Genomic DNA, 144,179 nt, shown 5'->3' with positions numbered 1-144,179 from the left:
TTATTTTCAATACTTTTTATATGTAAACTCCAACGTAAATGTTCATCTAAGATTAGGCCTAGAAAGTTTACTGAGTTTTCTCTTTTAATGTTAGTGTTATTGATTATTAGATTAGGCAACTTGATGGGAGTATTTTTTGATTTATTAACTTTTTGGAACAAAATAAATTTGGTTTTATCCACATTTAGAGAAAGTTTATTACTTTTGAACCACTCATTAACTTTCAATAATTGTTCGTTTGTTGTTTCAAATAATGTATCAATATTACTGTGGGAATAAAAAAGATTGGAGTCATCTGCAAAAAGAATACAATTTAATAGGTCTGTTGCTAAATTTAAATCATTAATATACACTAGGAACAACAGTGGTCCTAAAATAGAGCCCTGGGGAACCCCACAAGTTACGGCAGTCGGAAATGTTTATTTTTGTTCATAAACTATAAATTGTTTTCTATCGGTCAAATAACTTTTGAACCAAAGTAAATTGTTATTTTTTACACCATAGTGTTCAAGTTTTTTTATTAGTATATTATGATTAACGGTATCGAAAGCTTTTGACCGATCAATGAAAACTCCTAAGGTAAAGTAGTTACTACTGAATGCACTTGATATTTGATTTACTAGTTCAATCACTGCATGCTCCGTTGAATTTTTTTTTTTGAAATCAAATTGTTTTAAATACAGCTTGTAGTGTTCTGATAAGTGATTAAAAAGCCTATTGTACATTATTCTCTTAAGTAATTTTGAAAAACAAGGTAGAATAGACATCGGCCTATAATTAGAGATATTTGAGTCATCTCCGGACTTAAATATCGGCGTGATTCGTGCAACTTTTAGCTTTTCAGGGACGATACCTGTTTTAAGTGAAAGATTAAATATGTGAAATAACGAGGGTTCTATTATATTATATACTGGTTTTACAACATTAACGTTAATTTTATCAAATCCAGCACTTTTGTTAGTTTTAAGGTAAAAAAAAGGCGGTTTGCAATTCAATTAGTTTTAAATTAGGTTCATCCATAACTTTATCGTATTTTTTTAAATAAGATTCAAATGGTGTTGAATTCATAGGAATTTTTAATGCCAAATTCGGACCAGTATTAGTAAAGAAGCTGTTTAGTTTTTCAGCAATAGTTGATTTATCATAAATTGTGTTTTTATCAATTGTTATTTTTTTTGGCAGAATGTTTCTCGCATAATTATTTTTTCCTATTATTTCTTTAATTACACTCCATGTTTTTTTAGTGTTTCCGGTGGCTTTACTTAATAGCTTTGCATAATAAAGCTTTTTTGAGTTCTTTTTTGTTTTTTCAAATATATTTTTATAATTTTTATATGTCATTTTGTTTTTATAAGTTTTTTTTTTCAAGTACTTATCATATAACTTTTGTTTTCTTTTTCAAGATTTTAGTAACCCGTTAGACATCCATGGAGTTAAAACAGTTTTGGCTTTTACAATAATTTTTTTTTCAGGAAATGAGGAAATGCTGGATCCTATTGCTTCCAGAATTGATTTAAAATTGATCATATGCGCTGTTAAGGTCATGTGACTGCAATACCGAATTCCAACCAACGTTGTCTTTTAAAAGATTTTGAAATTTTTTTACCAAGTTTTCATTGATCTGTCGCCTAAATATAATGGATTGAGAAGGAATACAGTTAAATAATATATTGTTAGTAACTAGAAATGTTGGGAAATGATCCGATAAGTAAGTTTTGATTATGCCTGTGTAAAGACGGTTATTAAGATGGTTATTAGTTATTATATTATCAAGAAGTGTAGAAAAGTTGTTTGTCACTCTCGTAGGCTTGTTTATTGACGGAATTAAATTATTTTGAAGAAGAGTATTTATAAAATTGTTAACATTATTATTGGAAGCATGGTTTATTAGGTCTATGTTAAAATCCCCAACTAAGTAGGTATGACTTCGGGTTTTATTTATATTTGTTAAGAATGGTTTAAGATGAGTTTTAAATTTTTTTAAGCTAGTAGATGGAGGTCTATATGTGGCATTTATAATTATTTTTTTGTGGTTTTATTTATTAATTCAATGCATAATGACTCACAATCTTTTTCATTTACACAGAGATCGTGACTTAAATTATAACTAATTGAGTTGTGAACAAAAATACATACACCCCCACCAACACCAAAACCACGTGGTTGATGAAGTGATGAGTAATTAGTTCAAATTGTTCAAATTGGGCATTTGTTTCACCACGCTTACACCAAGTTTCCGTAAGACAAATAATTTTAAAATCGTGTTTTAATTCATCCAACAAAAGCGTAAGATTTTCAAAATTTTTATTTAAACTTCGAATATAATTGTTTAAAATTGAAAAACTATTTTTATTTTTTTGAAGATATTGAGAAGATTCAATAACTGTACAGTATTGGCTTTCAAATACTTTTTGATTAAAGTTATTAGAGTCATCGACGTCACTGAGTGCGACATTTTCATCTAGAAATTTAATTATAAAGTTTTCCTCCATTTTAAAGTAACACATACATAAATAAACGCAAAATAGTTAATAAAATAGTTAGCAATGGTTAAAAGAAAAGTAATAAACCTTAACTCTTACTGACATGCATTCGGGATTTCTATCGTTTTCTTAGACACCCACTCGCGTATAATCAGCTTATCATATGATAAGTATGCAAATTTTCCCAGCTGCCGCTCAATTTTCATTTTTTCTCTAAGATCTTTTCTTATTAAGTTCGTTGCGAAGCAAAAATCTTCGTTTATGTAGATATTTTCACCCTTTAATTTAGAAGAATTTTTGAAAATTTCTACCTTATCTTTGTAGTCTAACAGCTTAATAATAATTGTGCGTGGTGATTTTTCCATCTCGGCGTCCACTACGATGCGCTCGTTCAATTCTCAGATTTTCCGCCCCTAGAGTCTCCTCAAAAAGTTTAATCAATTTTATTTCACTTTCAGACCATATTCCATTTTCATTTTATTTAATGCCATCAATCCTAAGTTTATTTCTTGGTGACCGATCCTCAATTTCTCAAAGTTTTTTTTTATAGTCAATAAACTCATCGCTTTTATATGCTTCGATTTTACAAAATCTTTTTTATTCAATAGACTCAATATTATTTTTGACCCTTTTTTTGATGAGTTCCTCGAGAAAATTTAAACTTTCCTTTATATCAAATACATCCTTTTCCAATCGTTTAATTTTTTCCATGCTGTCATTAATGTTTGTTTCAGCTTTTTGTTGTCGGTAGCTCGTTATTTTTGCGTTCGCACTGATGAGTTTATGAATATTTTTTTTGTTGTTTTGTTAATAATACTTTATCTTTTTTGTACTCCGCAAACATTTCCTTGAACATTGTTCGAATTTCACTAATGGTTACTGCCATATTTAATAATTAATAGCAACTTATATTTTGACTTTTAATTTTGTATTATGAAAAAAAAAAAAATTTCTTCGATCAAACTCTATTAAATGAAATTAGCTTACTTACAATTTTTTTACCCAAAATAAATGTGATAAAAGTAAGAAACGTCTGAGTTTTTATTAAGAAATATAATGTTTTGTCAATAACTATTTATTAAAATTGCAAGAATATCATTTCTGATTTTCATTTTAGTACTTTGTTACACCAACTTTTGCTTTTATGACTGATTCTAAACGCCTTGCCATGCTTTTTACAAGCATTGACATGACGTCAGCACCAATTGAATTCCAAGTTTCACTAGGAATTCAATTGGTGCTGACGTCACAAGGTCTGCGCCAAACTCTTTGTGGTTTTTTAAAGCCAAATATTTGAAATTTACTCTCATCGGACCATAACACCGAGTTTCAAAATGCTTTACCCTTGTTAATATGCAGTTTTGCAAACGCTAAGCGTTTGTTTTGTTTATACCACTAATGAGGGGTTTACTTTTCTGAAGACGGTATATTAAACCACTTGAATTAAGTCTTCTCTGTACAGTTTGACTGGAAACATTTAATTTAAGATTTTCAACAATCTTGAGGTTATAGTTGAACTTTTTTTTGCTATCCGTGCAATTAGCATATCAGTTTTTGTTGAAGTCTTAGCTGGGCGACCACATCTTTTCTGATTGTTAACAGAACCAGTTGTTTCATATTTTATACACAGCTTTCTAACACCACAAATTGATATTTGATATTTTTCAGCACACTGCTTGTAAGTTAGGCCTTTTTTCGATCAGAAATGACCCGAGATCTGATGTCCAAAGAATAACTTTGATGAAGAACCATTATTATTATTAGTTTTTCTTTTTTTAAAAATGCTTATTTTTAATAACTTTTACAAAATGTTTTAATAGTAATCATTTTTAATAAATAGTTATTGACAAAACATATTTCATAATAAAAGCTCAGATGTTTCTTACTTTTGTTACATTTATTTTGGCCAAAAAAATTGTAAGATGGCTAATTTCATTTAATAGAGTTACTTTTGCAATGAGTTAAAAAGAGTTATAAATATATTTGTTTTTCTTTGGAATCAAGTTAAAAAAATAACATAAAGTTATTGCAGTTATATAGATCCTGACGTAAATAATTTTGTTTTTATTGTTTGATTTTTGATTTTATCAACAGTGTTGCTTAATTTTGCCCGTGACTGGATATGTATATAAACTAGTAGAAAGTCACTTAACAAAAGTTTTTAATTTAACACTGTGATACATTAATAAAGACTCATTAGAAATTTCTGATGAGTCTTTATCATGAAACAGTGTTAAATTAAAAATTTTTATTAAGTGATTTTCTACTGATTTATTATTATTCTGTTCTTTTAAGAACATTGAGCACTCTATTTTGTAGGATACATTTTTAAATTGTTTATATATATATATATATATATATATATATATATATATATACATATATATATATATATATATATATATATATATATATATATATATATATATATATATATATATATAAATTAGTAGAAAATCACTTAACAAAATTTTTCTTTGTTTAACACTGTGTTTCATCAATAAAGACTCATCAGAAACCTGAAGAGTCATTATAGTTGAAACACAGTGTTAAATGGAAAAAAAATTTAAGTGATTTTCTACTAATTTATAATTGCTCTGTTCTATATATATATATATATATATATATATATATATATATATATATATATATATATATATATATATATATATATATATATATATATATATATATATATATATATATATATATATATATATATATATATATATATATATATATATATATATATATGTATATATATATATATATATATATATATATATATACACATATATATATACATATATATATATAATATATATACATACATATATATATATATATATATATATATATATATATATATATATATATATATATATATATATATATATATATATATGTATATATATATATATATATATGTATATATATATATATATATATACCCAGCAAACATGTCAGCGTTGAATCAACGTTGAAAACCGGTCGCAGCGTAGAAAAAGCGTTACAGTCACAAAAACAACGCGCTTTCAACGTTGAATCAATGTTTGTTATTGTATACTAAATCGCGGTAAATTTAAACGTTGAATAAGCGTTGAAATTGTAACGTAATTTAGCTTCTCAAAAAAAGACGTTTATTCAACGTGGAATCAACTTACGCAAAAAGCCATTTTAAAGACGATTCAAAATCTATGCTTCATCAACGTTAAATATAAACCGCTTTTTAAACGTCACATTTTCAACGTTGAATAAGCGTATAAATATCAACTTATATTATCTTCTCAAAAAACCCCGTTTATTCGACGTTGAATAAAAGTACGCAAATAATCACTGTAAAAACGTCGCAAAGTTGAAGGTTTATCAACGTTAGACATTAGCTGCTTTTTCAACGTATTTAAGCTATTTATTAAACAACGCTAATTCAACGTTACATATACCAACGTTGAAAATGTGGTAGTTAAAAAACGTTGAAAAAGTGTTATTTTGCCAACGTTAATTAAACGTTGTTTTGACAACGTTGAGGAAGTGACACATTGAAAAATATTGTCTCATTAACTAGCCATTACAAAAATAATTTGCCGTAAAGAAAAGGCAATGAAAACTTAATAGAATGCATGCAGATGGTATAAAAAAAATATTTTGATAAAGTTATGTTTTATAACTTCTTTTTATTGCGGCTAATTTAAAACTTTTAGATTTTGCATCAAATTGTATATAATATACGTAAATCTCATAGTATATTCGGTTTATTCAGGTTATTTTTGTTGATGATTTATTTATTTTAAAATGACCATTTTAATAAATTGCAAAGTTGTATTAAATATGTTATTTCTAAGTTACAAATAGCACTTAATTTTAATAAGATTCAGATGTTTTAAGTAATATCAAAATTAATAAAACATAATAAGTCAGACTAAATTTAGTCTGTTTACAGACTAATTTTTTTATTTATTTGAAAAACTTTAAACACCTTACCCTAATTATCAAGCAAATATTCAGTATAAAATCTTCGACCAATAATGAAAGTATGCATTATTAAGTTGTTTTTTTTTATATAAAAACACGTTTGGATAAGAAACTTTATTTCCATTTTTTTGAAAAGCTTCTAATATTAATAGAAAAAGTATTAAGTCCTAATTATAGAGTTGGTGTTGTATATTTAATTCTAACATTTATTCTTTATCATATATTTTTATTTATTTTAATAATATGTATTTATGCATATATATATATGCATGTATATATGGGTAAATTTATGAATATATATAAAAGAAATATAAACATTTTATATATGTATATATAATGTTTATATTTCTAGTCCTAATTTTAGAGTTGGTGTTGTATATATAATTCTAACATTTATTATTTATCACATACTTTTGTTATGTATTTTTATTTATTTTAATATTATGTATATATACATATATATATATATATATATATATATATATATATATATATATATATATATATATATATATATATATATATATATATATAATATAATATAATATATATATATATATATATATATATATATATATATATATATATATATATATATATATATATGTATATATATGTGTGTATATGTATATATACATATATATATACATATAAACATATATATTTGTTTATAAATGTATATATATATATATATATATATATATATATATATATATATATATATATATATATATATATATATATAATATAAACATATATGTATACATAAATATATATATATATATAATTATATATATTTATATATATATGTAAATAAAACAAATGATACCTTTTTTTAGATGATCTATTACAATGACTTCACAATCTTGGGCTTAAGTTGCTTATTTTAAAAACAGATTGAAACAGAGGCAGTTGCTCTATGTTGTTGGGTAGAAGATGGTTGGTTATTTTTGTCAACTGGTGTTCATGCAATGAATGCTGCCTATAATAGTTTTCCAATTGATTATTCATGGAACAAGCTTAGAGTTAAAAGATTTAAAGTTACTGGAGGTCATTAAATTTTACAGTACTCATTGCTGTTTTAATTGTTTTATATGAATAAGAAAACTGTTATAGTTTTATATTAATGGTGAAGTACTATATCAAATAAACTTCTATAATTAACGGTGAAGTACTATATCAATTAAACATCTAATAAGTCTTATTTTTATTTTGGGATAAGTAAAATTTTGAATCTGTTTATTATATTATGATTGCCTAGATATATATCGTAATCTGTTTGCACTGGGTCTACATTTTAGTTTTTACATTTTTGTTTATATTTGTTTTACTAAATAATTACTTATAAGTATCTATTATTAGATAAAGAAGTAGGCGAAGGATTTAATTTTACGACTACAGAGGACTCCAAAAAAGAATGAAAGTAATTATGTTAGTGAATGATTGTGTTTCTCTTTGCATTTAACTTTTTATATGGTGAAGAATAAATAAAACTTGATATTTTTTTTTTTTTTTTTTTTTTTTAAATTAAGGTTTTACAATAAATTGTGTAGGCATAAACTGCCTGTCAACCTAATTATATAATACTTGACAATTACAGAGTTTGTATAACTAATAGAAAATAAAATGTGGATTAGTCATAGAGAAGCCATTCATTTTTTAGATGATTGTCTAGAAGCAGTTTAAACGTTTTTAAAGATAACGCTAATACAATGTGATTAGGAAGAGAGTTCCATTTATTTATTATTCTTAGAGAAAAAAAATTCATACGTAAATTTAATCGCGAAGATTGTTTTTTTAGTTTATATATATGACCACGAGTAATAAATTTACTATCTATTTCGAAAAGACTTCTGTCACTATTGTTGTTTTTGCACCATTTGTAGACGTTGATTAGGTCTGCACGAAGTAGCCTGTATTTTACAGTTGTCATATTTAATGCCAACAATCTTTGTTCATACGGTAGATCCTGTAATCCATTGATTCGTTTCGAAGCTCTTCTTAACACATTTTCTAGTTGCCGTTTGTCTTTGAGAAGTCCAGGGTTACAGATTGATCCACAGTATTCTAGGTGAGGGCGGACTAGTGCTGAAAATAGTTTTTTGAAGGATAATAAGTCTGGATATGATGTAAATGTTCTTTTTATTAATTATTTATTAATTAAATATTTTTTATTAGATATTAACTATTAGTCATATCTGATTTTAATAATACTGTTTAAATTTTTTTGACATGTGATAATTTGATTTTAGGTGTAAGTTTATTTAGTAAAGTTCTGGTGGATCAAAGATAGAAAAATGATATGGTTTTAACTGGTTTCCATCTTATGAACAAAGTATATTATATGATTTAAATTGATGGTTTATAGTTACAGTTATTCAAGTAAGTTTAATTTAGTTAATTTATGTATGGAATGGTGACTATTTTTAATTGTAAAATTTGACTTCCATAAAATGTATATGTCTATATTTATATATATATATATATATATATATATATATATATATATATATATATATATATATATATATATATATATATATATATATGTGTATATACGTATATATATATATATATATAAATATGTATACATAGATATATATATTATATATATATATAAATATATATATATATATATATATATATATATATATATATATATGTATATATATATATATATATATATTTATATATATATATACGTATATATATATGTGTATATACGTATATATATATATATATATATATATATGTATACATAGATATATATATATAAATATATATATATATATATATATATATATATGTATATATATATATATATATATATATATATATATATATATTTATATATATATATATACATGTATAGCATTAACATTTTTGATAAATTCAGAACTCTAACAATAAAAACAAAATTATTTACGCTGGAATCTACATAACTTCAAAAATTGTATGTTTTTTTTAAATTTGATTGTAATCTAGAAAAAAATATTTATAATTTTTTTTAAGTCATTGTAAAAGTAACTCTATTAAATGAAATGAGCTATTTTACAATTATTTTAGATTTCAAAATTGCCTATATATATTTTCAACAGGGTTAAGGTCTGGACTTTGTGGCGACCATTTAAGGATGTTAGCTTTACTTTTTTTTGAGGAACTGTTGTGTCGCTTTGCATGTGTGTTTAGGGTCGTTGTCATGGTGAAAAAAAAATTTGCGATCAATTTTTAAACGGATTGACATAAATTTTTTGAAAGCTAATCAACATACAACTTCCCTGTCATTATACATTCAACATTCACCAGTCGTCCCACACTATTTGAATCAAAACATCCCCGAGCCATAGGCAAACCATCTCCATGCTAGACTGTTTTTGTAAGATTTCTATCTAAGAGTGCATCACAAGGTCTGCACCAAACTTTTTGTCGTTTTTTAAGCCAAGTATTTGACATTTATTCTTAACAGTCCATAACACTAAGTTCCAAAATGCCTCACACTTGTTAATATGCAGTTTTGCAAATGCTAAAAGTTTTTCTTTGCTTATACGACTAATGAGGGGTTTACTTTTCTGGAGAAGGTTTATTTAAACCATCTAAATTATTAAACCACTTAAATTAAGTCTTCTCTGTACAGTTCGATAGGAAACATTTAATTTAAGATTTTCAACAATCTGCCTTTAGGTTATTGTTGAATTTTTTTTTTTTTATCAGTGCAATTAGGATATTGGTTATTGTTGAAGTCTTAATGGAGCGACCAAGTCTTTTCTGATTTTCAGCAGAACCAGTTGTTTCATACTTTATACACATCTTCCTAACACCACTTACTGATATTTGATATTTTTTATCACATTGCTTGTAGGTTAGGCCCTTTTTTCGATCAAAAGTGACCCGAGATCTGATGTCCAATGAATAATTTTGATGATAAACCATTATTATTATTTTAACTTTTTCTAAAAATAAATTTCAAAAAATATAGTTTAAAATGCTTATTGTTAATAACTTTAACAAAATATTTTTGATGTTAATACTTTTAAGTAAATTGTTGTTGACAAAGCATTATAATTCATAATAAAAATGTAGATGTTTCTTACTTTTGTCACATTTATTTTAGACAGAAAAACTGTAAGTTAGCAAAGCTCATTTAATAGAGTTACTTTTGCTTTGAGTTAAAAAGAGTTATAAATGTTTTTTTTTTCTCTCTGGAATCAAATTTAAAAAAAAACTTAAAACTTTTGCAGTTATATAGATTCTGACATAAATAATATTGTATATATATATATATATATATATATATATATATATATATATATATATATATATATATATATATATATATACATACAAAATTATTTTTGTATATATATATATATATACAAAATTATTTTTGTTTATAAATATATATATATACATATATATATATATATATATATATATATATATATATATATATATATATATATATATATATATATATATATATATATATATATATATATATATATATATATATATATTTATATATATATATATATACAAAATTATTTTTGTTTATAAATATATATATATACATATATATATATATATATATATATATATATATATATATATATATATATATATATATATATATATATATATATATATATATATATATATATATATATATATATATTTATATATATATATATCTTTATATATTTGTATATTTATATATATTTTTATCTTCAAGGGGAGCAAAAATTGTTTCGAATAACCGAAATTTTGAACAACTGCAGGTTCGCATAACTGCATTTCTGCATAACAGTATTTGCATGAGTTTGTTAAAGAAAATTTACAGGAAATAAAAATTGCTTTGAATAAGCAGAAAATTTTAATAAGTGCCATTTCGAATAACCGGGAGTTTACTGTATAATAAATAAAAAAATTTGTGTATATATATATATATAAAAATATATATATATATATATATATATATATATATATATATATATATATATATATATATATATATATATATATATATATATATATATATATACATATATATATATATGTATATATATAATTTATATATATATATATAATTTATATATATATATAATTTATATATATATATAATTTATATATATATATATATATATGTAATTTATTTATCTATATATTTTATATATAATAATAATAATCCATTTATTTAACCATAAAATATGAAAATTTACAAAAATATTTATAAACTCACATAAATAAGGTTAGGTGTCACTCATATAGTTAAAAACTAGTCAATGGAGTGATACCTGAACCTATAATTATAAATTATATATATGAATAAGTTATATATATATAATATATATATATATGTATTATATATATATATAATATATATATATATATATATATATTTACTTTTTAAATTTAATAATAATTATACTAATTTAATAACATTTTTTTTTTTACATTTGCTTTCAGGCTACTAATGGTACAAGTTTTGTTTTTTGATTTAGATTCTGTATCTCAATGATATCCTGCCCTATCGATACGATATCCTGTTAGTTGTATTTTTATATATTGCATAAATATATATGCAAACACTCACACACATAAATTTTAAAGAAAATATTTATATTTTTATATATATATATGTATAAATTGTATATGTTAAGCTTTTTTATATTTATCATTGTATATTACTGTTAGTATTAAAAATTGATTTTGGAAATATTGCGAGGGCAGAGTTCAACTTACAATTTAGTTTTATTTGCCAATTCAATATATATTATAGCAACGTTTAATTACGTTTAATAATATTTTGCGATATTTTATACAGCGCATTTAAGCGTTGATTCAACGTTATATTTCAACCTTTACTCGACGTCTTTGAGTCACGTTAAATCGACGTTTTACTAACAACGTTACAAATCCTTGCAAAATAGACTGCTTTAACAGCGTTTATGCAACGCTTTTTAGGTAACGTTTTTTCAACGCTAAGTTGCGACGTTTATTCAACGCTTTTTATGTAACGCTTTTTCAACGTTTAGCTGCGACGCTTTTGTAACGTCATTTAGTAACGTTTTTTCAACGTTACGCAATAACGTTTAATCAACGTCTATTAAACAACGTTACATATCTTTGCAAAATCGATTACTTTGTCAACGTTTCCGCAACATCTTTTGCGACCGGTTTTCAACGTTGATTCAACGTTGACATGTTTGCTGGGTATATATATATATATATATATATATATATATATATATATAAACAGAGCAATTATAAGTTAAAAGAAAATCACTTAAATTTTATATATATATTATTATTTATATATATTTTTATATATATATACAATTTTAAAATGTATTCTACAAAATGTTCCTCCAAAGAGGGCGAACTTATTACTGAAAATGCCACTTAACTCACGTTACACGGAAAATAAGGTAAAAAAATTGTTTCCACTTATAGGCCAGATTTTTGCGAATCATTACAGCGGTTTGTATCAAAAACTTTCACAATATGTTGAGAATTCTATACCAATTTTAAAAATTTATCAGAGGTGACCGGTTAAGGAAAATACGCTGGTTTTTTTGATACTATATACTTATGTATATAGTATCAAAACGTTGCGTATATACTTACGTATATGGTATCAAAACAGTCGGTCTGTTACATAATTTAGTGTTTTCCACAATTTAAAGTTGCGAAACCTTAACTAATACTCTTTAAGAAAAACGCCTTCAAATTAAAAAATTAAACAATCTGTAAAATTAAAATAAATTAATTTACCAATTATTTAACGTTATTTGAGTAATTTATAACTGACATAGGTCATATCAGTGTATGGTAGAACCATTTTTCTAGACATTACTAAGTTCAATGCAATTCGTTTTTAGTTACTGACACAAAATAATAACACTTCATCATGCTTTAAATTGACGAAAAAGTAAAGCTAAATTCTTGTTATATTTTTTATAACATGAACTTTAATTAATAAGATTAATATGAAGTGAACGTAAATTATTCATGAGTTATTAACTTTTTGGTATCCCCTTGATACATGTTTCTTTAAAAAACGGAAATTGTCTTTAAAACTTTAAATGCACACAACTAAATAAATTTATTATAAATAACTAAGCAATTGAGTGCAAATACGTTTCAAACAAAAAAAGTTAATCTACAATCAAACATGTGTATAACAAATTTAAAAGTAAATGTAAACTTTGATCTTGTATACTGCATTAATGCGTCATATGACAAACCTAAAATAAAAATTGTAACAGATAAGTAGACATAAAAGAAAAACAAACCAAATATTCAACAATATATTATTAAAAAAAATTACAAATTAAAAAATAAAAATTAAAAAAAAAAATCACTGAAGAAAAAGCGGCAACAAAAAAGTTATAAATATCTTCACTGGTAGAAGACATTTACAACCTTTTGATTGCTGTTTTTTCTTCGGTGTCTCCCAACACCCCGGTTTGGATGAGCCCTCCATTTAAAGGATGGCTCATCCATACCGCCATTACTTTGCCACTTATTGAAGGACCTCTCCGAGAGAGGCACTGGGTGTTGGGAGCGATGTCTTTGATATTGCTCTAATGTTAACAACTCTAAAATTACAAATAGAAGGATATAATAAAAATTAATAATATTTACAATTTTTTTTAATCAAAATATAAAGCATAACTTCACCATTTTCACAGGATGAAGAGGATGCTAAAAATAATAATAATAATAAAAAAGTAAATTAAAAAGAGTTACACTTATGAAAAATTTAATTTTAATAAAAATATGAGTAAAATGCAAACAGTTTAAAAATGTCATATTTATATTAAATAATTCTTTCACCTATTGCACATATTTCTCCATAAAAAATATATAAAATTTAAAACACAGCCCTACCAGTTATGCTTCTACCAGACTCTTAAGACAAAAAATATACCTCAGAATAATTGATAGAATTATATTTACATATAAATATATATATAACTATAATTTTTTTTACCTATTCCCCTCATTTCTTCCATGAAGTTGTCTAAAGTAAGAAAAAAGATAACTGAAGCTAAAACTGACAAAAACTAAACTAAAATTAACTATAAACTAAACCAAAACTATAAACTAAAATAAACTTTAAATTTTAATATCTGTACCTCAGACAAAAGACAAAAGTCGGTTATCCAGTTTTTTGTAAAAATGAAGTATGTATGAGACCTTTTTAGTTTTTTCAGTATCTACATAGGTATAAAGACTGTTGTCCTACGACAATGCGAAACAAAGTTTGGTCAATATAAATGGTCTTGTGTCCCCACAATGTTCAAAGAAAAAACTTTTATATATAACAGACTTTTATATATAAATTATATATAACTTTTATATATAAATTATACAATAATCTTATGACTTTAAAAAAATATATATATCAGCTAGATGTTTGAAAAAAAATTAACTTAGCAAATAATAATAAAAAAATTATTAAAAACATGCAATTCTAATATCTTTGTTGCAAACTTAAAAACTATTTCTTTAAAAAAAATTTTTTAGTAAACATTTTTCTAGATTCAGAAAATATATATATTTATATACATTCAAACTCAATAATATGAGTAATATCCATTTTTTTAAAGGTAGTCTTTTCAGCTTCTATAGCAACGCCCCACAACAACAGTGATTCCCTATCTTTTTAGCCAACTATATATTAAATTTTAGGTACCCAATAGCTTTTGCCGTCTAAAAGTTGTTAGCCATTAGCTATTCGTATTGCAATAAAACCGATTTTTATTGATTTCTCTTCTGAAAACTGTTGTAACGATATCTACATGGTACGACCCAAAATTTGAACAAAGCATTTATTCAAATAATTTGGAAAAGGTGTCCTAAAGATGTATTTGTTTGCAAAGAAGTTTTAGATATTTGTGCAGCTTCAGTTGTTATTTATGTCAATGATGGAATGTCTAGTTTTTCAAAAGTTTTTGAGATATTTAATCTCAAGTTTGTATATCTTGGTAATTATGATTTGTGTAAAATAATATTTTTTTTTTAAAATAACGTTGACGGTGGTTGTCCACCGTCAACGTTATTTTAAAAAGAAAATCTTCTGAAGCACTTAAAAAGGACAAAAAAATGATAAGCGGTGTTAAAAAGAGATTTATCAATAAAGAAAAGGATGTAGAAGGTGGCAAATCTAATTTTCCTTGAAAATATTAGAATAAATTACTATGTGTTTTTTAAATGCGTTTTTTACAGAATTATTTTTTTCGATATTGCGCAAAACTTAAAATGGATTTTCTTAAAAAGTATAAAAGCAATCAACTTGAAAATTTCAGGGAGTACTCCTTAACAATTACTTGAGGGACTGTAGCAAATTATACAAAAATAATGATATTATTATTAGTTTGGAATAGTTATCTTAAATAAAAAGTTGATTTTTATTTTGCTTCCATTGCTTTTGATCGCCATTTTTGATGTACAAATTTTTATTAAAAAATTCTGCTACAGTCCCTTTGTGTTTGAATAATAAAGATATTCTGAAATTTTTAGGCTCATTGAATGTATATTTTAGGAGTTATAAAAATTTTAAGAGTGAGATTATATTTTACTTGTTTTTTGCTGACTCAGCAAAGCAAAAAGTTTTTTGTAATTTTTTGGAGTGTATTTGTTGATAAAAATGGTTATTCTTTTCATTTAAAGTTATTTGGAAACATTTATTTTTAAAATGTAGAATTTATTTTTTTAACCATAGAGCCACCTTAATGTAAACATTTATTTAACAATTAAAGGTTTATCTTTTATAATTTTTTTATTTGAAATAAAAAGCGTTAATAAAAAAAATATGCCATGGTTTTAAAGTTGGTGCATTTTATATACAATTTTTTTGCGAAAATTGTTTACTTTTTTTGGTAAACTCGTTACGTAATGCCCAAGTTTAAATTGCGTGAAACAGCCGTGTTTGTGGGTATTGTAAACTACACTAATTATTTCTACTAATAATTGCATAACTTTATTATCACAGATTGTTTTTAATAGAGTTTATTCTTAAGTACGATAAGTTGACATATTTTGATGAGTTACATTAGTTCAACAAAATTTGTCTATCAATATTTAAGTTGTAATTTATCAATATTTGCCAATATGTTATTACATAACATTTTATAGAGAAAGATGATATTTACTGGTTATTCAACCTTCATCAATTCAATCATCCATCGCTAGTTATTTCTCTCCTTTAAATATATGACCCAATTGTAAAAAAAAGCTCTTGTAATTCCTTCTCCAGAAGCAGGTGCATTCAACAATCCTTCAATATCTATTATAGTTCCCTCTCCATAGCAGGTGCATTCAACAAAACTCAAAGAATTTAAATATTTTTCAAGTTTAAAAAACTTATTTTAAGAGGTATCTGCAATATATATCATATATACAACTAAAAAGAATAACTACATTTATATTAATCAGAGTAACAACGATGGTTCTGAACCTAATCTGATATCTTCATGGCTGAGTTTGAGTAAGGTAATATTCATCGTCTAGTTTTGACTTAAAACTAAATTTGAATGAAGAAAGTTTACCGACTCTTTCATTAATGCTTTTTGTCGTGCATTATTTACATTTCTTTTTACCTTTCTCTCCATGTCCCCTCATGGTCACATTATGCTACTATTATACTAATCTACTCATGCTACAGGCAAAAACACTTTCGTTTTGTACGTGAAAAAATTTCAATCTTACTTCGGCATTGTAGTCACCACGCTCGTAGTCACAACATCAAACAGTTCTTATACGCCATCTTAAACTATGTTGTTTTTTGTTCCGTATACTTTCAAAGCCGGATAATTCCGATGCAGCTCTATCAGTTTCTGATAAATAAAACAACTTAATATGTTGGTAAATTCCTGTGTTAGTTTGCAGCCAAATTAAAACAACTGCATCACATGACATTTTACAACTTTCTGAACAGGATAGTCTTTCAGTTGAATAATGGAAAATTTAGAGCCTTGAACTCCCTCTTCATTTATGAAGCTGGTATAGATACAAACCTGTGTTATATTGTTTTCTAGGATAATGAATAGCGGATCTTCATAAAACTACTCATAGATTTTTTCTTGTGCTTCTATGAAAGTGGCTATGCAACTAGTCAACTATGAAACTCTTACTGTTACCTCCAAATCAGGTTACAGTTCTAAAACTCAGTTTAATGGCTCTGACGTCGGCAGGTATTAAGGTTCTCTCGAACTCTGCGGTAGCTCTCAAAGAGGCTAATTCAATCAACAGTTGAAAATATCAAATTATTAACAGTGTCATCTTGTGTATGGATGGTATCCCTTGTTGAGGTCACATATGGAGCCCTACATTACGACTTTGGATTAATTAACGAGACAGAGACAACTATGAATTGTAATTGTAATATAATTGTAAACATCCCAAGTAATGAGCATAGCTCATTACATGGGATGTTTACAATTATATTACAAGCTCGTTGTTGGAATGCCCTTTCTAAGAATGAGTCAAGTTTTTTTTGAACTTAAATTACGCCGAAAATAAACCAAAATATTAAACATAAAAAACAATCCCTACCACCTAACTGTTTCAACAAATCTTTCACAAACATTTGTAGCCTGCAAAGTAACCTTCAATCAGTTGAATCTTACCTGTTGCAAAATTCACTAGACTTGCTTGCTCTTTGTGAGACTAATGTAAATTTGGCTAATCCTTCTTCAGATCTCAATATTGATGGATACCATTGTTTAATTTGCAAAGACTCTTATTGTCAAATGCTTAGCTTTAGACGTATAGTCAAGTCAAGCATTTGACAATTAGAGTCCTTTTACCCATTTAATTCACCTATTTGTTCAGATATTAAGTTTGAACCCCTTGACCATTCTTTTATGAGCTTCTACTTAGCACCTCTTCTCTCTATTATCTTCTCCTTTGTTTATTACCGCTCTACTTCTTCTGAAGACTACAATGTTTTATATGTAACTCCTAATCAAATTGACCATGTTTTTTGCTTTATCTTTCTGCTAATATTGTTGTTATTAGTAACTTTAATGGTCATCACACTGAATGGCTTGACTCTATTGCCATTAACCCTGCTGGCACTAAAGCTTATGATTTATGCATCTTTTAATCTTTTACTCAGATAATTAACTTTAAGACGAGCAACCTTAATCATTTACCTTCACTCCTTGATTTGTGTCTTTTTTCTGACCTTAGCTTGTGTTCAGTTTCTCCTTTTTCTCACTAGGGTGGTTCTGACCACCCAATGGTCTTTATAAATATTTTGTCTCATACTTCTTTTTCGGACTCACCCTATCATCACAGTACTTACTACTATCCTAAAGCTGACAGGAATTCTTGTTATGATTTTCTTTGTGATAGTCCGTGGGATAATGTCTTCTCTCTCTCTCCAACCGTAATCATTTTTTTCATCTTTTTCAAAAGAATAACTCTCTTGAGAACAAACAGCTATTTATTATTGCAAGAAATGTAAATAGTCTGATGCTAAGCTCAATTATTCTCAGTTCTCTCATTAAATCTTTCCACTTGTATCTTATCTCAGAAAGTAAGCTCTAGAGACTTTTGGAAAATCTTCAATAGCATCATTATTAAGGGTAGGCCTAGCATTCGAACTCTAATTCATGGGACATTTTATTTATTACCTCTCCCAAAAATAAGGCAGAACTATTTGGAAAAAACATTTCTTCTAATTCGAATCTTATGGCCATTTTCTTCCTTTCATTCCAATTAAACAGGTTAACCCAATATTAGACATTCAAATCACTTTCAATGCCACAGCCATTTCTCAATTAATCTTTTCTACGACTTGTGGTCCAGACAACATTCCTTTCATAATCTTACAAATATTTTTTTCTAGAACTCTCTTTAATTCTCTTTAAACTGTTTAATAAGTGCTTGGCTGAGGCTTGTTTTTCTCCCTGCTGGAAAATGGCATCTGTTGTTCGGATTTTCAAAAACTCCAAAGAACATTTAGAGCCCTCCATTTATCGTTCGATTAGTCTTCTCTTTGTTATTACTAAGGTCTTTGAGTCTTTAATCAAATAAATTGCTGTCAGACAATCAATACGGTTTTCGGTCCTCTAGCTCTACGGCAGACTAACTGCTGTAATAAAAAGATTTTATTGTGCATATTCATGTGACATATTCAAAGTTTTCGATAAAGTTGGCATGCTTGTCTTCTCTATAAGCTTGCTTCATATGGTGTACCTGGAAATATTTTTAATACTAACAAATTGTTTCTTTCTAACGCTTTAATAAAGCCATCTTCCAAGGCCAATACTCTTATTAATTTCCAATAACTTCTGAGGTACCTCAAGATCAATCCTTGGTCCTGTTTTGTTTCTGACGTACATTAATGATCTTGCTGAAAACCTTACATCTAAAGTGGCTCTATTTGCTGACAACTTAACTTTATACTCCTGTCTTGACAAAAAGTCTTCTGATTTTGATTGCTTTGAATAGGCAACCGATCATGAATTTGATCTCACTGCCGTAACAGATTAGGGCTTTTTGTGGCTTGTGAATTAACTCCAAAACCAAGTTATTTGTTGAAAATAACTATTGCAATACTGTCAACATTCCTATATTAATGAACAACAAACCTCTCGCTGAGTTGTCTTCCTTACGTCTTTTTGGATTATTGTTCACTTTTGACCTCTCATGGAATCCATTTATACAATCAATTGCAATAGTAACATCTGCTATGTTTGCTTCTCTTTATTGTGCTAGCTATTGTCTTACTCCTGATTCCATTTTGTATCTCTACAAGTCTCTTATTTATTCCTGTATGGAATAATGTCATGTTTTGGCTGGTTTTTCTAATGATGTTCTTTCTTCTCTAGGTAAGGTCCAAAAACGCATTGTAAACCTAGTTGGACCCGTTCTACTTGTCAAACTTGAGTCTCTCTCCCATCTTCATAAAGTTGCATTTTTTTAACTTTTCTACAAACACTATCATGGATGCTTCTCAAAAGAGCTATTATCTCTAGTTCTATTAATTAAAACTTATTCTCGCCTCACTCGCCATTCTCGCCTAAGTCATTCAGCAAAATCTCATTTTTATTTTTTTTACTACATCTATCCTTGCATGCTCTAAAAACTTTTATTTGTCTAGTTTTTTCTCATGCACTTCAATCTTTTGGAACTCTCTCTCATCTTCATGTTTTCCTGACTCATTCAACCAACAACTTTTCAAGTTTTCTGTAAACCGTTTTCTTGCTTTATAACTCTATTCTTTTTTTCTTCTAGTTACTCATAACTTAACAATGGTTGCTTGCAGCCTTGTTAGGAGTGAATCAGATTTAGAAGAAAAAAAGAAAGTTTAGTTCATAGTTTTTTAAATTAAAAACTTATCGGCTTAGTTAATGTAATTAATTCGGTAACATTTTTAAAATAATTAAAAGTAAAAGTAAATTTATAAAGTATCAAAGTCATACAAGTAAACTTAAAATGGCAGGTAAATAATAATAACTTATACGCAATCGTGAACCCAGTGTGAAGAAAAATGACATTTATTTTTTATATCTAATAGTACAGTTTTATAGATACATATGATATACATGTGTTATTTTATTGCCGTTGCAGATTTTATTATTACTTTTATTTACAGAACTAACGTTAATAAATATATAAGTGATCTTAAAACTTTATAATATAAGCAACTATTTATTCTAATATTCTGATTTATATAAAATAATTATCATTATAAATATATTTAAGCAATATATAAACTAAAAAGAAGCACTATATAAAAAAAGTTCATCTAAACTTTTTATAAAACGCAATTCCGTGGAATTGGAAGTTAGGAAAAAAAAACCTGATTAAATCTGGGTGGGGCCTCATGAGTACTTAGACCTCCTTAAACCTGCCTTAGATTTATATATATATATATATATATATATATATATATATATATATATATATATATATATATATATATATATATATATATATATATATATATATATATATATATATATATATATATATATATATATATATATATATATATATGTATAAATACATATAAACATATATATACATATATATATATATATATATATATATATATATATATATATATATATATATATATATATATATATATATATATATATATATATATATATATATATATATATGTTAGGTGATTTCACTAAAAAATGCAGCGTATAACTTTCTTAAAATATATTTTGATATAATAATATATTAACGATATTTTGCTAATATTATTATATCAAAATATATATAAAAATAGTTATAGACTGCCTTTTTTATTAAAATCAACTAACATATTTATAAACATATCTTATAACAAGAATATGACTTTTAAAGATATATATATATATAAATATATATATATAAATATATATATATATATATATATATATATATATAATATCCTTTCTGACAAGGGCTTTTTATGTTTTTAACAAATAAGCAGCAACTTGTTAAAATAAAAAATGAAACAGTACAAAGAGTGCATATGTAGTCAATGAGCTTGTCCTTCAGGTGTAAAGTCTGTACGATTTGCTTTAACAGTTTCTATAAATCAGCCTAGATGGTATTAGATGGCTATTGGATGAGTGTGCTTTAAAAAAAACATCCCTAAAATGGCAATTGAAATGTCAAAAGTAGGATATGGCACTCAATTAAGACGTTCTTAGAATTTAGGATTAGATGGGTACTTGTGAATTACACAGGCAATGGTACTCTAATTGGTTTGTATCTTGTTTTTTTAAAAATTCACAATCACTAAAAAATGTGGAGCCTGATATGATGTCAACATGGATAAGAAAGCTTAAAGTAATGAAAGCGATATATATGTATATATATATACATACATAAATAAATAGTGAAATAACTGTTTTTTATGACAGTATTTTAGGTTCACATTATATCAGTTTAAATTTAAATATTTGTGCCACTTGCTACATACAAATTATACGTATTTAATTATTTGTGCATTTAATTGACAATTGGTCTGTCAATTTATAACCTTTTTTTTGTAGAACATCAATTTGAAAGTGAACAAATTAATGGGACTCTTGTGCAAAGAAGATCTTTTTCCTTCAAAACAGTATTCTGACTTTTCATTAATGAATCTACATAAAATTACTTTTCCATTTAAATTTGTAACTACAAGACACATAAAAACAAGTTAAAAAGTTCAAACATGAAAAGTAGAAATGTGTAATTGTTAAAAAATATATAAGTAATGCAAATTATATTTTGGTATAAACATATAATGCAACTTATATTATAAAGATAACAGTAAAAGCGCTTTAACAAATAGTTGTAGTGGCTTTCTGTCACTGCCTTAAACTCGCTCTTGCACAAAAAAAAAAAAATAATAATAATTTGAAAAGTAGGGAATAATTATAAAAATAAATCTTCCTTAATAAATATTCAAAACCGATGGAACAACTCTTCATTCATTTTATTATCAAAACTTGTTCTAGAAATTGTAAAAATTGATTTGCTAAATCAATCGACGCCGAGCAGGAAGTTACATTTTTTGGTTCGAATGAATCAAAAGTATGTTTTAAACTTTATTTATACTTTTAAATCATCCAAAAGATAGCTAACCATAACACTCAAGCAATGCAAGTGGGTACGGTAAATAAAGATCTCTAATAAGGCTAAGATCATTACTTTCTACCATTTTTTGTAACTTATTTAATACAAATAAAGAATAAGTAAGAGGTGTGTATCAGCATGACATGTATTACGGGTCCAGACTTTATAGTATGGTATAATTAATGAATAATGAAACTCAGGCGTCAAAATATTGTTACTAAAGTTTTATATTGTATAGACATAAATTTGTAGTGCCTCTATAAGGTAATATTTTTTAACTTAAAAGTAATATAAGTTACTTTTAACTTATTGTTATAAAAGCAATTTTTGAATAATAAGTTGATGCAAACCGGTATTGGCTTCAGTAATGTATTAAAACAAAATACCTTTTGTTGTTAGCACAATACAAAAGGACATATACATATTTTATTTCAGCTTCTTTTAAAATTTGTATATTATTCATAAATATACCAACACAAATGTATTAATTTGTAACTAGGTTCAAAAATAATGTCAAACAAATACTATAAGGTATCTATATAATTATATTGCTGTCCCGTCGTAAGCTTTATTTGTTGTTTGACTGGTTACTTTACGACATGAAGCACACTCCAAACATTTATAAGTTCAGGTTTTTGTCAAATAAGGAACATAAGCAAAAAATTGAGACGACAAGAGCATGGGAACAAATAAAAATTTAGTTATAAATAGTATAAACTTTTTTTTTTTTTAAATTGTTCTCTCACGTTAAAGACAGGGTTAGTAACGTTAAAGACACGTTAAAGACAGTGTAAAGGGTTTAGGGCTTATTTGTTCCCAGGCTCAATTTTTTGCAAATGTTCCTTATTTGACATAAGGATAAAGTTATAAATGTTTGGAGTGTGCTCCATCTCTGATCTTTACTTCAAACAAGAAAAACAAGCTTGCTACGGGCATAAATTGATATATCTTTTGTAAAACCACTATATCAGATATATAATGGTTATTTATAATACTTTGCTAATATTTACGTATTTACTTGTTTGCATAAATTAAATATTAAATAAAAAGTTTTTCGGATTGAATTAGTTATACCGCTAACAGCCAATCGGATTTGTTAAAATTTATCGGCTTTTTTAACGAGTTTGTTCTTAGCCTTAATTGCTTTGAGAAGCTCTGTAATTTGTAATCGACTGCTATCGGCCACCTGATCGTTTTAAAAACGGAATTACGAATTGCAGATGATTATGTGTTTTTGAAGTAGAGCTACATGAAACAATGAACTTCTAAACTTTAGTTTTTTTCATGGTTGTAATAATTGTTTTTTAATTAAAAAACATTTAGTTACATTGAGTTTAAACAATTATTTCTCAGGAGCCTCGTTCTGGTTTACAGAAAACACCCTAAATTTTTTTCTCCCGAAGTTATGTCAATATTTGCTTTTTTATATAATTAAAAAAAAAAAAACACATGTCTATTTTTATCAGCTTGTTAGCAAAAATAACAATATATATGTATATATATATATATATATATATATATATATATATATATATATATATATATATATATATATATATATATATATATATATATATAATATATATATATATATATATATATGTATATATATACATTTATGTATATATATATATATATATATATATATATATATATATATATATATATATATATATATATGTATATATATATATATATATATATATATATGTATATATATATATATATATATATATATATGTATATATATATATATATATATATATATATATATGTATATATATATATATTTATATATATATATATATATATATATATATATATATATATATATATATATATATATATATATATATATATGTATGTATATATATATATATATATATATATTATTTATGAAAATAAATGTGTGGTCGGATTATTTTTAGCAATTTTGATAGTAATATATATATATATGTATATATATATATATATATATATATATATATATATATATATATATATATATATATATATATATATATTATAAATATATATAAATTAGTAACAAACACTTATCTAACTTTTTTCCTCAACTTGAAGTTTCATAATTGCTGGATCATCAGGAAGAGTTTATTATTCCAATAGTATAAAATGTATTAACGGAAACTTAAATTTTATCTGTGAAAAAATTTTTTTTTTTTAGATATAACATTTGAGAACATAATGATTTTGAAAACTTTGTATTTTCTTTATTTTGTGAAGTGTTTACTTGCAGAGGGTATGTAAAAAATAACTTTTACCTAATTTTATTTCTAATATACTTTTTAAATTTAATGTTACTGATTAGTGTGCTTGACATTAGTTTTTTTCTTTTAAAAAGTTGTTTGAAGAAAAGTTGAAAATTTGTTTTAAATTTGTAAGAATAAAAGTAAAATATACTCATAAAATTAAAAGTTGTAAAAATAAAAATGTAATGTTTTTAGCTTTTTCCTAATAAAGCTTTATTAAACTGATATCTTTTTTTGATTCTAAATATGTATAGCCAAAAGCTAAGCAGTTTTAGCAGCCAAAAGTTTAGCTGTTTAGCAGTTCAATAGAGTTATAATAATTTAGTATAAATGGTAGGTTTTTTTGTAAAACTATATGAACTTCCATTCATTAATGTTTTTTTTTGAGATCAAAATTTTAGTAGTGCTTTTATTTCTTCAAAAGGAACTATGATATTTTCATATTATTTATGAAAATAAATGTGTGGTCGGATTATTTTTAGCAATTTTGATAGTAAACACATTTGCCGAATAATTTGTATTAGTTACCAGTATTAATTTTTTTCAATAAAAAGAAGTTGTTTTTCAGCTGATTTTTCTCTCTAAGAAAATAATTATTTACAAAATGTAATCATTATGAAGTGCTTGTTAACCTGTACTTGTTAATGACAACATTTCTCAACTAAAACCTGCACCATAGGTTTGGTTTTAGTTAAGAAATAAAGGTGTTTTAATTTTAATTTTTTAATTTTAAATCATTTTATTTTAGTTAAATTTCATATTGAGCCGAGCAGTCCGATAGCTGCTGTAGAAAATACAACATTTTTTATCAAATGCATTGCAGAAGATACTACTGGAAAAATTAATATATCGACTAAATTTATAGCAGGTGGTCAGGAAATTAAAACTACTCCTGATAATCATATAGTTGTGACAACAACTTATATTGGTAAACTATTTTATTTTACAATTATTTATACGAGTAAAAATTCTTTATTTATCTTAAATCAAGTTATTTGTTAATGAATGCTGAATAATTAGTTATTTAATAAATTAATTTGAGCCAACTTCTGAAAAAAATAGAGTCATGTTTGAAAAATGAGTTATTTAGACTATTTAGTTATTTAATACTTTATATTTGACCAAAGTTATGACCTAAAACAACTTAGTTCTATTTAGAATATGATTGGTAAGACTTAATAACTTTTCTAAAATCTGTGGTAGTAGACTAGTTGTAGAACTTTTATTAAGAATTCAATAAAATAAACTAAATTAAAAAAAGACATGTTTGTTAATTGGTTATATAGATGTTTATTATTTGACGAATTTACACTCTATATACCATTCCTATAAAAATCAGCTAGTCTGTATACTATCTATGACCGCTATTCCTAAAAAATCAGTTGCTAATTCATTTAATAAATGAAAGTTAAATGTGTATAAAAAAAAGATAAAAAATAATGATAATAATTAAAAGTATATAAAAAGTGTAAATAAAAAAGCATTATTGTGTATCTGTGTTGACAAAATGTGAAATTTGTTCACTCTAATTTTAAAAACACATACTCAGTGTTTCACAGGAAGGCGTGCAATTGCAGGTCTTTATATGACCACGCATGTAATACTTTTGTTTTGCTGATATGTCCACGGCTTTAAAAATAGAAAGATAATTTTCATGCATTTTAAAAATGGCGTTTAAAAAGTGAAAGTAAATGAAATAAAAATGAAAACAAAAACCATAAACTGAAAAAAGAAAATAAATCTTAAACTAAGAGAATACAAACAAAAGTAAAAAGTAAGCTATAAACCAAATTTATATTTTTAAATTTAAAAGTTTTTTGCTTGATGAATTGTGTAAAGATCACAGTTTTGAAGTTAATCATAGCAAACTTATTTATAAATGAAGTTTTTAATAGTTTTGTTGCAGTAAATTATAGCAGGAATGAATAGGCTGATGTGGGGTTTGTAGCACATCATTTTATTTGACAGGGCTCAATTTAACAGTCAAACATTGTCCGGCTTAAACCTCAGTTTGTCTGATCAATTTACAAAGTAATTGGACATTTTGGCCTACGGGAATTAAATAATATTTTTAAGTTGTGTAAAGATTTTTTTCAAAAGGTTGCAAAAAAAATTGTTTAAAAAAAATAACACAGTCTTTTTAAAATCGTAATTTTTATTCATTTCATGCTTTAATTAGTAAGTCAAGTTTAACAAAAACAAAGTTTTTAAACAATTCTTAGTAAAAATAGAAAAAAATAATAATAAGGCAATTAAATCATGGGAAGATTTAATTTAACTTATTCATTATGTAAAGTAACTTAAAAAAAAAATCTTTTAAAAGATTTTTAGAAAGACATGGAAAAATAGTTTCAAATATTTAAGTTTATCATAAAAAGTACATACCTACTAGAAAAAAAAATTTAATATAACATTTTAATTTACACATGAGGTGTTTATTTTAAACAATCATTATAATTAATTTTTTATTTTATTTAAAACCTTGTCTTGAAATAAAAACTTTAAAAATGATCGACGATTAAAAGTTATTTGTAATGTAACAATTTTTTATTGCATTTGAATTATTAAAACATCAAAACAGCCGTTGTCAAACTGTAAAGTAAAAAAAATTATAAGCATTGTCAGTTACAGCGTGAAAATTTAAGTCTATCTAAAAAAACATACAATATTAAATTGAAACTATTTTATTAAAAAACAAAAATCTGCAATAAAATATTCTAAAAAATATGGAGAGAAATTACAGCTTCACTAACATTAAATATACTGAATAACATGAAAAAGATTTTGATTGCATTACTTGGTTCCATAAAACCGTAAAAATTATATTAAAATTTGATCAGACTTTGCAGTCTTCTCCGTCAGAAAAAATTAGCAAGCGCAATTTAAAAAGTTCTTTTTTTCCTGCTATTTAAATTAAAAAAAAAAGATAGCAAAAATAATGCTTTGAATAAATACTTAATAAAATAATTGAAAAAAAAAGCCATTTTTCATAAAAGTTGAACAAATGAACAAAAAAGTTTTGTTGCAATTTAAAGGGATCCCAAAGTGCCAAGACAAGTTGTGTTTATTTTGAAGAGAATGATGAAAAAGAATGTTTAGGCAGAATTTTTTTAAGTAAAACAAAATAAATCTATACCAACAAAAACAAACTTTGTTGTTTTACTCGAAGATTGCCGTCTCCAAAGTAGCAATTCCCTCGGAGTCTTTAAAATATACACTGCAATCTGCAAACTTTATAATTTATTCAAGCGCGTTTAATTCCAAAGAGTTTTAGTAAATGACGTCATTATAGAATTTTGATAAGAAAGTTTTTTTTGTTAGCAAATTATAGATTTTTTTTTTCCATTATAAATTATTAAAGAATTTGTTTAGTTACTTATCATTATATAAAAGTTTTTTTTTTAATCATAAATTACGATATTATGGTACTAGTAACATGTGACCCAGTACAACCTGTTTCATGTCCTGCTGCTCTGTAGGATACGCTTTTTTAGGCAAAGACTAGGAGAAACCAACTCTGACTCAAAACACCCTGCTTTGGCGCTCTTGGTTGAGTAAAGGCTAGAGATGGTGTCTTGATAAAAGTACTCATCTTGATGTTAACTGCATCCAGCTATTGTCTTGTAGAAGGACTCCTAGGCAAAGACTTAAGGGGTAAACAGATTCCATCTGTTGACTAGCCTTGCACCCCTTCTTTATTTACTAGGCTGTTGTAGATGTAATTATAATATATTGTTTCCAGTTTTAGGATGTTTAATGCTTGATCATTTTGACTCAACGCATAGGTTTTACTTGTGTCTCTGTATTTATAATTAGGCAACTCATTCTATTATTTCCTAATGAGTATACAGCTCTAAAACTCAGTTTTAGGGTTCTGAGGTCAGCTGGTAACCAGGTTTCCCAAACTCTGTGGTAGCTCTCAGAGAGTTTGATTCCATCAACAGCTGTAAAGTATCAGAGTATTAATAGTGGCATGTTGCACAGGGATGGTGTCCCTGTTCATTCTTTTTGGTGTGCATTGTCAAGGTCATATTTGGAGCCCTTTGTTATGGCTCAGGGTTTATTAATAGTAATAAGGCAATTGCTTGTACTATTAAGTAGTGTACCATATACTATCTGTGCTTTGAGCCGAGTCCTTTAACAAATCCAAAAATGAGTAAAAAAGTATCAAAAACTATAAAACGCAAAAAACCATTGTCATCATCAAGTTCTCTAAATCTATCATTCACTAATATTTGTGGTCTTCGAAATAGCTTTTCTTCTTTTAAGTCTTATCTCTTGCAAAGTTCACCAGACCTACTTGCTCTTTGTGAGACTAGTTTGAGTTCAGCTGTCTCATCTTGTGATCTTAGTGTTGATGGCTTCCTTTGATTCATAAGGACTCTGATACTCGCATGTTTGGCCTGAGCATCTACATTTGTAAGAATTCACCCATTTGTCAGGAAACTAAGTTTGAATCCTCAGACTATTCTTTTATTGCTTTCTTTGTTTTTTACCACTTCACTCTGTCACCTTTCTCATTGTGCTATATTGCACTCCTTCGTCTCAAGATTGCACTCTTTTCAATGTTATTTCTGATCAAAAATAAAAAAAGCTTACACAAATAGTCAACTTTCCAACTTGCTTTCCAGACAATCCGAAAAATTAATCTTCATTATTCAACTTATGTTTTGTTTCTGATTCTAGTCAGTGCTCAGTTTCTCCGCATTCACTCTTAGGTGCTTCTGAGTTTTTACAGCTTGATCAGTCTAAAACTATTATCTTATTCTTCTTCATTATTAGAATCCCCTTATCATTGTACCTTTTACAACTAAATTGAAGCTGACTGGGAACCATTCTGTGATGGCCCTTGGGTAGAATCTCTTTCGCCTTTCTGCTGACAAATGTGCTTCTTATATAACTTCTTGGATTCAGGCGGCATGGAATCCTTTATTCTCTCTTGATGATTCCAACTCAAGTCTCACTCTTCTCCATGGTTTACCTCTCATTGCGCTGTTGCAATTTTCAATTAAAACCATTACTTTCATATCTATCAGCAAAACAATTCTTCAGCAAACAGACGTCTGTTTACTACTGCTAGAAACCATTGTTAAAAGTTTTTGTCTAACATCAAAGCCCGCTATTCTCAGGACACTAAATCGCGTATATCATTTCAAGAATTAGGCTCTTGAGACTTCTGGAGAATCTTTAACATTGTCTTTAACAAGGGTGAATTTGTTACTCTACCACTCTTCTATGGTTCAGATTTTGTTCCCTCACCTAAAGACAAAGCCGAATTGTTTGCTAAAAACTTCTCATTCTTCGGAGCTGTCATGTATACTTTCGAAACTATTTAAGATGTGCTTATCAGAGTCTTTGTTTCCAGCCTGCTGAAAAGCAGGATCTGTTATTCCTATTTTCAAAAATTATTGAGAGCGATCTGACTCATCTAACTTCCATCCCATTGACCTTCTTCTATCATAAGCAAGGTTTTTGAGTCTTTAATTAACAAATATTTAATCTCTCATCTTGAATTTAATAACTTACTTTCTGATCATCAATATGGATTTTGATCTTCTTGTTTTACTGCTGATTTTTTAATAGTAATAACTGATAGGTTTTATTGTGCATTAGATAGATGTGGAGAGGCTAAGGCTATCAAAATTTTAAAGCTTTTAATAAAGTTTGGTATGCTTTCTCCATAAGCTCTCTTCTTATGGTGTACAAGGTAAAATCTTTAAGGTTATTGAATCCCGCTTTACCAATCGTAGTATAAAAGTTGTCCTCAATGGATAGAACTGTTCTTTGTACCCTAACCAAGGTTCTATCCTTGGCCCTATATATTTTTTAATTTTTACTAATGGTCTCCCAGAAAATCTCACATCTAAGGTGGCATCATTCGCTGATGATAGTACATTTATTCTTGTCATGATAAGAAGTCAACACGCTGATTTCTTGGAGGGGACAACTACCATCTGTCAAGGTTGCATCTCTTTATCATGCTTGCCACTTTCTTACTCCGGATTATCTATTCTTTATCTCTATAATTCTCAAGTCCATCCTTGTATAAAATACTGTTGCCATATCTGGGGCAGATCTTCCAATGATGCCCTTTCTCTTTTAGACAAGGTGCAAAAATGCGTTGTAAACATAATGGGACCTGCTCTTGCAGCCAACCTCCAACCATTATCGCACCGTCTTGAAGTTGTTTCTGTTTCTTTTTTCTAGAAATACTATTATGAGCACTGCTCTAAAGAGCTACTAAATAATCCATTATTCAATTAAGTCTCATTCTTTTCCTGTGACTGTTCCTAAATGCTTCAAAAATAAAAACTTCAAAAAAATAGTTTTCTTTTCTCAAACATCAGTCCTTTGGAGTTCACTTCCTTTATTTTAATTTCCTGATTTATATAATTTGCAATCCTTTAAGTTGTCTGTTAATTGCTATCTTGCTCTATAAATTTTATCTTTTCTATTCCACTAACTTCCAACTCTAATAGTGGTTGATTGCAGCCTTGTTGGGAGTGAAGATGTTTAAAGAAAAAGAAAAAAAACCTTTATGGTATTTTGTCTCAATAGTTTATGGCATGGGTTTGAAGGTGGGGAATTTGCAAAAAAAATTTAACCAACATTTTTAGATATACTTTTATTGTAAGATGGGTTAAACAAATTATATATTTTTTTATTACTATTATTACAAAATTATTATGATTAATAATTTTGTAATAATAGAAATAAATTTTGTGTTAATCAATAGAGAAAGGAATATGCTTTAGGACTTTGGATGGTTGGTTTAGTTAAGTGTAAATGTAGAGTAGTTGGCCATTTATATATATACATATATATATATATATATATATATATATATATATATATATATATATATATATATATATATATATATATATATATATATATATATATATCTATATCTATATCTATATCTATATCTATATCTATATCTATATCTATATCTATATCTATATCTATATATATATATATATATATATATATATATATATATATATATATATATATATATATATATATATATATATATATATATATATATATATATATATATATATATAATATATATATATCTATATCTATATCTATATCTATATCTATATCTATATCTATATCTATATCTATATATATATATATATATATATATATATATATATATATATATATATATATATATATATATATATATATATATATATATATATATATATATATATATATATATATATATATATATATATATATATATATATAGTATTTATTTTGACTTATGACTTACAATAAAAATAATGATAAAAATAACTAAGAATTATACTTTGGTAACTCCCTCTGACCGAAACTTATTAATTTCTAATTTATAAATTTTATTTATTTAGGTTCAAAGACAATAGTTGAATTAAGCATATCTGGTATTCAGGCTAAGGATCTATATAATCAAAACATATTGTATTGTGCAACACCTAACAGTGATTATCAGGTGGATGTATTTATACTATCAGGTAATCAAATTTGTATTTATAAACACACACGAAACACCAACACTTGCAGATTTAGATTGACACTGTCATAATAAATTTTGCACAATTTTGGTTTTAAGATGTGCCCATGCCGAGCATGTGACTAGAGTGTTTATGATTTAAAGGTTCAAACATTTTTTTAATTTAAAGACAAGAGCTTGTTTATTTTACAGTTCAGCCATCAAAACTGTATTTCTTTTTAATTTATTTCTTGAACTATTTTAATTGTAATTTTTGTTTCTTTATCACAACTTTTTTTTTTCTACTTTTTATTTGATGATTTTTTTAATAAAGATTATCAACAATATTTTATAGATAAATTTTATCAGTTACCAATAAGATATTTATAAACATAAATGTTCATAAATAAATTACGTCATAAATAAAAGAACGAAATTTTCAAATACATTTGTGAAAAGGATTCTTTTAAACAAAAACACTTCTCTCTTTAATTAAAAGAAATAAAACATTTTTTATATGCTTTCGCATATTTTAATCTATGACAGAGAGACTTATGTATTAGGTAATGAATTAGTTAGCAGATGATAAATTTTTGTCTCCAATAAATATTATGAAACTTTTTTACTTTCTTTTAAAACTGAATTTAAATCTTTAATTTTAAAATCATTTTAATTTAGTCTTTAATTAAAAAAAAAAGTTATATAGAATAATCAGTTTCTTTAACAAAAAAATCCCAGTTGTGGTTAAATGCTTTCTTTTATGACTTAATATTTTCTGAATAAACATCACATAAACAATATTAAAAGATAGTTTAAATATTTTAAAATTAAAAAGTTTTTGCTTAATATATGACTGCTGAATGCATATGCAAAATGCCTCTTTGTACATAAAATGCTGTTTTGCGCTTCTTAACAAGGCCTGTTTAATATGAAAAAAACATTGCATAATATATTTGCATAATAGAGTTCATTTTTCAATTAACTTTTTTTGCGATAATTTATTATGCAGCAGTTTGAAATAGTTAATGTTATAAAAAAAAGAGATTTTTATGAAGTCAACTTAACATAAAGCTAATGTGTTAAGCATTTTTTAGTTAAAACAAGACAAATATTAAAATAACAATACTATAAAATAGCAATAAGAGTACACAATATTACCTGTACAAAACAAAATGTTGACAGTTTATGCCCTTAATCTGTTTTTTTTTTTTTGTTTTTTTGTTAAATTATATAACAAACATACAAAACAACTAGTATCGTGTTAGCTATAGTATGTGAAATACTAAATTTCAATGTTATAATGGAAAATATTTGACAAGAAATAAATGTTTCTTCAAGGAAAATCATTGTAAAACTGTATTGTCTAAGTCGTATAATGAGAGAAATAGGAAAATTCATTTGCACAAGATATTCAAGTATAAAATAAATAAATTTAGATATGAAGTAAAATTAACAAAGTTTAGAATAGTGGAAGAGGCAGAGAGGAATCTTATTGAAATACTAAATTTCAATATTAATATAATGGAAAATATTTGAGAAGAAATGAATGTTTCTACAAGAAAAATCATTGTAAAACTGTATTGTCAAAAACCTGAAGCAAAGTGTCCAACAAATAAAAGAAGTGTCTCAGAGAATTAATAAATAAATTTATATTAAAACTGTTTGACGGGTGTTAAGATAAAACAACTACAATAAAAGAGTAACTCGCAAGACTGTACTTATCAGATGTAAATAAAAAGAAACATTTAGGTTTGCCTAAAAATACATAAATGAACCTCTGCATGAAAACATAGTGGTGGTTCTTTTCTTTTTGATATTAATCTTATCAAGCATGGTAGAATTCATGCCATATTGTTTGGAAGCCATTATTAAAAATGATGGTTGGTGCAACAAAATATTGATTTTTAATAAAAAGCTTGATAGTTAAGACAGAAAGTAATAGTTAAGACAGAAATTGTTTTGTATGTCGAATTTGATTGTATTTTTATTATATTTTATTTTATTATATATATTTTTATTATTATTATATTAATACTTTTATTGCTATTTATATACAATTCTTCAAATGTTATTTTAATATTGTATTTGAAAATATATGTATCCATTAGGATGACATTAAAACACAACATTTTATAAAATTGTGTACTGGGACCCTCTAAATGTGTTTTGTATAATGAGATAACACTGAGAAAAAAAAAACATTTAATTAAAAAAATTTTAATTGAATATTTTATTTAGGGACCATTTATTGTTTAACAGGTATATAAAATATATAAAACAATATTTATTATATAAAAAATTGCCAAAAAATTTGTAAAAACACTCTTTTTTAGGGGTCCCAGTACATAATTTTTTAAAAATGTTATTTTTAAGGTCACTTTAGTATCCATTGTAAGAAGTTGTTTTTACCTAATTAATATAAAATAATTTTACAATTATACAAATATATATAAATACAAATATTATTTATTATGCTGAATATATTTTTCAAAAAACAGCAACAAAGTCCAGTTCACAAATTGCGTAAAAGGTTGCACATTTTGTAAAGTGCGCAATTTTTAACAATCTATGCATAACATATATACATGTGTGTGTGTGTGTGTGTGTGTGTGTGTGTGTGTGTGTGTGTGTGTGTGTGTGTGTATGTATTTATGTAACAAATTGTTACCCTATTTTTGTTACATTGATTTATATGGTGGTTTCAAAAAAAGAAAAAAAAACCCTAGAATAATGAAAGAAAAGATTGCTGCCTAATGCCAAACTCTCACTTCATTTTTCACTTCATTTAAAAATAAAATAAAATGTATTCATAAAGTAAATTAAATTATTTTGAAGAGCAACTTTTTTTTTGATGTGGCGTTAACCTGTCTTGCTGATCAGGGAGCTTTATGACGCAAAGTTTAATCAATTGCATTGATTAAACTTTACACTGATTTTCTAGACTCTGTTATGCTGATATGAACCTTTTAGGCAGCCAGGAGTGCAATTCATTATTTTTATTTTTTAGTTAAAAAAAATAAATTTTTTTGAAGTAAATATTTCCATATGGGAAAGACTAATTAAAAATTATCATGGGAAAAGAGCTATTTATGGATAAAAGCTTCAAATAAATCTGTTAATCATGGCTACTATAGATTTTGTTCTGTGGACATAAACAATTTTAGCTGGTGTAACCCAGATTAATCTACATTTGAAGTCAAAGAAACAGTAAAAAAGTAAAATCAGCTAGATCACAGTCTAAATTTGTGACAAATTCAAATTGAAATTGCTAAAGCATATCAACAAAAATCTGATAAACTTAATATGATTCAGTTTGGCATTGCCCCTTATATTAAAAATTTTTTTTGGAATGAGTTGAAATGTTTGCCATTCACATTTCAATTTGATGAAACAACTACATCACAGACAAAAAAACAATATGACACTTATGCCACATACCATTCTAATCACTTTCAGCAAATAATAACATCGTACTTGGGGACATTGTTTGTAGGAAGATGTACTGAAGAAGACCTTCTTGGTCATTTTAAAGCTATTAAATTAGAAAGATATTAAACATTCCATAAAACAGCTAAAAATACAAATAGATTCTGACGAAAAAATGATGGACGAGGGAAACAAACTATTAAAAGTTTTTGCGTGCAAAAATTTCAAGGGTTGTATTCATAGAAGACCAGCAAAAAGTAGAGTTGGGAAACTTAAAAGAAAACTAATTGCAGAGTTGGATATGGAAATAGGAAAGAAAAGAAAACTAGAATTAAAATAATGAAAGGCTGTTCACAATTAAAAAATTTTTAAAAATAGAAAAAATATTATTGTTTTCAATTCTTTCCTTAAAAAAGTTTGAAATAAAAGTTTAAGATATAAAAGTTTACAAGTGTAAATTATAAAATAAATAAAACTTGAGATAATTATTAAATATAAAAATAAGATTCTTAAATTAGAATTAACTCTAAGTTATAATATAAGTATTAAGATAAGTTAACCCCAAATATTATAAGTTTAAAGTAAACTCCAGGTTAAATAGGGCGTATACATATCTTGCGATGCGTTTATGCTCTATTAAGTTTTATTTATTTTTTGTTTTTTGAAATTTGATATTGTCAGTCATACACAAAGCATCATATTTGTTTCAGGGCTAGTTTATACTATATATAAATATATAAATATATATATATATATAAATATATATATATATATATATATATATATATATATATATATATATATATATATATATATATATATATATATATATATATATATACGTATATACATGTATACATATATACATATATACATACTGTTTTTTAGGCCTCAACAGTCCTGCTTTTTTTTTTTGTTTCAAAAATGTCCTGTTTTTTAGCAATGACCCTGTAGGAACCCTGATATATATATATATATATATATATATATATATATATATATATATATATATATATATGAATTAGTCAAAACACTTATCTAACTTTTATCTTCATCATAATGTTTCTCCATCAGTAGGTTCATCAAGAAGAATGTCTAAACATCAAAAAGTTCAAATTATAGAAAAAATATTTCACAGGAAGTTGGGAATTGTTATAAATAATTATGTTATAAATATATTATCTACTATCTTTTAGCCTGACTCGCAAGGGAGTGCTGCTACATCGACTGAAGGTTTGGTGTGGGCAGGCAGTCTATCAATTAATAAAAAAAAAAATTCAGGTCTTGCATTTTAATTTTTACTTTTTGTCAACAAAATATGGAAAAACCTTTTTACAATTAGTTAAGAGTTCTATATTATAATAATGCACCATTTTATAATAACGCTCTCAATTCTCACAAGAATTGAGAGCGTTATTATAAAATGGTGCGGCTCTATTAAAAGATTCTTTGCTTGATGATATATATTACTGATGCGATTAGAGATTATTTTTGGTATTGATTTAATGATGCTTGGTGGGTGATTGGAATTGATGTTAATATATGAAAGGTTATTTCCTGGTTTTTTTATAAGGTTTAAAAAAGTTCTCAGAAAGGTTAAATATGATATCAAAAAAATTTTCAGTTTTTAAGTTTGGTCTAAAAGCGATGTTAAGATTAAAATTGCCTTTAAAAACTTTTATTAGATTTTGCTTTATTTTTTCCAATTGAGGACCACTGATATTATAGAAGCAGCAAAGCCATCATCTCTATATACAGGGTGTTAGCCAGGAATAAAATTTATACAGCGTTTTCATCATATTAGGAATTTAGGTTGCTGTCGGCTGGTGAGTAAAAAAAAAAAAAAAAAGGTCGCGCATAACAAAATTTTCCAGACAAATCTTGTTGCGCCAATACCCAGTACTGATAAAATATATATAAAATATAATGTAAATACAAAAAATTTGTATTTTATAAATGCAAAATTTTAAAACAGATTAATTATCAACTTGCTTCTTTCTTTGCAATCGTGTCTTTTCTTTGCTAGAAAGAAAACAACAATGATCTTTTATTTGCAAATAAATAATCAATGATGCGATACTTTGATCTTCTTTACTTTAACTGCTTTAATTGGGTAACTCGCTTTTAAATAATAATAATTAAAAGAAATATTATTTAAGTAACATTTAATATGATAAAAAAATATATTACATTTTTCAAAAAAGTTTAAATGATTATTTAAGTATAGAATAAAAATTTTTTACTACAGAACTTTTTTAACAACTTTAATGTTTCTCTAGTTTTAACGTTTATGTTGCTTTTTAATAGCGAAAACTATTTTTAAAATAACAGCCGTCTTTAAAAATAACATGCATTATAAGGAAAATTTTAACAATTTATTTAAAATACTTAGAACCTTTTTTTAACCTTTTTTATATTTACACAGATATTCATATTTTTGCAAGCTAATTTTATAATATAAGTTTTATCAATAAATAATTTGTTAGTGTAAATTTTAAACGTCTTCATGCTTTTAAACTTTGCCTTAAACATCATCGGCGATAAGAAAAAATAATTATTTATATCATAAGGTTGATAGCTTTCAGATAAACTTGGCTTGCAATGCATGGTTTAAACGAGAGTTTCTCGACATACGAGCTTGTTTATTTAGGTAACGATTGGGTTTAAAGCGATAAGAAAACTAGGTGATCATGCAGAAAGTTTTGTCGCCCAATATTATCTAATGTACAAGATAATGATTATTAAAACCATTAGCTCTAAAGCTTAGCATTTGCTTTGTGAACAAAAAGCTTGTATTTTGCATACAAATAAAAATTCAGTAAACTGCTAAAAAGAAAAATTGTAAAAACACGGCCGGAATACAAGAATTACCGTGAATATTCTGTGAAAAAGCTACAAACATTAAATATTCACCAATTGTTTGTAAGCTCAAATAAAAAAATCAAATGAGATTTACGTTGTAAATTTTCAATTTATAACGTAATCTCATATTTTGATTTTTACGTTTTAACTCGTTGACAAAGTACTCTCACAAATCGTCGTCAAAACACTCCTTCGGACCTTTTGTTGCAATCATCATCAAACTTTCTAATGTGCTTTGGCTTAGCTGATTTCGAAGACGGTTTTTAACTATTTTTAAATTTGAAAAAAATCTTTCCACGCAAGCTACACTCAAAGGAAATATAATGAGTAACTTAGTTAAAAACATACAATTAGCATAAACACTTATCAAAACAGGGTCATTATTAATCACTTTCCATAACTCTTGAGGCGTAAAATTGTTTCTTGACTTAATTAAATTATTGAGTACTTCTTGATCTTTTTCTTTCGATATACGTATATCGAAACTGTTTTCCCATTTTCCCTCGGCGTTTGGTAAATAACATAATTTTGAAACTTTCAAATTTGTTTTTTGTCTCGGTTTCTGAGATATCTGGAACTTGAATGTGTAATGCTCCAAATTTGTTACTGCTTTTTGATCTGCCATAGTGAGTTATGAGTTGCTCTAAGCTTTCTTTACCATAACTAGACAGTTGGCTGAGTGTTTTAGGCAATTGTCTTGGGTCAAAAATTGAAAGCGATTGCCAAAATTCCATTTGTGCAAAAGTGTTTTTTAGTTCACTTTTAAAACTGTTGACAAGAGATCTAAAAATATTTAACTCAAACTCACTTAGGTCAAAGTTTTTATATTTTTTAATCGGCTTGTGGCTGGTAACGGAAAAGTTATTTCATCAGTCACTGATTTCATTTCAATAAAATTTATTTCAGTGAAATACTTTCGTCGAGTACCCGAAATTAAATCATCTAAACAATGATTAACTTGATTGACATAAGTTGGAATGTCGCTGAGACTAATTTCTACTTGTGAACTATGCAGTGCTAGCACAAGTGGGCAAATCGCTTCAAACACATCTAAGAGCATTAATATTGTTGCAATGTTAGATTGTGAACTCGCTTGTATAAATAGCCCAAGTGCTTCTGCTTCTTTTCGTTCGGTATAGCATGTTGACAAAGCTTGTAAAATCGGTTTATAACCTTTGAATACAACTAAACAAGCTCGATCGTGTGCAGTCCAACAAGTTACACTTGGACACACTGGAACTATCGTTTCTAGTTCTCCATAGATTTTGGAGCATTCCTGCACCGAATGCATGGCTAGTGTGCGGTACTTAAAAAACTTCCATAGGTTAAGTTAAAAAATATCTACTTCCATAATAGTAGGAAAATCCTTTAAAATATGTTTAAAACATAACGCAAGTTTATGACTTGTACACCCAACCCAAACACACAGTGGCACAGCATCCTCGATGTAGGCTTTTAAACCTCCTTTTATACCCGAATTGATGCTTGTTGTTTCCATACAAGCAAAGCGAGCATTTTTAAATGAGATATTATTAGCTCTAAAAAAATTTTGAACAACATCAAAAACATTTGGAGCTGATAGACTAGAACCGGTGAGTTTACTTAATGGAACTATTCCTATAAAATGTTCTTTTACGATGCCGTGGCATGTATAGTTAACTGTTCCATCGAAGTAATATCAGAAGTTTCATCCGGAAAAAAAGAAAAACTCCCACCATTTCTAAGTGACTGGAGTAAAGGATTTTTGACAAAATCAAAGATAATATTTATATACTTAGTAATATATTCCGGAGACATGTATGTTGCATTTGCTGGGCTAGACAAAATGTGCGCCTTAACCTCCTTACAACCACACGCAGCAATAAGTTCAATAATGTCTGAAAAATTATGAGTGTATGCCCAGTTTTTCATGATTAACAAATGCGTGACTCGAAAGAAGGTTTTAATAATGAACCGAGAATTACTTGTTTTTAATGTTTCTTTTGCAAGGGTATTTTCACTCAGCATTTTAAAGATATTCGAATCTTGCTTAGTCATTTCATCAAAAGCTTGTTTATTTTTTAAAGCTATAGTATGCCGATGCGAATTTAAGTGATCGTTAGCACACTCCGAGGGATGATCTGCAAATTTGCCAGGGTTTTCAATAAATGCACGATTACTTTTTTTTCCAGAGGCAAACAATATGCAAATTTTACAAAACCAACCTTGTTTTGATGACGAATAAAAAAAATTGGGAAATAATACCTCACACTTTTCTGTTGTTTTAAATTGTAGGTCTTCTATATTTTTGATTGGTATTTGTGCTGGCTTGACTTTCTTTTTTTTTCTTTTTCCAAGAACTGAAGTTAAAGGAACTGCGTATACATTGTTTTCGCTTACTGCTGATGTAGACTGATGAGGACTTTGGTATACTACTGGTATAGTATGATGAGGACTTTCACCTACTGCTGATGTAGACTGAGGAGGACTGTGGCTCACTACTGATGTAGACTGATAAGGACTATCATTTACTGCTGATATAGACTGATGAGAACTTGTTTCTTTGTGTTTCTCAAATAACGTTACAATAGTTTTTGATTGAATTTTTTTATATTTCTTTTTAAAATAGTACTTTCCATTATTTGAAGGCATTTTGTTGTCGCTTTTATTTTATTGATTTGAATCTAAATTATCAATAGAGCGTCAATTTCATTCCAAAATAATAAGGTCTTTGAAGCAAAACGTTTTTCAATAGAATAGAACTTTTTTCAAATAGAATGTTAGAAATTTAAAAATTTTCGTTGTTAAAAAAGATTTTGTTGTTTTAGACAAATAGAGCGTCAATGCCTTTTGAGTGAATTTTTTTTAATCAAATAGAAGTTCGGTCGAATAAAAAGTTAGTGATAAAAACTTTCACTGCTTGGTGGTATTTTAGAATTAAATTCAATAAGCAACTACGGCCGGGGGAGATTGGTTGACCGCGCAAATAAATATTAGCGACATATTTCTTTTAGTTGTAACTTAAGTATGTGTAAATTAAAAAAAAAAGATTTTTGTATTTGTAAATTTTGTTTTACTAAATTAAACTTTTTTTTTTTTATTAAAATTTTTCATTTGTAAATTAAAAAAAAAAAATTATAAAAATTGCAAATAATTTTTAACATTTATAAGCACAAATGATTTATTAACTTAATATTAAAACGCTTGCACTAAAATGCGTCACAAGCAAATTTAGTTTACTAACAGTATTTTTAATTACCTTAATTAAAAACTTTTTTATCTTTTTTTTAAAAGTAATTTCGAAATGATGTTTACCTCCACAAAAGTCATTTTTTGAATAATTACTATGTTAAAATCTTTGTTACTTTTCTAACTAAAGTTAACAGCATTTGTTAGTTTAAAATTTTTTATTGTAAATAAAAAGTTTAAAATAAAAAAAGCGAATAAAGAAACTATGTAATAAGCGAAATGAAAAAACTTAAGATCAACGTCGTCAGTTAAGAAATATAGTTTTATTTTATTTTTGAATGAATGACTTCTACGCTTTTTTTCTTGTAAAGAAAGTAATTGTTCTCGATCGACTAAATTATTTTCTTTGTTTCGAGTACCAAGTATTACTATGAGTCTTGCGTAACACTTTAAATTTAAGCCTGTTAATAACCTTTTGTGAAATTTAAAAAAAATTGAAAGCGTCACGTTAAATGCGGTGCCATCAGGCTGGCTAACACCCTGATATAGACTAGGGTGGTTCTAAAAACAACATTTTTGAAAAATCTATGTTGCCACCCCCTAAATGTGTTTTATGTAATGAATGAATGCTTCATTTTAAAAAAGTTTGAAAAATAATTAAAAAAATTTATGAAAACACAAATTAAAAAAGTTTATTAAAAAAACTATGAAAATATGCACTTTTTTATTTTTTGTTAAAAAAACAAAAGTTTTTAGCTATATAAAGTTTTTATATAAAATTTAAACTAATTATCTTTAAAACTATAAAATTGTAAATTTATATTATCTTAAAAATATTATATATAAAATAATCATTGTTTTAAAAAATTTCACTTCATTTGAGACCCAACATGATATGCTTTTAAAAAACTTTTTTTTCAAAATAATAGGGACCCGTCTGATGTTTAAGAGTCTTAAGTGACGCCTAAAAAAAATTTTTATTTAAAAATTTTTTAAATTTAGTATTAATTTATTTCATAGAACACTTAAGGGGTAGCAGCATAGATTTTTCAAAAATGTTGTTTTTAGAACCACCCTAATTTAGAGTTTGCTTTCATAAAGCAGGGTTTAGTGGATGCATAGATGGTAAAAAACCATTCTTTATAAAAAATCATAGAAAGAAAAGAATGAATTTTGCAAAGAGGTTTCATTTAAAACCAGTATCGCTTTTATTATTTTAAACCAGTATGATTTTGGAAGAAAGTTCTTTGATCCTATGAATCCATATTTAACTCAAATCTGATAATGCACAAAGAGTTTGACAAAAAAAGGACAGCTTTTCATTTGAGTTGCACGAAAGAAACAGTTAAATATGGTGGTTGAAGTGTAATAATATGGGATTGTATAGCATGGCAGTGGCAGATCTAGGATTTATTTCTCGTTTGGCGAAATTTTTATGTGTAAATAATCCCCTCCCCTCTTCAAACCAGTCTCACAACCCCATTCCCATTCATGCAAAACTACTCTCATGTGCCAAAGAAATGCCCCCAATTGTAAATTTTTCCTCATCTAAGCGAATTCATATTTTCAAAAAATTTTCACTTTACCTTATTTGTTATGACCTTCCTCCTTGTTTACTTTACACATAAGAATTTTATGTCTGAGTCAAATTTTTTTTCATATTTCTGTTAGAAATCCTTACTAAATTTGGGTTGTTATCTTCTTTATAAAAAATATCCAAAAATTTATATTGAATTGAAATTATACTTTATAATTTATATTTTAAATTATAACTTATCTCATTCTTGAAATCCTTGAAACACTACTAAAAGTAAACAAAACAATTTAAATATTCAAAATTAATTTTAAAATGATTCTTATACCCTAAATATTACTACTCTGAACACATATAGTGCAGTCAATTAGGAAATAAATTTGAAAATTTTTATTAATTGAATATAAACTAAATTCAGAATATATGCTGATGCTCCACTTCCACAGTATAAAGGTTGAAAAAGTATCTGTTCAGAAGATATTTGTTTAAAGCACATGAACCACATCAAGGTTGCTTCCTATTCATGTGTACGATTTTTAATGCAGAATGATTGAAAGCATGCGAAAGAAAAATACACCATCAATTAGCAAACTGCTTTTACCTGCATATTTTTATTCCTGGATTACATATAAAATATAATATACTATGGCAAGGTGCAGTAGTGGATTAAGACTTTTTAGGACCCTTCTTAAGTGGGGCCTTTTTTGGGGGGTTATTTTAAAACAGGAGGCCTCTTATCATGATTAATCAAAAAATTTATTTTCAGAGTTACTTTAAAGATATATTTTTTATATGAACCGAAGCCTCCAAAACTGTGGGGCCCAGGGCTATAGCACTGGAAATGTAATTCCATAAGGAAATATGCAAATGTTTTTAAAACTTTAAAAAGTTTTTAAAAAAATATCAACTGAAAATTATTACTTACCACTGCTAATTATACCATTAAATTTTGGATTTTGGAATAAAATGTAGCATTAACATACAGTTCTATTGAAGTAAGAACCCGTAAAGCACCAACTAACAAATACTTTTCAACAGTAGCTAACAATACTAAACTATAGAGGCAGTTACCAGAGTTACCATCTAAAATAAATTCAAATAGTACAAACAAACCTGACATCCCTTCAAAAAAAATTTTTTTCAATAAATAAAGTTAACTCGCATTGTATAACACATTAAGAACCAATAAAAAAAACAACTCTTAGATGGTGCTTAAAACTTCTAAATTTTGGCACCAACCATCAACTGTATTATTTAAATAAAATAAGGCTGATTAATAAAAAATATATATAACTGACAGTTACTGCTAGGCTTTAGACAATCTCAAGCTTTAGACAACATCAATCAGTTGTATTTTGTGTGGAAAAAGTGTTTCTTGCATTATAATTGACATCATGCAAAATCTATATTTTAACAAATATTTTTACATATACAAACATCCCAACAGCAGTATTACAAAACAATGCTAGCAGTTTGTACTTTATTAAGACAAGCATATGTTTTTATAATAATAATATAAAAATATATGCTTTTCTTCGTAAATTACAAACTGCTAGCATAGTTTTGTAATATTGATGTTGTGATGTATATATATCTTTTTTATATAGGTATATACAGTGGTGACTCAAAAAATTAGAGCCACTCTAAATTCTTAATAAAATACGTATTTGAAATACCAAATTGTTTGTAGTTATTTGATTTAAATTAGTAAATGTCACAAATATGCATTACACCACATCTTGGCATTATTTTATCATAGTGGCAACACATTACACTGCATTGTAATGAAGGTTTTGAGTTATTAACAGTAGTTTTTTGAATACACGTGGATTTTTGACAGCAATATTTAGTCCAAGAACAAAGTACTTTTATTTTCATATTTTTCACTAAAAATTATTTTTTTTCTTTTCATACAAAGGTATATATATGCTTCTTCTATTTGAACGTTTATATGTATATATGTGCTTCTTCTATTTGAATGTTAAAAAACTCTAATATTTTTTTGTCTCTATTCATTTTATTTTTCAACATAACCTAACATTCTTTTTTTGTTATCTTTAAAGCAATGGGAAAACAAAAGGATATTTCGCCATCTCTAATTGGACTGATTCAGGGTCTTATATTGGCTGGAAATAGCTCCAATAGACAAATAGCAAAGAATGTAATGGTTTCTAGGGCAACAGTCGATAGAATTAAGAAAAAAATGGGGAAAAATGAACCATTGTTGTCAAAAAGAGGAAAAACTGTGGCAGACATCAAGTGACAACCCCACGTACAGAGAGAAAAATAAGAGATAGTGGTGGAAAATAGGAGTAAATCAAAAAAAGTCCTTAAAGAAATCCTTAATGAACAAGGAATATCAATTTCTTTGGGGACTCTTCGTAGAAGATTGGCAGAACAGGGTTTCAAAGCTTGTAGACCTGCAATCAGACCCAAGCTCACTGAAGCTATGAAAGAAAAGCGCCTACAATGGGCAAACATTTTACTGTTGATAATCGGAAAAAGGTATATTTGAAAAAAATCATTCTTATAAACTGAATTCTTTTACATATTTTGGCTACTTGTTAAAAAAATGGTGTTTTTTAATTTTTATAACTTTGACTTTTAAGGTTTGCTTCTCAGACGAATCCACTATAGAGATCATGATGGATAAAACCAATTTTGTGAGAAGAGAAGGCGAGAAGTTTAATGAGGACTGTTTGGTGCAAAGAGTAAAATACCCACTCAAAATAATGGTGTGGTCTGTTATAAGTGGCCAGGGAACAGGAAGGCTGTATATTGTACAAAATACGATGCGCCAGGATCAGTACATTAAAGTTCTCGAGGAACGCCTCATACCTCAGGCAAAGGAGTGGTTTCAAGATGGAAATTTATTTTCCAACATGATTCGGCTCCATGCCATAAAGCAAAAAGCGTATCTAAGTATTTAGACAACAAAAAAATTACTGTTTTAACATAGCCAGGAAATTCACCAGACCTAAATCCAATAGAAAATTTATGGGAACTTTTAAAGCGGGAAATATCAAAAATTTTGGTAACCAATAAACAAAAATTAATTGAAAGATTAATTGTATGGCACCATAACGAAAACATTCAACAACAGTGCTTAAATTTGATAGAGAGCATGCCAAGGAGAGTTGCAGCAGTCATCACAGCTAAAGGTGGTCATACAAAATATTGATGACAATGTAGATGTTAAAGTGTATTTGTTTTTTTTTGTAATAAAACATATAAAAGTTATCACCGTTTTTTTTCTAAAATACCTAAATGTTCATGAACCAATTGATTTAGAAATTCAATGTATGCCAAAATCAGTGATTTTGGCACCTAAACCTTAAAAATGTGGAAATTTTATGATGGCTCTAATTTTTTGAGCCACCACTGTATTTTTTATATTTTATTGTTATATAAAAAGTATGCAACTATATAAAAGTGTATGTATGTTTACATATACAAGCATAACAGCAGCAGTATTAGAAATCTATGCTAGCAGTTTGTAATTCACTAAGCCAAGCATATGTTTTTATAATGTAACAGAAAGAGAAAAAAAATTATTGTTTACTTTTTGCAAATTCATAAAACTGCAGATAAAGCAACATATTATCTTCACTAAAGATAATTTGTTGCTTTATTGCATAATAGTGTTAAGTAAATAATGCATTATAAACAGCTAATAGCTTTCTAAATGGGTACAAGTTTATCCAAATTTCATTAGCTACATCGTTAGCTCTAAAGCCATTTGTACATAATAACAAATGTCTGACATCATGAATAAGGATCCTATAGAACTTAAAAATGCTAACTGCAAAATCCTTAGGCATTTTATCGGCTTGTTTATCAATTTTTTTTCAAGTTGCACAATTATTTTCCAGTCTTTTTATACCCAGATCCAGATCAGATTAGGCAGATCAACCACTTAGTTCCATACTGCTTTAAGCATAAGTTAACTTTCTTTAGGTAAAGTGATTTATATCCACACCTCATATCGAGATTAGATTAGGCAAAACTTATTTTGCTTAATGCATGAAATAGCCATTATGCCTAAATTATAGTTTTTAACACTCCTGCGCTTACTGTAGTTAAGTTACTCATCAGCAAAGCCAAAACAGTGAATAATAAAAAAAAGTAAAGTAAATTACATCTTAATAGTAATATAATAAATATCTCCTTAGGCGGCTGCCTAATTTACTGTAACCTAGATCCGCCCCTAAATGGAATGGCATTAATGAATTTTAATTTATTGATAAAACTATGAATGCTAATTTCTATTAAAATATGTTGAACAAAAATTTGAAATTTTCTGCAAAACTAGATAGAGAAACTGTTTTGTATTTCAGCAAGAAAATAATCAGAAAAACACTGCTTAAAAACTAAAGCCTTTTTTTCACTCTGTGTGTATATATATATATATATATATATATATATATATATATATATATATATATATATATACATATATATATATATATATATATATATATATATATATATATATATATATATATATATATATATATATATATATATATATATATATAAAGCCCTTTTTTCACTCTGTGTGTGTGTATATATATATATATATATATATATATATATATATATATATATATATATATATATATATATATATATATATATATATATATATATATATATATATATATATATATATATTATATATATATATATATATATATATATATATATATATACACACAGAGTGAAAAAAAGGCTTCAGTTTTTAAGCAGTGTTTTTTTGATTATTTTCTTGCTGAAATACAAAACAGTTTCTCTATCTAGTTTTGCAGAAAATTTTAAATTTTTGTTCAACATATTTTATATATATATATATATATATATATATATATATATATATATATATATATATATGCTATAGTATTTAATTTATTAAGATTATTATATTTTTTATATAGAGCAGAAGCTACCAAAATTTGTTGATGATGCTCCAACTACATTGTCTACTGTATATGGTTCTAATTTCTCATTCAGTTGTAGTGTAGTCAGTGAAAATTATCAGGTTGATATTGAATGGGGTTTTGATGGTAAACTTGGATCAAACATTAAGTACATACCAGATGCTTCAAATAAAACTTTGATAAGATCTAAAGTAATCATTTCTGATGTTAAATATAGTAATGGAGGAAAATATAGATGTATAGCAAAGCTCTCTATTGGTGATATTTTTGTAAAAAATTATACGAAGATATTTGATTTGGCAGAAAGTATGAATTTTCTTCTTTTTTTTAATATATATATATATATATATATATATATATATATATATATATATATATATATATATATATATATATATGTATATATATATATATTTCTGATGAATCTTTGTTGATGAAACACAGTGTAAAGTGAAAAAAATTTTTGTTAAGTGATTTTCTACTAATATATAATTGCTCTGTTCTTTAAGAACATTGAGCACTCTATTGTGTAGAATACATTTTAAAGTTGTTTAAATATATATATATATATATATATATATATATATATATATATATATATATATATATATATATATTATATATATATATATATATATATATATATATATATATTTATATACAGGGTTGTTATCTTGATATCAACGTGTTTTGACGTAATTTTATGCCTGAATTATTTTTTACTGACATAACATATGTCAGACATTTTCTATATATGAATAAAATGAAAATATGTTATCAAATAAGTTATTAGGGTATATCATACTCACGTATGTTCTAGTTTTTTTTTTGTTTTTTTTTGTTTTGTGATTCATCTCCCCAAGGCCAAGAAGGCCACTACAGATGAGGAGGCTACTTGTGGTTATAACCCTCTCCCAACTCTATAACTCGGAAACACGAACCTTGACGAACAAGGCCGCTGTGCGGAGAAACAAGTTAAGTGCGGTACTACTAGGAACGTGGTAGTTTTGAATCAGTACATTACTTTTCCTATGTATTTATAAAGCTTGAGTTGAATGGCATAATTTTTTTAGTAAAAAAACAGCTCTTGCTACCGGGAAAACTTTTTTTTTTTCCTGAAAATATTGTGTTTTTTACCGAAAACGTTGACTATTTATCTTACAAATGTATTTTTAATAATGATTAATCCTTTGCCTATTAAAGTAGAATGTTTTTTGTTTTTTATAATATTGTTTTGTGTATAAGTGCGAGTTAATATTCAAATATACCTTATAAATATGATGATAGCTATTATAGACTTATTTTTAATGTTAAAGAAACTGCCAAGCTTAGGTTCAAAAACTTTCGTATGTCAATCAATCAAGCAAGGCTCAATCGAGAACAAGAATATGCTTTAAAAGCAGTCAGAGTTGTCGAGAACATTTTATTCATCTATTATTAGATTTGATGCTAAAAATATGGATGTTGCAATAGAAATGAATAATAATTCCAATGTTGATATGGTCAGTGATAGCAGTATATTCCAATCTTTATATGGTCAGTGATAGCAGATAGTGATAGTTGATAAGTTAGTGATAACGAAGAAGATTCACATTAGAAAAGCCAGATAATTATCATAATCGTAATTATCTTGATATTAGTAATGCTGCCATTGCCTCTGTCAGATTTAGTGTGTCATCAACTGCTACTGCTGCTATCATTAATGGTCTACTGAAAGATATTATTAAGGCAGGAATAAAAGATATAAATAATCTCATTTGTGATTGTATGGAAGAGTAGAAGAAAATATGAAATATTTTCCTGTGAAAGAGCTGAGAAAAAAGACAACTGTGAAAGAAATATATTCACTGGATTTTTTGTTGATGGTAGAAAAGATGAAACTTTAATCCTTATGCACGATAAGACCACAGGCACCTTCAGAAAAAAATTATTCAAGAATACCATATAACTGGAGGAGCCTAGAGGTCGCTATCTTACTCATTATACACCAGAGCCTAAATCTAAAATATGTAAACCAGCCAAACAATGTGCTAATTGATTATTCAACTGGTTAGTGGAAAGAGGTAAAGATCTTAATCTCCAACTAATTGGTAGTGATACTACAAATGAAATGTCTGGATGGAAAGGAGGAATGCTTCATTTTGTAGAAAAACTTATCTATCAAAAATATTTTAGATCATTTTGCTGGCTTCACATTAATGAGCTTCCATTCCGTCATATTGTGGAAAAGCTTGACAGGCTAACTTCTTTAGGAAAAGGATGGTGTGGAGCAGTTGGTAAACTGTTTTCTAAAGTTGATAATCTTGAAAAAATTACTAAAATTACGCCGATTTCTCACTTGAAGCCTTTAGTTAATATCAGTGAAGATTTTGTTAAGCAAATGAGCACTGACAGTTTAGTTGCATGGAAGTATTTGAATGCAATATTAAAAAGAAACCTTGATCCTGAAGTAGCCGCTCTTAAATGTGGTAGACTGTTTCACAGCCGATGGCTTACTTGTTGCATGAGATGCTTGCTTTTACATATGAGCATGATCTTAAACCTGAGAATTCAGAGGTCTTAAAGCTCCTTGCAACTTGGGTAACACAGGTTTATCTTCCAATATTTTTTGAAATTAAAGTAAATCATGGCATTAAATATGGTTCTGTTAATTTTTTAAAGCTATTTCGACTTTGACAGAAGCAAGATGATAGTGTTAAAGCCTCTAAACCTTATCTAAAGAGTGAATTCTAGTGGACTCATCCTGAGAATATACTTGTTGCACATCTCTGTTCTGATAACTCAGAACAAAGGTCATTTGCAGTCAACATAATATTGGCAGTCAGGGCCAGAAGTGAACATGGCTCTACTGATGTGAGACCTTTTAAAGTTCCACAAACAATAAACCTTGATGCTTCTGAAATCGAAGAACTTAATGATTGGAAAAAAGAAGTCATTACTGAACTAGTTTTCACAGTAAATTTGTCATTAGCCTAACTCAATGCATTTTGAGTTTTTCCACTGGAGCTTCTTTTATATTCGTTTGACAATTCTAGTCTCTTTCCTAAACTTCAGAAAATTTTTGAATATATAATATGTTTAAAAAAAAGGCTTTTTTATTTATGTTTACATAAACAGTAATTGTAATATATCTTGATAATTATAAATTGTCACATATTGACAGGGGGGATGGCCAGGAGCCCTAGCCATTTTTATACATTCAGATAATTTTATCTGTTATATTACTTGTGGCTAATTTTAACCTTATAAAATATTAATTTGTATTATTAATTGTCTAAAACTTTTTAAAGATTAAACCCTAATTTAAAAAGATTAATTTTTAATAAAACTGTAACATTAAAACCCATTTCCTGGTAGCTAAACATTAATACTTTACAAAAATATTATCAAAATTGAATTCCCCATACCCAAATACAAAGAAATAGTCAAAATTTTGAAAATTTAAATTTTTAACTGAAATATGATATACCCTATTAGTTAAGTTCTTCAAGAATACAAAACAACAAATAACTCAAACATAAAATTATATCAAAATATTTTTACAGAAAACATGTCAGAAATATTTTATGTCATCAGAAAACAATTCAGACATAAAATTATGTCAAAATACATTGATAGAATATTTATATATATATATATATATATATATATATATATATATATATATATATATATATATATATATATATATATATATATATATATATATATACATATATATATATACATATATATATATATATATATATATATATATATATATATATATATATATATATATATATATGTATATAAATATATATATATATATACATATATATATATATATACATATATATATATATATATATATATATATATATATATATATATATATATATATATGTATATAAATATATATATAAATATATATATATATGTATATATATATATATATATATATATATATATATATATATATATATATATATATATATATATATATATATATATATATATATATATATATATATATGTATATATTCATACAGTGTTGGAAAAATAAAATAAGACAAAAATAAAATGATGCTTCAAGCTAGTAATAATGGTGTATTGTGTGCTCCTATGCCTAATAATGGTACTCTTTTGTTTTTATCTGAATCGTTCAACACAGACAACCAAATGTTGCACAATTTAGATGACAAAATTGACACATTTGTATATTATGAATCATTAAAATTAGATGAGTTTGATATAAAACACTTTTTTCTTGAAAAAATTATTTTATGAAATATTTAGGAGCAAATTCTATATTTTAGCAATCATGGCTCCGGCTAAACAATATTCGAATGAGAATTACGAAAATTAATTTTGGATTTAGTTAAACAAAAAAAAACTTACAGAACTATTGAAAAAGAGACTGGAGTTACATTGATATTTTAAACAATAATTTGACTTCATTAACGCATAAATTGAGATTAGGTAGAAATTTTCTTTATTTCAACATGACAATTATCTGAAATATAAATCGAAAAAAACAACAGAACTTTTACAAATCAAATCCATAAATGTTCTTGAATTGCCAGCACAAAGTCCAGATATAAATCCTATCGAAAATTTATGGTCGATTTTAGATATAATAGGTATGATACAAATATATACAAATAGGTAATCTAAATAGGTAAATAGGTATATATTCAAATAGGTAATCGTCACTTAAAGCAAATGGGAAAATTAAAAACTACTGTTACAAAGGCTTTGGGATGAAATAAGCTCTGATATTACAAAAAAATTAATGGAGTATATGCAAAAATGTTTAAATGCTATTATAAAAGCTAAAGGAGTTCACACAATTTTAATTCTACCATAAGTCTTCTTAATAAATTTTTTATGTTATGTGTCCCATTATTTTCATTATTCAAAGAATTTAGTCAAAAAATTGATATGTTTAATTAAAAAATATGATTTTCGAAAAATCTAAAAATTAGTCTCAAATGCATTTTTTTTATAAAAATGATACTAACAACTTCTATTTTTTTTATAAAAATGATACTAACAACTTCTATTTTTTTATAAAAATGATACTAAAGTCTTCAAAAATAATCATTTAGTATACAAAAAGTTATTTTCTTATGAACAAACTCGCAATTTTGATTAAAATTTGCCATTTAAAATGGTTGTCCCATTATATTTTTCCAAAACGGTGTGTGTGTGTGTCTCTCTCTCTCTCTCTATATATATATATATATATATATATATATATATATATATATATATATATATATATATATATATATATATATATATGTATATATATATATATATATATATATATATATATATATATATATATATATATATATATATATATATACATATATATATATATATATATATAAGGGTGGGTCAAAAAGTATAAAGTTTTAGCTGCACAAATCAAACATACTAAAAAAGGTGCTCCTCCATTTCTTGAATAAGATAGTATAAAAAATTTTTAATAAGAAATATTTTTAGTGGTCCCAACTGACCCTTGAATATTTAATGGGCCCCTAATATTATCTTACAAAAATTGTTTCAAAAGTATACCAACCTGGTACTCAAAAAAGTCTAAATTTTATAAAATTTTCAAAAGTAGTTATTTTTTATAAAAATTTTATTTAAAAAAGTTCATAAAAAAAAAACCTTGAAAAACTTTTTTTCAAAATTGTTAAAAAACAATCATTTTTATGCAATAAAATCTGTAATAGATATATTTATAAAAAATAATAACTATTCAGAATGTTTTTAAAAACATTCTGGTTAATTAAATTTGCGTTTTTGTGGTTTTTTTATATAACAATTAATTTGTAATTAAATTAATGGTTTTGACTTTCGTCCAACACGAAAATGTTGGACGAAAGTCAAAAGTAATTAAAAGTGACGTATGTGTTGGCGTAAGAATCACTTTTTTCCTTCCGCTCTTCCCAAAGCCAACAAACTATAGATCTATATATATATATATATATATATATATATATATATATATATATATATATATATATATATATATATATATATATTCTTGCTTGGTTGCCTTAATTTTTACCTTTTATGCTTTTATGCTTTTAAAAAAATTATAATTTAGAAGACCGAAAAAATAAAAATAAAATTTTTTTAATGGATAGATTGTCTGCCCAAACCAAAACCCTCAGTCAATGTATCAGCACACCTTGCATGTTCTACCTATTTTTCAGTCGATGTCACTCCTCACATGTTCTACTTATCTGTTAGTCAATGTATGTTAACAGTAAAAAAATTAAAATAAGAACATTCAAAATATTTTTATTTTAATAAAAAAATAAAAATCATTCCAATCTATAAAGTTGCATTTTTGTGGTTTTTAAAAAAGTTTAAAATTTGTAGTCTATCAAAATATATTTTTCAATTTTTCAATAATTTGCATAGCGCTGAAAATTGGTACTGACCTTAGGAATGTTATTATAAATAAATATTAAATATCCGCACCAATCCTACATCTGCAAAAAAAAAATTAATCAACGTCAATGAAAAAAAAGGTTTTTTTCTTATTTTTCCAGTAAAGGGTAAGTTTTATCATTAAAGTAGTAGTAGTAAAAATAAAAGTTTCATGAAACTATTTACTAAAGTTGTATTGTAAAGTTGTATAATTGAATTTATCAGAACCTCTAGCAGTGAAAAACCCTTTGATAAATCTTTGATTGATGCTACAATTCATCAGCCTATCTAATTGTAGCATATCCAACAAGTAACAAGAGCACAGATTTAGTATAAGGTAAATGTGGTAAAGCTAAGGTGTGTGAAAATAAAGAAGCATTTCTTTAATGCTGTTCAAATAAATTTGCCAATCTTCCATGGGTTCAGCTTTTATAAATTCCTTTCCTTTTATAAATTCCTTATAAATCTACACCATATTAAAATACTGAATCCATAGTTTTGCTATAGGTCATTGGTTTTAAATTCTTAGTTATTCATTGAACTGATAGACTAATGTTTCACATATTCACTATTGTCACCACTTTCAATATTATTATATGAAATTATGGTGGTAAATGATCTTCTTGTGTTACTGATTGTAATGGGGTAATAATTTGAATTATGTGAAGTGTTTACTGATTTAAGTCTTTACATTTATATCAGCATTGCCCGCAACATATTGAATAAATGTGTCAGTTTGTGGTAGTAAATAGAAGATGAATGGTGAAAAACTGCTGATGCCTGTATCACAGTGTCATTATAAGATGCGCATAAACCAAAAGACAAAAAGATTTGGATAAAACGTTTTAAACCAAACCATCGATGGAAAAAAACCGAGTTGTAATTTAAAAGCTTTAAAAGTTGCAGTTTAAAACATCTAAAGCATCTAATCAGCAAGATTAATACTGTGGCTGATATTTGTGCACACGTTATACTTGTACACGGTACAAATGTTATAACTTAGATTACTTATTTTTAAGAATTACTTGCCCCAACAAAGGTCAGTGACTTGGAAATATCGCTGTTAATATCTTTAAACATTCGACTAGCCAAGAGATTATTGATATTATTCAATATTAATCATTGGATTTTTTCATCTCAAATGATTGCTGCCATAGTTTTTAAGATTCAAAATTATTTGTTCTTTTTATTTGAGCTTTTCTTCTCATACCAAGGTTGGTTAAAAATATTGAGATGATTGTCAAAAAAACAGATGAAGGTTAATCTGCCTGGTTTTATATCTTCAATTGTAACTTAATTCTATTATATAAATCTGGATTTTTACAAATATACATGAGTACTCAGCGGGCACAGACATCCATGGGACGTCTATACAATGTCATAAGTCCTTAGGACATCTTTGAGACATCCAACAATCTGTGCATGCTTGGAGTTGACCGATTTTAACTCCGGTGGTTAGTCTCTAAAAGATGATATTTAAATTGTTATGGTACCTAGCTACAGCCAGTGGTGTACTCTCAGGTTTTTTCCCAATCACCCTGCGGGCAACTAAAACAGTTTTTATTTCTCATTTGAGCCTTTTTGCAATGATTATCAGTAGTCCGATGTAAAAGTTTTTCTTTTTATTTGGGTGAAAATACTGAAGAAAAAAATTTAAACGTCTGACTACTAAAAATGTTTAATAAGAAACGATTTATTCAAAAGTAAATTATTTAATTTATTAATAAAATTAGTTAAAGATGGGTTGTCATTTTTGTTTTAGTCCATATTGTTTTGTTTCTTTTTGTCTTATCTTAACAAAGGTTTCATTACGTGAAGCAAAAATGTTGAAAGTTGTGTGAAATGTTGTCAAACTGCAAAGAATTGAACTGCAAAGAGATGTTTTATATATAGAAAAATATTCTATTATTCTCTCTCAACTTTCGATCAAATTTAATTTAGTTGAATGTTTAAAACATCATGTTTTTAATGTTATAAACATTTTTCATTGTACAAAGACTTTTTTTTTTAGGAAAATAGAATTTCCACGTGCATCTATAATTGGGTTCTAATAATAATTTTTCATGTGCATCTTAATGTTTTTTATTTTGTTAATTTTAATTGACAAAGTTAAAATAAAAATTTATTTTACTAACGATAAACAAGAGGTTTAGTGTTATTAATGATTAAACTGACCATTCACATAATTCAAAATGGACTATAAGGTTTGAAAAATGATACAACAGCATTTGGAAATGGAAAAAAAAAAGTAATTTTAAAACTTATTTTAAATCAAGAAGAAATGTACTTTAAAACATAACAACAATGTTTAAAAAAATAGTGCAGTGGAACTACGAAATATTAAATTGCGTGTCGACTACTTTTTATTAAGTTTAGTGAAATTGTATAACGCACCATAGTGTGCTCATTGTTAAACTAGTTTGAATGCTTTTTAAAGTTTTCTTTAGATTAATTGTAAGGAATAAAATCTTCATGGATCAAAATACCGTTTTACTAATTAACACACTTTTGTAAGTAACAAACTGTCTGGTCATCCTGCCAGGCTACTGACAGGCATTTTTTTTTAATTTCAGTCGCCCTTGGAGAAAACGAGTTGTCTCGTGCCTCCGGACAACCATGAGGGTACACCACTGCCAGCAGCAATTAAATCATCAATGCATTTAATTATCAGTAACATTGTTTGCTTTGTCATCAGACCAACTCTGATAAACCTTCAGCATTTTTCGAATTCAACAGTAGCAAATTTATAAATTTTACTTTTTCAAATTAACAATATTTTTTCAAACAAAAATTGGATTCACTTATGTGAGATCTGGCACAAGGCAGACTAATTTTAGATATATTGACTTGATCCATATGTTGCTCTCTTTTAAATGCACCAATAATACTCTTCCAAGTATACATTTTATGGCACTGGAAATATATTGTCACAAACTTCTGACCATTCAGGTATTTAAGCAACCCTACATTTCTATCAGTACTAGAATCAATATATCATTCCATGATCAACAACAACTGTTTTACTCGCTGTTTAAAGTTTCCTACAAATAAAATTTAGTTGTGATATTTTTTTAAAACGTATTAAAGAATATAAATCATAATAAGTAGAGCTGGTAATGAGTCTAGACCAGACCCAACCCATTTAAACCGGGTCTGAGTTTCGTTATTATAGACCCAAAACCTGCAAGACCCAGACCCATTAGACCCTTTAACCAATGTTAACGTTAACTCAATTAACAGTTTACTAATAAATAACTTTGGCCCACTACTGGTATACTAATAAAAAAACGCAGTTTAACAACCACACATATTCATAGCAAAAGAACATTTATAAAAAGTCAGACAAAGTATTGTCTGACTTTTTATGAAAGTTCAAAAGACAAACTGAATGCAAAACTAAGTTTGACTAACGCTAAACTAAGTTTGACTAATGCTAAACTAAGTTTAACTGATGCTAAACTAAGTTTGACTAACGCTAAACTAAGTTAATAGTCTTAAGTTTTTTTTTATTATATCGCATTGTAAAAACATATGAACCTGGTGGCAGATTATTAGGAAAACATAGTAACAATTTTTGATTACCAAGCCCAACACCCTATACATAAAATGAAAAACAAATTACTAACTTTTATAAACTATGGATTTTATGAACCAAAATTAATGAACTTTTTATTTTTAAACTTATTAATAAACTTAAGAATACAAATGGAAACAGTTTTTTATTATATAGTTAAACTTAATTTTAACTTAATAAAGTTTTTTTGAGAACGACCAAAGAATAAAAACTTAAAACTTTAAAGTGTTTTATTGTTCATATCTATGAACAATAAAACATTTTTATGGTTTTCGCATTAGCGAAAAAAAGTTTTTTATCTTGGCCCTAGAATAACTTTTTTTGTAGGTGTGGGATCAGTGGGGACAATTTTATTTGTAATGATATTCGCAACATCTGTACCAGATTTTAGATCTATGTAGGGCTGTAAATCCTGGCTCGTGTTTGTGAACGGCTCGGTGATCGGCTCGACAAGAGCTTGTTCATGTTCGGCTTGAATGGTAAACGAGCCGGGCTTGAACAAAAAATTAGGTTCATTTATTAAACGAGCCAAGCTTGAACATCATAGGCTCGTTCATATAGGCTCGATTAAAGCTCGAATATATATATATATATATATTTATTTATTTATATTATAATAATATATATGTAATAAATAAAATTGTGATATTATATATATTAGTATATAATAAAAATATAGTGTTAGTGTAACCATATGAGATATGACCCATATAACTCTTATTACACTAAATAATTGATTTTCAGATTTTCAGCGCACTTTTGAGGTTCGACTTCAAGAGAATTAGAGGAAAGCTTTTTATCTTGTTTTATCCAATGCAATGAGAGCAAGACTTATATTTATGAAAATGTAATTTGAACTATTAGAGTGCAGTGTTTAATAGGAATTATTATGTTTGTGAGAGTTTACATTATGTTTAAACTTTGAACATTAGGTTTGAACATTGAACTATTAGATTTAACTTTTATTTTGAACTATTAAATTTGTGGGATCTTATTTCATTATGTTGTTTATTTGCATGTTTAATAGACTGTAGGATTGTTTATGTTGTTTGTTGATTTGGACTTGCATTATTTACAGACGAGCCTTTAACGAACAATTTTTTTTTACTAAACAAGCTTTAAACTAACAGGTTACAATAATTATTTCGAATTTTAAACCAGTCAAGCTCGAGCAACATGTAAAACGAGCCGAGCCCAAACAATGCTAATCCTCAACAAGTCAAGCTCGAACAAAGAATCTCATGTTCGAAACGAGCTCGAGCCGAGCCTGAACACTCTTAATATGTAAACGAGCCAAGCCGAGCCCTGGCAAGCTTGGCTCGTTTGGCTCGACTTACAGGCCTAGATCTATGCGATTATTGTTTTTTTTGAGACTATTTTGATTGGACTATTAAGTACTTTCTATAATTAAATTTAATGCTTTTTACAAAAGTACACTTACTTAATGCTCACTTTTAACCACAAAGAGTTGTAAAGAGCTGGGTTTTTTTTTACCCCAAACAGTAAATATATCAAACTATAGGAATATTCATATATATTTTATATATATGTATGTATATATATATATATATATATATATATATATATATATATATATATATATATATATATATATATATATATATATATATATATATATATATATATATATATATATATATATAAACGAAATAAAGTTCTAGAGTATTTTGTTGAAATGTTTTAAAAATTGTATTATTCAAGATATGTTAAGTTTTGAGATTTCCAGTATAAATTGTTTTAAGTATCGAACAAATTATTACTTTAATACTATGGCTCATTCTTGGAGCCACATCAGCAAAGCCATAAGTCTTTCAAACTATTATTATTTGTTTACAAAAATAAATGTTTTATAATATATATTTTTTAAATTGTCAAAATTTTGAAAGTTTATTATAAGTTATAGATTTTATTAGTATATTCTTATTTTTTATTTAAAAAGTATTTGTTTTTTATGTAAATATGATTTTGTGTATTTGTTTTTTATTCTAATTAGCGATTGCAATCTCGAAATCCTGGGATCCCAACCTTTTTTATAATCCCGAAATCCTGGGATTATCTAACATCAATCCCGGGATTCTCTATAAGATCAAACAAAACAAAGCGTAATGAAAAAGTATATAAAAATAACAACAATTTTTGCGTATCAATAAAATATTTTTTATTTAATATAAAATTGTAAAAGGTATTGTATTTTCAGTTGTACAATAAAACACGATATCGAAAAGGATTGATTTAGAGAAAAACAAAAGTGAAAATCTTCACACTATGTCATGTTGATTAGCATATACACTATTTAAAAATTGAATACGATCTGATTTAAATAATTGATTTGTAAGCAATGAAAAATGTTGTTATAATATGCTTGCTTGTGATACCCACACTTTGTATCATTATATATTACAGTTTATATTTATTTTATAATAATTTGTTATATAGTACAAATGTATGTTGTTTCTAAAAAGTTATTTACGTAAACACTTTTAAAATATTCGTGTTAAATTAGTTAGATTTTTTAATACCTTAGTTACTATTGTTAATAATTTTTAATAGCTTTGTTACTATTTTCAGTTTTTTCAAACTGAAAAAAAGCGCGCTAATAATAAGGTAGAATTTTAAATTTTAAAATTAAATCAGCATATTGTATGTGGATTTTACAATTCAAAGTAACTCAGCTGTTTGGAAATATTTTCTACGGGATGAAAGAGGTCAAACAGCGATGTGTAAATTGCCAAACTGTAAGAAGATTTTAAAAATTGGTGGTAGCTCAACAAAAGGACTTCATACATACATGTTGCCGGTGCATAATGTTAAGGTCGAAATTCCAACCCAACCTAATATTACCAGAGAATGCACACCAGGTAAACCACCAAAAAAGAAATCTAAACCACTAACAGAATACTTTTCGATTTATAGTCCAACAAATCTTCCTCAATGTCCTCATTCTCGGAAGAATCACTGTCAGAAAAAGGGAAGATAAAACGCTTCGTGCTACACTTGCTTGTTTAATGGCATCTGACGGGCTTTCATTTAATGTGATTTGTTCTTCAACAGACTTACGTGTCGCTCTAACTGCTATGGGATTCAGAAATCTACCAACGTCAGTAAACACAATTCATAATCATGTGGTAGAGTACAGTAAAATAATAAGATAAGGTTTAGTTCATCAAATTGAAGTGCGCAAGAAAACTGAATTCGGTAAAGGAGAGAGATTTTCTTTGTCTTTTGAAGAATGGATGTCACTTCGAAATTGCCGCTACATGAATATTAACGTTCATGGACAAAACTCTCAGTTCTGGAGTTTAGGTTTGGTGCGAATAACAGGTTCAATACCAGCAAAAAAGTGCATTGAACTATTAGAAAAAAAACTTAAAGACCATAGTCTTGATCTACACAGCAACATTGTGGCTATAATGACCGGCGGAGCTAGTGATATGAAAAAAGTTGGCAGGTTGCTGCTTGCTAACCAACAACTATGTTTTGCCCACGGCATACAACTTGCTGTAATTGATGTTCTTTATAAAAAGAGAGAAATTAATGCAAATCAGCCAGATTTTAACAATCAATTTTCTGACAGTGATTCTTCCGAGAATGAGGACATTGAGGAAGATTTGTTGGACTACAACCAACAAAATGTAAGACCTAAAATTGAATAAATGAAGTTCATTATGGGCCAGTCATTAAAAAAGTACGCAAACTAATACTAAAATTTAGACGATCACCAAGATCGACATCTTACAAAAATATATTAAGGCTGAATTTGGAAAACAACTGAATTTAATAATGGACCGCAAGGCACTATAGAGCAGCCTTCTGTTAATGCTTAAACAATTTTACAAATTAAAAAATTGTATACAAAAATCATTAATTGATATTAATGACATGATGAAGTGACAATATTATGAGAGATTATTACAACTTTAGTTCCCATTAAAGCAATGGTTGAAGCAATATGTTGTCGAGGTTCTAACCTATTTACAGCCGACAGTGCTATTAATTTCATACTTACAAAATTAAAAGATGCCGATAATAATACAAGCAAAGAAATGTGTAGAGCTTTAATGACTCGCATGCATGAACGCCGAGTCGATATGAGTGGACTTCTGCAATACCTGCATAACAGTCTAAGCCCTGTTAAAGTCGGTGAAGAAATAATTACAGAGCCTTCTTCATTTAAATGTCGAAAATTTTCAGTAGAATTGCTGGAAAGATTAAATGCTTCCAATCCTGCTCTAGTAAGAGCATCAGTTGAACATGCTGGATTTGATTGAGGAACCTGAAATGACACCTGATTCTGAAAGTAATACTTTAAGTATTGAGAAGGAACTTCATCGTGTCAAAGAAGGACAATCACCAATATTAAAGAAGGACAATCACCAAATTAGACATAAAACATTGTCATCAAAAATTCAAAAAGAAATGACACTATTTGAAAATGGGGGTACACGTGGCGATTATTTAGAAAGAGTTTATTCCTTTCTAATGACCGTGAAACCAACAAGTGTTGAGGCTAAGCGGGCATTTTTTTCCGCTGGACTGTTCAATACAAAAATTTGTATCCGTTTGGGCGATGAAACTTTGGACGCGTTATGCTTCCAGAAGTTGCATTTTGAAGCACAAAAATGTAATATATCTTATGTCTAACATTATTTTTTAACATTAATTAATATGTGAAATTTAATTAACATTAAAATTAAATTCATTTAATAAATATATTTTTAGTTTATTTATTTGAGCGCATTTATTTTTATAGTTTTATAGGAGAAACTTATTTTTGTGCTTGCATTTAGAAAATAATTCCGATTTTTGTTTGATAAACATTCTTGGTTCACGGTTAGCACGGATCCTGATAATGCCTACCTAGCTGACCCAAGAACGCCACTTATACGGAAAGATAGCGTACACGTCAAGGTACGCTGTGATGCATATTTTGAAATCTTTTAATTTTGTCCGCGGAAAAAAAATTTAATTTGATTGTTCAAATTGAGTAAAATTTTGACTTCATAGTGCGCCAATAAAAATGCTTGTAGAATATGAACCACTATAATTTGATAAAAATTAGTGCTAACGTAGCCTATAGCCACACCAAACTCTTGACAAAATTTCAGTTTAATTGGTTGACTGGTTTAGGATTTATGGCAGTTTTAGTTTAAATTTTGTCAGTTTTTTGCTACTTATACCTCAAAGCATTACCGATTACTTTGATACTTGGTCACTATTTTTAAAATAATGGTTACATGAGTGTTCTACTATGTAATACCAACAATTTTTATTATAAATATTTTATTGGTACATGTATCATTTTCATTTTATAGACCAAAATATTGATTTGCTACTTAAAGCGTGGTTTGAATCTGTCGACACGGCTTTCATAGTGTGTGTGTAGGGGGAGGGGGGCAACTCCTCTATTTCTAAATAAAAAAAAACATTTCTAAAAAAAGAGCCTACATTTCTCAAACAAAAGGTCCTCAAAAATAAAAGTGGGTAGGCCTTGGCCCCCTGACCATAAATGCATAGCGTGAACATATCAGGATTTTCTAAGGTATAAACTACATCCAAAATGCTAAAAAAAAGTGCTAAACCTGATCAAATGACTACCAGTTGGTAAAACAAACAAAAAAGCAGATCTCTTAAATTTTTTTGTATTGACTATTAAAACCATCTTAAATACATTTACTTTCAAAATTAAGTGAAAAAATAACTATTTAAACCCTATTTTTATATTGTATTACCATAAAATAGTATTTGTTACATTTTAAGACTTGTTTTTTGATTTTCTCCACAAAATATTTATTAATAAATAGCTCAATGTACTCTTTTTATACAAATACTCTATATTACTATTTTTAAAGATGGTGAAAATGTTTATTATAAGCTGTATGCTATGAATTTCAGCTGCCCAATCTCTTATAACTCAAATTATTTTAGCAGTTCTTTAAAGATGCTTACTGTTTAAATCAATTATGCAGTGCAACAATCTTTCTTTGTACTCTGGATGATTATTGTTTCGCTTATACCTCGACCAATGTTGATAAAAATCTTGTTTCTACAGTTCGTTTACTATAGGCCCACAAAGGAAATCCTTTGTAACTGATAAAATACTTGATGTGGTAGAAGACAGCATAAATTTTAGGTGTTACGCTTGCACCAGTTATCATTAAGTAACACCTTTTGAAATTTTCAATTTTTCAGCGAAATCCGGCTGAAGGATGTATCCAAAGCAAGCCTTCACAACTAAATTGAAGCTTTTGAATGCTTCAATTATGCACGAAATGTTGAGAACCATGTTTGTACCAGCAAGTTGCTGCAGCACCTCCACATTTTTAAGAAGTTTCCTGTATTCATTTCCCTCAAACTGGCCTCCATGATATGGCTCAGTTGAATGTGGAGGGCGGCTGGCCACTTAACAGCTTCTATCCAAGCAGCTCTAAGGATCTTGAAAAGATGGTTGACAACTCCTAAGAGGAGATACAATTCCATCGGTGGGATGATTTCCAAAATCAGAACATTGACAGGCCCGCAGATGATTGGCTTTGGAATGATTTTGCCGAACAGCTTTGCATTAGCAACAACCCCACCAGATTGCTGAAAAGACTCGAGACTTGAATTGATTGAGCCCAGTGTTCACAAGTTTCCAGATTTGGCAAGACACTTGGATTTGACATCACACCATGTGCAAGGGTGCGTACTTGAATGGGTTTGAAGACCACAAATTATATTTGCAACTTTCATATCACAAGTCAAAATTTAGTTTAACTCCATTTGCATTAATCAGATTGGCCAGATTTGTTCAATACTGGAGTGTGTTTCTGGCAAATCTTCTGATACCCCAACAAGAATTTGTCTCTTGACTCCAGTCTTTACCAGTCCTTTGAGTGAGAGGTTGTTGTTGTCGCGGTGAGCTGGTTTCATCTCGTAACACAGTATCGACAATGCTTAGGCAAAACTTGAGAAAACCTTTGCCACCATCAATTCCGAGCTTAACAAAATAGCCACCAGAAATTTTGAGGGACTGAATAACATGATTCACAAGATTTGATAAATCATTGCAGTGAGCAATAGCCCAAACTGTAGCCCAGAACCTCTTTTTCCGTCCGTGATTTTTAATTTACTGCAGGTGAAGAAATCGCTCAAGTGTTTACCTGCTCTTAGAAAATTCATGTATAAATTTGGTTCTACCATCTTGCTGCTTGATGTTTGGTTTACAGTTTTAACAAGTTTCTTTAATCTGTTATTTGATAGGCCCGTACTGGGGTAACTGTAAGTGGAAGCCCCCCGAATGCTTTAGCAAGTAGTTATGGTTTCTTCTGGAGATAATACTTTGAAATAACTCGAGATGCGATTTGTTCAGCTGCTTTGGCATCTTTTGCTGCTAAAAATTGAAGGTTTTCCCTGAACATTATTTGAGAGCATTGGTGGGGCAAACCTTTTCCTAAAGGGCTGAGGCATGTGCTGCAATACGCATTTGGTTTTTTCTCAATAGTGGTTTGCTCTACAAGGGGATGTTTATCTTGCAGCTTTGAAGGACCAAAATGGCATATTAGGCAACAACACATTGTGCTTCTTGTTTCAGGTGCGGTAGTGGTGTAGTGGTAAAGCGCTCACTCAACCTCTCACTCAAAGTGGTAATGCGGTAGTGGTGTAGTGGTAAAGCACTCATTTCATAAGCGAGAGGTTCTGAGTTCGATCCCCACCACGTCCCTGGCAGTACCGTGCTCAACTTGTTTCTCCGCGCAGCGACCTTGTTCGTCAGGTTCGTGTTTCGGAGTTATAGAGTTGAGAGAGGGTTATAATCACTATTGAGTAGCCTCCTCATCTGTAGTGGCCTTCTCAGCCTTGAGGAGGTGAATAACAAAAAAAAAAAAAAAGTTATAAAAAAAAAAGAAAGGTCTCACTTGTATTGACTTAAAACCAAACAAAGGAGGGAGTTCAACTTCTTTCTCCTCTTGTTTCCTGTGCAAAGTAATTCTACACGATTCACAGAATCCTTTTGGTATCCGAGTATCCCTGATATTGATCTTTGTCTTGTACAGTTGGCATATTCGATCTGCTTGGAAAGTAGTAAGCTGTCTTAAACATTTTTTCAGAATAACCAAGCACACAAACTTTCGGTTTTCATCATAAATCTTTGCTTGATTTAGCATTGTGGCAATTCACTAAATCTGACTTCGCTAAATCAAACTCTGCCTTTTAAAAAACTTAATCTAAATTTATATTTGATAACAATTCACTTAACATAGTAACACATATTATTAATTAAAAACTATTAAAATCAAGGAAATATTTACTTGATTTAATTAAGCAAATATAAAATTATGAAATTAATTTTTAAATAATTCTTTCCTTGGTAAGGAAGTTACATTAATGATAGTTGTCACACTTATTAAATTAATAATACTTGTCACACGTAATGTCAATTTAGATGAGATTTTTTTTGCATATTGGCAGTAGTTTATACCTTAGGAAATGTTGATATTTTCACGCTATGCATTCATGGGCAGGAGGCCAGAGGGCCATGGCCTAATCACTTTTTTTTTGAGGACCTTTTGTTTGAGAAATATAGGCTCTTTTTTTAGAAATATATATGTACACACACTTTGAAAGCTGCATCGGCAGATTCAAACCACGTTTTAAGTAGCAAATCAATATTTTGGTCTATAAAATGAAAATGATACATGTACCAATAAAATATTTATAATAAAAATCGTTGGTATTACATAGTAGAACACTCATGTAACCATTATTTTAAAAATAGTAACCAAATATCAAAGTAATTGGTAATGCTTTGAGGTATAAGTAGCAAAAAACTGACAAAATTTAAACTAAAACTGCCATAAATCCTAAACCAGTCAACCAATTAAACTGAAATTTTGTCAAGAGTTTGGTGTGGCTATAGGCTATGTTTGCACTAATTTTTATCAAATTATATAGAGTGGTTCTTATTCTACAAGCATTTTTATTGGCGCACTATGAAGTCAAAATTTTACTCAATTTGAACATTCAAATTAAATTTTTTTTCCGCGGACAAAATTAAAAGATTTTAAAATATGCATCACAGGGTACCTTGATGTGTACGCTATCTTTCCATATAAGTGGCGTTCTTGGGTCAGCTAGGTAAGCATCATCAGGATCCGTTCTAACCGTGGGTTTGCATGTGTAATTATTTCAAATTTTTCTTGAAGGCATAGTATACATTTTTTGGAAATATTATTATATGCAGGCACTGTTTTAAGGATGAACCAATTCAGTATAAAATCATCAATATTTTTATCTTTTAATTCCCATAAATATTTCGACAGCATGGTGTCTTTTGAATACTTTTTATTTTTAAAAGATTGCTTTTGATTGGCAAAACGTTTTTGCATTCACCCTCTGTTATGCCAATATATTGTTTATCAGGTACATTCTTAGAAGAAACAACACATTTATATACCACATTTTTTGATAAACAACTTCCACTCATTGGACAGTTGTTTTTTTGTTTACAATTAGAATTTTCTGTAATTGAACTGTAGTTTTTTCATTTAGTGTTTCTTTTTTGTTTAACAAAGCATTATTGTGACCTTTAATAATTTTTTCCATATTTTTTGTGCAACTATAGCTAACTTTAATTGTATTTCGATTAAAAATTTTATGTAATTTATTAGAGGGCAAGAAATACTTATTGATCAATTTTAATAACACTTTTCCAATGTTAGTGGAAACATTTTTGCTATATGCGGGGTTGAACCAAATTACATTTCTAGTTCTATTTTGCTTTTTTGTATTCTTTTTTTCAGGGTCAAATTTTAGTTTAAAATTTTCTAACAACTTTTTTTAAGGGCATCTTCAAATATTTGCTTAGAAGAATTAAATACATTTAACATGTTATTAATTGAAATCAGGATTTGTTTTAGAATTTGGGGTGGATGATTTGAGTTAATACTAATATACAATAATTCATCGTTTGGTTTTTTGAAAGGCTTATATGAATTTTCAGAGAGGTTAAATTTGACATGAAAGTTCACAATTTTTTTATTTATGTTTATTTCGATTTGAAAGCCAATATTTTAAAAAATTTTTATAATATCTTTTCTAATTTTGTCGAGCTGTTGACTAGATTTTTTACGCATTACTATTAAACCATCGTCGCGATAAAGGCCTAAATCATATTGATTATTTTACTTAATTTCCTTATTAAAATAAAGTAAGGTTTTTCTACAATGTTTTATTATACAAATTGTTTCTTCAGGAATAATTGTGTGGCTTTTTGCAAATTCAATTGTTTTATCTAAAATGTTTGCAGTTATTGAAGGTTAAAAATTATTAATATCAAATCGAATAAATGAACAGTCATTTTTATTTTCGATTGTGGAGAACCAATTTATAACATCAGTGGTATTTTTCCATTGTTGCAAATTTAATTTATTTCCAAGAATATTATTAATTTTGTTGAATCTAATTTTGCTTACATGTCCAATCTCACTTTTTGAGGGAACCAATAACCTACAAGGAAGTTTGTTTTGAAAATTTGGTTTATGGTCTTTTAGTATTACGAAGGGTTGGGCAGGGGCACTTGGTTCGATTCTGCTATCAAGGTTTATTTTTTTAGCAATACTTAGTGCTTCTTAATTAATTGCGTTTTCCAAATTTGTAGGGGCTTTCTCATAAGAACTAGTAATATTGTCGCATAAAATTTTTTTATAGTTTTCTGTTGTGAGTTGGTAAATGTTATTTGTTTTATCAGCAAAAACCAAAATATTAGGGTTTGCCCTACCATGCTGTCGAAATATATATGGGAATTAAAAGATAAAAATATTGATAATTTTATACTGAATTGGTCCATCCGTAAAACAGCGCCTGCATATAACAATATTTCCAAAAAATATATACTATGCCTACAAAAAAAATTTTAAATAATTACACATGCAAACCAAGAATATTTATTAAACAAAAAATCAGAATGAATTTCTAAATGCATGTGCGAAAATAAGTTTCTCCTAAAAAACAATAAAAATAAATGAGCTCAAATAATAGTTACATTAAGTCCTCCTTTTAAAAAATACTTTTCTAAAAAAGCATAAGTAATCATTTCCAAAGAATTCTTTTTATAATAGTGTCAGCAAATTCCACAAATGTGTTAAAATTTACAGTAGTTAAGACATTTGCGACTTCCTGTAATTCAATTTTTGGTATAATTTGAAGTTTTATTAATTTGATTATTCATTTCTGATGAGTCTTTACTGATGAAACCCAGTGTAAAATGAGAAAAATTTTTGTTAAGTGATTTTCTACTAATTTATATATATGTATGTATATATATATATATATATATATATATATATATATATATATATATATATATATATATATATATATATATTTATATATATATTTATATATATTTATATATATATATATATATATATATATATATATATATATATATATATATATAAATATAAATATATATAAATATAAATTTATTAGATATAAAGAAAAGTTTTTGAATATTGGTTTACTAACTCTAAACATTTTCGCTTCCGTTGCCATTCTTACAAACTCTTTTTGCTGTTTTAAATACTAATTAAAATAAAAAGCCCACTCACTAAACATCAGCGATATTGTGAAGCAGTTTCGCTTCATCGTCATAAAGTATTTTTAACCTTTTTAGTTGATTTCTATCTAGTTAATTTAATTTCTACAGTAACTTAATGATTTAATTATTTCATGGGGAATATAGTCCCCTCTAACCCCAAGCCTCCGTAATCCAGCACTGGAAATAAGATACAAGTATATAAATAAAAATTATATTACACTCTTTGATAAATAAAAGAACATTTGTTTCTTTTTTAAGCAATTGTAAAATGTTACTTTATATAAAAAATGTCGCCTAATTTTATAAAAAAATTGTAAAAGAGCAATGTTTCGAAAATATTTTTTCTAAACGTAATTTATTTTGCGTTGAAAGATATTTTATTTTCCTAGTTTATTTTTTTTTTGTAAGTGTCTCTTATCAGTCCAATTAATCTTTTTTGCAATTTTTTTTTGAAATTGTCTCAAAACAACTAAAAAATCTGGCCACTTTTTCACTTTAGAATGGAGATTGACAAATTTTTGCTGACCTCAAACACTTTTAGGTCGGCAACTTAGTCGACATTGCCAAATGCTGACCCTAATTCCGAGGGTTATATATATATATATATATATATATATATATATATATATATATATATATATATATATATATATATATATATATATATATATATATATATATATATATATATATATATATATATATATATACAGGCCTAGTTTTAAAGCGTAAACTGGAACATCATTTACAAACATTCGAAACATTCGAAACATTGCTCTTTTACAATTTTTTTATAAAATTAGGCGACATTTTTTATATAAAGTAACATTTTACAATTGCTTAAAAAAGAAACAAATGTTCTTTTATTTATCAAAGAGTGTAATATAATTTTTATTTATATACTTGTATCTTATTTCCAGTGCTGGATTACGGAGGCTTGGGGTTAGAGGGGACTATATTCCCCATGAAATAATTAAATCATTAAGTTACTGTAGAAATTAAATTAACTAGATAGAAATCAACTAAAAAGGTTAAAAATACTTTATGACGATGAAGCGAAACTGCTTCACAATATGGCTGATGTTTAGTGAGTGGGCTTTTTATTTTAATTAGTATTTAAAACAGAAAAAAGAGTTTGTAAGAATGGCAACGGAAGCGAAAATGTTTAGAGTTAGTAAACCAATATTCAAAAACTTTTCTTTTTATCTAATAAATTTATATTTATATATATTTATATTTATATATATATATATATATATATATATATACATATATATATATATATATATATATATATATATATATATATATGCATATATATATATATATATGCATATATATATATATATATATATATATATATATATATATATATATATATATATATATATATATATATATATATACATACATATATATAAATTAGTAGAAAATCACTGAACAAAAATTTTTCTCATTTTACACTGGGTTTCATCAGTAAAGACTCATCAGAAATGAATAATCAAATTAATAAAACTTCAAATTATACCAAAAATTGAATTACAGGAAGTCGCAAATGTCTTAACTACTGTAAATTTTAACACATTTGTGGAATTTGCTGACACTATTATAAAAAGAATTCTTTGGAAATGATTACTTATGCTAAGCCATGTAATGAAGCAGTAAGCCATTTTTATCATTTTTAATATTTAAACAAGTTTAAAGAAATCTTTAAAGATCAGGGTTCGAATGAAGTGATCTCGAATTGCAATATCCATAAATTATTCTGGTCACTAAATTCTTAGTTTATTAAAAACCATGAACACTGTTTTAATGAAACAGTCACTTTATCATATTGTTAAAATTAATGAAAAAATAATTTAATACTGCAAAAATAATAACAGTCAAAACTTACTTATTTTTAATTATTGTTTTTTTAAACGCCAGGTAATTTAGGAATTAGAATAAATAAAAAAGTTGTAAGACAGAAATAAGTATTACTAAAGGTAAAAATCTGCGTGGTAATTTAAAAATCAACCAATAAAAAACTTTTAAAACTCTCAAAGCTATTTACGCATTGTATGAAACATTAGTATCAATCTTTCTTTAGGCGGAAAGTTTAAGGAATTATTTATTTAAAAATTTAAATGTTTTAAATTAGAAATTAATTAATTGATAATGAAAATAATAATAAAAAAAGATATATTTTAAAATTTTAAAATAACTATAAAAAGTTTAAATCAGTTTTTATATGTTTTTAAACTCCTCTGTTTTTTAATTTTGTATAAATATCTGCAAAAGAGTTACAAGCATTTAATTTATAAGAAAATATTGAATAAGATTTAAATAAGATATAAAAATATTTTATATCTTATTTAATTCTAGTATTTTATTTGACGATTTTTTTAATTTAAAATATTTGATCACCGCTAAATTACTTAAGACTGTTGTGATTAGCAGTTGTTTTTTAATAATTTTATCATACTTTATCGTGTTTTATTTTTCTAGTTTTATCTGATGATTTATAAAATGAATCAAAACATTAAAGTTTAAATCATACTCTTTAACAACCATAAAAATAATAGTAATAATATTTGGTTTTATAAAATGATTTTATATCATAATACAATATCAACATAAATATTTGTTATTGAATAACAGCTATTTTGTTTAGTGATCAAAACAGTTTTACGGTTTTTAAAAATTTAAAGATCGGAAGCATTTCCAGATATCGCAATTTATGACATATCGTCATGCAAACTTTTTTACATAATTGCGCCATTTACAATTACATTTGTAAATAGCTCAAATATCAGATAAAAGAAAAAACCTAAGGAAAAACAAAAACAAAATTATTTCTATTAACCTAACTCTTCCATAAAAAATGTTTTTTACACACTTGTTAGGTGTGTAAAAAAAAAAAAATCATAAAACAAACAATTAAAATTTTTTTTTTACTAATCATCTCGTAAGAGCAACAATATTTATTTAGACAATTTCTCATAACAAGTAATAACAAAAATAATTACCCAAATTAAAATAAAAATATTTTTAAAAATATATAAAAATTATTAGCTAAAAGATAGTAGACATTAAATTTTATTTTATATGCGCTTTTATTTTATAGTCACTTTTGATGTTTTGTTTTGGTATAATGATTGTTTTTATCAAAAAATGAAAAAACGTTAATTATTACAAACTTTATACAACATCTTATAAAAAGTTTATTTTTTTTATAATTAAAAAAAACTTCTTTGATGGATCTAACTCTATTATTATTAAATTTTGCTGGAATTTACACTTATAGCAATATAGCTCTTGCTTACCAATATAGCTCTTGCCTTCGTTTGTATCTAAGTTTTATTTTGCGAAAAATAATATTTTATAATAGTTACATCAGCTTTATATAAATAACAGATTGTGTGATATTAATAAAGTAAAAACAGAAATTTCCTTATAAATAAGAAAGAATTTTAATTTAAAAAGTTATTTAAATTTTAAAAAATTAGTTGTTTTTTTCTCGCTTTTTCTTCCTCCTTTTCTATTTTTTACAAAAAAATTAAATTCCTTGTAAACATGTTATAACTTATAACACTGCATCAAAAATATTCATAAAGCATGTGTTTAACTTTTTTGTTATGTTAAGTTTTGATATGTTAAGTTTTTTATTTTTTTTATTCTTTTATTTTTTGTCACAAAAAAAAGCACCGGTAAAGTAATTAATTTGAGTCTTTTCTTTGCAACAAGTTTTTGTTTGGTAATAACTTTTAAAAGTAAAAAATTATTATTTGCAAAGTTGCAATTTTAAGAAATAATGAAAAAAAACATTAAGATATTTTAATTCATTTATGCAAATGTTAAATAATAATAAAAATGTAATAGTATATTTAACTATTTAAAATATTAAAAAAAAAAATTGAAACAAAAGAGACATTGCACAATATGTACATTTACAAAGTAATTAATTATTAAACTTAAATTGTTTGTCCTAATCATTAAAATAAATTTGTTTTGCGGTTTTTTATTTTATTGCGGCACTTTAAAAAAGTTAATGTCCTAATTGGTTAATGAGCTAATGGGCTAATTTTTTATTTAAGCTTTTTTTTTTTATTTAAAACAAGGGCTGTATATTAGCCCCAGCCATTTCCACAAAATTTTTGATTTTGATTTCTGGTCCTTTGATTTCTGGTGCATTTTGATGAGTACATAGAGAAAATTATAAACATTTTTTTTTTAAGTTGAATTTACTACCTCCTCCAGTCTATTGAAATTTTTAACATTTTCTTCGAACTTCCTTATTTTAGTGAAAATTATTGTTTACTCTAGTATTTTATGTAACTTATTCAAGATGACTTAATAAATTAAACTTAAAATGTAACATAAAATACTCACTTGGGAAATCTTAAATATTAAAAATATTACAATAAAACAGGTTTATTACTAGTTTTACCATATGTATAATTCAAGGTTTTGTTCACGCACGATTTTAATTTATATCTCTAGGGACATTGTAAACATATATAAGGAATTTTTTATTAAACATTGCACTTACTATTGTCTGGAATTAGGAAAAATATATGCGATGTCTCAAACAAGATCAAAAAAGGTTTTTTGGTAGAAAAAACCATCGAAAAGCTACCTGATAATAAGCTGCCAACAAAAGGAGAAGTGCTTGGATATCTTCATTATAGAAAATACTTTATGACATCAATTTCTAAATCTGCTAGACTTCAAGATGTTGTTGCCTGCGCTCTTTCTAAAAAATTTTTTACGCCTAAATGTAACAGATCTGGTCATTGTCAGACGAAAGAGAACAGTTTGATGTGTGTTACTAAAACCTTAGTTAATATATGGGAAAAGGCTTCAATTCCAATATTGTGTCATAAACAAGTAAGGTATAAATAATATTTTTAATTTCTAATTTTGATGGAAATAATATTGGTATAAATATGATAAAATGCTAGTAATTAACTTTACTTTTTATACATATATCTTATAGGAATAACATAATGGAATTGGAAAATTGCAGAAGTAGATTACAAGCAAACAGAAATAAAGTATCTACTGGGTATAAAAAATCGCGCATAGAAATTCGGGAAGAAATGCGTAATCTTTTCGACATTTTTCCTTCAGATGTTGATGGCATAATAATGAAAGATAAAACTAAATTATCTCCAACCAGAAAAGAAGATTGTATGTTTTTGGACGACCAAAAAAGCCTGCGAAAGTGGTCAATGGATCGCAAGGACTAAGGTTATGAAAAGTTTATAAAAAGAAAGATTGCAAAAATAAATCAATTTCGAGGGGAAATGATAGGTCAACAATCACCTGACAACATTTTTGAATCAAGTCTTCAAAAACATTTTGATACTGAATTTGTAGACTCAAATGAGTTAGATATAGACTTTAAAGAATACAATTCAAAAAGGAAAAAAACTGACGGTTTTGTCATGGTTTCTTTCCTAAAGATATAATTAAATCAATATCAGTTGTTGCAAAAAGATGCAATATTTCTTCAACAGGTCAGGTAGCTATAATTGCAAGTATCATAAATGTAGGCAATGGAGATTTGATTAAGTTTTAACTATCAGAAACAACATCAAGAAGTCATAACAAAATGGTCTTAACAAATGAAGGAATTAAAATAAAAGAATCTTTTATCTCAAAAGCTAAACACTTATCTCTGACTCTTCACCTGGACACAAAAAAAATTATAGATGTTTTTAATCATGGCAAAAATGTGGAAAGGTTGGCAGTAATTGTAAGCTCACCAATAACCCAGGACTACTGCAATAAAAAAGGTTTTAAATGAATAGAATCTTTTCGAAGCAGTTGATAGTGTATCCTTTGATACAACTGCAAGTAATACTAGATGGATTAATGGAGCAGTGTCAATTATTGAGAGATGAAGAGGCAAACCACTAATTTGGTTACCATGTAGACACCATGTTGTAGAATTCCAAGCTAAAGAAATAGAAAAAGTGACAGGCAAAGTTACAACTGGACCTACAGACAATACATTTAAAACATTACACGATAACTGGGATAAAATATTTGCTAATTCTTTCGTCTAAAAATGTTTGCTGAAAAGGAACTAATGCCTGAAGTTAGAGAAAGTGTTGCTAAAAAGCTGTTTAACTCTAACTCTAAACAGGATGTGGATGTGATGAAGAAAATGGTCAAGCGTGTTATATCGCGCTTGTAAAATTAGAATATGTTTTCATTGAGCTTGATGATGTGCGCTCGAGATAACGTCGGCGAGCGCGATCATGAAAATTGCTGAAGGCGATGCTCATAAAAAGCTTTTTATTTTTTATATCTATTTTTATTTGCTACGTAATTTTTTCGTCAAAAAATGTTTGAATTAGTATCACACTCATAAAACTACTTCAACGAAGTAGATTTTTATACTTTCAAGCTTCCTGTATATTGTCAGATCGCGATTTTATTTTTAACTATTTATGTTATAAAAAAATAATATCAAACAAAAACGCAACTTCTTATTGATTTAGTATTGAAGTATAATTTAGTGACTTTGTTTTGCTTCGTTGTTTTGATATACGTTATATATTGATATATATTTTTATATGCGGTAGTGGTGTAGTGGTAGAGCGCTCGCTTCATAAGCGAGAGGTTCCGAGTTCGATCCCCACCACGTCCCTGGTAGTACCGCGCTCAACTTGTTTCTCCGCGCAGCGGCCTTGTTCGTCAAGGTTCGTGTTTCGGAGTTATAAAGTTGAGAGAGGGTTATAACCACAATTAAGTAGCCTCCTCATCTGTAGTGGCCTTCTGGGCCTTGGGGAGGTGAAATAACAAAAAAAAAAAAAAAAATACGTATTTTAAAATGTTACGCTGTAAACTTAATTAACGGTTAATGGTTTTTATGTTTCTTGATATTTTTTATTCAAATTAATTATTTAATTTTTTTCTAAAATTTCTTTTTTAAATTACGTTTTTTTTATCTTAAAAAATAACACAAGAATGATTTGAAAATCTTCTTTTTTAAAAACTATTCATTATAAGTTAAATAACAGATTTTCCCCTCCACTGTTTTCAATGGTGTTTCCACTTCTACATTTTCGAAATTGAATGCAGCTAATTCATCAGTCATGTCTTCATCAGCACTGTCTATTTCATCATCGTCATCAAAAATTTGATTTGTAATCAATATTGTTGCTGTTTTCATATAGTCAACTGGATCATCATCAACTTGAACCACTCGTCTCTTATTCAAATAAATTTCTTTAGCTCGCTTTTTAATCACAATTATTTCTTCTTTTGACCAGCTTCCATGGTTTCCTAATATCATAATGCTATCATTTAGAGTGTCGTGATTCATAGATAAACGTTGATCTGATAATATGCTAGTTACTGTGCTAAACATTCGCTCCACGCTTGAGTTTGATCCGGAAATTGCGAAGATAATCAATATAACTTTTAATAAAATAGGAAACGTTGACTTTTTGTACAAGAAGGTTGAACTCCAAATTTCTCTTGTCTGGCGATTGCGTACGATTGCTTCAAGATTGGTTCTTGAATGAATCAAAAATAGTTTCCATTCTTGGAAAACTTTTCATTAAAATTGGAATGTTCCAATGTTTTAAAATGCGTGGACAAAAACTTTATTTCTTCCAAGCCAAACTCTTTGTTGTCAGTCCAGTTCTGCGGGTTGATGAGCCGCATGGCGTGATAAATCTCAGACTCTTCCTTTATGCTTGTGAATCTGCTGTTTAACGTATTTATAAGTCTGGATATAACCTTTCTCTTAATATTTCTTACTAAGCATAATGCTTGATCTACGTCAACCAAAGTCATATCTAAGTTTACTATTATATACTTTCTATTACTGGGGTGTTTTCGTTTGGCGACAAACTAAAACACCCCACCTATCTAAAAATTCTAAATCTGTATCGATTTCTTCGAGCTTCAATTCCAAATTTGTTCAGTTGATTGTAGCTAGATTATCATGCAGCAACAGTTCATTTGCTTCAAATACTTTCGATGCTGGCACAATGAGCTCTAGCAAATCATGATAAACGGCAACAGTGCAAAGAAAGTTATATGATTTAAATTTCTTTAATAACCCTTGAACCTTTGCTCTTGTAGTTATAGGGTTTTTCCGTTCATTTACGTAGTTCTCCTAGGTTACTATATAAGCTGGCCAGGACTCCAATAAATTCTTAAAAGCTCTTATATGATGGCCAACAAACCTCGTTCCTGTTAGTTTTGGTAGAGTGTAATGCGTAGTACCTAAAATATCTAATCTAGTTTAGTATTTAAAAATTGAATAGTTTACATTTATCTTATAAAAATCCCAGATAATGTAAGAAAGGTAATCTTGTAATGAGTTTTCACTATGAGTCAAGTTCTTGGAAAATAAAATGATAAACTAAAATATAAATTATGGTTATAAGCCACAACGTTTTACCGCAAACTTTGCGGTAAACTTTACCTAAAGCTGCAGATGCATTTATTACTTCTTGTTTTATTTTCCCCGAGTTTTGAAGCAGATAAAAATTTGTATTGTAAAATTCATCAACTTCTTTTAGTTTAGAGATCTTGGAAAAACCTCTTTAACTGCCAGTTCGACTCTGTGGCTGACACAATGAACTGGAAGGAGCCATTCCCTATTTGCCTTTATTTGCGCTATGACACCGCGATATTTTCCAAAGTTTACACTTGCACCATCGGATGTTATACTGACTAATTTATTTTTGTAATCATTGGAGTCTAGTTTAAATTCCCCGGTTTCAAAAATGTTATTGATTCCCTTGACAATGGAGTCTGCTTCTCGTCCGCCAAACCTATCAATATCAACTAGATCCTGAACCACATAAAAAGGAGAACCACATCTTTCAATTCTTGCCAAGACTAACTGTTTTTCTTTCTTTGTTTTTCGAGCTTGGCTAGCATCGCACAAAATTGAGAAGAATTGAGCTTCTTTCAGGATATTGGCACATTTTTCACGCACAGCCATCTCAATGCATTTTACGAATTCACGCCCGCTAGCGTCATTTTCGTTGCGTTTGATCGTTTTAACACCATTGATCTTACAGATCTTTACCTAAACATTTTTCGTAAATGATGTTTTATATTTTTCGATTTAAAGTTAAATTCATAATAGATTAGTAAAATTTACAAAGTTGGAAACATACAAATCAACTATTTTTATTTGAACCAACTATTCAATACTTTATCTAATATATTTAAAATAGTCAACATATCGATAGTTACAATAACACCAAAGTTTTTGTGCGGCATAGTTGGGAGAAGGGCACATTTCATAGGCACAGTTTACAGTTTACTAGTTTCTTATAAACTGGTTTCTTATAAAAAATAAAGTGAAATGAATAATAAAAAAGAGTTAACGAACTTTAATTAATGCAACATAAGTGTCATTAGTTATAAATGCTAGTTTAATCTGCATCATTAAAAATATAATTTTGAAAAAAAAAAGAACGCTGTTGTTTAAAAAAAAGTTTCTTAAGTTTTTTTAGGTTTAATTTTTTTCTTTTGTTGACAAATTATTTTTAGGTTATTATTTTTTTTAACTTTCTCTTAGTTTAGTTTAATTTTTTCAGCGCGTTTTAGAAATAGTTAAATATCAAAATTTAACATAAACATCATCAAGCATTTTCAAATGTGTAAATGGTTGATGGCCAAATCATCAAAACAAAATATATTAATGGTGTACGATCACACAACTTCCTGATCAAGCCTGCAACAAACAACGCTTTAGTACAGTTCAAAATTAAGATATTAGAATCTGGTAAATAAGAATAAAAGATCTTTATTTCAAAGGTAATAATTTATTAATTACCTTTGAGGATTTTGTATTCCATCGGTTGACATAACACATCACTCATTTGAGGGTTTCTCGCTCTCACACCTTATTGCAGCAAGGTGAGAAGATGTTTCAAAATGTCTTTGAATTGTGTGGATGGACACAAAGTTTGTCCCTCTGATAAACCGTAAAGCACATTGTCGTATCAAACCTTTACAACCTTGTAACACCGCTTCTCTATTTCTTGTACAAACTTTGCAGTAAATTTCAATAACGTATGTAGTTCCGTTGGTAATTTCAGTTCTAAAGCCTATTACCTCTTCAACTTTCCATTTAATAAATGTTGACATCATTACTTTGTTTCCATTTTCGAATGTCCTTGATTGCGAACATTCTAAACAACAGAATCGTTTTAAATTTGAGTTAAAATAAATAATAGTTAATAAAAAACCTATACTATGAACAAAAACTAATTTTTAAAAATTACTCTATTATTAATATTTATTTTTATTATAAACAATGTGTGGAATATTACAAACAACAAATCAAATAAATCTTACTTGATATTTTCACAAGATTAAAAATACTCTACAGTTTCAATTTTCTTATAATGATTTTCTAATTTTCTATTCTTATTTTATTTGCTCATTTTTGTATTCACATTGTGTTTCCACGTGCACATTCCATTACTGAAATTAGTGACTATTAACGATTTCAAACTGCTCATTCATTACGTTAGTGCAAAAGAGCGGAGCGCAATCGTGCTTGCTTCATCACAAGCCCTGCACTGGAGGAGTTAGTAAATAAAACTTTAAATAAAAATGAATATAATTTTTTCTATGTACTCAACAAAATGCACCAGAAATCAAATGACAACCTTCAATAATCAAAAATTTTGCGGAAATGCCAGGGGCTACTCTATATGTGTATGTGCATATATATATATATTTTATGTATAATATATATATATATATAATTTATATATATTATATATTTTTTATACATAATATATATATATATATATTTTATATAATAAATATACATTTTAAATATAGTATATATATTTTATATACAATATATATATATATATTTTATATATATATATATATATATATAAATATATTATATAGATAATATGTGTATATATATTTATATATATTGTGTATAAATATATATATATTATATATATGTTAAATATACATATATATATATATATATATATATATATATATATATATATATATATATATATATATATATACATATACAGGAATGTACATTCTAACTTTTGGTCGGTCGCTAGAAGGGCAACTGAAAGTAACCAGTTCCTTAATTTTGGTTGCTCGCCAATGTTTTGAGTTGCCTGTTGCTACTTTTTATAAAAAATTTTGCATTTATTGGAGTTGTCAAATATTCTTGTCATTTTTCTTTATAGGGCTAAGTGTAGACTAGAAATAGTTTTTGTAAGTAAAAGTAATATTGTAAACTATTTGACAACATTCACATTTCTACTTTCAGATAAAGCACTTGCCAATAAATACGCCATTAGTTTTTTCACTTGAATTGAGCGCTTATTTTATATAAAAAAACTTGGTTAAATCTATTCTTTTTAATATTTACCCTCTAAAGGTTTTTCTTCTTTTCACTCTTTCTATACTTAATATAAAAAAATGAATGTTTTGAATAAAAAAAAAACTTAATAAAAACCATGAAAGTATAAATACAATATATATACGCCCATAAAAGTTCATACGGAATGAACAGTTGTTAAGATTGCTATGGCTTCTGCAATAGTTAGCTTCAATAATTGAGTTCAGGGTATACTACTAGTGTTTCAAAAATGTTATATTTTACAACAATGAAGTATTGACAAATATAAAAAAACAATTTACAAATACATCCTTTGCTTTTAATGTGCAAATTTCAAAATTTTTGGCGTACGTACTTTATGGACGACCCCAAACTGCTCAGGACATTCCTTATAAGAAATATTATTTTTTAAGATTTTTTATTTTTTTGAAATTAAAATAATTTTTTTTTAGTTGTTTTTATCATACATAAATTTGATCCTTAGCAAGTTAATTTCAACTTGTTTCTCCGCGCAGCGGCCTTGTTCGTCGAGGTTCGTGTTTCGGAGTTATAGAGTTGAGAGAGGGTTATAACCACAATTAAGTAGCCTCCACATCTGTAGTGGCCTTCTGGGCCTTGGGGAGGTGAAATAACAAAACAAAACAAAAAAAAACAAAAAAAAAAAATTCTCCTTCTAAATAGCCTACATGTTGTGAATTTACTCTTTAGCCCATGGATAATTTCATACGAATTTGTTTTTTGTTTTTTTAATTTAAAACATTCATTTCTTTAAATTAAGTATAGAAAGAGTGAAAAGAAGAAAAACCTTTAGAAGGTAAATATTAAAAAGAGTAGATTTAACCAAGTTTTTTTTATTTGTTTTCATTTACTTTAAGTTCAGTATTTTTTTTTTTACAATTTATTACTTTATCTATGTTTAGTTTATTATACTCTCTATATCCTATATTTATTATACTCTCTATATCCTTAAATAAAATTTGTAAAAGAATAAAATAGTATTTTTGTTCAAATGATAAAACTTTTTAGTTTTTGTTTAGGAAGTATTTTTTTAAATACATTTAAGTGCTTATACAATTTACTTATGCTCTAATTAATAGTAGAAATTAAGGATATCAAACTTTAGCACTGTGACTTTCAAAATACAGTTTTATTATTTAAGATAGTTGCTTTTTTTTTAATAGAATTCTTGAATTAAAAAAAAAAAATTAGACCTGCGGATAAAAATCAATAGTGGCCATTTTGGGCAGCTTTATTGCATTAAAAGATTATTTTTGGTTGCCCTTCACAAAATTCGATCGTCTGGCACCATTGAGCAACCACGAGTGTATACCTCTGATATATATTATATATCAATCGCATAATTTTTTTTGACAACCAATTTTTATGAGGAGTGGCTAATGAGTGGCGTAGAGGTCATATTTATATGAAAAATTTTTCTATTTTTTATTTTTTCTTGATAGAAGTATTTGCCCTGATTGTTTAAAGTTTCGCTTTTTATGATTTTTTACTAAATTTAGAGCAAGGATTGGTATGAATAGATTCTGATGTCAAATCCAGTTAATTTGTTCAATGATATTTTCTTAATATGTTACTGTACCAAAAAAAACACTGTGCTTATTAATTTAAGAAATATGTTGTACCTATCATTTACTGATTACGATAGATAAATTAACACTTTGACTACTGTAAAGTGATTTTTTGTTGATCTTTGTGCTTTTTTCCAGTCATACGACAAACTTTATGATTTTTACCTCATTTGGTATCAAATGATGTTTTTTAAAAATACTGCTACTGGAGCCTTGGATCAAACAAATCCAAATCCAAAATGGTTTTCTCAAAAGATTGGGTAAAGGACTTTCGATCTTTTGTTTTTTTGTGTTTGGCTAAAGGACTTTTCGATCTTTAGTTAAATCACATTGATAAGTTTTGATCTAGTTTTCTAAACTAGATCAAAACTTATCAGTGTGATTCAAAAATATATATTCACTTTTTATCTGTGGTTATTTTAGGTGTTCTAAAAAGACCTAATGGTCGCATCACAGAGCACCACAGAAGAGCATTTAATTTGGAAGTTTACTTTAGTTTCATGTCGAAAAAAAGCCTAGAGTAGGCATCAAACCACAGATCAGTGAAGGATCCATTATTTTTTGGTGCTTGAGATAGCTAACAGACATGGCGCAAGCTCCAAACATTTGTATGCTTATACTTATGTCAAATAATGATGCTTTGCAAGATATTGCAATGATTGGAGGCTGAGAACAAAAAAAGCCCCAAAATTTCATCCCCTCTGCCCTAAAAGTGAGAGCAACAAGTTGGTAAAATAATTTTTTGCTATTATTAACTAAGTTTATAGTTATTGATAAAAAATTAAGTTTCATAGCATTATCTCTCAGCGTTTATTAATTGTGACCATATAAAGTTTATTATTTCATCAACTTAATGCACTCACGGTTGGGGCAGGAGGAATAAAATTTTAGAACTTTTTTATTCCCAGCCACCAATCATTACAACTTTTTAAAAAGTCATCATTATTTGACATAAGTATAAACATAGAAATATTTAGCTCAAACACCATAATATGCTGGATCCATCACTGCCAGAGGTCTTTTTATTCTAAAGTGAATTTGCTTCAGAATTCAGAGTTTTAATGCTGCAAATGTACAATGAATATTATACACATATAAATTTTCAGCTTAAGACAAATATCTTAAGAAAATATGTAAAAAAATAAATTTTAAATGTACTTTCAAGGTTCAGAGATTGCTGGTATCGGATCATAATTCAAATGATTAGAACCATTCAATAACGAGAAAGCAGTTGCCATAGCTAGCTCCTTGAACTCACTCTTCTTCTTTTTTAGTGGTTTTTTACAAGAACTTTTTATTTGAAGTAGCTTCTGAAGCTTCTCCGAGCTCATCACAAGTCTATCTTGAATAAATTTTACTGTAAGCACAGCAAAATTGAATTTTTTATTACAAAATATTTTTCTTAAAACAAATGTTTCTTGTTTTAAGAAATAAATATCCTACCCTGCAATTTATTTTTAAAAATAAGAAATATATTTCTTGTTTTGAGAAATAAACTTCGTAAACTATGGTCAATAGATTTACGAATTTGCTGTGAGTTCTGATTAGTTGTTAGCAACTTTGAAAGATTTGAAAAGTTTGGGAATTCATTGTATCCAAGAAGTCTGAGGGAGTCTCATTTGCAGGCATTTTTTCAAACTATGACCTAGAGTATCATAAATTAACCAGTTGTCTGGTGAAATATACAACTCAAGACCTAGTGGCTGGTTTTTATCAACAAAAACTGCTTTCAGAAGGATTTCAGCTTTGATTCTAACTGTTTTTACATGTTTTTGGACCTTCCTTTGTTTTTGAATACAGAACTTTTTACCATTTTTATATTTTTTTGCCATTTTTACATTTCACCTCTGCAGTGAGCTCAATATATATCTGCCAATAGTCTTGTTGATCTTAAAAGTGTAAATTGATAATGATGCAATGTAGATAAAATAAGGTTTAAAATGACACTGCTAAAAACTCATTACATTTAATTTTGACAAGAGAAAGTCAAAGTGCTATTTCTATTGATTTCATTTTTATTATATTTCTACTGATTTTAAGATGTCTGTCATTGGAAAAAAAAGTTGGTTTAGAGTTATTTTCTTTGTATTTTATATCTGATTGTAAACCATTTTGCAAACCATTGTTTTTAAACAATTTACTTAATGACATAAATTATTTTTAAATGATTAGACTAATATATCAAAACTTGTGAAACTAAGAAAGAGAGAAGTGTGGTCAGCTATTTTATGAATCTCTTTGAGTATTTTATTACTCAATAAAAACCTGTCTGATTTTAGAGAAATGCAACTTAAATTTCATGAAATTCAAGGTTTAAGAAACAGCTCCATATTTGTTAATTTTCACATAATGGTCTGATATTTTTCCACAAGTTTGCAATAACCTCTGCACTTCTGTAAAGTCTAAATGTAAATAGTTTTGAAATTAGTAACTTACATTGTTTTTGCAAAAGGTATTTTAAAGTGAACTAGTTTTATTTTTACCTTATTATTTATCTTTTATGGTTTTATGATATATATATATATATATATATATATATATATATATATATATATATATATATATATATATATATATATGTATATATATATATATATATATATATATATATATATATAAATATATATATATATATATATATATATATATATATATATATATATATATGTATAGATAGTTTATTCTCAGGTTTAACAGTTTTATTTATGGCTACAGCTATATGAAGCTCTCCAACATGGTGGTAGGAGGTTAAAAAGAATAATGGTCGCCAGGAAACTTGGCTAATCTTGTACTAACCCCTTTTAAGCCAGGGCTTGAAGTGGGTGAACTGTATAAGATTAAAAGCATCTAAAAATCTAACAAGTTTCTAATTGCTTTCATCATTTATGCAAGTCAATTTGTCAGAAAAGTATTGAACTGATCTGCTCAACATCTTTTTTTTTACCTCCTGCTCTACATCTTTACCCGCCAGAGATAATAGCTTCTCAGTTATACTCTCACTTCTGCTGATAACGAACTGCTCAGTCAAATATCAGTTTCATGCTGACAGCCAATGCGGACCCAAGCTTAGGATATTTATCCATTATATAAAACGAGTTTGCAACCAAGTATGAGTTTAGAATCCAGGATGCAATGACGAATGGTGTGAAGAAAACTGCAGTCTCATTCACCTTTTTTTCTGATTCACAATCTTAATGATCTTATCGGTATAAAGTCATGAAACCTGATCATAATATCTTAGATGATCAAAATATCTTAAATTATCAAAATATGCATAAATTGTATATGTTAATTATATTATATTAAAGTTGTGTTAATTTTTAAACAAATTTTATAATTTATTTATTTATTTTTTTTCATTATACTGTACCTAACTTTATGGCAAGCTCCAAGTTAATCGAAATGAAATCAAGGAACTTCTGCTCTCAAATAGAAAGCAAGAGATTCCTTTCCAATTTGATTCAGGATGATGCAGCCTAAAGATTTGATTCCAATCAAAGCTAACTAGTTCCAGCATCTTGTCTACTATCTTACTATCTCTTGTCTACTTGTCATGACTAAACACCAGACTTTCTGGAGTTTGACATATATTCTTAGGTCTCTACAATTAAGGCCCCAGGCCCAATCAATGAGTGTTGAGAACAGAGCTAAGGATAATAATAGATCTAGTTTGTTTTTCAGTATTGGATGCCATAGTGTTGCAGCAATCTTTGACACTGCAACCACTGATTATAAAGTTTTGAAGTCCTGCTTTTTTCCAAACATCTATTACAGCAGAAGCAACATATCTCTATTCAGGATTCTTGCAGGAATTATCTCAGCAGATCAGATCCATGTTTTTATGTTTTTGTGGACAGGCTGCGTTTAACTTAATAGGTTGAAGTCTTACTGATCAAATATCAGTTATTATTATGGTTTTGTTGTTTTTATATAATTTTTTACTTCATACTTTTTTTTTTTTGTTGTTGATACTTTTGATATATATCTTTTTTATTTGATATATACTTTTAATAGAAATGTTTTGTTAAATCCACATAGTATAAAATTGGCCATTGTTAATAACATTCAAATAATTTATCATTGCAGTGTTTTTTTAATTTGAATATAAATTGAAATTTATTTATTCTACCAGTCCAAAAAGTTTTAAGTGTTACATATAAATCCAGTGAACTCAGTGAATGGGAAAAATATATGTGGACAAAAAAATTTTAATTTGGAACCTTATTGTACATATATAATATTGTTATATGTTCATTTCGAACAATTTAGGAGTTAATATTAAAAATGCTATGTTTTATTCAGTTTCAGGTAAAAAAAACAAACCATCTAAAGAAGAAGTTGTAAAAGCCGGATCAGATGTTACATTAGTTTGTGATATTGCTGGTTATCCAGCACCAAAGTATGTTTGGAAAAAATTTGAGGCTGTTATTGGTAGTAAGTTAATAATGTTAACTGTTATGCTTATTTTGTTAAATTTTTGAATTTGTTAGAAGAAAATTTTTTTTTTTTTAATTATTACTTGTTACTGCCCGGGTTTTAAAAATATCTAAATTTTGTTAAATTTTTGAATTTTTGAGAAGAAAAAAAAATTTTTTTTTTAAATAACTTGTTACTACTAGGGTTTTAAAAATATCTAAAGTCCTAGTAAAAAACTTTACTCATCGTAAAAAAAAGTTATTGTCTATTAAAATTTTATAATAATCAATAATATTATAAAGTTGTAAAGTATTGTTTTATAAAATAAAGTTCAATGAAAAAAATTTTAAAATTCATCAAAGTTATTAAAGTTTTAAATAATTTCATTGAATTTTTAGGTTTTTTAGAGTTTTAGATACTTTTACTTTTAGATTTATTTTTAGATTTTTTTACTTTTAGATTACACAGATAGTCGCTTCAAGTTTATCAAAGAAAATTCGTCAGAATATGAAACTTTGACTATAAATGACGTTACATACAGTGATCGTGCAGTATATAGCTGCATTGTTAACTTTAATAATTCACAAGTTGTTAAAGAATTTACATTAAGGGTTAGAGGTAAGTTTTATCTAGTACCCATTAAAGCCCTAGGATTGGAAGTTAAAAGTAGTCGCAAGAAGGGTCTTTTTAGTAGTATTTCCTTAATTTTTTCGTCAACCCTACAGTATTACTTATTAACTTGGTATTATGTCTTAATGTAACATTAAGACATAATAAACACCATTTTCTGTTTTTTTCATGACAATTTCTTTTACTGTTTAAAAAGTGGTGTAATGTGTACTATGGTTCATTATGAAACTCTGCACTCATGTGATATATAACTTTTTTTTATAAGCTTGCTCTTGTCGTCTTATGCTCCACCAACTGATCCAATTATATCTAAATAATGTAGTTATGTTTCAATTGCTTTTTTGGCTTTTTTGCATTCACCAAATTTTCTACACATAAAACAAACAAAATTAAGAGTAACTTACATCTTTCTCAAAGAATTTTTTTGGATTTCAGTTTTTAAAATAATACTAATATTAATAAATTTGATAATAACAACCATACTTATATTAATAAATTAGATAATAACAACCATACTTATATTAATAAATTTGATAATAACAACCATACTTATATTATTAAATTTGACAATAACAACTATACTTATATTAATAAATTAGATAATAACAACCATACTTATATTAATAAATTTGATAATAACAACCATACTTTGGTAACCATTATTAAATTTGATAATAGCGAACATACTTATATTATTAAATTTGATAATAACAATCATACTTATATTATTAAATTTAATAATAACAACTATACTTATATTATTAAATTTGATAATAACATTAAATGCTAGTAAAATTTTATTTAGAACAATTTTTTTTTTTACAATTATTTTCTAAATAATGTTTTGGTCTATATAGCAGTTGCAGATTAGGACAGTATTGAAAAAAGTTAAAAAGTTAAGTTGACAGGATTTGAAGAAAATGATGCAAATTCACTAAAACATAGCGAGAGATTTTTTAAATAAATTTTTTTATAGAAACCAGTGACTAACAACCTGATGATGATATTTATTAAAGCATCATTTAAGATGTTATAGGAATATAAGGAGCTTAATGGTAAAACTTCCACACTGGGCCTGGCAAAAAAGGGGATAATAAAGGGTGTATCTATAAAATTTATTATTTTTTGTGGCACTTTTTTTTTTTTTATAATTCTAATTCACTCCCAACAAGGCTGCTCTATAACTCTATTACTTTTTTTCTAGTAACTCCCAACCTATTAAGTTGGGAGTTACTAGAAAAAAAAAAAAATAGAGTTATAGAGCAAGGAAACAATTGACGGAAGACTTGAAAAGTTGTAGGTTGTATGAGTCAGGAAAACATGAAGATGGGAGAGAGTTCTAAAGGGTTGAAGTGTGTGGAAAAAGCTAGACAAATAAAAGGGAAACAATATGGTAAAAGAATTAGACTTGGCTGCCTATTCTAAGCAATCAATAAAAGAGAAGACTTTTTGTCAAGACAGGAGTATTAAGTTAAGTATTCAGCAAATAGAGCCACTTTAGATGTAAGGTTGTCATGAAGATCATTAGTGTAGATAAGAAACAAAGCAGAAGGAATGATAAAAACTTCAGAAACCCAAAGTTACTGGAAATGAAGAAGAGTGAAGACTTTAATTAAACTTTGGAAAGAAATGATTTGATAATCTCAAAAACTTTTCCCGATACACTATAAGATGCAAGCTTATTGGGAAGACCAGCATTTGAATGTCTAGCAATGAGTTAACTTGTTTAGTTGGAATGGAAGGAAAAGATGGACATAAGATTCAAAAATCAAATTAGAATAAAAATTATTTGCAAATAGTTCTGCCTTATCCTTGGAAGAGGTAATAAGATCAGTCCCATGAAAGAGAGATGAAATCTTAAACCTACCTTTGTTAATGACACTGTTGAAGATTTTCCAAAAGTCTCTAGAGCCTAACTTGTGAAATAAAATGTGAAATTTAGTGAACTGAGAATAATGAAGCTTAGCCTCAGACAGCACCTTTTCACATTAATGTCTTGCAATAATAAATAGCTGTTTGTTTTCAAGAGAGTTGTTTTTTTGAAAAAGATGAAAAAAATGATTACAACTAGTTATAGCAGCCTCACAAGAGGGTGAAAACCATGGAGTAGAATGAGACTTGACTTGGAACCAACAAGAAAGATTAAAAGCTTCCATTCCTGCCTGAACCCAGGAGGTTACGTAGGAGGCGCATTTGTCAGCAGAGAGAGAAAAGACAAAAGCACAGAAGTTATAGATTTGCGTTAGAGCCAAGCCATTCAGTGTGATTAGCATTAAATAACAACAATATTCACTGATCAGAAATTTCATCTAAAAGACTGCAGACATGGGAAGAAGGAGAACAATAAAGAAGAAAGAGAAAGGTGATAGAGTGAAGTGGTGCCGAAAAAAAACTTGAAAAAAGCATTATATTACTACATAATATTCTAACTGTTAGTTTATGAAGCCAATCAAGCTTTTTAAGCTGAAAAGCAAGTATTAGTTCATTACAGTTTTTCCTTTTTAGCTATGTATAAAGACATACCTCTTTGGTTTTCTCTTTTTTTTTCTATACTTCTGTGCACAATTACATGTTTTTGTTTTAAGAAAAAATGCATTTTAATTTTTTATATGTTTCATATACTTTTTTATAACTATTTTTATTTAAATTATGCTTTTCAGATCCTTTGAATGCTTTATGGCCTGCAGTTGGTATTCTAATTGAAGCTGTTTTGTTAGCAATTATTATTTTTTCATGTGAAGCTTGCAAAAAGTTAAAACAAAGGAAAAAAAGTAATTTTTTACTTGTTTATTAGAATTTTATTATGTAAGTAGACTTTACATTTTATACTTATTAGCTCGATTTAAAGTTGTTTGTCATTTAAAATTAGTTGATGCATTTAGGTGCAATGCATGCCTTAGTACTTTTTTTGGATAAAAAAATTTTGTTTTTAAATTTTTTTTAATACTAAATGTGCACTTTTCATAGATTACAAAATGAAAGAAAATGAAGAAACCTCACCATTAGTGTAATTATTGTTATTATTTATATTCCATTCGGTATTCTGTATATTTAAATAATTTTAGTTTCAGAAAGTCTTACAATAAAAAAGTTTATAAAATTATTGGATGTTTTAGTATTTTAATTTTATATTTTCGATGTATTTTTTTTAATCTATGTATAATAGAGTGATTTTAAAAATAACTTTTAAAATCACTTTTTTCTTCTGGCACCCCCTAAATGTGTTCTATATAATAAAATAATGCTGGATATAAAGATTTTTTTAATAAAAAATATCTTTTAGTGTTGCTACAGACCCTCAAGCATTGAATGGGTTGCTAATATCATCAAAAAAAAAAAGTTTTACAAAAATGTGTCATATTGGATGTCAAATGAAAAATTTTAAAAACATTCATTTTATTAGTAAATTATTATTTGAGATTTTAGTGACCAGAAAATAACATTTTTCAACTAAAGATGAAAAAGAGGGAATTCAACAAGATTTTTTGATTATAATTTTTTTTCTCAATGTTTTTAAAATATTTTTAATGTTTAAGAAATTTTTATATAATCTTGCTTCATTGGAGGGCCAACATGAGATACTTTTGAAAACCATTTTTTTTTTAATAATATTAAGGGCTCATTTAATGTTTGAGGGTCCGTATCAACCCCCAAAATATAATTTTTATTCAAAAAAATTTTGAAACCAGTGTCATTTTTTTATACAGAACACTTTTAGGGGTTGCCAGTAGACATTTTCAAAAAAACTTGTTTTTAGAAACACCCTATTTCATGTATACGATTTCCCTAAAATCAGGAGGATGTTAACTTGACATAGCTTCAGTTCTTTGTAGTTGATGTCATGATGTATATATTATAATCATTACTTCAATGTAAAAAAGGGATGCATTGTATCCGGTTTTGCGCAGAACATCAAATACGAATGTTTAGTCGTGATATTTTGCTTGACACTGAACAGTTTGGCAACCAAACTATCCCTAATTTTGAATAAAAGCATTTTTTAAAAACATTGTTTGTAATATTTGTTTCCGATAATCATTAACAATTACAACCCAAGTAATTTTAAAAGTGATTAAGCAACTGATTAAGCAATTTTTTATAACTGATTAAGCAAAATTAGCCCTTAGTTTAATATAGTTGAATAGTTACAGTAAAGCAAGTTGATACACTTGATTGGAGGTTATGCTTTTATCTTTGTATTGATGTGTTGTGCTTTACTAGTTTGTTGTGACTAATTTATGAGTTTTTCAGATTTTAATTGATTTAAATAATTGAGTCTGATGATAATACCTATATAACAAAAAAACAAAACAAAAAAAATAAGGAAAATATATATAAAAAAAAGGAGTACATAAATTTATCTACAAATTAAAAAAGTTACTTATTTAACACGTAATATTTTAAATTAAAAATTTTTATCCGGCTCACCCTAACAGCTGAGCCTTTCAATTAAAACGTAAAAAACTTTCATTTTAAAATGTAAAAATTTAACCCTGTTTCTTTGTGCATGAGTTTCTTAAAGTATCCCTAACTAACTTATTTTCTTTTTCTTTTTTAAGATGCAGAAAAAAGTATTTTAAATTCATAGAAGATTAATGGCTAAGGGTACTCAACAAGTTTATGAGTCTTAAAACTAAAAAAAAAAAGATTGCTATCTGCAATTATTGATGTGTACTACCTAGGTTAATCAAAGGAGAAGACAAAAGCCCTTTAATGAGACTTCAAAGCCAGAACAAGGTGTACCATTTTATTAATGAAATATCAACACCATCTGAAAAATACCAGGTGTGAAATTGACTTTTATGAATATTGACTCATGAAAGTGACAGTGATAGGTCACAGATTAAGAAGGCTGGGCAACCTTTTGAAGACGGTACAACTCCCTCATGATTAACGTAGATGAAGTAATTCAGGAAATGCTAAACCTGTCATTAACATGGTGAAAGAGCATATATCTTTTTATCCAACAAAAATAACTCATTATGGTAATACTGAAAAATATTTTCTCTATAAAAAACTTTCTGCATATGACATGCACAAGGTGTTTTAACAGAAGTATCCTGGAATCAATGTAAATTACAAATTTTATTTGAAAATATTTAAGCAGCAGTTTTTGTTGAGATTTGGATTACCTCAAGTTGACGCATGCACATGTGATTACAGGTAAAAATTAAAAGTAAATATTTAATCGACAATTTTAAGTTTGCTGCAGCTGTTGAGAAGATGATTCATATTTGCAGAGCCAAAATGATTTCCAGAAAAATTAAAGAAATTGCACCAAAATATCAAGATGGTGATAAAATAGGAGGGGTTTGCATAGATTATATGCAAAATTTACAACTCCTTGCATACCAATTCAAGAGACTTTTTACCTCAGGCAGCTGACTGTTAGTGTTTTCTGCATACATGACTTTTGAGATAATAGTCTCAACTTTTTTGGGAGTTTGTGCAAAAGGACCTACTCCTTTTGCACCGACCCCTTCATGGAAGTTTGCTCCTTTCTACTTGAATACATAGAATCTTTCTTTAATGATCTAGAACAGTTGCAAGTGTTTTCTGACGGGTGCGGGGGTCAAAACAAAAAACCACACCCTTGTTAAGCTATGTTCTGCACTAGTATCACAAAACAAGGTTAGGTTTGTTGCCAATATTTTCCTGTAAGACGTCACTCTTTACTTCCTTGTGATTGGAATTTTTCTGTCTTGAAAACATTAATCTGAAAAACTGATAGGATTTATACCTTGAAAGAGTATAATGACCTGGTTCTTTCTCCAAGAAAAATACATTTTCTGTTGTCATTGTAAAAAATTGCTGACATCACTGATTTTAAGAACTGGTGGCCTCAATTTTATAAAAAAACAATGTTGTCTAATAAAACAGCTGGTCGCAATATTCCTAGGAACAAAAAAGTTACATTCAAAAGTCAGCACTTTTGTGCATGAGCCACAAAACTGAAACTAAGGGGAAAGTAATTTTCAAAAACTATATTGATGGGCTTCAGTTCCAAACATTTTCTTTGAGAAATTTTAATTGTCCAGTGCTGCCTCTTTATAGCCAAAGCTTATTAGGATGGAGTGATCCCAATCAACACTAAGAAGATTGCTGACATCCATAAACTTATGCCTAATATTCCAGATGATGAAGATATTAAACATTTTTATGAATAGATTCTGGCTTGGTATACTGTAAATGAAGGTGGTCCAGAGTTTGAGCCACTGTAGTTTAATTACCTTGTCAATTTTTTTTAAGATGGGCACAAAAAAATATTTTCACCACATAATGGTTTTATTTGTAAAAAAATTTTTGTTGTACTAAAAGTATTACATTATACGCAAATATGTTTTTAAAACTGAATTTTTGATTTATCTTTATTTTTACAAATCGTTACCTAAAAATACTTTTTCTTGGCACTGTAAAAATACTGTTCTCCTCCATAAAAGCCGGACATCTGACAATTCTGTACAAGAGACTATTCAGAATCAAAATGTACAATAGACTCTATTTCAGAAACAACATTAGCCAGTCAAATAAAAAGTCCCTAAAAAGATTTAAAATGAATTTTTTTTGTAAAAAATTTTTAAACAACTTTGTTAGTATCAAGTATCTTTAGTTGTTTTTTTTTGAAAATCATTAATGCTTTGTATAAAAAATTAAAATGTTTTTTCTTACTTCCCAAAAGTTACATTTTTTAACTTATGATGTTTCATAAATGACCCATTCAAATATGAAAGTTAGGTAACAAAAATAAATGTATAACCCTTAACATAAAAGATATAATAACATTATATGTAAGTTACATGTTAGATAATGTAAAATCTTTGTAATGTTTTAAAATATATTAAGAAATTTATATTAACTTTTAAATCATGTGGAAGCAAAATAATTTTTTTAAAAAGAATACAGAATACCACCAGATAGTGGTGAAAATGTAATGTTTATATATTATAACTTAAGAACAGCAAGTGATAACTGGCAGGGTCTGACGCCTCCTAATAAATCCTAAAATATCCTAATATTTTAAAAACCTCCTAAAAAGACCTCTATTCTCCTAAAATGTACTTGAATTTCAAAAATATTTTCCTATAATCTCCTAATTTAAACTTGTTTTTTGAACTTTATGTTTTTTTTCAAACATTTTTATTTAACTTTTTGAATAATATTTAAGTTTTGTTAAAAAAGTTTTTCAATACTCCTAAATAATCCTAATTTTTTTATTGGTTTTTCCAAGTTTACTCGTAAAATCTCCTTGAAAATCTCCTAAATTCTTCTAATTTTATAACTCAAAAAAATTGTGGCTACTCTGATTGAATTTCACTTATGTTTTTGATATTTTATTTCTTCCTTAAACAGTTGTTTACTTATGTAAAAGACTGAAACTATTGATTTGTTTATTTTTGTTTCTGTTATAAAGGATGGTTATATAATAATAACTCCATGTTAAATTGGAGCGCTATTAGGAACTTCATTATAAGTTATCATAGAGTTCCGTATAGAGATATAATAAATAATAAATATAAATGGAGAAACTTTCTCTGTAGTGAAATTGGTTTGCTATACCAAAACAACATTAGTCATCTCTTCAAACAAACAAGTTCAATAAAATATCATTTTTATTTAAATTGTCGTCTTTGTTTGAAGCATCTCATCTGTTGCAAGCAACAATATCAAACGTGGAAGAATGAGAAGGCTATAGTAACTTCGGGACTGTATTTTCATTTTGCAGTTTCGTTAGACTTTTAGGTATAAATTTTGTTCGAGCTATTTTTATAAAAGTTTGCTTTGCTGCATGACAACATTATCTGGTAGTGAATTCCACATGGAAGCAACTCTATTGTTAAAGAAATGATATCGTTGAGCACAGTTCTTTATGATTTCTCTGCTGATTAGAAATGTTGAACTTTGCGAGATTAGAAAATGTTGAACTTTGTAAATTAACTTTTTTTTCGATTAGCTTTATGTGATGCTTTTGTGACTTGATTATGGAATTTAATATCAGATGCCAATAATATGAACAATGACCTAAATCTTGTTCAGTTGATGTTACTTCAAGCTTAATTCTCTGATGTGTACTAAGGTCATTAATACAGTAATCAAATTTTGATAAGTTAGAACTACCTAGAATACGCATTACTTTACACTTGCTTTCGTTGAGTTGCATTTGCCATTATTTTGTCCATTCTGTGATCCAATTGATATAACTCTATTATATAACTCTGCAGCCGTTCACAGTCCTTTTTGTTTTCAATTATAGAAAGTATCTTTGTGTCATCCACATACATTTTACAAGCGTTATTTATCTTATCAGGCAGATCATTAACGTATGTAATAAACAAAATAGGTCCCAAAACAGAACCCTTAGGAACGCCGCTAGTTTCTTTTCTTAGAATAGGCCCTGCTAATATATATATATATATATATATATATATATATATATATATATATATATATATATATATTTATTATATATATTTATTATATATATTTATTATATATATATATATATATATATATATATATATATATATATATATATATATATTTATTATATTTATTATATATATTATAATATATATTCAAAATTAATAACTATATATATATATATTACAATATTTATTATATATATATTAAAATATATATCCAAAATTAACAACTATATTATTTATATAAATATATATATTATAATATAGTTTTTTTTATTTTTATTTTTTATTTTTTTTTATTCACCTCCTCAAGGCCGAGAAGGCCACTACAGAGGAGGAGGCTACTTATTAGTGGTTAATAACCCTCTCTCAACTCTATAGCTCCGAAACACGAACCTTGACGAACAAGGCCGCTGCGCGGAGAAACAAGTTGAGCGCGGTACTACCAGGGACGTGGTGGGGATCGAACTCGGAACCTCTCGCTTATGAAGCGAGCGCTTTACCACTACACCACTACCGCATATGTTATTAATTTTGTTAACAACAAAATAACTTTGCCCTGTTATATCTAACGTAATTAATAGCTTGACGCTTGACTGTTAAACCGGTCAAAAGTTAACTTCACGTCCAGAATTTTCACTGCAAACGTGACTGCTTTATTGCAATAAATGCGAGATTAGAAATTGTTGAACTTTGAAAATTAACTTTTTTTTTTAAAGTGTGTGAAATTTACTATGAATTATTTTTGGTTTAGAGGTAACTCTCCTACTAAAATTGTCTATTCTGGAGCCGAGGATTCTGTTAGGTTGCGATCATCAAAAGAAATTGTCGCTTGATCTGTTGTAAGTGTCTGCCGTTTTTAAACGAATATATTACTATTATTTACATTAGTCCTGGAAAGTTTTGGATTATGTTAATATATAGAAAAAGTATCGATAATTCTTGCATATTTTGAAAATATTTTAAATCTTTGTTAGATTTTTAAGTTCCGCAATTATTATTTTTTTTTTTTGTTATTCTTCTGCGAATGAAAAATGGGATATTTTCTTATTTTAAACGAATTATTATTATTTATTCATTTCTTTATTTTTGATAATTGGTGTTGGCTCTAACTTCGTTTAATGTTGTTTTTTTAATTTTTTTCAGATGTTTCTGTTAAAATCACGATACCTTCGCACTGAAAAAATTTTAAATTGTTTTTTTCATCTAAAATTCATTATGCTTTTAGGCCGCCAAAAATTAATATTTTTACTGAAGGTATCAAATAAAACATTAAAAAATTAAATTTTTATTTTTATTTTGAAAAAAATATTTTTGAGAGCATCAAACTTAAACGAGTTATTGTAAGCATTAAGTATATTTGACAAAAAAAATCTAAATAAAAACATCCTCTCCAGATGTGAAAAATATTTTTTGGAAATGGCTTTTTTCACTTTATTTTTTAATTTTTTTTTTTTTACTTTTATTAATTTTTATTTTAGAGTTCAACAAATTAAATAAGTGTCCAAAGTAGGAATAGCATGTATTTCAGTTAGATTTATTTACCTATGGTTTTAGGGTCGTCGTTTTCATGTATTGTAGTTGATATGTTAAAAAATCAATTTAAAGTGAATTCCTCTTAGGGTTTTTTAAAAAGAACACAAAATGTCTTGCATAAAACTGCTCTTTACTTGTGTTATATTGTTTAGTTTTTATATCATTTGCAATTTATTTTTTTTACTTGACAAATTGCAATTTTTAGTTTTTGATCTATAAAAACTTTTTATGTTCAGTTTATGAAAATATTTAATTTTGAGCATTTAAAATTTTTTTGTTTATAAAAAGTAATTTTTGAATAGCAAACGAATCAATTTTGCTTTTTGTAAAAATTATTTTAATGTAGTAGATGCATCAAACACGATATTTTTGTAGTTTTTTGAATCATAAGTTTTTATTACCGACTTTTTTTTATTACCTAAAAAAAATATTTGTATGCTTTTTGTATCATTTAGCAGACGTTAGCTCAACTTAAAATTTGCTTGATTCTTGTGTATCTAATATAAGCTTAAATCACTAAATTAAATTAGTAAGCTATACTTAAATTTAGATTCACTAAAAATTTAACAACATTAAAAGTAAAATAAAACTGTGTTGTTTTGTAACATTTTAAGCTAACTTCAATTACAAATAAAAACTAATACTTACATGTTATTTATGTAATCAGTGGCACTTTTCATGAGAAGTGGAGGCCCTAAGCCTAAGAGTCTGGAGGTCCTAAGTGAAGGCCCTTGGTGCTTTCTGTTTATCTAAAAGCTTAGCGCTTTCTGTTTATCTAATAAATTTCATTTTTTTAAATGTAGAACCAGTATTATCAAACAATGTTTCAGAAATTACATAACATGATCTGCCCTTTTTGGAATCACTCGCTTGCTCGGGTCCCTTTACTAGCTCAGGCCCCCCATCGTGACTTAGTCCGCGTACCTTATAATTTACCATATAAATTAAATTTTTTTTAAAAAGTAAAACCATAAAAGTAGTTATTTACATTTTTAAATTAAGTGAATAGTTTTTTTGAGACACCAATTACTCAGAGATTACTGAAACGAAAGAAGAATTAGTATCAAGGTTGATACTTGGAAAGATGGGTTTGAAGCAAAAGGGCTTAAGATAAAAACAATTTAGACAAAAGTTATGTATTTTAAAGTCAAGAATGAGTAAGCAGAAAATACTGGGAAGTGGTCATGTGGAATGTGGAGGAAGAGAGTTGGAGCTAACTCTATAGTTTGTACAGTTTTTGCACAATGATTTCATAAGAGATGTAGATATTGAAGAGATGTTCTCTAAAGATTGTTGGTTTGAGTGTAGAAAATGTATAAAGATTGTTGGTTTTGAGTGTAGAAAATGTATAAAGATTGTTGGTTTTGAGTGTAGAAAATGTATAAAGATTGTTGGTTTTGAGTGTAGAAAATGTATCTTTGGTTAGTATTGACAAGAAGTTAAAAAAGAGAATGAAATAAAAAGTGGAGAAAAGATAGTTGTTAGTAAATTTTGTTATCTTAGAGACACAATTGGATCAGCTGGTGGAGCAGAAGAAGCATCTAGAGCAAGAGTAAGGTGTGCTCGGGCTAAGTTCCGAGAATTATCTCCACTTTAAACAGCAAGAAGTGTTTCATTAATGATTAAAGGAAAGTTCTACAGCCCATATATCCAGAGCGTTATGATGTATGACAGTGAAACATGGGCAATGAAGATTGAGGATGTCCAGTTTTTGGAAAGAACAGAAAACATGATGATTAGATTGATATGCGGTGTGACTTTAAAAGACAACAAAAGCAGTGATGATTTAAGAAAAAGATTAGGTGTTGTGAGTATATCTGATTGGGTGCGTCAGGGAAGAATTAGGTGGTTTGGGCATGTAAAGCGTAAAGATGCAGATGAATGGTTATCAGCATGAAGAAAGTTAAAAGTTTCAGAAAAGAAAGCGAGAGGTAAAACTTGGAAAGAATGTGTTTCAGAGGATTTAAAAAAGCTACATTTAAATAAAGAAGATGTTTAAAACAGTGTGTGTTTACAGAAACGGTATTATGAGAAAAGTCCAACCCGTGTAAGCACGAAAACAAAGAAACCAAAACCATGATGATGATGATGATGATGATGATGATGATGATGATGATGATGATGATGATGATGATGATGATGATGATGATGATGATGATGATGATGATGATGATGATGATGATGATGATGATGATGATGATGATAAGGATTATAATGGTGATGAGGATTACTAATTTAGCTGAGGCACCAGTAAGATTTAAGGTTAATGATGCTGCTACAGCTGCAATAGCAACAGCTACTTTAATTGACAATGGAGTAGTAGCTAAGAATAACAAATCTCAGATAAAAACAGAATATAAGGTGTTTTGTTAAAAAGCAAATAGCTAGTTCAATTAAAACTAAGCTTTATCCATAGGTTTCACAGCTAAAATTAATTGGTGTGGATGGCAAGAAATACAAAAATTTGTTAGTCTATGCAATGCAATACAATGGGTATTGTGTAGAACAACTCAAAATAAACATCACATCAATTTTACTTATTAAAATAGACTTCTTTCTGGAAAATATCTGACACTTCGAATAATGTTAGCTAACATTCCTCAGGATATTCTCATTAGTTTAGATGATTCGATGTCTCGTTGTTGTAATTAGCGTCGACCTTAGACATAGGCAAACTAGGCAGCCGATTAGGATCTCCCATTTTTAAAGATTTCTAAAGTTTGTTTTCGAAAAGAAAGTTATTTTTCATCGCAATTCCCAAAGTTATTCCATAGTTAAAAAAATTCTTTAAAAATTGATAGAATTCTATGAACATTGATGGAAGTTTAAATTAAACAAAAGTTCACTACAAAAAGGAAGTTATTTTTCATTGCAATTCCCAAAGGGGTTTTATTGTTAAATAATAGATAAGGATCGACCATAAATTACGCAACGTTAATTTTCACTAATTAATAAAACAAAAAAGATCAATGGTTTTCTCTCTCAGAGCCTTAGGCGTCGTCCATAAATTACGTCACGCTTGGGGGAAGGTGGCGAAGGTTAGTGGTTTTGTGACGACTTCATACGGAACTTGTCACTAAAGTGTTACGATGTTGTGACTAAGGGGAGGAGGTCATAAATTGCGTCACGTAATTTGTGGACAACCCTTTAAGTTATATCACGGTCGTTTAAAAGCGGCAAGTTATCATAAGCAAGTTACAACAACAACAAGATATTTATTTTTCTTTTTTAAATCATACAATAATATTATAATAATAATAGTAATAATAAATTTCATAACTTGATTGTAGTAAGTAAAAATAATTGCTTAATAAAAAAAAAAAAAATATATATATATATATATATATATATATATATTTATATATATATATATATATATATAAATGATAATAATATAAAATAATATAATAATGAGTAGATTAATTATAAGTATTTAATAATAATAACTAATTGATTGATAAGGATGGTGTAACTCATACAGAATTCTGATCAAAGGAGTGACGTCAGTTTTTAAATATAATATGATTAATAATAAGCATACACACATAGAACTTACATAAACCTAGTAAACATATAAACAACGCGGTAAGATGGCAGCTTAAAAATGGCGACATAATTAACCACGTTGAGAAATTATTTAGTTTTTGAATCCATTCTTATCGTAGTAATAATTGCAAAGTATCGAATTGTACTTCAACAGAAAGTGTCTAATATATTTATATTGTATTATTAAAATCGCACCTTGTTGATAGCAAATCAAAAAGATTATCATGGCAGTAACAAAATCAGACATGAAGAAAATGTTGACAGAAATGTTCAGCGAATACAAAAAAGAAACTGAAATAATGCTGAAGCAACAAGAAAAAAACTTTGTTGAGATTTTAAGCTCCAATTTAAAAATAATAAATGATCGATTAACCCAATTGGCGGTGCGGTGGTAAGTCTTCGCAAATGGCGGTCGCGTTTTTTTAACGGTAAAAGAGAAGAAAAAAAGAAAAGAAGAATATAAATATTAAAGATAAAACCAAATTATAATAACAAGTAAATAATTATTTATTTTATACGCATAAATAGTTCGTTAACAATCTTAAAAATCATCTTTAAACAAACGCACATAAAAAGTCATACAAAAAGGAAGGAAAAAAAAAAAGAAAAAAAAAGGAAAAAAGAACTTCGAATTAAAAAAAAAAAAGAACACTAAATAAACTTAAATAAAGATAAAAAAAAAAAAAAGAAATTTAAAGAAAACAAAAGAACTAAAGTGAAGTAAACAAATAAAGTAAAAATAAAAGTTAAAAAGTAAAGAAAAAAAGAAAAATTAAGTAAACTAATAAAAAAGAAAGAAGAAAAAGCAATAGTAGAACTAGAAGATTGTAGTGAAATTTAAGAAGAATTTAGTTTATTTATTTTATAATACATTTCTTATTTTATTTTATTTTTTCTAGCTTTTTTTTGTTTATTTTTCATTAATATTATTATTTTTACTGTTGTTAACATTGCTATAATTCTTTTCTATATTAATGTTTTTTTTAAAATAACTATTGTTGCTGTTATTATTGTTATCATTAATGTTGTTATTATTATTATTTATATTATAGTATATTATGTTAATATTATTATAATATACGCTTATTTATTACTTATTATTGATTTATATTATTTTAATTTTATATACTATTGCTTTATTATTTTCAACAATATATTTTGACATGGCAGTAAAGTACACTTGTAAATTCTGCAATAAACTAGTAGCTGAAAGTCATAGAGCTATTTTATGTGATTTTTGTTCTTGTTGGGTTCATGCTAAATGCAGTCAAGTCAATATATCCTCATATAATCTTCTTGTAGTAAACTCTTCTGACTGGTTCTGTAGTGACTGCATAATTAAGAATATGCCTTTTAGTATACTCTCTGACTTTGAACTTTCTTTGACTTTTTCATGTCAGACTCTTCCAACTAATATATTAAATTCTTTGGAAAGTCCGATACATTTCAAAAATTTATTTAAGGATTTAAGTAAAATCTCTAACACGAATACTAACTGCAAATATTATGATATTCTTGATCTTAATAAAGCTATAAAATCAAATTCTGAATTGTACCTTCATCTAAACATTGGATCTTTACCTTTTCATATTGATGATCTTCGCAGTCTCATAAGTTCACTTACTTCTCTCCCTATTGTGTTTGGTATTTCAGAATCTAAATTACAGATTAATGATTCTAGCATAACTGATATAAATATAAATGGCTATACTATCGAACATTGTCCAACTGAAGCGAAAAAAGGAGGTGCTCTTCTCTACTGGCAATCCAACATAAACTACAATGTTCGACAAGATCTTACAGTATACATCCCAAAGTATTTGGAATCTGTCTTTGTTGAAATTGTCAATCCTTTTTAAAAAAATATCATCATTGGCTGTATATACCGACACCCTTCGTTAAATCCTAAGGAATTCCTTTCCGATCATTTTAACCCTTTACTTGAAAGCTTAGTTCTGAAAATAAACAGGTTGTGATAATGAGTGACTTTAATATGGACCTACTAAATTACAATGAATCTAACATTATCTCTGATTACCTTGACTCATTATGTTCTTACTCATTTTTCCCTACAATAATTCAACCAACACGTATAACTTGTACATCAAAAACAATTATTGATAACATCTTTTTAAATTTTCAAACTCCTAATCTAATTTCTGGAAACCTCACAATATCAATTATAGATCACTTAGCACAATTTGTTTGTATTCCAAATACTCCTCCTAAAAACAAAAAAGTAATAACTACCAAACGATCCTTTAGGAATTTTGATAATAATAAATTTATACAGGCAGTATCAGATATTAATTGGGAACTTAATATTAAGAATGGTGACGATGTCAATGAATCTATGAACTTCCTTTTAAAATCACTTAACGCGATCCTTGATCGTCATGCCCCATACAAAAAACTTTCCGCAAACCAAATTAAACTCAAATCTAAACCTTGGATCACTGATGGAATTCTGAAATCAATTAATATAAAAAACAAGCTCTATAAAAAATATACAAAATCTAAAAATCCCAACACAAAAATTAATCTATTCAATAAATTTAAATTATATAGAAATAAAATAAGCAATTTATTAAAGAGTTCTAAAAAGTCATACTATATTTCCTTCTTTAACAATAACCTCAACAATACAAAAAACACCTGGAAAGGAATAGAAGAAATTATTAACATCAAACCTTCTTCGCCAAATAAGTCTTATAATCTTAAATGTAATGGTAAAACTATCTCAGACAGTGTGGCCATTGCTGACATATTCAACAAACACTTTCAAACTATACCATCAAGCAAAATTAGTTCCTCTAAAACTATTTTTTCTGATTATTTAAAAAACCCAAGTTCTAGTTCCTTTTTCCTTAATCCAGTCACTGAAAACGAGGTATCTGACTTAATAAGAAATACTCTGCAAAATGAGAAAAGTTTAGGTCCAAACAGTTTTCCCACTCGTCTTCTTAAACTTACTGCTCACGTTATTTCTAAACCTTTCTGTACCATATTGAATAATTCTTTTGAAAAAGGGCTTTTTCCGGATGTGTTTAAAATAGCCAAAGTCATTCCTCTCCATAAAAAGGGTTCTCAATTCGACCACAAAAATTATAGACCAATTTCTCTTCTTTCTAACTTAAGTAAAATATTTGAAAAAGCCATGCATATCAGACTCTACAACTTTTTTGAAAAAAATCAATGTCTTTACAAACACCAGTATGGTTTTCGTAGCAAACACTCCACAATTTATGCACTTATTAATATAACTGAGTCAATTAGGAAGGCTCTTGACAGTAAACTATTTGCGTGTGGTGTGTTTCTTGACTTAGATAAGGCATTTGATTCTGTTGATCACTCAATCCTTCTAAGTAAACTAGAACACTATGGTGTTAGAGGTATTGCTCACCAATGGTTTTTATCATATCTTTTTAATAGTTCACAGTTTGTCGCCATCAATAATGCTAAATCTTTGCCAATATTTTTCTTCACAGGTTTACCACAAGGTTCTGTATTAGGTCCACTGCTTTTCCTTATTTTTATAAATGATCTCAATATGTCTTTGAAATTTTCAACTGCTTACCATTTTGCTGATGACACAAACTTACTCCTTACGAACAAATCATTAAAAAAAATCAACAAACATATAAATCATGATTTATCCAATCTTCTTCAATGGCTGCGATCCAACAAATTAAGTCTTAATACCAGCAAAACTGAGCTTATCATTTTCAAATCAACTCAATCTAAAATCACTAAACACCTAAACTTCAGACTAAGTGGCCAAAAAATCTTTCCTGTAATTTCTTTAAAATATCTTGGAATCAAAATTGACTCGAATCTATCCTTTTCCTCTCACCTTAAAGACTTAGCACTGAAACTATCTAGATCTAATGGGATGCTATCCAAAATTCGACATTATGTCAACCATGAAACTCTGCTCAACATATACCATGCTATTTTTGGATCACATTTACGATATGCTTGTCAGGTTTGGGGACAAAGCCAGACAAAAGATTTTTTAAGAATATCTAATCTGCAAAACAAGGCATTAAAAATAATATACTTTCAACAATATCGCTCTAATTCTAATATCCTATACTTTCTATCCAAGATTCTGAAATTGTGTGATCTTGTTCATTTGTTAAATTGTCTATTTGTCTGGAATAGCAAGCAAGTAAACCTCCCTTCCTCATTTTGTAATTTCTTTACCACTATAAAATGTTCTCGCTACTATCTTCGATCTTGTAGTAACCTTAAATTATCTATCCCAAATCATTCTTCGGTTAAGTACGGTCATAAATCAATCACAAACCAATGCGTAAAATCTTGGAATAAATTACCTCTTCACCTTAAATCCCTAAACTCTATTAAACAATTTAAAACCCGTCTTCATGCTTTTTATTTGGAGACATACTGTTTGTAAAAAGTATATATATATGTGTGTGTATGTATGTATGTGTATGTGTATATATGTATATGTGTGTGTATATATATATGTATATATATGTATGTGTGTGTGTATGTATGTGTGTATGGGTATGTATATATGTATATGCCTATATGTATGTATATGTGTATGTGTATATATATATGTGTGTGTGTGTGTATATGTATATGTGTATATGTATGTATATATGTATATATGTATATATGTATGTGTATATATATTTATATATATATATATATATATATATATATATATATATATATAAATGTGTGAGTGTATGTGTATATGTATTTATATATGTATGTATGTGTTCATGTGTGCGTATGCATATATATATTCATATATATATATATATATATATATATATATATATATATATATATATATATATATATATATATATATATATATATATATATATATATATATATATATATATATATATACATATATATATATTTATATATGTTATACATTTTTTGTAACAATAACTTTTATTATTATTATTACTATTTTTATTGTTAAATTTTGTTAAATACTAGTGTTGTTCTTTATTATTATTGTTTTATATCATTATATAATTATATTCCTAATAATTACTACTGTCATTCATATTTTATTATTATTAATATCAATTTAATTTGTATTTACTTTATATTATTATAATATCTGTTATTATTAATGTTGTTTTTATATTATTACTAATATTATTATTAATCTGTTATTATTACTGATATTATTTTAATTTATAGTTATTATTTATATTATTGTTGTTGGTATTATTTTGTGGTTAACATCGTTATATAACTTTTACAGTTTCTATTTTTTTTTTTTTTCTTACAATTATCACCTTTTATCTGATTTTACTTTTCTTTTTATTATCACTATTTATTATAATTTTATTTGATAGGTGTTTACTTGAGATTAGTATCATTACTATTTGTAAATATCCTTGATGTAGACCTTAGAACTGATTAATAATAAGAAATAATAACCTTATAATAATAAGAAATAATAACCTTATAATAATAAGAAATAATAACCTTAGAACTGATTAATAATAAGAAAAAAGTACAAAAAGATCTTTATTCAGAACAAATTTGATTTGATTTGATTTGAAAACAAATCGGCGGAAAGTATAAACAAAATAAACAAATTAGAAAAAGAACTTGATGAATTAAAAGATAGTCTTAACTTTCACGAACATTTAATCGACCAAAAAATTAAAACGGCATGTAATAACTTGGAGAACGAAAGCCCTATAAAAAATATTAGCGAGAAAAATAGGATATTAGAAGATAGATCAAGACGAAATAACCTTAGAATAGAAGGTATTAATGAAAGTATAAACGAAACCTGGGATGAGATTGAAGATAAAGTTTTAAAACTATTCTCTAATACTTTAAGAGTCAACGAAGTTGAAATTGATAGAGCTCACCGCACAGGTTACAAAAAAGAAGGACGACCGAGAACTATAATAATGAAACTACTTAGATATAAAAATAAAGTTAAAATTCTAAAAGAAGCTTATCACCTAAAGGGACTAAACATCTATATCAATGAAGATTATTCTCGAGAGACAGCAATTATTAGGAAGAAATTGTTTATTGAGGTAAAACAAAGAAGAGAAAAGGAAAAAAATGTCGGATTAAGGCACGATAAAATTATTAAACTAAAAAACGTATCTACAAAGAAAGATGTAGTTAAGTAAAAAAACTAATTTTTATTATCATAAAAGTATATAGAAATTTAATAACAAAAATGACTGATAAAATAACTAAAACAAAAACTTTTGAGATTTTTGATAAGAAAAATACACTACTTTTGAATAAAAATAATGATTCTGATATAAATTTTTTTGAGGATATTGATATTGAGTCTTGTTACTGTAATGTTGAGGAAGTTTCTTGTTATATAGGCTCAACGCAACCATCATTTACGTCATTAACTTTAAACAGAAGTCTGAAAAAAATTTTGAAAATTTTAAGTCTATGTTACATAACATAAACTGTTAATTTAAGGTAATATGCCTTATAGAAACTTGGTGTCAAGATGAAGATTCCAATAATTCGAATCTTCAATTGACAGGGTACAAATCAATTCATCAAACCAGAGGTAAAGGTATGGGTGGCGGTATATGTTTTTTTATCCACAATACACTGCAATTTAAAAAAGCAGAAAATCTTAGCCATTGTAGTGAAGAATGTGAGTCATTAACCTTAGAACTGATTAATAATAAGAAAAAAGTACAAAAAGTTTTTTTAACTGCAATGTATAGACCGCCTAGTGGTAATATAAAATTGTTTGAAAAATATTTAGAACAGTATTTAGAAACGGTAAGAAATAAACAATTATACTTAATGGGGGACTTCAATATAAACCTTTTCGACATAAAAACTGATAATAAAGTTAAACGCTTTATAAATATTCTTAATCAACATGGTATATTACCATTAATTAACAAGCCAACTCGTGTTACTCATCAAACTAAAACACTCATAGACAATATCTTAACTAATAATTTTTCAAAATGTAACACTCAAAGTGGGATCATAAAAACCGATGTAAGTGATCATTTTCCAATCTTTTTTACTTCTAATTCAATATACAAAGAAAAATCTGATGGGATACCAAACAAAATAATATATATAAAAAAAAGGGAAATAAATAAAAATAGTCTAAAAATGTTTCGCGGTCACTTATCGCTAATAAACTGGCAACAACTTATTAACTACAAAGACGCAAATAAAGCTTATGAACATTTTATCTGTGAGTTCAGTAATGCTTATGAAAAAGCATTTCCAAAACAAGAAAAAAGAGTCAAGCTCAAAAATTTACAAAGTCCATGGATTTCATAAGGCTTCATCAAATCTTCCAAAAAAAACAAAAACTCTACGAAAAATATTTAAAAAAAACAACCTACAAAGATGAAAAAAAATATAAAACTTATACAAACCTTTTTGAAAAACTTAAGAAACAAGCTAAAAAAAATTATTATTCAAGTCTTTTACAAAATAATATTGGTAACAATAAAAAAACATGGGATGTTATAAAAGAAGTAATAGGAAAGGAAAAAATTGATCCAGGTAATATCCTGCCAAACCATTTAAATATCGATAACAAAAACATTGTTATTAATGATCAAAAAAAGATTGCTGAAAGTTTTAACAATTATTTTACAAACATCGGAAACACACTACCTAATAACATAACTCAAAGTAAAAAAATATTTATATCGTATTTAAAAGAAGTGGACTTTGTGATGGATGAGTTTGACTTATCTTCTGATGAGCTTCGAAACGCATTTAAAACAATACAACCAAAAAAGAGTCCGGGCCTTGATGATATCAGCTCTCATGTGGTTAAAGAAGTTTATGATGTTATTGAATATCCCCTATTGTATATCTTTAATCTCTCATTAAAAAGTGGAGTTTTTCCTGAACACTTAAAATTAGCACGCGTAGTTCCGATATATAAAAGCGGAGATAACTCTACTTTATCAAACTATAGGCCATACTTTCATGCTTCTCAAAAGTACTAGAACGCATTATGTACAACAGACGTTTTTCATACCTCCAAAATCACAATATCCTTTTTAATAACCAATACGGATTTAAAAAAGACCATTCAACTGAACATGCAGTAATAAAGTTAGTCAACGAAATTTTGAATGGATTTGACAAAAATCAATATACACTTGGAGTATTTATCGATCTGTCAAAGGCGTTCGATACAGTGGATCACAAGATCCTTCTATACAAACTTAGTAATTATGGTATAAAAAATAAAAATCTAAAATGGTTTAGATGCTATCTAAACAATCGTAAACAAGCTTTATATTACAATAAAACTTACACTTCCCTTCAAACCATTACTTGTGGCATTCCCCAGGGATCTATTCTAGGTCCTTTGCTTTTTCTTGTCTATATTAACGACATATTTTTGTCTTCTCGTATACTGAATTTTATTCTTTTTGCAGATGACACCCAAGCTTTCTACACCCACTCAAATATTAAAACTATTTTTAACATAGTAAATCAGGAGCTTGAAGAGCTAAGCGATTGGTTGAAAGCTAACAAACTTTCCTTGAACATTGAAAAAAGCAAATACGTTCTTTTCACAAAACCATCAAAGTCAGACACATTACCATTAAAACTTCCGGATATTTTAGTTGACAAAGCAATATTAAAAAGAGCATTTTCTGTGAAGTTTCTAGGAGTCATTCTAGATGAACATATTAACTGGAAAGAGCATATCAAGTTGTTAGAAAATAAAATATCCAAAAGCATTGGGATTATGCATAAAGCTAAGTATATTTTAAATAAAGTATGTCTTAAAAGTTTATACAGCGGAGAAAATAGAATTAGCCTCACCATGTGCTGATCCAATATTTTGTAAATCTGTAAACAAGTTTGTGCGGTACAACTTTTGTATCCACACACATATAATTACTGTTACAAACAACAACTTTTTAGATTATAATATAGCATAATTAAATTGCGGAACATTTGATAAAACCATAAAATGTATAATACTTGATATTTGCGGTAACAAATAGAATTAGCCTCATCAATAATTATTTTCAGTTTACTTGTATATTTTGATCTGGTGATACGCATTTGTGAGTTAGTTTTTTATTATTATTTGTAAGTTAAACAAAGACTGTGAAATCAGTGCTCATAAAGTTTTTAACATTTGGTTTTTGATACCTTTATTTGAAATGGGACGTGGTAAGCGTTTAACGAATGAAGAATTAGCAGTAATCAAAGCATACAAAGATACAGGCTTATCTAATCGGGAAATTGCAAAGAAAATTAAAAGATCTCCAAAAGTGGTTAACAATTACTTCAAGATTGGCGTTAATTATGGAGCCTATAAGGGAAGTGGTGGCAAACGTAAAATTGATAATCGTACTAAACGAGTTATTGTACGTCGTGCTGCTGCTCAGCACATGACTGCATCTCAAATTCGTGCTGATTTACAATTACCTGTATCTGTTCAACGTGTGAGACAAATCTTACATGAAGATCCAAACACAGTTTGGAAAAAGCGTAAACCAAAACCAAAACTTACTGCTCGTCATAAAAAAGTTAGATTACAATTTGCGAAAGAACACATGTCTTGGCAAGAAGAGTGGCATCAAGTTCTCTTCAGTGATGAAAAAAAGTTCAATCTAGATGGTCCTGATGGCTATCAATATTACTGGCATGATCTTCGAAAAGAGAAAGAAACTCGGATGAGTCGTAACTTTGGGGGTGGAAATGTTATGGTTTGGGGGGCTTTTTCCTTTGCTGGAAAACTTCCACTGGCATGGATTTCAACAAAAATGAATTCACAGGACTACATTGACTTATTAGAAATAAGTTTACTTGAACATGGTGAGGAATTGATGGGTGAAACTTTCACTTTCCAACAAGATAATGCTACTATCCATAATTCAAAGCTTACAAAAGCTTGGTTTAGAGAAAAAAATATTCACGTAATGGAATGGCCCGCACGTAGTCCAGACCTTAACCCAATTGAAAATCTATGGGGAATACTTTCTAGAAAGGTTTATGAAAATGGTAAGCAATTTGAATGCACTTTGGAGCTGAAAACTCGTATCAGAGAAGCTTGGAATGAAATATCTATAGAAACTATCCAAAATCTTGTGACTAGTATGTCAAACCGCATATTTGAAGTCATTAAAAATTCAGGAAGCTATACTAAATACTAAATGAGCGAAAAAACAAAACATTTTCTTTATTTTTTGTATATAACGCTAATGAGGCTAATTCTATTTTCTCCACAAATTGAATATTTTTAATTTTTTTTTCCATTTGGAATTAATTAAGCATACCAATTTATAAACTTTTTAGTTGTAGTAGAAGTAACAAGAAATAAAGTAGATTTCATAATTGTTTACCTGCAATTTTTGTTAAATTAGAACAAAAAATAAAGGTGAGGCTAATTCTATTTTCTCCGCTGTACTTTGCATTTGTTCATAGCTACATTAGCTTTGTTTACATGTTGCCTTGGCAAGTACTTACCAATCAAAACTAGCCTTAGTCTATAAAAAACAAAAGCAAGCATGCCGCATATTCACAAATGGATATGTTAGTGCTAAACAAATAATGAAAGAACTGAGAGTTCTTAATATTTATGAACAAAACATCTATAGCATCCTTAAGTTTATGTTCAAAGTAAAAAATAATTTGGTCCCAAAAATATTCCATAATTACTTCCAACTTATTGATCATAAATGCGAAACAAAACATTCTAAGCAGAACTACTATATTCCAAAAATGTCTTTGAGTCAATCCCAATTCTCAATATCTAGAAGAGGACCGCAATTGTGGAACTCATTTCTCACAAATAAGATTAAAACGATAAACTCTTTTCAACATTTTAAATGCGTTGTTAAACAACAGTTACTTGACCTCAACATTACTGAAACAGTCTCTTATTTTTAAAAAAACTTTCACACGTCTTGAAATTTTTTTTTTTTTTTTTTCCTTTCCATTTACACAACAGCTGGAAATGATTATGGTTATATGTATAAAAATACATTTAATTGTATTTATATTTATAAAGATACATTTACTTAGCTATTTTACTTATACGAGTTCTTATATTTATATATATTTAAATATCTTATAATTTGTGTTTATCTTATATTTAATTGATATTGATTGTAAAAAATAATTGAAATTAACGGGGCAAGATGATAAGACCATCGTCTTCTGCTTGCTCCAGTCAATTTGTTACGTTAGGAGTTTTGTAAAAAAAATAATTTTATATTGACGAAAAAAGATTATATATATATATATATATATATATATATAATATATATATATATATATATATATATATATATATATATATATATATATATATATATATATTTAAAAATCATACTTTGATGATAATAATAAAAAATAAACAAACAAGAAGTTAATGATAATAGTTATAGTAATCATAATTAAAAAAAAAGAGAGTATATTTTAAATATTTAGTGAAAATCATGTCAATAAGTTAGAACAAAATTGTGCACAGAATTTTTTTAAATTGATTTTGTTTTAAATTAAGAAAAGTCGATAAAGGTGGTTGGAGTTAGAGTTTTTTGAACTCATTCACATGCATACAAGACTCTTGTTCCATTAACAAATGCACTGATAGACAATAGAACGTTTACCATACTTCTGAGTTTTAAATGATGGTAGTTTTCCATTATATATGTTTCTAGTAGAGTATGTATGTATTATTCTATATTCTGTAAAAAAGTCTGTTATAGAAGAAGGTAAATTTTTATTAAGAGAGTCAAAAAAAAATATATATTATCATGCGCATTAAAACTTTTAAAAGTTTAGACTTTAATGATGTTTACGGCCTTTAGTTACAAAAATATTTATTTAATAACAACCATATATTTATAATTTTAGGTATTAATAAATACCTAAATCTTATTCTTTGAATAAAGTTATTATTGGGATTAAAAAGTTTATTGATAGTAAAATGAAAAAAATAAGAAGGAAAACGTCTCAGTATATTAAAATATGTTTTTTGTGCAATCATTATGTATTAGTCTAAAGCCTCATTTGTTTACTTTATTGAAATTCATTAAAAAAATTTCTGAGCGATGAAACTCAAATTTTTTTTTTAAATTTTAGATTAACATGTTCTTAACTCGTTTCTTTTTTCTGCTTGTTGGATTCAATTTTTTTAATGTCAAAGTATAACTCTACTAACACTTGTTTTTAAAACCCTTGTTTTTAACCCATGTTAAACATGTATATGTAATTACTGTACACGCATATATATTTTTGAATATATAATATAATACAGTAGAGTATATATTATGTCATTTTATACTGAATAGTTTATGATATAAATTTATACATAAATTAATATAACAATATAAATGCAATTTCGATATTCTTCTTTGTATGTTCTATTTTATCCTCCAATTTTAATGTTGTCGAGCTTAAAAAATCATATTTATTGTTGTTGTATTTATGTATCAGACAAATATTTTGTATAATTAATTAGTACAATACGTATTTACATATATCATTTATGTAAGTACTTATCATACTGTTGTCATAGTGTAAACTTAATTAAACAAAATATTTGCCTAATACATTCTTACTTATATGTAAGAATGTGTTATTTGGAACAAATTATATACAGTTGAACATACTGTTTGTACAATTGTATATACTTATTAAGGCCTATTAAATGTATTGTGTACAATACCTAAGTATATTAACAATATGTATATACAGTCACGGACAAAATTAAGTAAAATTGTTGATAAAATCGACAATCAAATAATAAAAACAAAATTATTTATGTCAGGATCTACATAACTGCAATAACTTTATGTTTTTTTTTTAATTTGATTCCAAAGAAAAACAAATATAATTATAACTCTTTGCAAAAGTAACTCTATTAAATGAAATTAGCTATCTTGCAATTTTTTTTCCCAAAATAATTGTGACAAAAGTAAGAAACATTTGAGTTTTTATTAAGAAATACAATGTTTTGTCAATAACTATTCATTAAAATTGCAAGAATATCAAGTCTGATTTTCATTTTTGTACTTTGTTGCACCACCTTTTGCTTTTATGACTGATTCTAAACGCCTTGGCATGCTTTTTACAAACTTTGACATGACGTCAGCACCAATTGAATTCCAAGTTTCACTAAGAACCTCATAAAATTTTTTTCTATTGGTTTGTTTTGAAGAAAATTTTAAAATCTAAAATTGCCCATAAATTTTCAATGGGGTTAAGGTCCGGTCTTTGTGGCGGCCATTTAAGGATGTGAAGTTTACTTTTTTTGAGGAACTGTTGTGTCACTTTGCTGGTGTGTTTGGGGTCGTTGTCTTATTGAAAAAAGAAATTGCAATCTAAATTCAATTCTTTAGCAGATTGACATAAATTTTTTGAAAGCAAACCAACATACAATTGTCCTGTCATTATACCTTCAACATTCACCAGTCTTCCCACACCATTCGGAGCAAAGCATCCCCAAACCAAAATTGAGCCACCCCGATGCTTGACAGTTTCTTTAAGATTCTTTCTAAGAGTGCATCACAAGGTCTGCACCAAACTCTTTGTCGTTTTTTAAAGCCAAATATTTGAAATTTACTCTCATCGGACCATAACACTGAGTTCCAAAATGCCTCACCCTTGTTAATATGCAGTTTTGCAAATGCTAAAATTTTTTATTTATTTATACGACTAATGAGGGGTTTACTTTTCTGAAGAGGGTAAACCACTTAAATTAAGTCTTCTCTGTACAGTTCGACAGGAAACATTTAATTTAAGATTTTCAACAATCTGTCTTAAGGTTATTGTTGATTTTTTTTTCCCTATTAGAATATCGGTTCTTGTTGAAGTCCTAAGGGGGCGACCAAGTCTTTTCTGATTTTCAGCAGAACCAGTTGTTTCATATTTTATACACATCTTCCTAACATCACTTACTGATATTTGATATTTTTCATCACATTGCTTGTAGGTTAGGCCCTTTTTTCGATCACAAGTGACCCTAGATCTGATGTCCAAGTTTTGCAGTTATGTAGATCCTGACGTAAATAATTTTGTTTTTATTGTTTGATTGTCAATTTTATCATCAATGTTACTTAGTTTTGTCTGTGACTATATATATATATATATATATATATATATATATATATATATATATATATATATATATATATATATATATATATATATATATATATATATATATATATAAATTAATGGAAAATCACTTAACAAAATTTTATTTCATTTAACACTGTGTTTCATCAATAAAGACTGATCAGGTTTCTGATGAGTCTTTATTAATGAAACACAGTGTTAAATGATAAAAAATTTTGTTAAGTGATTTTCTACTAATTTATAATTGCTCTGTTTTTTTAAGAATATTGAGCACTCTATTTTGTAGAATACATTTTAAAAATTGTTTATATATATATATATATATATATATATATATATATATATATATATATATATATATATATATATATATATATAAACAATTTTAAAATGTACTCTACAAAATGTTCTTCCAAAAGAGGGCGAACTCATTACTGAAAATGCCACTTAACTTACGTTACACGGAAAATAAAGTAAAAAAATTGTTTCCACTTTTAGGCTAGATTTTTGCGAATCAGTAAAGCGGTTTGTATCAAAAACTTTCACAAGATGTTGAGGATTCTATACCAATTTTAAAAATATATAAAAATTTATTAGAGGTGACCGGTTAAGGAAAATAAGCTGGTTATTTTGATACCATATACTTACGTATATGGTTTTAAAACGTTACATTACTAACGTTACCGAGCAACTATTATCGTGGATTTTTTATATCTATTATTGAGTTACGTTACGAAAGAATTGCAAAAGCACGAACTCATTCATTAAAAATAATTAACGAAGGGATTCTAAAAAACTGGTGGCATTCTTCCTGAGTGATTTTTCATAACATTTATGAAAGTTATCAAATCAAAAATGGTTTTTCCGCAAGACCAAGATCAAATTTAAAAAATGATTTTAGTATTGCAGCTTTGTAGATAAAAATTGATTTAAATAATAAAATATATAACTTGTCGAAGTTTTTCTTACACTTCTTACCTCTTATGCATATGCCTTATTTTCATTAGTTTGAATTTTTAAAATGCCGCAAAGTATTTACATTTAAATCTTTTAAAATATTTTTGACTTAAAAACTGCTGTCACAGTTTAGGAGGGAGAGGGGTTAAGGTATAGGTGATCGTTTGTGACAGGAGGGAAGGGTTAAGAATTGACAAAATTAGGGTGACGTGCTTTATGGATGACCCCACTTAATTGCATTTACAAACGATTTGTTTTAATAAATCAACAACAGAAAAAAGGTTTTAAAATTGATTTTTTTCATATTAGGAGAATAGTAAATAAATTTTTTTTTTTTTTAATGCCTAAATAAAAGTAGTTATTTAATTCTTATTTTTATTTATTTATGTATATTTATATCTTAACCAAAATAAGACTCTTTGAATATCATTTGGGCTCATTTTATATTAACTTTACTTAATCGCAAAACTTATTTTTTCAAAATGGATAAAGTAAATACTAACAATAATTCACTTCGCAACAGCAGTAAGAAAAGAAAAATTGATGACGAGAAAAGAATATTTATTGGACAGAAAAATTTGCATTTATTGAAAAAGAAAATAAACCAATATGTTTAATTTGTAATAAAGAACTTGTTCATAACAAATCAGGGAACGTTAAACGCCACTATGAAACTAATCATGTAAATTTTTCCAAGGAATATCCGTTAAATTCAGATTACAGGAAAAATAAAATTGAATTGCTCAAAACGATAATTGAATCGATGTATACAAAAAAGTTCTAAGTCATAAAAGCTATTTTTTCGGGGAACGAGAAAAAACTTATTAAATCCAAAATTATTACTTTGATAAATTCAAAAAAAATCTGGGTGCTTTTTGACATCTTTAAATATTAGATTTGTTAACATATATATCAAAATTTGTGATATATATGTGTTATACATAGTTAAAGTTGTCTGACTTAGAACCTTTTTGTTTACATGTGTTAAGGATAATAACAAAAAGCTTGTCTTTTATATATTTATTCATTTTTTGTATAAAAAGGTATTAAAAATCAAAGGTCAAACTATTGCACATATTAAATCACACAATGTATAAAAGGACCGATCACAAAGCCTTTGTCAGACACTGGATATCGTGTTCCTCTTCCCGGTCATTCGCCTCATCGGTTGTTGGCCAGCTCATGAGTTCATCATAAAAACCACTGAACTCATCCGGATCATATTACATTAGCTTCCTAATATCCATGCAAGATTTTTTGTAGAATGTTGGCCACCGCTTTTGAAAATCTACAACATCTTCTTTTGCGACTTTAACAGTAAACTTACCAGTAGTACTAGAAGTAATGATAAGTTCAGTTATCTGGTGAACAGTGTACTCCCTGTCATACCTTTTCAGTTTTCTCTTTATTTCCGCTCTAAGTCCCGTTCACAAGGTAGGTATGAGTGACCTCTTATCGGGTAGTACTGCTCGATTCGATCAAATCGACCAATATCTGTGAGAGCCAAAAAGACTCTGTTTATTCCATGGTTTTTATTTTGGCCTCCACAGTTATCTGAGTAGGCATGAACTTCAGTAAAACGTGGAGGAGCAGACATTAGGTAATTGTACACAAAAGAGCACACCTCATCGGGGCTTTTTCTGGCTGTGCCTTTATGGTACACATAGACATGACCTTTATTGCATTTCCCATCGTGAATAGAGAAGAGGTTAACAGATAGCTGTCTGAGGTAAAAGGTTTCCTGGACTGGTATCATCGGTAAAAGGATATTCTGCATGTAGTCAAATGCGATCGCTAAGATATGCGGTTCATTTTGTTTTGTTTCCGGGTTGCTTTCAATTTGGAGTTTGTTGTAAAACTTTTTTGATCGACGTTTGTAGCATCAGTTTAGCATTTCTCTTTGCTGCATCACTGAGATGAGGGCTTCGTAATTTTAAATTAAGCTCCTCACAGGTGCAACAAGAGTCTATCTGGGGACGGCTAAATCTTAACGTAAAGTTGTCTTTAAAGTAGCCTAGAAAAAATTTGTAGCTACATTTTGCTTCAGGATGTTTTTCTTTAAACAATGAGTACAAAATTTTGAAATTTAGTCAAGCATCTAGATAATTGATAGTTTTACCAGCATATTTGCTCTGTTTCACCGGATAACTTTCAATATGTTCTCTTATCAGCAGTCTTACATTGCCCCTGATTGCATTCGTTCCTAATTTTTTCCCTCGAAGGTCCTTCGGTGATTTTCCTAATACCAACAGGGAGCGCAATTGTTGAATACGACTAATTTTAATACCATTAAGATTTTTATAGGCATCCACACATACCTTTTCTTTGGCATCCCCCACCAAAACCTCGTATGTAAATGAAAAGTCATGAGCTACTCTTCCTTCGGCACCTTTCTTTCTGGGTAGGTGAGTTTTTACCTTCATGATTGTAATCAACAATTGTAGAAACACATCTTGCTCTTTCTTTGTCTCTAACGATCTCATGCATGCGAAGATCTCGTCGCTCTGGTTTTTTAGATGTTCCATACATTTCTTCGAGCATCTAAAAGCAAAATATCTCATTAGATTATGCTGATATAAATGTTCGAGGTAGGCCTTAATGCCATAGTCAAACTCTAAAAAATGATTTTTGAGTAATTCGGCTATAAAATTGGCTACTGTTTAAGGTCAATTCAGTAGCGAAAATGGAACGATATGGAACGTGTTGGATTAGTTTTGTCTAAGACGTTTTTATAAAAACATGTTGCATGATATGCTATAGTAGGCCTAAAAAAATTGTCAAAATGCTAATTGGGTTTTGAAATTGCAATACAAATCCCACCTGCAATAAGTTCCAACAGCAGTAGCAGGTACAGTTCTTCCTTTGTAGTCAATGTACTCTTTACCTTTCGCTCTTGGTTCTTTAACAACATTCCTTTTCCACATAGCCTCATTTTTAACCTTTCTTCTACTGCTAGTACTAGGTTCTTCATCCGTTATAAGTCTTTTTCATTAAAACATCGAGAAAAATATTAAAATAAGACCAAATAACCTCAAACTCGTAACCAAAACAAAAAAAAAATTGGATTAAAAACATCTGATAGCTACCAGCTGAACACGGCTGGTTTTCTCAGTGTTGCCAACAAAAACCTTATAAGTCACTGACCTAGAACCTTTTAGTTTACAGACAATATTTCAGCTCTCTGTTTTACTATACAATGATGAAACTGTCTTCAAATATTAAAAAAAATGCCTTAGAACGTTTTTGTATACATTGATTCAATTAACAATCAAATAAATGTTTCATCTTTCAGTAAAGAATCAATTATTACAACAGAAGCAAATTTTGTTATAGCATGGAACATTGCAAGAGAAATACATCCATACACTGATGGAGAGTTTGTAAAGCAAAATATTTCAGATGTCCTATTAGTTTTAGATCCTAAAAATAGCAAAATCCAAAGATTAATTTCACAGATTCCTATTTCTTGACATACAACTGAAAGAAGAATATTTGATTAGTGCTGATATTGAGCAGCAGTTGTTGAACGACTTAAAAAACTGTGAAGCATTTAGTTTAGCTCTGGATGAATCAACAGATGTTTAAGATAAATCTCAAATGGCAGTATTTGTTAGGTATGTAACACCAGATGTAATTGTGAAAGAAGAGTTACTAAATTTGGTTGAGCTAAAAGATACAACTCGTGGAGTTGATATAAAAAAAGCTCTTGAAACAGTTCTAGTTAAAGCCAATGTACCTATTAACAAACTTGTTAGTGTTGCTGCATATGGTGCACCAGCAATGGTTGGCAAACATATTGGGCTTATTGGTTTATCAAAAAGTGATCCTAAGTATCCAAGAGTTCATTCCAGTTCATTGTTTTATTCATCGAGAACATTTAGTAATAAAAAATTTTGATTTTTCAATCGTTCTAAAATCAGTTTCAAAAATCAGTGTCAGAAATTATATTCGATCAAATGCTAAAAATCACAGTTTAAAAACTTTATTAATGAATTGGATCTTGCTGACAAACCAAATGACTTATCTTTTTTTTGTGCTGTACGCAGTGACGGACTGGGTCGGCGGGACACCGGGACATTTCCCGGTGGGCCGGTCGAACAACGTTTAAAATACATCTTATAAATTTATTAAAATTGTTAAAATTACAAAATTTTAAAATTTTTATATTGCATTTTAAAAATAAAAAATCTTAAGAACGTTGTTGGCAGATCTTATTCTCATTTTTTTTCTTGATTCTAATATTTTATAAGGTTATTTTTATATATATTTTATATATATATATATTTTTTTTGTTTTTGTTTTATAATGTTATATTTATATAGTATAAAAATACCAAATACTGGTATTGCAATCACATTAGGAGAAAATATGTTTTTATACACTTATTTCATTTTATTTTTTCACCTTGCACTTTCGCAAGGTGAAAAAATAAAATGAAATAAGTGAAATAAATGAATTTCGAATAAATTATCGATTAATTTTTGTTTAGGCGTTAATGGGTTAAATGAATACTTATTGTATTATATTGTTAAATTATTTACGTTTATTATTTAGAAAAAATGGAAAAAAGAAAATTTAAAGGAGGCGCTCAAAAAGAGAGAGAAAAGCGACAAAAAATCATGCAAGACGCTGCTAAAAATACTCTTAAATTAAGTGATATGTTTGCTTCAACTTCTTTGATCAATGCATTTGATATTGAAAATTTGAATATGGATTTGGATTAAAGTTCATCAGTTTCGAGGAATGATAATATTATTATGTGTCCCATTGGCGCAGATAAAGTTGAAACATCAATTCTCGAAGAAATAACTTCAGTTTCAACTTCCACCCAGGCCAATAATGAAATGATAACACCAACAAACAAAATGTTTAATTTCTTATCAGATAATTATTTCATAAGGCCAGGAAATCAAAATTATGAAGAGTTTTTTAAAAAACATCCATGCCATTGATGACATTACTAATTTACCTTTTAAACCAAATTTAATATTTTATAGAGAAGATAAAGTAAATAAGCGTTGGCTATCATATAGTTTGGAAAAAAATGCTCTATTTTGCACCATGTGTTAGGCTTACAGTGATATTACAAACGAGAGTTTGTTTGTAAATCGTGGAATGACGGACTGGAGGCACACTTTGCAACGTGTTAAAGAACATGAAAATAGTAAAACTCATGAAAATTGTGTAAATTGTCATATGCTCAAATCTAAAGGCAAAGATATTTATAATTTAATGTTCACAAATGAAGGAAGCATACGTCAGAAAAATATTATTGAACGAAAGCAAGTATTGGAAAGAATTGTAGATGTTGTAAAATTAATTGGAAAAAGAGGATTAGCTTTTCGCGCTCACCGATCTGAATCTGTTTGTTCACTTTCACTTGAAAATAATCAAGAAGACCATGGTAATTTTTTAAAAATAATATTGCTACTCTCTAAATATGACGCTGTTTTAAAATTACATTTAGCAAGAGTCGTCAAAGAAAAGAAGAAAAATAATGAAACATTTGCGGGAACTAAAGGTAGAGGCAGTTTCGTTTCATTAATTTTAAAATCTACTATTAACCAGGTAATTTTGGCCAGTGGAAAATTAATTCAAGATAGCATTTTGTTAGATATACAGGAAGCAGGTATTTTTTCTTTGCAAATTGACACCACACAGGACATAACACAAAAGGATCAGTGCTCAATTGTTGTCCGATATGTAAAGGGAAATATTTATGAACGTGTAGTAGCTGTTTTAAATTGCAAATCGTCTACAGGGAAAGACATGTGCAATTTAATTAGTAATTTTATTAAAAACAGTGGATTACATATTAAAAATTGTATCGGTAATTCGACAGACGGAGCAGCAAACATGCGTGGACAGTATAATGGCTTCACCAGTTGGTTAAGTAAAGAATCGCGTGGTCAAATTCATGTTTGGTGTTATGCCCACGTATTGAATTTAGTTGTCACAGATGCTACTAGTTCGGTATTTGAAGGTTCTCTCTTTCAATTACTCGTGTGCCGTATTTCTAAGAGAATCTTATCAACGTATGGATGTTTGGGAAAACACCAGTGTAAAAATAAGGTATCAGAGACTTAACGTTATAGGTGAAACAAGATGGTCAGCAAAAGAAACAGCACTTAAAAAAATTTTTGGGCAAATTTATGATAACAAAGAAACCTCATTATATGTAGACTTATTGATAACTTTGAATTATTTTGTGTCTAATGTATCTTTCAATGCTCAAATTAGACACACTGCATCAACACTAATGGAGTCTTTATTGAAATTTAAAGTTATACTTACAGCGCATATTTATTTAAAAATTTTTCAATATATTGGACCGTTATCTAAATATTTACAAACCAGCAATTTAAATTATTTAACAGCTTATAACATGGTAACTTCCACACTAAATTCGTTAAAAAAATTTTCACGTGATTTTAATAATGTAAAAGAAAAGTCAAATTCATTTGCTAAACGTGCGAATGAGAGGAAAATTGTGGAATAATTGAAGAGGAATATTAGACCCTAAAAATTTTACCGACAATAAATGTTCAGAAAACAGTTTAGAAGAGCTCAGTAAATTACAAGTAAAATATCATAAAACAGCTACAGCGTCAAATTAAGGGAGGAATTAACTGATTTAATGACAAAATGGGACGACTTTAAAATATCTATGCAAGATATATATAAAACCGATGAATTAACTGATTCAGATTCAGAAATAATAAGTGAAGTATGCCTCAAAAACAAAAAGAGTTGCAAAAATTGTATTTATTGCTGTTTTAATTTCTTGGCTAAATATAATTTATATAGCAAAGTATACAGCAATGTTTATTTTGCATATAAATTTACTTTAACATTATCTTCGACGCAAGTAGCTTGTGAACGTAGTTTTTCCAAATTAAAAATTATAAAAAATAGACTCAGATCTTCCTTGTCACAAGATAATTTGCAGTTTTTGATGCTTATGGCGATAGAGAAGGATATTTTGGTTAATTTAAATAATTATACAATAATAGATAAAATAAGAGAAAATGCTCCTGGTATTAGTAAATGGTTAAGAATCTTTTATTTATTTATTTTTTATTAAGTATGTATTTATATGTAATATTATATTAAAATGTTATTTTATATTATATTGTTTTTTTTTTTTGAGGACGGTCCACTTGGGGTTTCCCGGGCCGCTCGAATTTGCCAGTCCGCTACTGGCTGTACGGTAGCTTTCAAGTAGTGATGCTTTATTTTTAAGTTCGTAGAATTATTAGAACCAATTAAATCTTTTTTAATTGAAAAGAAAAAGACTTTTGAAATTCTTGATGATATGAATTTTTTGCAAGATCTTTTGTTTTTGACTGATATAATGCAACATTTACAAAGTCCTCATTTGTCTCTTCAGGGAAAAGAAAAAATTATATCTGATCTTGCTCAGACTATTTTAAGTTTTCAAAAAAAAAATTAAAACTTTAAAAACCTTTAACCATTTTTCTTTAATAAAAAGATGATTATTTCTAATCCTTTTCAGTATGATGATCATAAAATTAAATCATACAGGGAAAAATTACAGAACTTACTAGAAGACTTTCAAAAAATGTTTATAAATTTGCATGCACTTAAATCATCTTTAGTATTTATATTAAATCCTTTTTTAATTGACATTATTAGTGATGGTTGTCCAATTCCATCAAACATGGTTGAAGAAGTATCTCAATTTGAAACAAAACTATTAGATCTCCAAGAAGATCAAAATCTTCTGATGCTGCATAAAACACTAACTTTATTGGAATTTCGGAAGATAGTGCCTGAGGTTAAGTACTCCTTACTAAAAAAAATTAGTATAAAATTTGTTTCAATTTTTGGTTCAACATACACATGTGAATCTTTATTTTCCACTATGAAAATTTGTCAAATCAAAGTATCGTGCAAATCTAACCACAGAGTATTTGTCAGAGTTACTTAGAACAGCATCTACAAGCTTGAAGCCAGATTTTAAGAGACTTACCCGTAAAGTTCAGAATCTTGGTGCCTGATTGGAAAATTCATAACTGTTTGTAATTTTGTTACTTTTTTAAAAACTTATGATGTGAATATGCTTCTTTTAACAATTCTATAACTGGTTTTCTATAACTGGTTTTCTAGTGTGAGTAAAAGGGAATTAGATTTTTATTTAACTTGATTGAAATGAATTTTATCGAAACACTCAAGATAGTTTGAAATTTTAAACAAGGTTACATTTAAAGTAAATTTTTTGTCTTTGAAAATTTTTTGTTTCAATTTAGACATAAAAACTAGTAGTAAACATGAAATTTGTACACAAAAAGTTTTTTAGAAAAAGTTCTTCAGAAAAATTTATTTCTTTTCATAAGAAATTTAATTTTCAACTTTATGAAGTATTTTAAAACACTTATTATTTATCTAAATTTTTTTGCCAAAAAATCTTTAAAATAAGAATGCATAATAATTTTCTTAACGAAATTTATAATGCGGCTCTTCGGCTCACGTAAGTATTTGAATGCGTCTCTTGTGCCAAAAAGTCTGGCCGGTGCTGAGTTATACTTTTGAAGGTAATAAGTACTTTCGATTGCTTAACCGTACCGTAAGTTATTTTAACTTTTAAAGGTACTTTTTGTTTTGTTTTTTGTTACGTTACTTTTAAAGTTTTAAAAGTAGTATTTACCTTTAAAAAGTATTTTTTTTTAAAAAACCACAAGCGTGGGTTAATTTTTTGAAACTTTTTTAATTACAATATTTTGGAGAAGAGTCTTATTGCGTTACTAAAAAATCAAATACATGATTAAGCAAATACTTAATATTGCAAATAAAACAATTTTGTTAAATACCGTAACTCATGATCATGAGTTACGGTATTTAACAATGCGTTTGTCGAGACATTTGTAACTTTTTTTTTTTTTTTTTTTTTTTTTAACTATCAACGAGTAGCACAAGAATGATTTTTAGTAAATGCACAGGACACACTAGCTCTTTAGAGCAGTGCCCATTATAGTATTTGTAGAAAAGAGAAAGAGAAGCAACATTACGACGATGTGATAATTGTTGGAGGTTGGCTGCAAGAGCAGGTCCAACTATGTTTACAATGCGTTTTTGCACCTTGTCTAAAAGAGAAAGGGTATCATTAGAAAATCCGCCCCAGATAAGGCAACAGTATTCCATACAAGACCGGATTTGAGATTTATAGAGATAGAAAATACAATCTGAAGTAAGAAAGTGTCGAGCTCGATAAAGAGATGCAACCTTAGTAGATGCTAATTTTGCAACAGATTTGATATATGGTTTCCAAGAAAGATTGGAAGTAAGAGTTAATTTTAGAAGATGAAGAGTAGATGACTCATCAAGTACATCACCGTTCATAAATATAGGGAGATCTAAATTATTACGATAACGATTGGCTGAAAAATATTGAGTTTTATCTGTATTGAAGTTCACCAGCCATTGTGAGCCCCATGCTGTAGCAGTAGTGAGATCTTTTTCAAGCTCAAATGCCTCCTCCAAACAATCAGAGAGTGTTGGTTTCTTATCAAGACAAGAATAAATGGTAGTATCACCAGCAAACAATGCCACCTTAGATGTGAGAATATCTGGAAGATTGTTAATGTTAATTAAAAAGAGTATGGGGCCAAGGATAGAACCTTGAGGAACCCCTGAAGTTACAGAATAAGAAGAAGAGTGTTGTCCGTCGAGGGCAACTTTTACACTACGATTGGAAAGGAAGGATTCAATAATCTTAAATAAGCTGCTAGATACACCATAAGAAGAAAGTTTATGGAGAAGACCAGCATGTCAAACTTTATCAAAAGCTTTTGAAATGTCAAGAGCGATGGCCTTAACCTCTCCACCTTTATCTAATGCATGATAAAACCTATCAGTTATTACTGTTAGCAAATCAGCTGTAGAACGAAAAAAACGAAATCCATATTGATGGTCAGAAAGTAAGTTATTAGATTCAAGATGAGAAATTAAGTGTTTGTTAATTAAAGATTCAAAAACCATGCTTATGATAGGAAGAAGACTAATGGGACGGTAGTTAGACGAATCAGATCGCTCTCCAGAATTTTCGAAGATAGGGATAACAGATGCCGCTTTCCATCAGGCTGGAAAACAAAACTCTGATAAGCACTTGTTGAATTGTTTTGAGAGTATAGACAATAGCTCCGGAGAACACTTCTGCAAGACAATAGCAGGTATGTTTTCCGGGCCACAAGCTGTAAAAGAGTCTAGGCAGGAAATCACTTGAGGTACAGAAGCTGGAGTGATACGAATGTCAAGCAATGGATCAACCTGTTTGTTGGCAATATCAGGTAGAACGCAACTAGTAGAATCAAGAGATGATGTTGATGAAAAGTTTAGCAGACAATTCAGCTTTGTCTTTAGGTGAGGTGACAAAGTCTAAACCATACAATAGAGGTGGAATTAAAGATTTGCCCTTATTATTAATACTATTAAAGATTCTCCAGAAGTCACAAGAGCCTAATTTTTGAGATGAGATACGAGATTTCATGACCTGAGAATAGCGAGCTTTGGCGTTAGACAAAACCTCTTTACAATGGTTTCTAGCAGTAATAAACAGACGTCTGTTTTCTGGAGAATTGTTTTGCTGATAAATATGGAAGTAATGGTTTCGATTGGCAATCGCAGCAGCACAGTGTGAGGAAAACTATGGAGGAGAGTGAGGCTTGACCTGGAATTGTCGAGAGGGAACAAAAGATTCCATGCCAGCCTGAATCCACGAAGTTATGAAAGAAGCACATTTGTCGACAGGAAGACAAAAGATTTCTACCCGAGGGCCATCAAAGGAGAAAATCGCTATAAAATTTTTTTTTTTAAACTGCTAAATATTATCGTTTATTTTAATTGTAAAATAGATTCGTTTAATTAGTTAATTATTTTTTTTTGTAACTAATTTGTCGCAAAAAAAAAAGTTTCAATTTGCAAATTGAAACTTTTTTTTTGCGACAAATTAGTTTCGTTTTTTTTACGTTAAGTTTCGTTTAAGTAACAGAAGTTATGCTTCTGTTACTGAAACGAAACTTAACGTAAAAAAAAATCTATATTTTAGACGTATTTTAACTACGTTTCGTATCTAGTTTTTGTTACGTAACGTTACGTTTATTTTTTGGTCAATAATACAAGCGTAACACTTCACGAGTTTTTATAAACCCACAAGCAAAAATGTTTATAAAATTTCAACCTTTCTTATGATGGTAATTTAAGAATTGCGTACATTAAAAAACTATCCCCCCTTAAAATTTCAATATTTTCAAAAAAAAAAAATCGTTTTTAACTACTTTTACCTCTGTATGCTTATAAAAATTGTTTTAAAAGTAGCAAATTAACCTATAACTATCTTAATTTGCCTATTTAAATAAACTGTCTTAACGTGATATCCCTAGCAACGCCATAGCAACGCACTTGTTTAACTGTATACATCCTATATTTTACCTTTATTCAACCCTAATGTGTGTTATAACTGTTATGTACAAGCTTGAACAGCTTCTTTATGAATTTTTCTAGAATTTTCGTAAAAGCTGCTACATCAAGTACGACAATTTAAATCAGTTATAGTGTTATTTTATCAGCTTAGTTTTATTAGTGAAAATGGGAAAAGATTGTCGAGTGAAGCAACGTACACAAACTCACCGTAAAAGGAAAGGATTTATTGGAAATCTTAATAAATCTGTGAACATTGATAGTGTTTCTGATAATGTTAGTATTGAGTTGCCAACAATTAATTTAAATGCTGCTAAAAGCACTTGTGTTTTGGAACAAAATAATGAAAACTCACTTAATTTGTCAGCTTCGTCTCGAAAAGTTGAAGACTTGGAAGAGACACTTGTTTTGAAACCTTGTATATCTGGTTATCGTATCATTGATGTTGCTGTTTTGGTTTCTGTTTTTAGTTCTTTTCTGTGTCCAGAATGTGGTAGTCCCACACCCTCATTAGGTGAGAGATATAAAAAACGACATGGTTTATCTTCCTTGTCATATCTTAAGTGTCAAAAAAAAAGATTGCAACTATCTTCATCAGTTCTACACCTCTATCAATGATAATAATAAAAAAGAATTTGATATTAATAAGCGGCTAATTTATTTCTTGCGACTATTGGGCCATGGATATGCAGGCATAAAAAAGTTTTGCACTTTTATGAATTTACCTAAGCCTGTGACCAAAAACAATTTTCAAAAACAACTGAAAATAATTGCAACAGCTGTTAAAACTGTAGCAGAACAAACAATGATAAATGCTGCAAATAAATTGCAAAAAACATCTTTGGCACCAACTGATATTTGTGTATCTTGCGATGGTACATGGCACAAACGAGGATATTCATCGCTGAATGGAGTCTTTTCTGTTATCTCTACTGTTAGTGGCAAAGTGTTAGATGTTGAAGTCATGTCTAGATATTGTAAAGGTTGTAGTATTAATCAAGAACTTCAAAAGTCTAATCAAAATGCTTATGCACAATGGAGAAATTCCCATGTTTGTAAGTATAATTACCAAGGTTCTGTTGGTGGTATGGAGCCAGAAGGAGCAAAGCGTGTTTTTCAGTGTTTTATTGATATTCGCCAGTTAAGATATATTCAATATTTAGGTGATGGAGACAGTAAAAGTTACATGAATGTTAAAAATACATACCCTGATATAGAAGTTGAAAAGATGGAATGCGTTGAACATTATCAAAAGAGAGTTGGAACACGGCTGCGGAATTTAAAGAAAAGAGAAAAAGGCCTTGGTGGTAAAGGGCGTCTTACAGATGCGACAATCAATCGCTTACAAAATTTTGTTGGAGTTGCAATCAGACAAAATGTAGGTAACCTAAAGGAAATGAAGGCAGGAGTGTTAGCATCGCTATTTCATGTGGCTTCATCGAAAAATAATAGTTTACATTTTCCACACTGCCCTACTGGTTCAGACAGCTGGTGCAAATACAATGCTGATAAAATAAATAAAACAACAACATATAAGCCTGGACCGGGTTTACCAATGGACATTATGAAAGTGAGATATATATTTGAAGAGTTAAGTAAAGACAGTGAGTTACAAAAATATTTGCACAGCAAAACACAAAATGCTAATGAATTGTTTAATAGAATGATTTGGGATCGTATACCAAAATAAACATTTGTCTCGCTTACCCAATTAGAAATTGGTGTATATGATGCTGTTGCTTACTTTAATATTGGAGCAAAAGCATCATTTGATATTTTTAAAGAACTGAACATGGAACCAGGCAAAGTATTTAATAATGAAAGAAAAAGAAATGCTGAATATCGAATAAACCCTGAAAAAAAAGTTAGTCCATTATTCTTAATTTAATATAAGCATGTTACCAATAATCATTTTTTGTGAAAATGCTTAGATTTAAAATTAGAGGGGGTACCCCTTAATAAGCTTTAGACAATAACGTATATAGTTGCGGCCGTGGCGCAGTGATTAGAACGCTTGCTTTATAAGCAGGAGATCCAGGCTCAAAACGAGCTCTGGACAAATTTTTGCGTCGCGGTAAGGTAGGAGGCGTGAACTTCCTGGTTAAATGCATTCCGCGGTGCTCTGTGACAAGACCATTAGGACTACTTGAGGCACCTAAAAAAACAATAAAAAATATAGTTGCACTTTTTGTGCAATGTATATCTACACTCTCTGACTTGACTTAGCTTCACTTTTTTCTCTCTTTATATAGATCTCTGTATATAGCAGCGTTCTCTCAATACTTAAATTTATGTATTTATGAAAAAAAAAGTTATTTGGATAGATACTATAGATTGCAATATTACGTATCATTAGGTCAAAATGTTACGTGTTGTAACGTAACACCTTTCACGTAACGTTACGTTACAATGCTACGTCTCGGTTACGTAAAAATAACGGACATTTTGCACGTAAAGTTACGTTACAGTGATACGTATTGTTATGCAAAATGTTACGTCTCGGTTACGTAAAAATAACGGACATATTGCACGTAACGTAACAAATCCCGTTCACGTTACAATACGTAATGTAACTTTAAAATGTTATAGGGGGTTAACGCAATTAAAATACGTCGCAAATATAAAATTTTTTACGTTACATTAGGTCTTTTTTTTTTTTAAAGTATAACAAATTATGACGTAACATAACGTTTAAAAAGATATATGTTTGAGACGTATTTTAGTTACGTTTCAAATCTAGATTTACTTACTTTACGTTAAGTCTCAATTGGTTACACCATAAAGAGTTAAAAAACAACATTTGAGACGTAATATTGTGTATTGAAACTTTTTTTTTTTTTTCGTGACAAAGTAACCAATTGAGAAGAAGCTACTTTACAATAAATCTACAATATCAGAAAATATTTAGAAATACGGTATCTATAAACAATCATTTTCTGAATAATCTCTATATATATATATATATATATATATATATATATATATATATATATATATATATATATATATATATATATATATATATATATATATATATATATATATATATATATATATATATATATATATATATATATATATATATATATATATATATATATATATATATATATATATGATATATATAATATGTATATATAATATATATATTGGATTTTGAAAAGTATAAAGGAATTAGTTGTGGTTAGCTTTAACTTCTTTTTTTTTTTTTTTACACTTTCCATTAAAATATTTAATACAGAAAAATCATTCAGAAATGAGGCAGCTTCTAAAAAACTTACATAAACATTCTCCTAATTTAACAAAGTTATAAACTACAAACTTGCACAGTCTACAGCCTAGAGGAAATTTAATCTCCAAAAGAAAGAACATGCAAATGAGTTGCTGCTACATTGACAAAGGGTTTAAATTAGGGTAACAATATATTTTCTTCTTTTAGTAAAAACCGTATGGATTTAGGGGGCACAAAATGTTCCTTCTTTGACTGCCTCCCTGGTAAATAAGTTTGTGAAGTTTATTGGAATAAACGTTTATTTGGTTGTGATAACAAACTTTATAAAAAAGAGAAGAAATGTTGTAATTTAGTGGAACAAATGTGTATTTTATTGTAATTTTCAACTTTTGAGTCACCTTGCTAATATTTTTTTAATCATAACTTAAACACATTAAATAAACCATATTCACTATTTTCTTTACACTATTCCAAGTGTTAAGAACTGATTAGATTTTTAATTTAAAATAAAAATCTTACGAAGTTCAAAATTAAAATCCGAACTATTAGCTTTCTTTTATTCCTATCTATCGTATCTGAAAAGCATATTAACTCAGCTGGTTGCAATTGTTGCAATTAATTAAATCTAGTCGTTAATATCAAGCATTTGATACTTAGAAAAATGTTCGGAGACTCAAGGATTAATTTGGGGGGAAAAGCTAGGACATTGAATCTACTGAAATTATAAATTTCAAATCCGGAGTTCTTATGTAAGATACGGTAATGGGCTGTAGGTTAAAAATTTAATATATTTAATGTTTGAAACCTTTTAATACCCTTGTAATATTTTTTTATTGACAAATAACCCAAAATCTTGAAGCCCTCCAAATTTGGACTTGTAATATAAATAATTTTCAGGTGGTAAATAATAATCCGTTGTGTTTAGATTGATTGTGTTTACATCGTAAGCGTAACAATTTTTTTAAATATAATTTTGCGATTACATATTTTGTATTTATTTTAAGTAAATAAGTAGTAAAAAGTTCCTTATATTATATTCTTATGTTATGCAATACCTATATTTCCTATTTTTTGTCCTATTTTAAGTCAAATAATATAGTTGCAAATGGTTACGAAATGTAGGGTATAACTTTTTTTAATTTTTTCTTACAGGAAAAAACAAGTTTAGCACTGGTTTAAAAAAAAATTTAATTGATTTTTCTCATTAGCTAATAACATGATTCCATTATAAGTTTTTTTTTGTAAAATTGGTTTACATCTGATTAGTTTTTACTATTTTGATATTGATAATTGAAAATGCCCATATTCAATAATTTCAAAAAGTACGTAAAGTTTCTAAATCAAATGTTGAACCTGTCAGCGTTATAAGGAACCTGTCGGCGTTATAACCTGTCGGCGTTATAAGCGTTATAAAAACTATAGACAGAAAACTGGGTAAAATGTGGTGAAAAATTCTGATTCATTGATAAAGTTTATCAATGACTCATTTAATTATTCAGGATCTTTTCTTCAATGAGTATTTAAAAATGAAAATCTAAACGCATATCGCAAGTAAAAAAAACCCAAATAATAACAATTAAAAAATAAAAGAATTTTCATGAGTTAAACTACTGTACACTACTAGCAGTTAGCAACCATTAAAACGGATTATTAATAATCAAATTATTAATTATAATAATACTTCAAGGTATTTTCAATTGATATAATATTAGCTATCTGGAATACCATATATTATGACTGGTCTATTTCGCACCTACTATTTAAACAGGGTGTTAATTTTACTCCTGGGATAAATTTTATTTATGTCTTAACTCTATCCTTTTATTTAGTTAATTTTTGGTGTATTCGATGTGATCGTTATTTTCTTTTTATAGGGGACTTGTAAAAATTACAATTGATTGTAAAATGATTAGTTGATGTCAGAGCTTTAACTGTATCATGTATTGCATGAGAGTTCTCTTCAATAACGACGTGTAATTGCTTGATATTCTTAGCTATATTCACACTTGTTCGATAAACGCAGCGTTTTTATATTTTACTCTTAATACAATGATTATCAGATGGAATGGTATTTTTATCCCCATTCAAGCATACAAACTAAATATTTTCATGATAACTTGATGTGTTGTGTTAATTTTCGCGGCCGTTTCAAGGTGGACATACGGCTTCTTGTTATTTTTTCAAATTAATAATTTAAGGGGTGTTACGAAAACTTTTATAACTTTTGAAATATTACAGATAATTTTGTTCTGTAAAAAAAATGTAAACACCAATAAAATGTTTTATTCTTTAACATTCGATAATATGTCAAAATTTTCTTTGATTTTCAAATAAATACGCAGAAATAACGAACTTAGGTAATTTAAAAAAATTTATAGTGACTTTTCAGCAAAAATAATCAAAAAGAGAATATATATTTTTGTAGTTTATTATGTAATATGATCATTCTTATAACATTTTCAAAGCAAAAAAATTTTACTTAAATCTAATATGAACCGATACAAGGATTATCAAAGTCAGACAGCAAAATTGCAAACATTACATGCAATGTTTTTAAAAAAATAAGGAGGGGAGGTGGGTTAAGTGGAAACTAAATACATTATCAAAGTTAAAGATGTATTTAACAAATATTGAAAGTTCACGAAGAGAGTTTCACAAAACTGATAAGGTTTATTACGTACAAAAATAAAACTAGAGTTCGCTTTTAAAGTTGTGACGTAACTTATGTCATTGTTTAAAAAGGAAAACAAAAATTCACGCAAAAAATAAATTTAGTGGTAAACATGCCAAGTTTGAAAATATATTTGATAACATAGCCGAAGATACAGAAAATAATTATTTGGTTTTCATACTTATAAATAGTTGAAGTTCTGATAACTTAAAATACTCGTCAAAAATTTGTGTTTTACATTTGTAAATTATAAGACTAAATATATAAATGCATGAAAAAGTAACTTTTTGTAATAAAATCACTCGAGTAACTTAAGAATATGTTTGAACAGATATTAATTGATATATGTTCTAATTTTCAAGTACCAAGCATGTAACTATTTTATCAAATCTTAATTGGCCCAAGACAGGTTTTCAGTAAAAATCGCATAAAACAAAAAAGTGATAACAAACCATAAACAATATTTTGGCAATATTTTTTATTTCGTTTAATGTTTTTGTTTTATATATATATATATATATATATATATATATATATATATATATATATATATATATATATATATATATATATTGCGAAAATTGTTTGCTTTTTTTGCTAAACTCGTACGTGACGTAATGCCCAATTTTACATTGTGTGAAACAGCCGTGTTTTGTGGGTATTGTTAACTACACTAATTAATTGTATTTCTTTACTATCACACATTGTTTTTAATAGAGTTAATTCTTAAGTACGATAAATAGACATATTTTGATGAGTTACATTAATTCAATAAAATTTGTCGATCAATATTTAAATTGTAATTCATCAATATTTGCCAATATATCATTACTTTACATTTTATAGAGAAAGATGATATTTGCTGGTTATTCAACCTCCATCAATTATCAACCTCCATCATCCATCGCTAGTTATTTCTCTCCTTTAAATATATTACCCAATTGTAAAAAAAAGCTCTTGTAATACCTTCTCCAGAGGCAGTGCATTCAACAATCGTTCAATGTCTATTATAATTTCTTCTCCATAGCAGGTGCATTCAACAACCCTTACAATATAATTCCATAATCCAAAGAATTTAGATATTTTTCCTGTTTAAAAAATTTATTTTAAGAATTATCGGCAATATATATCATATATACAACTAAAAAGAATAACTACATTTATATTGAACAGAGTAATCATAATGGTTTTGAACCTAATCTGGTATCTCTATGGCTGAGTTTGAGAAAGGTGAAGCTCCTCGTCTACTTCTGACTTAAAACTAAATTTGAATGAAGAAAGTTTACCGACTCTTTCTTTAATGCTTTTTGTCGTGCATTATTTGCATTTCTTTTTACCTTTCTCTCCATGTCCCCTCATGGTCACATTATGCTACTATTATACTAATCTACTCATGGTGCAGGCGAAAACACTTTCCTTTTATACGTGCTAAAATTTCAATCTTACTACGGCATTGCAGTCACCACACTCGTAGTCACAACATCAAACAAATCTTATACGCCATCTTAAACCTTGTTGTTTTTTGTTCCGTATATTTTCAAAGCCGGATAATTCCGATTCAGCTCTAACGGTTTTCTGACACATAAATCAACTTAATATGTTGGTAAATTAACTTCCTGCGTTGGTTTGCAGCCAAATTAAAACAACTGTATTATATGACATTTTGTAACTTTCTAAACAGGATAGTCTTTCAGTTACATAATAGAAAATTTAGAGCCTTGAACTCCCTCTTCATTTATGAAGCTGGTATAGATACAAACCTGTGTTACATTGTTTTCAAGGATAATAAATGGCGGATCTTCATAAAACTACTCATAGTTTTTTTCTTGTGCTATGATAGCAGTTATGCAACTATTTAACTATGAAACTCTTACTGTTACCTCCTAACCAGGTTACAGTTCTAAAACTCAGTTTAATGGCTCTGACGTCGGCAGGTAGTAAGATTCTCTCGAGCTCTGCGGTAGCTCTCAAAGAGGCTAATTCAATCAACAGTTGAAAATATCATATTATAAACAGTATCATCTTGTTCATGGATGGTATCCCTTGTCGAGGTCACATTAGGAGTCTTATATTACGATTTTGTGTTAATTAACGAGACAGAGACAACTGCATAGCTTATTACTTAGGATGTTTACAATTACATTACAAGCTCGTTGTTGGGATGCTCTATAAAAGAATGATTTAAGTTTTCTTTGAACTTAAATTACGCCGAAAATAAACCAAAATATTAAACATAAAAAACAATCCCTACCACCTAACTGTTTCAACAAATCTTTCACAAACATTTGTAGCCTGCAAAGTAACCTTCAATCAGTTGAATCTTACCTGTTGCAAAATTCACTAGACTTGCTTGCTCTTTGTGAGACTAATGTAAATTTGGCTAATCCTTCTTCAGATCTCAATATTGATGGATACCATTGTTTAATTTGCAAAGACTCTTATTGTCAAATGCTTAGCTTTAGACGTATAGTCAAGTCAAGCATTTGACAATTAGAGTCCTTTTACCCATTTAATTCACCTATTTGTTCAGATATTAAGTTTGAACCCCTTGACCATTCTTTTATGAGCTTCTACTTAGCACCTCTTCTCTCTATTATCTTCTCCTTTGTTTATTACCGCTCTACTTCTTCTGAAGACTACAATGTTTTATATGTAACTCCTAATCAAATTGACCATGTTTTTTGCTTTATCTTTCTGCTAATATTGTTGTTATTAGTAACTTTAATGGTCATCACACTGAATGGCTTGACTCTATTGCCATTAACCCTGCTGGCACTAAAGCTTATGATTTATGCATCTTTTAATCTTTTACTCAGATAATTAACTTTAAGACGAGCAACCTTAATCATTTACCTTCACTCCTTGATTTGTGTCTTTTTTCTGACCTTAGCTTGTGTTCAGTTTCTCCTTTTTCTCACTAGGGTGGTTCTGACCACCCAATGGTCTTTATAAATATTTTGTCTCATACTTCTTTTTCGGACTCACCCTATCATCACAGTACTTACTACTATCCTAAAGCTGACAGGAATTCTTGTTATGATTTTCTTTGTGATAGTCCGTGGGATAATGTCTTCTCTCTCTCTCCAACCGTAATCATTTTTTTCATCTTTTTCAAAAGAATAACTCTCTTGAGAACAAACAGCTATTTATTATTGCAAGAAATGTAAATAGTCTGATGCTAAGCTCAATTATTCTCAGTTCTCTCATTAAATCTTTCCACTTGTATCTTATCTCAGAAAGTAAGCTCTAGAGACTTTTGGAAAATCTTCAATAGCATCATTATTAAGGGTAGGCCTAGCATTCGAACTCTAATTCATGGGACATTTTATTTATTACCTCTCCCAAAAATAAGGCAGAACTATTTGGAAAAAACATTTCTTCTAATTCGAATCTTATGGCCATTTTCTTCCTTTCATTCCAATTAAACAGGTTAACCCAATATTAGACATTCAAATCACTTTCAATGCCACAGCCATTTCTCAATTAATCTTTTCTACGACTTGTGGTCCAGACAACATTCCTTTCATAATCTTACAAATATTTTTTTCTAGAACTCTCTTTAATTCTCTTTAAACTGTTTAATAAGTGCTTGGCTGAGGCTTGTTTTTCTCCCTGCTGGAAAATGGCATCTGTTGTTCGGATTTTCAAAATCTCCTGACAACATTCAGAATCCTCAAATTATATATCTATATCTATATATATATATATATATATATATATATATATATATATATATAGATATATCTATATATATATATATATATATATATATATATATATATATATATATATATATATCTATATATATATATATATATATATATATATATATATATATATATATATATATATATATATATATATATATATATATATATATATATATATATATATGTATATATATATATATATAACTTTTTTAAAATATATTTTGATTTAATAATATATTAACGATATTTCGTTAATATTATTATATCAAAAAATATATATAATAATAGTTATATGCTGCTTTTTTTATTAAAATTAACTAACATATTTATAAACATATCGTATAACAAGAATATGACTTTTAAAGATATATATATATATATATATATATATATATATATATATATATATATATATATATATATATATATATATATATATATATATACAGGGTGTATACTTAATTTCTGACCCCCCACATGTTACAAACACAAGATTTTGAGTTGCTCTCTTAAATGCTACTTTAGCCCGAAAAATACTATAGAATGTATTTTGGTGTAACTATACTTTCTGCACGTAAAACGCTCACTTCAGATAGGATATGACCTCAGAAAATGTTTATGGGAGCCATTTTATCAACATACATAAAAATAATATTTTCATTCTCCTTGTCTTCCACGGCCTTTGGCATTATGACTATAGTTTTAGCACGATTTTTAAGTAAATTGTCCTTATTACTTCTTAATATGTGATCTTAGTTTGCCAATTAATGACTCATTTTTTTCTTCACTGTTTATGACGTATTGCTACTCTTCGAAACCGGGGTCAGAAATTAAGTTTACACTTTTTTAATGTTTAGCATTTTGGCTACAAGAAATAATCAGTATTATTTTTATTTGCCTTATTTAATTCAGTGATACTTGGTGTCTGTTTATGATTTACATTAATTACTCTGTGTGTATTTATATGTATTATGTGTATATGTTACTAACATGTATTATATAACATGTGTTTTTTAGCAATTTACTCTGAAAATGAGTTCTGATAAACAGTTACTTCGTCACCGAATTCAATTTTTATGTAGTCAAGGATTAAGCATTAAAGAAATCACTAGACAGTGTAAAGTTTCTCGAAATACTGTAAGGAAGTGGGCAAGAAAACAAGAGGGTGACGTCACAGTTGCTCAGCGACCTGGAAAGCCAACAAAGTTTTCGCCAAGAACCAAGGACAAGGTCAGAAAGTGGGTCAAAGACAAAGTCGGAGTTGGAACGAGAACTGTAGCTAAGAAACTGAATTTTTCAGACAGTTACAAAGAAAGAGGAAAAACAATTTCACACAGTGCTATCAGTAAATACTTGCGCAAGACCACATGGGGAAAGCATGCCTATACACAGAAAGTGAAACCCATGTTGTCGCAGAAAAACATCACTGATCGCGTAAATTTTTGTACTCGTTTGCAAGAAGAGGGATTCGCAGATGACTCACCGGATGGTAAAGTGAAACGAGCTCACGTATTGTGGACTGATGAGAGTCCAATTGAATTATATACGGCTCCAAACCGACAAAATCAAAGAGTACGTACAGCAACACCAGAGTCAATACCTTATGTTCGACGTCCGAAATTCGGTCTCAAGATTATGATAGCCGGCGGCATTTCTTGATATGGCAAAACTGATCTGGTTGTTGTTGAGCAAAACAAACCTGTTGATGGAAAATATTACCGTGATATTATTCTACCTGTGTACAAACGTGCAGCTGATGATAAGACCATCTTTCCTGTGAGAAATAAAGTTATTCTGATGCAAGATGGAGCAACTTGCCACACAGCAAGAGCAACAATGAATGTGATCAACAGAGACTTTCCAGCAGTGTGGACTGACTGGCCTGGCAACTCGCCCGACTTAAATGTCATCGAACATATTTGGTCAAGACTCCAGGACAGTGTTTTACACAATCCTCGACCTCGTAATCGTGAACAGTTGATCAGACGTGTTGAACAGGAGTGGGCTGCCATTACGCAAGAAGAGTGTTTTCGCCTAGTAGAAAGCCTGCCAAGGAGAATTACCCAATGCATAGAAAAAAATGGACAAAATACTGATTACTGACTGTTAACATATATTCTTTGGCTAATTAAATTGATCTGACAGTAATAAAATGGTATGTGTTGAAATACCGTATTCTTAAACCGAGATATAGGGGGTCAGAAATTAAGTATACACCCTGTATATATATATATATATATATATATATATATATATATATATATATATATATATATATATATATATAATATCCTTTCTGACAAGGGCTTATAAATTTTTTAACAAATAAGCAGCAACTTGTTAAAATAAAAAATTAAACACTACAAAGAGTGCATATGTAAACAATTAGCTTGTCCTTTAGGTGTAATGTCTGCACGATTTGATTTAACAGTTTCTATAAATCAGTCTTCATGGTATCAGATGGTTATTAGATGAGTGTGCTTTTGAAAAAATATCCCTAAAATGGCAACTGAAATGTCAAAAGTAGGATATGAAACTCAATTAAGACGTTCTTAGAGTTTAGAATTAGATGGGTACTTGTGGGTTACACTGGCAATGGTACTCTAATTGGTTTGTATCTTGTTTTTAAAAAAAATCACAATCACCAAAAAATGTGGTGCCTGGTATGATGTCAACATGGATAAAAAAGCTTAAAGTAGTGAAACCGATATACATATATACATACATAAATAAATAGTGAAATAGCAGTTTTTTATGACAGTATTTTAGTACACTGTGTATTAGTTTAAGTTCAAATTTTTGTGCCACTTGCTACATCCTTATTATACGTTTTTAAGTATTTGTACTTTTAAATGACAATTGGTCTGTCAATTTTAATCAATTAATATTCTTTTTTTTTGTAGAACATCAACTAGAAAATAAACAAATTAATGGGACTCTTGTGCAAAGAAGATCTTTTTCCTTCAAAACAGTATTCTGACTTTTCATTAATGAATCTACATAAAATTACTTTTTGATTTAAATTTGTAACTACTAGACTCATAAAAAAAAGTTCAAAAGTTCAAAACAAGAAAAATAGAAATATTTAATTGTTAAAACATATATAAGTAATGCAAATTATATTTTGGTATAAACATATATTGCAACTTATATTGTAAAGATAACAGTATAAGCGCTTTAACAAATAGTTGCAGTGACTTTCTGTCACTGCTTTTAACTTGTTCTTGCACAAAAAAAAAAAAAAAAAAAAATTTTGAAAAGTAGGGAATAATTATAAAAAATAAATCTTCCTAAATAAATATTCAAAACCGATGGAACAACTTTTCATTCATTTTATTATTAAAACTTGTTCTAGAATTTGTAAAAATTGATTTGGTAAATCAATCGACGCCGAGCACGAAGTTACGTTTTTAATAATGTTTTAATAAAGTTTAAAACCGACTTTTGAATTACAGTTTGCAAGTAATAGTTTAGAATAGTCTGCAAAGTTTGCAAAGAAGTTCTAGGTCTGTGTTTTTTTCAAAATTGCAAAGCTACTTTTAAATCATTCAAAAGATAGCTAACCATAACACTCAAGCAATGCAAGTGGGTACGGTAAATAAAGATCTCTAATGAGGCTAAGATCCCTACTTTCTACCATTTTTTGTAACTTATTTAATACAAATAAAGAATAAGTAAGAGGTGTGTATCAGCATGACATGTATTACGGGTCCAGACTTTATAGTATGGTATAATTAATGAATAATGAAACTCAGGCGTCAAAATATTGTTACTAAAGTTTTATATTGTATAGACATAAATTTGTAGTGCCTCTATAAGTTAATATTTTTTAACTTAAAAGTAATAAAAGTCACTTTTAACTTATTGTTATAAAAACAACTATATTTTTAAATACTAAGTCGATACAAACAGCTATTATGGCTTCAGTAATGTATTAAAACAAAATAGCTTTTGTTGTTAGCACAGCACAAAAGGATATATACATATTTTATTTTAGCTTCTTTTAAAAATAGTATATTATTCATAAATATGCCAACCCAAATGTATTTAATTGTAACTAGGTTCAAAAATAATGTCAAACAAATATTATAAGGTATCTTTATAATTATATTGCTATCCAGTAGCAAGCTTTATTTGTTGTTTGGCGGGTTACTTTCAGACATGGAGTACACTCCAAACATTTATAAGTTCAGGTTTTTTTCAAATAAGGAACGTTAGAAAATAATTGAGACGACAAGAGCATGGGAACAAATAAAACCCTAAACCCTTTGCGCCTCTCTTCCTTTCTGCCTTTAACGTGAGAGCAACAAGTCTATAAGATATTATTTTTTTAATATTGCTAACTAAATTTGTATTCATCAACAAATTTTAAATTTCATACAATAATCTCTTAGTGTTTGAAAATTATGACAATCTAAAGTTTGAGCCCTCAATTTGAGGGAACTATAAACTTTGCAGGGTCAAAAAAGCGAAGATTTTGAAATTATTGCATGAAGTTTGAAATTTATTGGCGAACATAAATTTAGTTACAAATAGTATAAAAATTTTATAAAAAAATTGTTTCTTTCATGTTAAAGACAGGGTTAGTAACGTTAAAGACTCGTTAAAGACAGTGCAAAGGGTTTAGGGCTTATTTGTTCCCAGGCTCAATTTTTTGCAAATGTTCCTTATTTGACATAAGAATAAACTAATAAAAGTTTGGTGTGTGCTCCATCTTTGAAATTTACCTCATACAACAAAAAAAGCTTGTTACGGGCATATATTGATATATCTTCTGTAAAACCTCTATATCAGATATATATTGGTTATTTATAATACTTTGCTTATATTTACGTATTTACTTGTTTGCTTAAATTAAATATTAAATAAAAAGATCATTTGATGGAATTAGTTATACCACTAACAGCCAATCGGATTTGTTAAAATTTATCGGCTTTTTTAACGAGTTAGTTCATAGCCTTAGTAGTATGTAGCTGATGTTTTTAAAAACTGAACTCCGAATTGCAGATCATTATGTGTTTTTGAAATAGAGCTCCATGAAACAATGAAATTCTAAACTTGTGTTTTTTTCTTGGATGTAACAATTGTTTTTTAATTAAAAAACATTTAGTTACATTGAGTTAAAACAATTATTTCTGAGAAGCCTCGTTCTGGTTTACAGAAAACACCCCAAATTTTTTTTTCCCGAAGCTGCCCGAATGTCAATATTTGCTTTATTATATAATTTAAAAAGAAAAACATGTCTATTTTTATCAGCTTGTTAGCATAAATAACTATATATATATATATATATATATATATATATATTATATATATATATATATATATTATATATATATATATATATATATATATAATATATATATATATATATATATATTATATATTATATATATATATATATATATATATTATATATATATATATATATATATATATATATATATATATATATATATATATATATATATATTATATATATATATATATATATATATATATTATATATATATATATATATATATATATATATATATATATATATATATATATATATATATAATATATATATATATATATATATATATAATATATATATATATATATATATATATATATATATATATATATATATATATATATATATATATATATATATATATATATATATATATATATATAATATATATATATATATATATATATATATATATATATATATATATATATATATATATATATATATATATATATATATATATATATATATATATATATATATATATATATATATATATATATATATATATATATATATATATATATATATATATATATATATATATATATATATATATATATATATATATATATATATATATATATATATATATATATATATATATATATATATATATATATATATATATATATATATATATATATATATATATATATATTATATATATATATATATATATATATATATATATATATATATATATATATATATATATATATATATATATATATATATATATATATATATATATATATATATATATATATATATATATATATATATATATATATATATATATATATATATATATATATATATATATATATATATATATATATATATATATATATATATATATATATATATATATATATATATATATATATATATATATATATATATATATATATATATATATATATATATATATATATATATATATATATATATATATATATCATTGGAAGTTGT

The 144,179-nt window shown here is 27.4% G+C and overlaps 3 protein-coding genes and 1 long non-coding RNA gene across 5 annotated transcripts; all 4 read left to right on the top strand.

Moving 5' to 3' along the window:
• The first annotated feature begins 7,298 nt into the window (after positions 1-7,298).
• On the top strand, positions 7,299-12,041 carry LOC136089482 (uncharacterized). Its single transcript, XR_010643096.1, has 4 exons — positions 7,299-7,505; positions 7,818-7,886; positions 8,708-8,837; positions 11,954-12,041. It is a non-coding gene; the product is annotated as an uncharacterized LOC136089482 (long non-coding RNA).
• A 13,182-nt stretch (positions 12,042-25,223) lies between these two features.
• Positions 25,224-98,626, top strand: LOC136089207 (neural cell adhesion molecule 1-like). Of its 2 annotated transcripts, none has more exons than XM_065814950.1 (10): positions 25,224-25,296; positions 26,055-26,234; positions 32,692-32,814; positions 48,717-49,025; positions 87,563-87,694; positions 88,136-88,294; positions 90,967-91,077; positions 91,274-91,313; positions 97,481-97,568; positions 98,208-98,626. In XM_065814950.1, the coding sequence occupies exons 1-9, from the start codon at positions 25,242-25,244 to the stop codon at positions 97,560-97,562; spliced, it is 1,191 nt and encodes a 396-aa protein (XP_065671022.1). In that variant the 5' UTR covers positions 25,224-25,241; the 3' UTR covers positions 97,563-97,568; positions 98,208-98,626. The 2 variants fall into 2 exon arrangements, with proteins under 2 accessions (XP_065671022.1, XP_065671023.1); XM_065814951.1 differs by lacking the exon at positions 98,208-98,626 and adding an exon at positions 97,873-97,896.
• Positions 98,627-99,925: 1,299 nt separating this feature from the next.
• Positions 99,926-100,496, top strand: LOC136089637 (calsequestrin-2-like). Its single transcript, XM_065815688.1, has 2 exons — positions 99,926-100,127; positions 100,315-100,496. The coding sequence occupies exons 1-2, from the start codon at positions 99,926-99,928 to the stop codon at positions 100,494-100,496; spliced, it is 384 nt and encodes a 127-aa protein (XP_065671760.1).
• A 21,475-nt stretch (positions 100,497-121,971) lies between these two features.
• On the top strand, positions 121,972-122,943 carry LOC136089636 (uncharacterized). The gene has a single exon (XM_065815687.1). It carries the CDS (start codon positions 121,972-121,974, stop codon positions 122,941-122,943), a length of 972 nt encoding a protein of 323 aa, XP_065671759.1.
• Positions 122,944-144,179: the final 21,236 nt, after the last annotated feature.

This window comes from Hydra vulgaris, chromosome 13 (assembly GCF_038396675.1).
Source record: "Hydra vulgaris chromosome 13, alternate assembly HydraT2T_AEP".
NCBI lineage: Eukaryota > Metazoa > Cnidaria > Hydrozoa > Anthoathecata > Hydridae > Hydra > Hydra vulgaris.
This window is presented reverse-complemented; position numbering and strand designations above follow the sequence as displayed.

What these genes read in the sequence shown, in the direction of transcription:
- LOC136089207 (XM_065814950.1), top strand. Translation starts at nt 25,242, where the DNA reads ATGATTTTGAAAACTTTGTATTTTCTTTATTTTGTGAAGTGTTTACTT. An exon ending in ATTTACATTAAGGGTTAGAG is followed by an intron (nt 88,295 to 90,966) that starts GTAAGTTTTATC and finishes TATGCTTTTCAG; the next exon opens with ATCCTTTGAATGCTTTATGG. An exon ending in GAAGAAACCTCACCATTAGT is followed by an intron (nt 91,314 to 97,480) that starts GTAATTATTGTT and finishes TTTTTGGTTTAG; the next exon opens with AGGTAACTCTCCTACTAAAA.
- LOC136089637 (XM_065815688.1), top strand. Translation starts at nt 99,926, where the DNA reads ATGTATGACAGTGAAACATGGGCAATGAAGATTGAGGATGTCCAGTTT. An exon ending in GTGGTTTGGGCATGTAAAGC is followed by an intron (nt 100,128 to 100,314) that starts GTAAAGATGCAG and finishes AACCCGTGTAAG; the next exon opens with CACGAAAACAAAGAAACCAA.
- LOC136089636 (XM_065815687.1), top strand. Translation starts at nt 121,972, where the DNA reads ATGACGGACTGGAGGCACACTTTGCAACGTGTTAAAGAACATGAAAAT.